Source organism: Apodemus sylvaticus, chromosome X (assembly GCF_947179515.1).
Source record: "Apodemus sylvaticus chromosome X, mApoSyl1.1, whole genome shotgun sequence".
Taxonomy (NCBI): domain Eukaryota; kingdom Metazoa; phylum Chordata; class Mammalia; order Rodentia; family Muridae; genus Apodemus; species Apodemus sylvaticus.
Window position 1 is genome coordinate 18,390,432 of NC_067495.1, and position 138,641 is coordinate 18,529,072.

The 138,641-nt window shown below is 37.9% G+C and overlaps 1 protein-coding gene across 2 annotated transcripts; it reads left to right on the forward strand.

The window, feature by feature from the left end:
- Nucleotides 1-14,518: 14,518 nt before the first annotated feature.
- Nucleotides 14,519-112,018, forward strand: Wnk3 (WNK lysine deficient protein kinase 3). 2 transcript variants are annotated; one of them, XM_052171683.1, is made up of 22 exons: nt 14,519-15,052; nt 24,195-24,367; nt 25,845-26,065; nt 27,512-27,669; nt 34,594-34,682; nt 40,598-40,817; nt 43,543-43,837; nt 46,929-47,029; nt 47,270-47,413; nt 69,582-69,646; nt 75,379-75,526; nt 77,137-77,253; nt 80,046-80,201; nt 80,283-80,334; nt 82,197-82,331; nt 82,667-83,601; nt 89,042-89,273; nt 89,659-89,789; nt 90,636-91,240; nt 97,129-97,337; nt 105,015-105,217; nt 108,427-112,018. In XM_052171683.1, the coding sequence occupies exons 1-22, from the start codon at nt 14,519-14,521 to the stop codon at nt 108,754-108,756; spliced, it is 5,253 nt and encodes a 1,750-aa protein (XP_052027643.1). In that variant the 3' UTR covers nt 108,757-112,018. The 2 variants fall into 2 exon arrangements, with proteins under 2 accessions (XP_052027643.1, XP_052027644.1); XM_052171684.1 differs by having other exon boundaries at nt 89,042-89,132.
- The last annotated feature ends 26,623 nt before the right edge of the window (nt 112,019-138,641 follow it).

The window sequence follows — 138,641 nt, forward strand, 5'->3', positions numbered from 1 at the left end:
TTTTCTAAAGAGACTTTGAAGGTGTTCAGTGGTAGGGCAATGTGCCTAGCTTGTGTCCATGATCTGAGGCACTAGAATATATCCCCAGCATTGAAAAACAAATAAATATGGTATCAAGCATTGTGGCAAATGCTTGATACCTTCTGTACCTGCTTGCTTGCTCTAGCCTTATATATAATATACTTATTATATATAAGTACACTGTAGCTATCTTTAGACACCTCAGAAGAGGGCATCAGACCCCATTACAGATGGTTGTGAGGCACCATGTGGTTGCTGGGAATTGAACTCAGGACCTTTGGAAGAGCAGCCAGTGCTCTTAACCACCGAGCCATCTCTCCAGCCCAAGACTTCTTAAGCCTTCTTAAGATGCTGAGATAGGATTGCTGAGTTTAAAGTTGGACTGTATTACATAGTAATTACCAGGGCTACATAGCAATATACTTTCAGAAATGTAAACAAACAAAACCCCCAAACCTAACACATAGTTCACACATGATAAAAGCAAAAGCTTGTAGAATCGAAAATGTGGCAAATAATACTACCAATTATACTATTTACAAGTTTGAGAACAAGGACTGAGTTTTCTTTTATTCTTAGATGTTGACTTAGTGACTGTGCTTTGGTACTTGGTGGCTATTGTTATGAAAATATATGTATGAGAAAGACATAAACTTGTAGGTCAATTAGCAGTTTCATTAATCAGGATATTTTTAAAAGGAAAAAAATGTGTTAGCTGAGTGAAGCAAATAGATATTATCTTTGTCATTCAAGGGCTCCAGCTTCCATGTAAAGGTTTAGACTAGTGGTTCTCAACCAGTGCTTTGCAACCTTTTTGGATCTTCTAAGATCAACAGAAAACACAGACATAATATTGTTAATGGACAGTTTTTACTGTTTAAAATATGCCTTCTTTCAGTTACTATAAAGATTAAAGAAATCCCTTGATCCATTGGTTGATAAAGTACTACTTTTTATCTTGTTTTGAGGTGAGAGTCATATTAAATTTGTTTCTTAACTCCAGGGTTTAAGCAATCTTTTCTGTTTTAGTTTCACGAGTATTTGAGATTACTGGTGTGCAACAATGTACCAGATCCAGGTTGGATTTTTTTTTCCCATGGATAGATCTAAGGTAAACTACCCAGGAAAGTTATTTTGAACTTTTTTTGGGGGGGTGGAGTTTTTGTTTTTTTCAAGACAGGGTTTCTCTGTATAGCCCTGGCTGTCCTGGAACTCACTCTGTAGACCAGGCTGGCCTCGAACTCAGAAATCCAACTGCCCTCTGCCTCCCAGAGTGCTGGGATTACAGGCGTGCGCCACCACCACTGGGCTATTTTGAACTTTTAAAATCAAGCACTTCCAGCTTATATAATAAATGTGTTGAGGGAATAGAAGTGGAATTCAAATTTGTGAGTCTTGTAGTCACCTTTATATATATTCATAGGCTTAGATAACTATGTTACCATTTTATGAAAGAAAAATGGTTACATATAGACTATACTATATAGCTGTGAACTTAATAGATGATTCCAGGCCTGAGAAATCTCCAGATTGAAGTTTGATATTTTTTTTGTAAACTTTTGCTGTGCTATATTTCTATATTGCTGAATATAGAAGAGATAGCTTGTTCACTGCAGCATATCTTTTCAGCAATGCCAACATGGTTTATTACTGGAAAGTCTTTTAAAAATATATTATGTTTCTGCCTTCCTGCACTGAGTCTCCTTGAGAAACCATCTAATGTTTCATCAGTATTGTTGAATAGTGCTTTATTTTTATTAATGATTTTTTTACATTTATTTGCTTATCTATTTGTATATGGAAATAGGTGTGCATTTATCATGAAATCAGAGGACAGTTTACTTCAGTCTGTCAGTTCTTTCCTTCCCTAGGCTCTGGGGATTGAACTCAGGTTATCAGACTTGGCAGCAGCCACCTCAATGGCCTTGAATAATGTTTTAATGTGATGTTGCCCTAGGGTATATTAAGAAGTGGAAAATAAAAGCTTTTATCTACTGATTGTTGTATTGTGCCAGGCACCATGCTAAGTACTTTATATGCATTTTAATATTACTCCTGTGAGATTCACAAATGAAATTAAAAAATGAGGGTGGTTAAGTTATTGGCTGAAACGGACTTGATTCCAGGTTTCTCTGATCCAAACTGCCTCTGTTTTGTTTTATGGTCAAGAATATGTTAGAAACTAGGCCTACTTGTACAGGTGTTATGGTTTGTATATGCTCTGCTTAGGGAGTGGCACTATTATAAGGTGTGATCCTGTTGGGGATAGGTGTTGCCTTGTTGGAGTAGGTGTGTCACTGTTGGCATGGGCTTTAAGACCCTCATCTTAGCTGTCTGGAAGTGAATATTTTAGCACCATTCAGATGAAGATCAGCTCCTAGAACTCTCAGCTCCTCCTGCACGATACCTGTCTGGATGCTGCCATGTTCCTGCTTTGATGATAATGGATATAACAAGCTTAGAAAGGAAAAATAGAAAATATATGGTATTACAGGGGCACCAGGAAGTGAAATGGAGCTGAATACTGTGTTCAAGGAGATAACAAATTAGGGGAGTATGACTTTGGTGCATGGTCCTACCCAGCTAAATTTAGATCCAGACCTGGTAGTATACACCTTTAATCCCAGGAGAAAGACATGCAGATCTCTGAATTCAAGGTCAATCTATGGAGTAAGATCCAGGACAGCCAAGCTTAGGCAGTGAAGGAGTTGGGAAAGAGGAAGCTAATGATAAAGTACTAGAACAAGGGGGCTATGTTCCAGCTCCTGCAAGCAGCAGAACTCAGTACCTTTGGCCATGTCTCAATGGCTTTCGTCTCAATGTCTCAATCGTCAAGAGGAGAAAGAGACTATGCGACGATTGATGCTGGTTAGCTGGAGCTAAGAAATTAGTGGTGATCAAGAGGAGACCAGCATCACTGAGGTCTAGGAAGTGTTTTCTGAGAGCACAAAGGAGCTGTGTTGCAGAGATCGGCAAGGTTGTATCTTGTGCTGCTGCTGGATTTGGTACTGTGTCACCCAGATGGTACTGGTTTTGAAGGCATGAAGGGGTCACGAAGAGCAGCTGAGGCTCTCAGCACTGTGTGAGGCCGTGGAAGGCCATTGGTGTAGGTGTAACCTTAGTTTCAGTTGATTGTCCAGGACTGAAGGGGTCATGCAAAGGAGTTGAGGCTTGACACTATGAAGAGAGCCTATGAGAGGCTATTGGTGAAGCTTAGTTACAGCAGAAGACCCCAGCCTACTGGAGATGCTGGTATCGTGATATGATCACCCAAACCAGCAGTAGCAATGGAGTGGATCACTACCTCTTTAGAGAAGCCTAGAAGATCATGTGTGGATCCCAGACATTGAAACAAGAAGCAGTAACATTGAAGTTGCCTTGGATACCCAAAGATGTTTGAGATACCAGAGCCATAGAATAGCTGCAGAGGAAAGCTGCTAATAGGGAGTGGAACCAGCCCAGAAGAAAGAAGTTTGTTTGAATAAGCCTATGGGGGCCAGGGAGTGGAATGTGATAGTTCGTATATGCTTGGCCCAGGGAGTGGCACTATTAGGAGGTATGGCCATGGAGTAGGTATGGATAACCTAGTCCTAGCTATCTGGAAGCCAGTTTTCTGCTAGCAGCCTTTAGATGAAGATGTAGAAACTTTAGCTCCTCCTGCACCATGCCTGCCTGGATGCTGCCATCTTCCTGCCTTAATGATAATGGATTGAGCCGCTGAACCTGTAAGCCAGCCCCAACTAAATGTTGTCCTTATAAGAGCTGCCTTGGTCATGATGCATGTTCACAGCAGTAAACCCTAACTAAGACAACAGGCCTATAACTTCAGCTCCCTGGGAAGTTGAGGACCATCTTTCCAGCTCAGTCTTTTAAAAGTACTAGACATTTATTTATTTATTTATTTATTTATTTATTTATTTATTTATTTATGTATGTATGTATGTGTGTGTGTGTGTGTGTGCACATGTGTACTTGAATCATAGCACTCATGCAGAGGTCAGAAGCATTGCCGGAGTTGATTCTATTTCCTCTATGTAAGTCCCAAGGATTTAATTCAGGTTTGTCAAGCAAGCCATTTTGTTGGTCTACTATGTCTAGTTTTATATGTACTGTGTATCAAACCCAGGACTTCCCCAAACATTTTACAGACAACTTTTGGTGTCGTGGGGTAACTCTGTTTAACTTTTTGGACAACAATCACACAATGTTTCATGTTTAGCTTTACCACTTTACATTTCTACCAGCAATGAATGAGGAATCTGTTTTCTCCACATCTTTGTTAATGCTAGTTACAGTCTTTTCTATTGTAGCCATCTTCTTGGGTATGAAGTAGTATTTTATTTCAGTTTGATTTGCATTTCCCAAATGAGTAATGTTGTGTTTATTGGGCAGTAATCTCTTATCTGTACAGGACCTATGTTCCTAGTACATGGCTAATACCATAGTATTGAATCGTATAAAAGTGTAAGTTTTCCTATTCCTATGTACTTTATCATAGGATAAAGTTTAAGTGATAAGGTAAACCAATAATAAGAAGAATTATAGCAAAATGCTTTAATTCAACTGTACTATTATCTTTTTTTTTATGAAATCAAACATTGGTAAATTTCTTTTTTTTTTTTATTTTCTATATTCTTTGTTTACATTCCAAATGATTTCCCCTTTCCCGAATCCCCCCTCCCCATATGTCCCATAAACCTTCTTCTCTCCATCCATTCTCTAATCACGTCCCTCCTTTTTTTCTCTGTCCTTATATTCCCCTCCAATGCTAGATCAATCCTTTCCAGGATCAGGACCTTCTCCATACTTCTTCATGGGAGTCATTTGTTATGCGATTTGTGTCTTGGGTATTCAGGATAAGTGTACCATTATCTTTAAAGCTGACTGCTGCTGGCAAGATGGATCAATGGAGAAAGGTGCTTGCTATACAAGCCTGGTGGCCTGAGTTTGATCCCCAGAATCTATGTAAAATTGGAAGTTAAGAACTCCACAAAAGTCACTAAACTTTTATTTGTAAGGGGAAATACCTGAATTATTGAAGACCTAAGTTGTGATTTGAATTCTGTGACAGTTTTATGAGAGTGAAATATTACCACTACTTTTTTTGTTTGTTCATATATTTGTTTGGTCTATGTAGTCTAGAGTACCCATAACTTCACAGTCCTTCTATCTCAGCTTCTCAGGCACTAAGATTTTAGATGAACACCTTCTTATCTGAGTTCTTACTATTACTATAAAAATATGCTTATGGTGGTTCAAATGAGTCATCCCTTATAAGTCTTAGACATTTGAGTACTTGGACCAGTTGGTGACTATTTGAGGACAATTAGGAGGCCTTGCTGTAGGAAGTATGCCATTGGGAGTGGGCTTGGAGGGTTCAGGAGCCTTGCACTATTTAGAGTTTGTTCTCTATGCTTCCTGTTTGAGATGTAAGCCCTCAGCTGCTGCTCCAGTCAGCATGCTTGCTACTTGCTGCCATGCTGCCTGGCCTTGATGGAATCTTAGGCCTCTGGAACAGTAAGCCCAAAATAAATGCTTTCTTTTTTAAAGTTGCCTTGGCTGTGACCTTTTATCATATCAATAGAAAAGAAACAAAGACAAAGACATAAGATGGTGTCAGGGACTGCACTATTGCTGTGATGGACCTGACCATGCAGGTTTTTTTGTTTGTTTTTGAGGAATGTGGAAGACTTTGGACCTTGGACGAGAAAATTGGTTGACTGCTATAAGCAGAGCTTAATGCTCAATCCTAGTAGGACCTTGGAAGCCAGTAGTACTGAGAGCTGTGCTGACCTCAGAGGTCCAGCTCAAAAAGTTTCAAAGGGAAACAATAATATAGGAACTGGGATAGAGATCATTCTTGTTTGTATCTTTTGCAGAGAGCTGGGTTCAGTTCCCAGCACCCACATAGCAGCTTATAGCTTTCTATACCTCCAGTTGAAGGGGATCCACATCCTCATCTGGTCTTCGTAGTCTCTAGGAGCACATGTAGTATGCATACATATATACAGGCAAAACCTTCATATACATAAAATGAAAGTCAACAAATATTCAAAAACATAATGGACTAATTTCTTTGATGGAAGCTATTTCAAGTTAACCTGTTGTGGTTATTAGTAATCACTCTTATGGAGGCCTATAGTGAAAGAGAGCAAGTGGAGTAGAAATAAACACAAAATGTACACTTTGAAGAGAACACCACAGCCAAGGCTTGTGCTGGAAGAACTACGGTGATTAAGGCAAGGCCTGATCTGCATTGGGGAAAAGGCAGTTGGTGCCCTCAGGTAAGACCCCATGCAGCTAAACTTCTACCTTGTAAGAAGAAAAGGCCTAAAGAATTTTCTGTTCCTGAAAAAGAACAAGTCAAAGCAGCTAGGAATGTGATTGAAGGGCACCAGAGTTTACCCCAAGTGACTTCAGGTTCATGAAGGATGCAGGAGTAAAGGGGTTGTGGGATCTTCTGTAGTCTTTTTTCCTGTGTCCTAAGGATGTGTGTGAGGCTAAAATAAAAAAGTAGATGGAGAGATGGCTCAGCAGTTAAGAGTACTTGCTGCTCTTACAGAGAGCATGGTTTGGAAAGCCACAGAGACCAGGAATGTGGCAGGGGTGTTCCTGAACAGAGACAATTACGTGAAGCTGAGAGTGTGAAGTCTGGGATTGCCTTGGGCCCTAGGATGTTGGAGATACCAGATTCCTGAAATATCTGCTAAGAAGAGCTGCATGCTGCATGCAGGGAATCTAAAAAGCCCGAGAGAGGTGGGGGGAGGTGTGCTTAAAGCTAGAAGGTAGGGTCATCTAAGCCCTTTGACAGAGAGCTACGGGATTTGGAATTTGCCCTGCTGGGTCTAGGTTTGCTCCGGTCCGATATTTTTTTTTTATATACTTTCTTGGCTCCCTTTTGGAATGGTAATGTATATTCTGTACCATTGTATGTTGGACGTATGTAATTTGCTTTTTGATTTTACAGGGGTTACAATTAAGAGATTGCCTTGAGTCTCAGAAAAATACTTTGGACTTTTAAACTGTGTTGAGACTGTGACAGACTATGGGGACTTTTGAAAAAGGACTAAATGCATTTGCTACACAAAATTGTGGAGTCTAGGGAGTGGGATATGGTGATTTGAATGAGCTGTCCTCCATAAGTCTCCAGCATTTGAATACTTGATCCCCAGTTGGTGGTTATTTGGAGGAGGATTAAGAGTTGTGACTTTGGAAGAAGTATGCCACTGGAGTGGACTTTGAAGGTTCAAAACACTCCTCCATATCTAGTTTGTTTTCTCTGCTTCCTGTTTGAGATATGATCTCAAAGTCTGCTGCCTCCTGCTGCTGTACTGCCTCAGTATAATAGATTCTTTTTCTTTTTCTTTGGATTTTTTTTTTTTTTTTTTACGAGACAGGGTTTCTCTGTGTTTCCCTGGCTATCCTGGAACTCACTCTGTAGACCAGGCTAGCCTGGAACTCAGAAATCCGCCTGCCTCTGCCTCCCAGAGTACTGGGATTACAGGCGTGCGCCAACACCGCTCGGCTTTAGAAAATTTTTTAAACTCTTTTTTGTTTTTTTGGACTGTTGCTTTTAAAAATCATGTATATGGATATTTTATCTGCATGTCTGTCTGTACCATGTACATGCCTGGTGTTTGAGGAGGCCAAAGAGGGAACTGGATTCCCAGGACCTGGGGTTTCAGACTCCAGTCAGCTGCCATGTGGATGCTGAGGGTCGAGCCTGTGTCCTTTGGAATAGTAGCCAGTGCTTTTAACCAGTGAGCAATCTCTCCAGCCCCCTGGTTTCTTTTTCAAGATACATTTCCACTGTGTAACTCAGACTGGTCTTTATTTAGTTTTGGCAGATTGTCAACTCATGGTTGGCCTGCTAGAGCCTCCTGTCAGTTTTTTCTTCAGTTGACACTATGTTTGGTTGTTACTGCTGGCAAAGTTTGCCTGGCCCAGGATAACCAAGATTTATTCTGGTGTTTTCTTCTAAGAGCTTTATAGTTTTAGTTCTTTTCTTAGGTCTGTGGTCCACTCTGAAGTAATCTCTGTGCATGATATGGGATGGGGATCCAGTTTTACTCTTATACATATTGATTTAAGTTGTCCAGTACCTTTAGCTGAAAATACTATTTACCCATTGAATTATCTTAGTTTCTTTGTTGAAAATCACATGAGAAGAAATATTAAGGCTTACTTTTAGCCTTTCATTAATTTTTCATTGATCTGTTGCTATCTTTATTCTGTTGCTGATTTCTAATTTAATTATTTTCCTTAGCAGATCTGTTTTCCTTCTTTTCTTCTTTCCTCTGCTCATGTAGCCCAGGCTAGTAGTCTTCAACCCTCTATGTAGAGAAATAACCTTGAACACATTGTCTTGTCTCTATGTCTCAAGTCCTTAGATTATAGGCATGTATCAACCTGTCCAGTTAATGTGGTACTGGAACTCAAACTCAGGGCTTCCTTCATGCTAGCTAAGCACTCTTTTTGTCGCAGAAGAGAACATATTTTATTGATACTTGTTTTATTGCATAACATATGATGTGTTCTAGAGATGCCTCATCTGTGCTTGAAACATTCATATTTGCTCTTCTTAAAGGGAATGTTTTACAGATGTCAGCTAGGTTAGGTTGTTTGATACTGTTATCCAAATATTATGTTATTGAAGTGTCTGGTCCTCTCTTCAGTTTGTTAGGTTTGTATTTTTGGGGGATGTGGTTGTTAAATATATGTGTGTATAGGCTTATAATTGTTTCCTTGTAAAATATCCCATTGTCTTTAGTATTTGATATCAGCAAATTGGGCTTTTAAAAATATATTAGAGCCTCAATAAGACTTTAGTGTTTGGGTTAGCCTAAATGGTTAAGAACTGGCTTCTTTTGCAGAGGACCTGGTTCCTTCACATGGCAACTTTTATTTTTTTGGTTTTTTGGATTTGGTTTTTTCGAGACAGGGTTTCTCTGTGTAGCCCTGGCTGTCCTGGAACTCATTCTGTAGACCAGGGTGGCCTCGAACTCAGAAATCCGCCTGCCTCTGCCTCCCAGAGTGCTGGGATTACAGGCATGTGCCACCACTGCCTGGCACATGGCAACTTATAATCATCTGTAACTGCAGTTCCAGAGGATCTGATGCTTCTTCTGGCCTCTGGGCACAAAGCATGCACATTGTATACAGATGTATATGGAGACAAAACAATTATACACATAAAATAAATATTTTTTAAAAAAATTATGATTTTAGAGGTCTGGGGTTAGAGAACTGGCTCAGTGTTAAGAGTGCTTATTGCTCTTGCAGAGGACCTGGATTGATTTCCTAGTGCCCACATTGTACTCACAACCATTCACAACTTTGCTTACAGGGTATCTGATGCTGTCTTCTGACTTCTATCGGCATTAGCCAAAATACTCATATAATTTAAAAAGTCATTTTTTTTAAGAGTATTAAAAATATTTCCGAGGGCAGTGCTGAGGTCTGAGGATTGAATTCAGGGCCTCTCACATGGTAGGCCATTGCTCTATTTCGAAAATACAACCCCGTACTTTTTCAACTTTATTTTAGGACAGGATCTTTCTATATTGTCCTGGCTAGTCTTAAAGTTTTGATCCTTTTGCTTCAGCCTCTGGGAAGCTAGGATTACAAGAAATAGACCAGAAATTTCATTTAGAATGGTTGAAAAAAAACAGGGTCCTGTTGTATCCCAGGCTGACCTTGCATTCAGGGTTATTTAGCAGCATCTTTCTGTACGTGGACGTGACGGTATGTACCACCATGCCCAGCAAAATGTGCGTGTTCTCTCTTTTTATTTGCTTGTTTTTATAGAGTCTCATGTAGCTGAAGGCAGCTTGAACTTTTGATTCCTACTGCCTTCACCTCGGAGTGCTGGCTCTACCACATTATTTTTTCCTTCCAAGACAGGTTTCTATAGCCTTGGCTGTCCTGGAATTAGCTCTGTAGACAAGACTGGTCTCTGTCTCTGAGTGCTGGGATTAATAGTGTGAACCACCACTGTCTGGATAGAATTTCAGTTTTTAAAAGAAATACTACACTCCAAAAAAAAAAAGTGAAGGTTTTTGTTAAGAATCATATAACTTTACCTATTTCTGGCTGTTTAAAAGTCTGTTTTCTAGATTTCTGACCTTGAGGTTTCTGCATAAATGACCTTTGGTTAGGTGAAGTGACTAAGTATCATTATTCTTACTTTAAAAACACCTCACTTAAAATGTTAGCATTTTGGGAATGTGGGTAAAGATAGTACTATATTCTTTGTATATTCTTGCAAGTTACTTCCCCAGGTTAAAATTATTTCAAAATAAGCAGTTAAGGGAAATAGGTCTCAGGCCACTGAGATGGCGTCCTGGGTAAAGCTGCTTGCTACCAAATCTGATAACCAGAGTCTGATCCTAGAACACACATGGTAAACAAAGAAGAGAACTCTTGAAAGTTGTCTCTGAGCTCCATATAAGCCCCATAGTGGGCCTCTGCAAGTGTGAACATGTAATAAGTAAATAAATATAAAAAAGAAAAAACTCTACCTATTTTCACTTGTAGGAAATAGCTAACTTATTAAGTGACATTGGAACTGTATTGATCTGGCAATGCAATCTGATAGACCACTTTATGAACTCTTAGTTTCATTCTTAGCTCTAGTATTAAACATAAATGTCTTTAATGGCACACTCTTGCTGGTCAATTTCTTTTTCTTTTCTTTTCTTTTTGCTGATCAATTTCTGAATGTTCTCATTGGACTCTTAATTATCTATCAGTAAATGTTGGATTTATACTTCCATAATGTTTAGCAATGGCAATAATCTCCTGCCCCATAGTAAATCATGAATGTAGTCCTCCTGTAACTTTGTTTTTGAGATGCCCTAACTTTCTCTTTTGCATATGAATAGTTAATTGTTCTAGCATCAGTTGCTGTAAAGACTATTCTCTCCTTGTTAGGTTTTCTTAAAATTATTTGACCATTAATATATGGGTTTATTTTTAGACTATTTTCATTTCATTTTTGTGTGTGTGTATCTTCCTTTATAGCAGTACCATACTGTTTTGTTTTTGTTTAAGTTTGTTTTATTATACTGGAAATAATCCCTTAATAATGTAGGTTTTAGTTTTTGAGGCAGGATTTCATGTAGCCCAGGCTGGCTTCAAACTCACTGTATAGCCTAAAATGACATTTAACCTTGTTCCTCCTGTCTCCACCTTCAGAGTGCTAAAATTACAAATGTGTGCTTCCAAGCCTGGTTTATGTAATGCCATGGATTTTTACACAGGGCTTTGTCTTGCTAGAACAGCATTGAACCTTCTGAACTACATTCTCAACCCAATAAATTATCAGTGGCATTGACCTCTGGTCTCCACATGTTAACTCAAGGTTCACATGAACACATTTGTATTCACAGGCATAGAACACATACATGCACATGCACATATACATGTATACACATACCCCACATTGTCAGCATCAAAAATATGAAATATTTACAGATGTTAGTGAAGGATTCTGACAACATAATATATAGAACATGCCAAATATACATTCCAACCCACATTATATAAGGGATCCCCTTTACCTACATTCCTGCCAGCATTTTCTTTTACTATATTATTTTTTGTTTGTTTTGTTTTTCAGGACAGGTTTTGTGTGTGTGTGTGTGTGTGTGTGTGTGTGTGTGTGTGTGTGTGTGTAGCCTTGGCTGTCCTCAAACTCTTTCTGTAGACCAGGCTGGCTCAAATTCACAGAGATCTGTTTGCCTCTGCCTCCTGAGTACTGGGATTAAAGGTGCATGCCAACAATGCCCAGTAATTAATTAATTAATTATTAGATATGCTTTATTTACATTTCAAATGGTATCCCCTTTCCTAGTTACTCCTCCGAAAACCCCTATCCCATCCCCCCTTCCCCTGGCAACCCCTCCCCCAATTTCCTGATTTGCATTCCACTATTCTGGGGAATCGAGCCTTCACAGGTCCAATGGTTTCTCTTCTCATTGATGTCTGACAAGGCCATCCTCTGCTACATATGCTGCTGGCTGTATGGGTCCCTCCATGTGTACTCTTTGGTTTGAGGTTTAGTCCCTGGGAGTTCTAGGGGTACTGGTTGGTATATATTAATGTAGCAATTTTTATTTTAATTTAATTTTATTTTTTTGTGACTAGTCTCAGTATGTAATCTTGCCTGGTGCGAAACTTGCTGTGTAGAGCAGGATAGCCTTGAATTCATAGAGATCCATCTGTCTCTGCCTGACAAGTAGTGAGATTAAAGGCATGGGACACCATGCCCAGCCCAGCATTCAGTTTCTTGACATTCTAACTGAAGTGAGATGGTATAATTTTAACTGATATTTCATTGATTGCTGAGGATATCAAATTTTCATGTATTTATCATTTGTATTCTTTTGAAAACTGTCCACACTAGCCCATTTATTAATTGGATGGTTTAGATTTTCGAGTATTTTTGTAGTTCTTTATATATTCTAGGTATTACTCTACTGTATGATGTATTATTGGCAATGATTTTTTTTTCATTTTTGTAGGTTATCTCTTCGACCTGGTGATTGTTTCCATTGCTAGGCAGAACTTTTTAATTTCATGCAATGTCATTTATCAGTTCTTGGATTATTTCTTGTGTTATTGAGGTCCTTTTCAGAAAGTACATGCCTATGCCTGTGCCTGTATCTTAACCTGTCTTTTTCAATTGCTCGCTACCTTTTTTGAGACAGGGTCTTACTATATAGTCCTGGTTGCTTAGAACTAGGTAGACAAGGCAGAGATCTGCCTGCCTCTGCCTTCAATGCTCTGGAATTAAAGCCATGGGTCACTGTACCCAGCCTTCCATCTTATATTTTGAGACATTGAACTTGAAGCTTCCTGACTTGGCTAGGCTAGCCAGCCAGCTCATCCTAAGGATTCTCCCTTCTCTGGCTCCTCAGCACTGCGATCACAAGCATACATATTGTAGCTGGCTTCTCTGGGGGTGCTGAGGATCTAAATGTAGGCATTCATGTTTGCCAAGTAAGTGTTCTACTAGCAGGCCTATTTCCCCAGCCTTCTGAAATACTTTTATTTTGAAAAATCTCAAACATGTAAAAAAAGAGTAGCAAAGTAGTACACTGAAACCTTGTACACTGTTCACCTATATTCCTAATTAATAGTATTGTAGCTGCTTTCTTTATAGCGCACAAGATGGCAATATGGTACGTTGGAAACCAGCCTGGTCTACATAGTTCTAGGCAGCCAAGATTAAATAGTAAGACCCTGTCTCAAAAAATATGGTGAACAATTAAAGAAGACAATGCACACCAACTTTTATTTTCCATATGTACATGAATAAAAATAGGGATATTTCTTTTGTGATTCTTAGGTGAGTCTCTACCCTCAGCTTCCTGAGTATTAGGACTATAGATGCATTCCATTGCACTCAGCTGGATAGGACACTTTTCTATAATGAATATAGACTTTAAGCTTAAGGTGATAAAATCGTTTTGGGAATGGATTGAAGTGATGATAGGGACAGCAAGATGGCTCAGTGTATAAAGTGCTTGCCAGACAGACAGCTCGAGATTAGTCCCAGGAACTCATATGAAGGTAGAAGGAGAACGCTAATTCACATAAATAATAAAACATTATAAGAGGTGAAGATAGCACAACATAGTGAATAACGTTGTGAATAATGCATTAATGCTATGGGGCTCTACATGTAAAATAGTTAAAGTAGTAAACTTGATTCTACATATATTTTACCACAAATTAAGGAAACTAGTATCAGGTAAATTCAGAATCTTAGGCATAATTCTTCTGGAAAACATATGGTATTTTTACTCAACTTATGTATGGCTAAGTAAATTCAGGATTTGGTCACCTGTATTGAATTTGGGGGATTGAGATGAGCTGAGAACTACAGTTTCTGCATATGAGGACATATTGAACTGTATGCATGGCTCCAAGCAGCATCTGTAGCAGAGGATGGCCTTGTTGGGCATCAGTGGGAGGAGAGACCCTTGGTCCTGTGAAGGCTTGGTGTCCCAGTGTAGGGGAATGCGAGGGCGGGGAGGCGGGAATGGGTGGGTGGGTGGGTGAGCAATCTCACAGAAGCAGGGGGAGGAAGAATTGGATAGGGAGTTTGCAGACGGGAAACTAGGAAGGGGGATAACATTTAAAATGTAAATAAATAAAAATATCCAATAAAAAAAGAACTGTATGCAAAGTGCTTTACTAGTCACTGTAGCTATACTAAAAATGATAACATATAGCCCCTGAAGTAGTTGCTAAGTTGTACAGCAACAAGAATAAACTTCTTATTAAGAAAGTTTAAGTCAGGTGACACGTTTTCTCCTTAATGATTTCTGTTATAATAGATAATTTTAAAAGTATCTCTTTTCTGTCCTTTAGATTGCTATGGGAATTTATGACCACATAAAAGGAAGTGCATTCTGATAATTCTGATACCTGAGATGTAAATAGACTGAAGAGTGAAACAGGAAAAAGTTTGGTGCCAACCTTAGCTACAATGGCGACTGATTCTGGAGAGCCAACTAGCACAGACGATTCTGAGAAGCCTGATGGAGTTTCCTTTGAAAACAGGGTTGCCCGAGCTGTTGCACCTCTGACAGTAGAAGCTAGAATAAAGGAAAAATACAGTACCTTTTCTGCTTCTGGGGAAAACATCGAAAGAAAGAGATTTTTCCGAAAGAGTGTTGAGATGACAGAAGATGACAAAGTTGCCGAATCTTCCCGCAGAGATGAAAGAAAAGCTGCAACAAATATTTCAAGAGTAGATAAAGTTCCTACAAATGTGCTAAAAGGGGGGCAAGGAGTTAAATATGAGCAATGTTCAAAGGCAACCTCAGAATCCTCAAAAGAATGCTTCAAGGAGAAATCTGAAAAGGAAATGGAAGAAGAAGCAGAAATGAAGGCTGTTGCAACTTCCCCTAGTGGCAGGTTCCTGAAATTCGACATAGAGCTGGGAAGAGGAGCATTTAAAACGGTATATAAAGGATTGGACACTGAAACGTGGGTTGAAGTTGCTTGGTGTGAACTACAGGTGCGTATATAATTTTCTTGGCTTTATAAATTCCAAATTTAGCTGCTGGGACTGCCACAATGATCCCAGATGAAGAAGTAAAGAGCCCTTCACTATCATTGAGAAATTATTCTCTTATCCTGATAGGAACACATGCCAAGCTTTTTAAAAATTATCTTCCCCTAAGTGTTCTATTTTTATTCTTCCTCCTCTTTTGTGGCAACACTGAGGATGGAATCAGTAGCCTTTTCAAGCTAGGCAGATAGTCTACCATTGAGATATATTTCCATGCCAGTTTTGCCTTTATCATAATTTTGTAATGATTGGAATAAACTCAGAGCCTTATACAGAGCCAATGAGTTATACGCCTTCCTTTCCTATTCATTCATTATTTATTTATATTCTGATGCTAGAGATGAAATTTTGGGTCTTGTATGTGCTAGGCAATTAGTCTACGAGTGACCTATAAAAATACCCAGCCTTTGGAAATACAACTAATTTTTGCTTTCCATTTATCATTTATTTTGATACAGGATATGTAGCCCAATCTGGCCTACAGATTGGGCTACATATCCTGTTTCAAACTGATGTTCTTCTTGCCTCATTCTCTCTAGTGCTAGAGTCATAGGCATATGCCAACCATGCTTGCTTTCCTTTCCTGTTTTAAGAACAAAAAGTCTGTGTTGTGACATTCTTTGGAAAATTTTTTTATTAGCTTAGGAAATTCCCCAAATTCCCACTAACATCTCATTTTAAGAATTGAGTGTATATATCTCATTGTTTGATTGTTACATTACATATTTAAGTGTATGATAGGAATGTATTCAGTATGATATCTACCTCTACTTTTTCTTACAAAATGTGAAACTCATATGATATTTTTACACACAGGAAAGATATTTTTTGACTCTTTAAAACTTCTTTTGATATTCTGTCCTCATACCTTGAAATTATAGCAAACTGAAACCACCAGAATCTATGGATGTTAGTCAGCTCAAGAAGATATTTTTATGTAGTATTATTAACAAATGAGGGATAGAACAGCATATAAAGTATTATAATGACAATAATTTCAGGTCAAATATAAGGAGACCAAGCCTTGATAACCTCAGTCAACTTGTGAAAAAAAAGTATCAGCATTGATATGGGATGCTTAAAATTAAGATTGGGACTATGGCTCAGTTTGGTACAGTACTTGCCCTAGCATGCATGAGAAAAGCTTTGGGTTCAGTTTTAGTACTACATATACTGGGCATGGTAGTATACGTCTGTAATTCTAGTACTTGGGAGGTGACAACAGGAAAATCCAAAGTTCAAGGTCCTCCTTGACTATATGTAGCCTGGGCCACATGGGACACTTCCTCAAAACAACAACAAAAACCCACCTACAACAACAAAAAACAAATCACGAAATTAAGATTGACTAAAGATAGCCAGTACAGATAGGTTGTTGTTTAAATTCTAACGGTGTCTATAAAATACCCAGATTCTACCCATTATAAAGTTATATTGTTTGCTATTTGGGTAGACTAAAATTTAATCTTAAGAGTTTGATGTAGGAAATTTATTATATTTTATTTGAGACAGGGTCTGATTAATATATTTCAAGTTAGTCCCAAATTCACTATGTAGCTGAGAATGATCTTCAACTTCTCAGCTTCCTGTCTTCACTTTCTAAGTTCTGAGATTGCATACACGTACTACCATGTCCAGTTTATTTGACTTTTAGGGCCTGAACTTCTCTGCCAGCAGAGCTATACCTCTAGACCTGGACCTCCTTGAAGTTGTACCTAGACATCTAGCAACTCCAGCTAGAGTCTGAACTAAAGATGCCACTGAAAATCAAAACAAAGCAAAACCACTAGCAAGAGAAAATAGGCACAATATAGCAGGTTAACATGTTGAGTGAACATTTTATGTACATTTTTATTATAGTATTGATTATTATATTATTATATTTAAGATAATGTACAAGTAGAAGAAGTAGCTGAAAATTCATGGTTAAGGGTTAAGCATTAATTAACCTCAGTATTTTGAGGCAGAAAGATATTGTATTAGGTGCCAGATCTTGTTTCTTAAAAAATACAGGTTTTTGAAGCATTCACTGTAGGACACTTAATTTTGATTCTAAAATAGTTCTATTACTTTTTCAGAAATGTTTCTAGATTCTATTTGAGCCACCAATAAAATGAATATAGTTAATTCCATTAAAGCTCCTCACAATGCTATTTAGTTCTATTTCCTTTCGTCTTCGTCAGATCCAGCCAAGATGCTAAGTGTAGACCCAGGGCTAAAGAGATTCTTTTGAATCTAGGAATGATGATGCTTGCTCAAATATATGTGCTCTAGTTTCATTTCTTAACAAATTATATAACTTGATTAAACCTAAACCAAAGACAAATACTTTTGCAAAATGGCAAAGGATGATGGTAGAAGGGGACAAGTCTGGGTCTGGGAAATATCATTAATTCCTAAATAGTTTTGTGAGTTATTTTTAGTTATTTGTGGAATTGACTTCAAAAAGATAGAGAAAGAAATTGATATGTGTAGTAGGCTGAATAATAATACCTCTAAGATGCCATGGCTTTGACCTTACATGATTAAAACTAACTTTGCTGATGAGGCTATGTTAGAGATGGAAATAGTGAAATTAACTTGGTTTATCTAATCACCAGTCTTTGTAAAGAGGAAAGCAGGTAGATAATCATTTCAGAAAGGTCTATGAATAAAAGCAGAGTTGCAAGATTGGGTCACCAAGCCAAATGATGCAGATACCCTCTAGAAAGTTGGAAGAGGCATAGAAATAAAAAGTTGCCTAGGGTCCCCAGAAGAAACAGTGCTGCTGTCTGAATTCCAGTCTAATGTGACTCACTGTAGATTTCTGATTCCTGTATCTGGAACATAATACATCTGTGTTTAAATCCACTAAGTTTATACTAATTTGTTATTGCAGCAATAAGAAATGAATGTGACCTATTACAGTTGTCATTTTTTTTGGCTAGTCAACAAACACTCCTTGCAATGTGCCAGACCTATACTAAATGCTAGGGACAGAACAAGGGAGAAAAAGCAGACACAGACAGATTTCATAAAGCCTAGAGTAGAATGAGTATAGTTAGTATATGAGCAAGCCTTGGAGATTGGAGTTAGGGAAAAGATGAAAGGACTGTTAACTATGGGTTTGTTTAAAGGAAATGAGAGGGTTAGAAGCAGAAGGAAGCAGAGGTACTACTCCTTACTACCTACCCCATTTTCTCTTTGAACTTGTTTCCAGGTGATTTTCTACTTACAAAAAGGTTACAAAGATACCCTGTAAACTAAAATATTGAAGTTAATCAGAATGTATTAGTTTGCCTTCAAATATTCCTCTTTTCAGTTCTTTGATCACATCCATGTTTCTATACTGTGTGTACTCCCCCTTCAGCAGTTTTTTTCCAGTGTTTCCTTGACCTTTCAAAGGGATTAGCTGTTTCTCCCTTTCCTCTCTCTCTTTCTGAGATGAGGTCTTACTATTCAGCTTACAAACACCAAGAACTCATTTTAAAATCCTTCTACTATGATTCTCAAAGACTGTTATTACAGCATGCACTGCCATGGTTGGCTAGCTAAGCTCTGCATTTTTTTGTCAAAGATATCACAGAAGTGATGCCCCTCTACTTGATCTTCCATAGCAAGGATACGATGTTGATATATGTTAATGATAAGGTAATCTTGACCACTTGACTACTGTCAGATTATTCCTATTATCTGCTTGTTAGATTAGTAAATATCTTAGGAGAATATACTTTGACACTGTGAAATAGGTCTCAGGTAGGGTTTGGTACTCTTTGGTGTCTTTACACAGGTGATTTATACTGTGATTATGATGTTCTGTTTGTTTGTAAGACTTATGTAGAACTTGATACCCAAGCTGGTCTTGAACTTGTGATCCTCCTACCTGAATGGCAACTTTTTATTTTCTACTTTCTGCATTTATCAGTTGTCACCACCTCTTAGCTTTCTGTAGTCTTTCCCATATATACATACATATATACATTAAGCTTCTAAAAATTAATTAATTTATGTATAAGTGCTCTGTCTGCATGCATACCTGCATGCCAGAGGAGGACAAAGATAGCTTTAGAGATGGTTGTGCCACCATGTGGTTGCTGGGAATTGAACTCCATACCTCTGGCAGCGCAGCCAGTGTTTTTAAATGCTGAGCTAGCTCACCAGCCCAGTGATTTATTTTATTTTATTTTATTTTATTTTGGGTTTTTGGGTTTTTGGTTTTTTGGATTTGGTTTTATGAGACAGGGTTTCTCTGTATAGCCCTGGCTGTCCTGGAACTCACTCTGTAGACCAGGCTGGCCTCAAACTCAGAAATCTGCCTGCCTCTGCCTCCCAGAGTGCTGGGATTTACAGGTATGCGCCATCACCGCCTGGCAGCCAAACGATTTATTTGTTTACTTTTATTTTATGTGCTTCTGTGTTTTGTGTGAGGGCATTGGGTCCCCTGGAACTAGAGTTACATACAGTTGTGAGCTGCAATGTGCATGCCTGGTGTACACAGAGTCCAGAAGAGGGCACCAATTTCTCTGCAACTGGAGTTACTTGTGGTTGTAAACTGCCATGTGGGTGCTTGAAATTGAACTCCAGTCCTCTGGAAACAATGTGTATAATTTCTGAACCATCTTTCTAGCCCTCATATATGTGTATGTTTGTTTTGCTTGTTTTTTGAGACAGGGTTTCTCTGTGTAGCCCTGGCTGTCCTGAAACTAGCTCTGTAGAGCAGGCTGGCCTTGAATTCACAGAAGTTGGCCTGCCTCTGCCTCCCAAGTGCTAGGATTAAAGGTGTGCACTACTACCATCCAGCTTATATTTGTGTATTTTCAAAGAGATGGCCACATGGTATTGGATAACTGTAGTAACAAATCTGTAATTTTGGTTTCTTTAAAAACACAGAAATTTAGAAATATGTTTTTGTTTTAGTCTCAGAAGCTGTTGTCCAAGGGCCAAGTAGTTTGCACAAAGCCCTGGTTTCCATCCCCAGCACTACAAAAAGTACTTGGTGAAGACTATGTAGCTAAAAAGGAATACAGTCCAAGGGAAAGATAACAATTTATTACTTTTAGTTCTAGAGCAGTTTAATAAAACTGATGTGTTGGAGGAGTGGCAGTAATGTGAGAGTGGATAGTGTGGGCTTGGTGTGTCTGTCTCATTGATATTTTTAATTATTTACCTTAGTGACTAGTGCATTTAGATACAGTAGGGGAAACAAATGGCTACCTTTTCTTTCTGTTTGTTTTAAAAAGATGTATTTATTTTCATTTTGTTCATATGGGTGTTTTGCCTGTATGAATGTCTGTGTATCCATGTGTGCTTGGTGCCAGTGGAGGCCAGAGATGGGTGTTAGATCCTCTGGGGATGAAGTTACAGATGTTTGAGTGCTTCCTTGTGGGTTCTGGGAATTGAACTCGGGTCCCCTGGAAAAGCATCCAGTGCTCTTAATATTAGACATGAAATCATAGTGAAATTTAAGTGACATGAAATTTCAGTGTTAAACTGTTAAATCCTAGTTCATGAAAGCTGGATGTGGAGGTAGGTAGTACATACCTGTAATCCCAACACTTGGGAGGCAGAGGTGGGGGGATTTTGAGTTCCAGGCCAACTTGGACTGCATAAAGAGACTCTGTCTAAAAAAATCCAACAATAATCACAATAATTTAAAAACCCTATAAATAATCTTAATATTAAATCCTTATATTGCATAAGAAACAGAAAAATATGTTATATATGAATACAGCAGTTATAGTAGTTAAAATCTTTAGCAAAATTTTAACAAATACAATTTACCAGTACACCAAACATAGTTTTTTGCTGTTTTAGGAAGTATAAAAAAGATGGGGAGTATAGCTTAGTGATAATATAGTAGCTAAGCACGTATGAGGCCATGGGTTTCTTATCTCCAACAACATAAGAGTAGGAGAAAAAAGGAGGCTAATAATCCATACCAGGAAACTTATTAATAAGCCATGATTATATTAGTAGGTGCTGAGAAGATATTAGATAGAATTCTGTAGATACTCTTAATTAAAAAGGAAAACTAGTGTATGTATATGGAAATCACTTAATTTAAAACATTTTGTTTAAAACAGAATAATCTTTTAAGTTCTAGGATGATAAAGCTGCTTTTATGAAAATCTTGTATGAGATAATTATGAGTGTTACCACCTTTTTCAATATTGTTTCTATTTTAGCAAAATCAATTAGAGTAGAAAATAGAACAGTCCAAATATTAGAAAGAGATCTGTTTATCATTTCCTGTTGATAATAACTATCTTCCTGGAGAATTTGAGTCTTTGATTCTTCTGTGATATAGGATGACTAGAGGCATAAACCTATATTGAGTTTTCCAGAGCATTGATTGTCTCAAGGCAGCAAAGCAAAAAGCAAATCAGAGTCCAACTTGTGATGTCAAAAGCAGATGAAGACTTTATAAGAAAACTATTAATACTTGAGAGATGGCTCATAGGGTAAAAGTGTTTGTTGCTAAGTCTGATGATCTGCATTTTGATGCCCAGGATCCAAGTGATGGAAGGAAAGACCAGAATACAAAGGGTTGTCCTTTGATCTCCACATGAATGCTGTGACATCTCTCCCCAGCAATTCAAACACAAATAGATACATGTAAAAAATTAAAAGCTATAGACCAACATTTCCAACAAATATACATGAAAAATGTCAGTTTAACATTACAATATTAAACTCTGTGACTTCTGCATGCACTATGATATATACAAGTATGAAGACACAAATAAATGTAATTAAAATGAAGATTCTGTTATTGTGATTAAATAAAAACAACACTTTTACGCAAATTCAAAGTAGGATGCCTTAACTTACTAAAGTACATATCTGCCATCCATGGTGGTGCATACATTCAATCCCAGTACTCCGGAAGCAGAGGACAGGTAGATCTCTGAATTTGAGGCCAGCCCAGTCTACAGAGTAAGTTCCAGGGCAACAAGAGCTACACAAAGAAATCCTTTCAAGAGAAACTAAGGGAAAAAAGGCAAAAGCAAAAGCAAACACACACACACACACACACACACACACACACAAACCTAAACACAAATAGGTATCTATTTAAAAATAAACCTGTGAAATATTGGTGTACAAGCTCTAATCTTAGCTACTTGGAAGACTAAGGTAATAGGACCATGAATTTGAGGCCGGTCTGGTCAAGAGAGAGAACCCTATCCAAAAGGGGAAGAGACAAAGCACAGTATGGTGGTGTTTGCTTGTGATCTTAGCATGTTAGGGCATGGAGGCAGGAGACTCAGTTGTTCAATGCCATCCTGCTTACACCAGACCTCATCTCAAGGGAAAACAAAATGAACAGCACACCTCTTTCTTAGACTGATAAAATTTAAGGGTGATGGCATATGATGTTGCTAGACATAGTAATAAATACCTTTAATTTCAGTACTCTGAAGCTGAAACAAGGAGATCTCTGGGTTCCAGGCCAGCCTGGCTTATGTAATGAGACCATTACATCAAAAAACAAACAAAACTAATCAAGTGTTGATCCATACACACACATTATGTAGGGAAACATGGGCTCATTGTTTTTGTCGATACCAGTGATCAAACTTGTGGCCTCATTTCATCATTTTTTGCTTGGGAAATGCTTAATACCCAAGCTATATCATCTACATTTCCCTTCAAATCTTTATTTTAATTGGGATATTGATTGTTAATTAAAATTAAAACCATAACCTGATATCTTCAATATACCTATTGAGATAGCTTAAAATACCCACTGTACTAATTGCTGATGACAATGGGTCATATGGAGATATTGACACATAATTGACATTTTTATTATTTTCTATTTTTGCAGAGCTACTAGTAGTTCAATTTTAAATTTATTTTTGTTCTTTCATAGATTATTCATGGGAATACAAATGATAGAATCATTTTATTTGTCAATGCACAGCAGCTATTAGTTTCCAGAAGTTCCTCAGCTATGGGTGAAGTTTTGTCTGACTTAAGTTCCACAGGTGTTGTGCATGCTGTCATTACTTATGTGAATACATATGTTCAGCTTCCATGTTGTATTCTAGGAACACTGTTGTAGTCACTTACTACCTCTTATAATCTTTTTGGCCATCTTCTGCAATGATCCCTGAACCTTAAGAGGAACAGGGTATGATGTAGATGTTCCATTTAGGGCTTAACATGTGTAATCTCTTGTTGTCTGCATGTTGATCATTGTGGGCCTCTGTGTTAATCACCATCTGTGGCTAAATGATGTTCCTCCGATGAGGGTTGACAGATGCGCTAATCTATGGGTATAACAGTAAGTCTTTAGGAATTGGTTTCCTACTATGTTCATTTAGTAGGTTATCCTCTAGGGCCAGTGACCTGTCTAGTCATAGATTCTTGGCTGTGATAACAGTTTGGTTCATTTTTTATGGAAAGTCTTTGAGTAATATTTTCAGAAAAGTTGTGTGGGATGGATGTTTTCTCTGTTCTCATTTCTAGAAATAAAGGCAGTTTTCCTTTCTTAACTTAATTGACAGTTTGTCTGACTTCAGAATTTTAGGATCACAGTCCTTTAGAATATTATAAACATTGTGTCTATGACTTTTAGCATTATAATGTAACAGATTAGATGTTCTGTGCCTATTTGAAGGTCTTTCATTAGTTAGTAGCCCAATATTTCTGCCTGGAGGCTTAGATCAGTTTTGACACTTCAGAAATTAAACTGGAAGAAGTTGTAAGCCTTATTACCTTTTGCTTATTCTGATTTTTAGAGATTTCCAAATATGAAAACTTCAGGATTTCTTAGGGAAATATTGCAATTATCTATTTTATTCCTTTTTGTAAATTCATTTTGAGATAATGTAAGCACTCTACCACCAAACTATACCCCAAAGCCCTTTAGACATTGATGGTATATAAGTATGTTCATAGCATAGTTGTGAAATGTAACAATAGTTGCATTACCTCATGGAAGAGTCAAATTAATTAAGAAAGAGTATCAGTAATTCTATAGATATTGAGAAAAATTGATAAATATAAGATATATATGCAAACAGTAACACTCAGTTGAGCTATTAGAAATGTGCATGGAAATTTCTGTGGTCTTAACTTGCAACTTGTTCTTCTATTTTAGGACCGCAAATTAACTAAAGCTGAGCAGCAACGGTTCAAAGAAGAAGCAGAGATGTTGAAAGGCCTTCAGCATCCCAATATAGTTCGATTCTATGATTCATGGGAGTCCACATTGAAAGGAAAGAAATGCATTGTGTTAGTGACTGAACTAATGACATCAGGAACCTTAAAGACGTAAGTTGACTCTGATAGTACCAGTTGAGATGAAAATCATTTTAATGAGTCATGAAAGTTATTTATAAACTTTGACTTAAGGGTATATAGAAGGGTTGGTACTATATAACTCAGTGAAATAAAACTTATTTACTATGTAGAAAGATTTGGCTTCCATTCCTAGTATTAAAACTACTTATGAAGTTTGTCAGAATATGTATGGTTTAAAAGTTAATGTTTGGATACCTGAGGATCAAGCTCAATTGGTTAAATGTTTGCCTAGCATGCATGAAGCTATGGGTTCAATCCCCAGCACCACATCAAAACTAGGAATAGTAGCGCCTACCTTTAATCTTAGCACTGGATGGTGGAGTAGAGATAGGAGGATCTGGACTTCAGGGTCATTCTTGGCTACATCATGAGTTTGGGGTCAGCCCGAGCTATAAGAAATCGTGCCTCAAAACCCCAAAAAAGATGGTTATAGAGATGGCTCAGAAATAAAAGAGCACTTGTTGCTCTTTCAGAGACTACTAGCACCAATGTAATGGTTTACAACCATCAGTAACTCTAGTTCTAGGGAACCCAGTGCCCTCTTCTGACATTGGTGAGTACCTGGCAGTCATTTAGCACATATATACTCATGTACACGAAAACATAACTCTAAAAACACCCCACAAAAGATAATGTTTTAGAGATGTAGAATTTGAGAATTGAAAATTATTATAGAGAGAATATGATTGCATTTTTGAAAGAATGATTTGCTAAGGGTTTTGCCATCTAGTAAGGAATTACTACCATATAATTATACTCTTTTGTTTGTAATCAATTTTTAGTGGTATAAATTGACTGTATAATCAGTTGTAAATAATTAAGTATGAAGTGTACATTTTTCCTGGCATCTTACACTAAAATTTTATGTAGCCAAGTTCTGCAGTGCCTGGGTAAGTCATTAATTAGAAGCAGAGAAGGGATTTCTTTTGAAAATGGTGCTTCCATTACAAAAAAAGTCATTCTAGTGTGATTCATATTTTTAATTAAAAGTGCTGGACTTTGTAGAACATCTTTTAGAGTAGGTCAAACCATTTCTTTGTGGGGTAAATCACTGAAAGATTAGATTGGAATGAGGTTTTTGTTATATTTTAATTTTGCTACAGCAGACAATAGAAAATAAATCTGGGGCTAGAGAGATGGCTTAGTAGTTAGCATCTGCTGCTCTTGCAGAGGATCAGAGTTCAAGTGGTGGTGTCCACACTGGGCACCTTACAACTCTATTGTAACTCTAGCTCCAGGGGTGTAGTGCCCTCTTCTGGCCCCCACAGGCATTTTGCACATATGTGCACATTAACAAATACATAAATGAAAATAAAAAATAAACCTTAAAAATTATTCAGGGGCAGTAATCATAGTAAATAAGTAATAAGAACATCTCACTCATAGTGGTATTTGTAGAATAATCTGGGAATGTTTGTTTACATACGAACTTTCTTTCTCTTTATAGGTACTTAAAACGATTTAAAGTCATGAAACCAAAGGTCTTAAGAAGCTGGTGCAGGCAAATTTTAAAAGGATTGCAGTTCTTACACACAAGGACACCTCCTATTATTCACCGGGATCTGAAATGTGACAACATTTTCATCACAGGACCCACTGGATCTGTGAAGATTGGTGATCTGGGACTTGCAACCTTAATGCGCACATCATTTGCAAAGAGTGTCATTGGTGACTAGTATTTTACAGTTTACTTGCTGTGTATTTGATTTGTCAGTTGTATAGGAGTGGATCAGAAATGATAAGTCATCTACTGTCTTGAACAAAATTTTGGCCACTGCCTGTTTTTTAAGGATTTATTTATGTCTCACACACACACACACACACACACACACACACACACACACACACACACACACACACACACACACACACACACACACACACACACACACACACGCACACATGCACTTACAAGTTTTATTGTGACAATGTCTTATATAACTTGGACTGTCCTCAAACTCACTATGTGGTAAAAGATGACCTTGAGTTCCTAATCCTCCCTTCTCTGGCTCCTCAGTCTTTGGATTTTAAAACCCAGCCAGGACACTCAACTGTTAATTTGCTTTGAAAGATCAATTTTATGAAAACTGACCTATTTCTAATACATCATACTGTGTATATTTTGTAGAATGTGTTAAGAACTGTTAGTTTTTAAATTTATCTTTATTTTGCATGTATGGGTATTTGCCTGCATGTATGTCTGTGTGGTACCTGCATGTTATGCCCACAGAGGTCAGAAGATGGTGTTGGAACCCTTAGAGCTGGAGTTACTGTCAGTTGTGAGCCATTGTGTAGGCGCTAGGAACTGAAATCAGGTCTTCTACAAGAGCAGCAAGTGCTCTTAACCACTGAACTATCTCTTCAGCCCCGTCTATTAAGGATTATTAAAAGATTCTGAGGACTTAAGGAACAAACTTTTCTTAATTAATTTATCCAAATTTGAACTGAGTTATAAATAAAATCAGATTTTATCTGTATCTAGCTATCTTTGTTTTTTGAGACAGGGCCTATTATGTAATTCTGGCTGACCTGGAACTTGCTATGAACACTAGGCTGGCCTTAAACTCAGATACTTCTGCTTCTACCTCATAAGTTCTGGCATCAAAGGCTTACATCATGGTGCCTGGCCTTTTCTTTTCTTAGGACAGGATTTTAATATAGACCAGGCTGACCTTTGAGCATACTATATAGCTGAGAATAACCTTAAAATTCTGGCCTTCTTCCTGGTTACCCCTTAAGTACTAGGATTACAAGTGTGAGCTACCATGCCTGTCTAAAATTGGATTTTTAACATCTTAACCTAACACTGAATGTTTTAAATTGTACTTCATTAGTACAGATTGTTAAATTTGCTGTTTTTTGAGAAAGGGTCACTCTATATGGCTCAGACTGCCCTGTAACTTACTCTGTAAACCAGACTGGCCTCAAACTCAAAAGAGATCTACCTACCTCTGCTTCCCAAGTGCTGGAAGTAAAGGTGTGCAGTACTACACCGGGCCTAACTTACAGATTTACTTTGAGGGGGCAGAAATTGACAGATAGTTTTTATGGGAAAGAAAGACTTGAATGTATTTTTCTCTTTAATAAAAATATGGTTGTGATATTATTTTACAGGCACTCCTGAATTTATGGCTCCAGAGATGTATGAAGAACACTATGATGAATCTGTAGATGTTTATGCTTTTGGGATGTGTATGTTGGAAATGGCTACTTCGGAGTATCCGTATTCTGAGTGCCAGAATGCAGCACAAATATACCGTAAAGTAACCAGTGTAGGTATAATTTTATTCATTTTACTTGTCAGATTCCCACATTTTATACTGAGATTGATACAATTAACTTAGTCAAATTTAATAATGGGACAAGGGGTGTGGCTTAATGGTAGAACGCTTGACCATTATAAACAAGACTCTTGTGAAAAAGAATTAACCACACTCAATATGATTTAGGTGGTTTTTTTTTTTGTTTGTTTGTTTGTTTTTTGTTTTTCGAGACAGGGTTTCTCTGTATAGCCCTGGCTGTCCTGAATCTCACTCTGTAGACCAGGCTGGCCTTGAACTCAGAAATCCACCTTCCTCTGCTTCCCAAGTGCTGGGATTAAAGGCATGTGCCACCACTGCCAGACATGATTTAGTTTTATATAACAATGTTAGTTTAACAATTGCATTTAGAAAACCTTTAGATTGATAAAGGTTTCTATTTATGTACTTGAACCCTATTGGAGTGCACCACTATGTCTGGCTCAATTGGTCTTTGTTTTTAAAGGTGGATAATAAAGACTAAGTAGAAGAACTTGAAAGCTTATAATACTTTTAAGTGCCCAATTATGAAAAAGCTTTCAAAATGTAGTTTTAGAGGTAAAGCATTTGGATCCCCTGCTATGAATAATTTTTTATGTTAGAAATTGTAAGGACTGCAATGACAAGAAGTGTTTGCTACTCTCTGAGAGCTTACATTTCTAGGAGGAGAATAATATAAATTAAGATATAACTAGCAAGATATAGTAGTGCCTACTTATAATCCTAGCACTTGGAAGGCTGAGGAAAGAAGGTTGTAAGTTTGAGGCAAGCCTGGGCTACATTATGAAACCCAATCCTGAAACTAAGATAAAAGAAGTATAAAATAAGTGTAGAAGTTAGTTCTGGCTCTTTCTCCCAGCCCCACGTTCCCAGAAATAAGATTCAGACTCAAAATACATTTACAAAAACCTTGGTCATATTGCTAGGCTCTTCTCTGACTAGAATGATAATTAAAATAACCCAATTATTTTAGCCTACATCTTGTAACGTGTATCCATCTCTTTACATCTTCCCAGGCAGTTCTCCCTCACCTGGTTCTATTCTAGAATCCTTTCACCTTCCAGATGTCCCACCTCCCATTTCCTGTCTAAGCCATAAGCCATAAGCTTTTTAATTGACAAGAGATGTATCTATATAATATACAAGATATTCTCTCTACAATTCCCCTTTTCAGTCTAATAAAAGGCTCTTTTTCTTCCAAATATAAGTTGAATACAATTATAAAACTTATGAAACAATTATGAAAAATATTAGGTAAGATTTACATTCATAATTTCCAGTCTATTTATATTTGGCAACTTAGATAAAATCTACCATCTATCTCAGTGAGTTTAGAGTTCTGTTTCTAAATAATTTTCTATCCCAACTTGTATTACCATCTGAAAAACATCTTCTTAGACATAGAATATTATCTTAAATCCTAAACAACTTAAGCTTATAGTAAGACTATGACTATCTAGTCTTCAATCCGATCAGAGACCTGGGAAGGAATAGTACCTGAGTATGCAGAAAGTACAAGGACACAGTTTCTAAAACTTATAGAAGTGACAGAGACAGCTGACTGCCTGGACAGTCCCAAATATTCTTTATAACAATGGAGTATCTATCTTTAGCCTTCTGGTCCAGACTATCCGACAGACTTTTTTTGAAGCAGGAATTATAAAGGACTTGCTTACTCTGTATTGACAGAGCTTGGTAGTAGTCTTTCCTGTGTCTGTCTGTCCTTTCTGGTAAGATTTGTCTGTAGTTGAAGTGTCGGCATTTTCTTTCCCCAGTGGATAGTTTTCTATAATTGAAGCAATTCCGTATGGAGGCTATTGATGATCATCATCTTCTTTGAAGTGGAATGGGGGTTCTGCTTGGAGCAGATCTCATAGTCAAAAGATCTTTTAATAATCAAAGAATTTTAAATGCCATATTCTATGGATCTCTGAGGTTTTGAACACCAACTATCTATAGTATGTCTAAAGTGCAAACATTGTTTATTCTTAGTTATTTACTATTTGGACAACATTGAAAACATTTTACTGTAATTAACTAAACCAGTATCTAATATGACCATGAGTTTGACTCTTAAATTGTATTTCTTAATGATCCCTAATAGTTCACAAGTTGCACTTTTTATCATCCCTAACACTTTGCAATAGTTTTCATAATTGCCAGAAACCTTATATTGTATCTTTAAGAATATAAGTACAACACCTCAAATAAACATTAAAAACATATATACTCTATGCATACCAAAAATTTGCATCAATATATAATACCTATACCAGTGTATCAAAAATAACCTTATTTCTATATTTATATAGAAAATTCTGTTCCAATGTAAGACTATGGCTATAAAATAGGGTTTTTTTTTATTTGAGCGTAGATTCTATCCCTATTTGTCTAATTTCCTATGATATTTCTGTATCCTCATTTTTTTCCTTGACCCCCCTTCTCTTACCTAAGTAAGATAGAGAAAAGGGAAGAGATAAGAGATCCTGAATCTAACCTCTCTTTTGTTTCCTCTCTATCCAGACCATAATTATTTGTAATCATTCCCTAAAATGATAACATAACTGTAATCCATATGATCTAAACCACTACAATTTTAAGGGATTGGGACAATGGTATTCTTATATTTGCTTCTTGTTGAACTTGGAGGAAGGATTCCTTTTGGGGACCAAGAAAATTAGAAAGATGGTTAGTTTTAAGAAAGCTAGTTGCCATCATTTGTTGTCCAGTCGGTATGTATTGATTAAGTTCAGAAGTCCTGATTGGAACAGTCTGAAAAGGCTGGATGTACTAAGGTCATCTAGGGTCAGCAGCCCTCTTGAAGCAGTTTTTTTTAATTAATATTTTTATTTTCTATATTCTTTGTTTACATTCCAAATGATTTCCCCTTTTCCGGATCCCCCTCCCCATATGTCCCATAAACCTTCTTCTCTCCATCCATTCTCCAATCACCTCCCTCCTTTTTGTCTCTGTCCTTATATTCCCCTCCAATGCTAGATCAATCCTTTCCAGGATCAGGACCTTCTCCATACTTCTTCATGGGAGTCATTTGTTATGCGATTTGTGCCTTGGGTATTCAGAGCTTCTGGGCTAATTAATGTCCACTTATCAGAAATTGCATTCCATGGGTATTCTTTTGTGATTGGGTTACCTCACTTAGGATGATATTTTCCAGATCAAACCGTTTGCCTAAAAATTTTGTGTATTCATTGTTTCTAATTGCTGAGTAGTATTGCATTGTATAAATATACCACATTTTCTGTATCCATTCCTTCTTTGAGGGGCATCTGGGTTCTTTCCAGCTTCTGGCTATTATAAATAAGGCTGCTATGAACATAATGGAGCATGTGTCTTTATTGCATGCCAGGGAATCCTTTGGGTATATGCCCAGGAGAGGTATAGCAGGGTCCTCTGGAAGTGTCATGTCCAGTTTTCTGAGGAACTGCCAGACTGATTTCCAAAGTGGTTGTATCATCTTACAGCCCTACCATCAGTGGAGGAGTGTTCCTATTTCTCCACATCCTCGCCAACACCTGCTGTCTCCTGAGTTTTTAATCTTAGCCATTCTGACTGGTGTGAGGTGAAATCTCAAGTTTTTTTGATTTTCATTTCCCTAATGACTAATGATGTTGAGCACTTCTTAAGGTGCCTCTCGGCCATCTGAATTTCTTCAGGTGAAAATTCTTTGTTTAGATCAGTACCCCATTTTTTAATATGGTTATTTGGTTCCCTGGGGTCTAACTTCTTGAGTTCTTTGTATATATTGGATATTAGCCCTCTATCAGATGTAGGGTTGGTGAATATCCTTTCCCAATTTGATGGTTGCCGTTTTGTCCTTTTAACAGTGTCCTTTGCCTTACAGAAGCTTTGTAATTAATTTTATGAGGTCCCATTTGTCAATTCTTGATCTTAGAGCATAAACTATTGGTGATCTGTTCAGGAACTTTTCCCCTGTTCCCATGTCCTCTAGGGTCTTCCCCAGTTTCTTTTCTATTAGTTTCAGTGTGTCTGGTTTTACATGGAGGTCCTTGATCCACTTGGAGTGAAGTTTAGTACATGGAGATAAGAATGGATCAATTCGCATTCTTCTGCATGCTGACCTCCAATTGAACCAGCACCATTTGTTGAAAAGGCTATCTTTTTTCCACTGGATGTTTTTGGCTCCTTTGTCGAAGATCAAGTGACCATAGATGTGTGGGTTCATTTCTGGATCTTCAATTCTATTCCATTGGTCCACTTGTCTGTCACTGTGCCAATACCATGCAGTTTTTAATACTATTGCTCTGTAGTATTGCTTGAAGTCAGGGATACTGATTCCCCCAGAATTTCTTTTGTTGTTGAGAATAGTTTTAGCTATCCTGGGTTTTTTGTTATTCCAGATGAGTTTGAGAATTGCTTTTTCTAACTCTGTGAAGAACTGAGTTGGGATTTTGATGGGGATTGCATTGAATCTGTAGATTGCTTTTGGCAAGATGGCCATTTTAACTATATTAATCCTGCCGATCCATGAGCATGGCAGATTTTTCCATTTTCTGGGGTCTTCCATTTCCTTCTTCACAGCCTTGAAGTTCTTGTCATACAGATCTTTCACTTGTTTGGTTAGAGTCACACCAAGATACTTTATATTGTTTGTGGCTATTTTGAAGGGTGTCGTTTCCCTAACTTTTTTCTCAGCCTGCTTATCCTTTGAGTATAGGAAGGCAACTGATTTGCTTGAGTTGATTTTATAACCAGCCACTTTGCTGAAGTTGTTTATCAGCTGTAGGAGTTCTCTGGTGGAGGTTTTCGGGTCACTTAAGTAGACTATCATGTCATCTGCAAATAGTGATAATTTGACTTCTTCCTTTCCAATTTATATCCCCTTGACCTCCTTATGTTTTCTAATTGCTCTAGCTAGAACTTCAAGTACTATATTGAAAAGATATGGAGAGAGAGGACAGCCCTGTCTAGTCCCTGATTTTAGTGGGATTGTTGAAGCAGTTTTAAAAGCAAGTCTTTACAGGAAACAGCATCAATTAAGGATTATTTCCTCTTCCTTATTTTTTGAGCTGGTGAAACACAACTGTCTTAATAGTTTAATCATATAATCAAACTGCAATATTAATCTCCATTCATGAGATATGAAAGGATGGCATGCAATAATAAGTCATGAGAATTCTGTAGCCAACAAGATTTATTGACCATGTAAGCTGAAGTTCTGGCTAGAGATATTTAAATGTCATAGCCAATCTCAGGACTGTTCTCATGTAGAGGGATCAGCAAATCATGTTACCTGTCCTCTTTGGTCTTCTTGATTTCTTTTTTTTTGTCTGTAGCCAAGATCATCAGGGGGTCTTGCTCTATCAAATCTGATTTTTATCAGTTTGGACAGAATCTATAATTTTTCTTTCCCTATGGAAATAAGAACATTTTCTTTCTCCCGATGTATTTGTCTCTTGGAGATTTCTTATGCCATTTTGTTTATTAAATGTCTCTTTCTTACATCTGCTCCTGTATCCATTAAACCTTTGTCTCTCTTGAGTTTTTTGTTTTATCTATTAAAGTTGTTCTGGTTTTGCTATCTGTGTTATTAATGTTTATATCCAAAGCAGTGTTGTTTAATTGTTCGGCTGATGAGTTTCTCTGTTGTTGATCTGAGATGGCTGTTTGAATTTCATACTGGGGACTCTTAGGGCATTTTTAAACAAGGGCTTACCTTGTTTGTTCTTTTTTGATCTACATTCAGTAGTCCAGTTCTGACCTTTGCCACACCTTGTGCATATTTCAGAATGTTGGAGCCTTCTTTTTGGATTTTCTCTAGGAAAAAAAAATCATTGTTTCTAGGAGTGCCTTGCCTACAATCTCTTTTTAAATGACTTTGGTTGTTACAATTAAAACATTTGGCAGTTTGGGTTTTCTTAAAGCCCTTAGGGGTTCTTTTATCTATTAAAGTTGAATTCTTATACTTTTTAAATTCAGCCTTTCTATTGGATGTCATCCAAATTCTTCCTGAGGGTAGCCATTGTTGTGATTTGTTGTATAGTAACTGAATAAACTAAGGTTGATTTTCTTTTTTTTTCTAATTTTTTTTAATTCAATGTATTCTTTATTTACATTTCAAATGATTTCCCATTTTCTGCATCCCCATTCCCAGCAAGTCCCATAAGCCCCTTCCCCTCCCCCTGTTCCTCCATCAACTCCTTCCCACTTCCCTGTTCTGGTATTCCCCTATACTGTTGCATTGAGTCTTTCCAGAACCAGGGGCCACTCCTCTGTTCTTTTTGGACATCATTTAATATGTGGATTATTTCTTGGGTATTCCAAGTTTCTAGGTTATTATGCACTTGTTTATTGCAAGTTATTCTCTGATTTCCACATGTGTGCTAGGATCCTTTCTCCCCCATCAGTAATGAAATGTAATTTTAAAAAGTTGAAATTGGGTGGGTGTGGTGGCCCCAGCCTGCATTCTCAGCACTTGGGAGACAGAGGCAAGCAGATTTCTATGAGTTTTCTGCCAGCTTGGTCTACATAGAGCAGTGGTTCTCACCCTTCCTAATGCTGTGACCCTTTAATACAGTTCTTCATGTTGTGGTGACCCCAGGCATAAAATGATTTTAGTTACTACTTCCTAACTGTCATTTTGCTACTGTTATGAGTCGAAATGTAAATATCTGATATGCAGGATATCTGATATGAAACCCCCAAAGGAGTTGAGACCCATAGATTGAGAACTGAGGGCATAAAGACTTCAAAGCCAGCCAAGGCTATGTAGTGAGACCCTGCTTAAAAACTTGTAAGTTAAATTTCTATGTATAATGATCTCATGGAATAATTTGATATTTTATGGTAAAAATGTTTTAACAAATGTCATGTTGATTTTTGCTTTTAGTTGTTTAATTTGTGACCATTTTCTCCCAGGGAATAAAACCAGCCAGCTTTAATAAAGTCACAGACCCTGAAGTGAAAGAAATAATTGAAGGATGTATTCGACAAAACAAATCTGAAAGGTTGGTGGAATTATAACATTATATAAATGATGGATGCATTTTAATCCTGGATACTGTAATGTATATTCCTGCATGCTGTTTACAATTTTAAACCTTGCTATCATGTGCTGAATTTGAACTGACATTTGCGTTTGTTAGGACAAACTTTTATCACCACAACTTAATAGTAAGGTAAAATAGAAATTTAAAAGTAAAATGTAAGTCAGGTAACAAATTGCTTGTTTAAGTAGTTTAGACTAAGCAGGTAGGTTACATTTGGTTTTATCTTTGTGCCAACAATTATGGTATAAGTAATATAGATACTTTTATTCAAGGAGTATTTTTATATAAAACTCCTTTAGTATTGGCTTTTACTTTTTATTTTTATCTATGTATAATTAATTACTGATTTAACTTGGCAAGCTCATCTTTGAATGCTTTTTAAATATTTTTGTGTGTGTGTGTGTTTGTGTGTCTGGGTGTATGTATATGTACCATGTATATGTATATGTGTACAAAAACCAGAAATGGTATCACATCCCCTGAATCTGGAATCATATGCAGTTGGGAGCTGCCCACTGTGAGGGTGAGGAACCAAGCCTGGGTCCTTTAGAAGAGCAGCAAATATTCTTAATGGCTGAGCCATCTCCCAAATCCCATTATAGCCATTTTTATCTGTGTCTTTCAGAAACATTTTATATATGTTCATATTGTTATACATTCATCACCACTGTCCACCCCCAAAATATTTCTCCATTTGAAACTATAGCTCTGTAACCACTAATAATTCAGAATTCTTCCTTCAGACCCTGATAATCTCTATTCTATTTTCTTTTTTTAAATAATTTTTTGAGATCATAATGTATCATTTCCCCCTTTCCATTGTTCATTCCCCCAAATCCTCTCATTCATAGTTTCCTTTTAAAAAAATGTTGTTACATGTTAATACAGACATACAAACACACAATCATCTAAATGTATCAGTACATGTATATATTTTTAGAGCCAACCATTTGATATTGAGTGACAATTTGGGGGGCTTTTCTTCCACTCTCAGTGCTTCTTAGTAGCCTATATTTCTGTGTCTAGAGTTGAGTCCATGTGAATTTTCCCCTTCCATATTAGCATGTCTATTGGTGCCATCCTTGTTCACGCCATGTTTAGCTAGCTAACTTGAGTCCTCGTCATTATTTCTCTTTACTGAATTTTATTTTCAAATCCTTAATTTTTTTGTCATTTTTATCAGCCTTATGTTTTTGTTTTCTTGGACATCATTCCATTATTTTTTCTCTTTAATTTAATTGAACGCGTGCATGCACATCTGTGTGTGTGTGTGTGTGTGTGTCTGTCTGTCTGTATGTCTTCTTGTGTGTATCTTTTTTAAATCCTTGAATCCTTTGAAATTTATGGTTGTTATTTTAAATTCTGTATCCTGGGGTTTATTTAGGTAATTTTATTGGCAGACATTTTATAGACCTGGTGGGGTTTGGGGGTGTGGATATTGCCTTAATCTTTCATATTGTCTATATTTTCTTTTGTTAGTTCTTTGTCTTGCTAGACTGAGGGCAAGGATATGGAGGACCTGGCTAGGTGGAGAGGTTGGATGTGGCAAGGGTTGGGCCTGTGGATTTGGGCTTGCAGGATGGTAGCTAGCTAGCTAGACACCTGGAGAAGGATGTCTTTCTATTTTTCTTTCTATTCTACTTGCTATGTCTGTGAATATGCTTTTTCTAGGTGCCTTATGTAAGTGGAATGTTTATTGTTTTATGTTTGATTTATTACATTTAGTTTGGATTTTCTTTCTCTTTTTTTTCTGAGACAGGGTTTCTCTGTATAACAACCCTGGCTGTCTTGGAACTTACTCTGTAGACCAGGCTGGTCTCAAACTCACAAAGCTTCACCTGTCTCTGCCTCCCCAGTGTTTGGATTAAAGGAATGTGCCATCCACCCTCTGACCCCACTCCACCCCACCTAACCCCACCCTGTCCTGGTTTAGTATGGCTTTTCAAATTTGATTTTTTTATTTTCAAACTCCAGCTCCCTTTTTACTCCCTCTTTTCTTTTTTTTTTTTTTCATTCAATATATTTTTTTTATTCGATATATTTTTTATTTACATTTCAAATGATTTCCCCTTTTCTAGCCCCCCACTCCCCTAAAGTCCCATAAGCCCCCTTCTCTCCCCCTGTCCTCCCACCCACCCCTTCCCACTTCCCCGTTCTGGTTTTGCCCTATACTTCTTCACTGAGTCTTTCCAGAACAAGGGGCCACTCCTCCTTTCTTCTTGTACCTCATTTGATGTATGGATTATGTTTGGTGTATTCCAGTTTTATTGTAGCATGTATCAGCATTTCATTTCTCTTAAAATGAGTAATCCATTGTACATTTACACCACATTTTCATTATATATTCATGTGTTAATAAATATTTAATTTCACCTGTTGGGTATTCTTCTTCTCTGTACTAGAAATAAAACCCAAAGCCTTATACATTTTAGGCAGGCACTCTGCCATTGAGGTATAACCTTAGTACCTTTTGGATACTATGAGTTATATGAACATTGGAGTATGACATATGTTTAAGTCTGTGATCCTAAACTTTTTGACTATATACCTAGAATTAGGATAGTTGGATCATATGATAAATACTGCTTTTAAGGCCTCATACTTGCTAGACAAGTACTGTACCACTGATTATCACCAAACATGCCCTAGGCATGTTTTTGTTTGTTTGTTCTGTGGTAGGTTCTTACTATTAGCTCTAGCTGTCCTGGAACTCACTGTAGACCAGGCTGGTCTTAAACTCACAGAGATCCACCTGCCTCTACTTCCAAGTGCTGGGATTAACGGTATGTTCCACTACACTCAGTCCTAAACATGTTCTTTAAAATAAAGTTTAAAATATTGTATGGTACCAGCGAGGTGGCTCAGTGGATAAAGCTACTTGAAATCAGGGCCCTGTATACAATCACTTTAAGATTATCCCCAATTAGTTTACAAATAAATTAGACTCAGATTATGGTTATTTTATTTGGCTTTGACAATTACTGGGGGGTAACCACTAGTCTACCATTCTAATTGCTGACCTGGCTGTCTCCCCAGATACTTGCTGTAAGTTGTTTAGTATTTAAATGCATGCGCTAGGACTAAGAAGATAATTTTAGGAGTGTAATACAAGTTAGGATAAAAATTGGCTTAGATACAGAACTCTGAACTCATCAGGATAGCATAGATAATAGAATACTTTCTCCTGAGTTGCTAAATATGAACATACTGGATTTTTTAATGTAACCTTAACTTAATAATTTTCATAATAATTTAATAATTGTTCCTAGGGTATGTTGTTTATTATTCGAAGAGAAACAGCCTTTTTATTTAGACTAAAAAGGAGAATTATTGAGGTTTAGTCTGTTGCTATGTATCGTAATGCTAAATTTTATACTAGACGGTCTATGCCTATAAGTCTTTTATGTTTACAAGCTTTTGTTGTACAAACCTTGTTCCTTGATTTAAAACTATTGGTTAAATAAAATTGGCTACAGTCAATTACTGGAGGAATTAGAGGTAGGTGGGTTTGGAGGGACCAGGTTCAAGACAAAGGTGAGGAGGAAGAGAAGGAAGAGGAAGAGGAGGAGGATGAAAAGGAGGAAGAGGAGAGAGACTCCATGGGTTAGGAGTCAAGAAAACATGGCTCTGAGGGCTGGTCAATTGGAGTTAAGAGTAGCTCAAATGAAACATAGTAAATAATTGACGTTATCAATAGGAAAGTGGATTCTAACAACATAGAGAGTAATATCTGCCCAGCTCTAGTGCTCATTAAGGCTTATTGTAAATAATAAAAGTTGTGTGTCTTTTTTCTGGGAATTAAATGGTTAAAGCAGGGTAGAAACCCGAAATTGGGGATTAAAAATTTCTACAACAGGGTCCACATGGTGGAAGGAGAGAAACAACTCGTATAAGTTGTCCTCTGACCTCTACATAAAGTGTAATAAATACACTAAATATTTTGGGTTGAGTTCATAGTTTTATTTTAGATTCTGATCGTTGCTTGTAATTACAATATAACTAAAGAACAGTAAAATACTCAAGTAATCTTTACTGCACTAGAAAAAGCCCAGACCACAAAATCATACTGAGATTAAAACATAGACCCACATTTAATGTCATCTTAAATGTATTTACTAATTCTTCAAGATATGTAATATTTATGATTCAAATATTATACTTAACATAAAATACTTAACAGCAATATGTTATCAATAGTAGGTAATCAGTATTTTCTTTTGCTGCTTTTGTTTAGTAAAAATACTTAAAATTTTTATCAAGAGACAAAGGGTTCAGTTTGTCATACTTTTTTTTTTTTTTGGTTTTTTGGATTTGGGTTTTTCAAGGCAGGGTTTCTCTGTATAGCCCTGGCTGTCCTGGAACTCAGTCTGTAGACCAGACTGGCCTCGAACTCAGAAATCTGCCTGTCTCTGCCTCCCAGAGTGCTGGGATTACAGGCGTGTACCACCACCACCCAGCTTGTTCATACATTCTTTTTTTAGTGTTAAACATATCTTCCTTTAGTGTTAAAACTAATAAGTGAGTCATTTTTATCATACTGCCTTAGTTAAGCATATGTGTCTTTTTTAAGCTAAAAATAAAGAGCTTTAGAAAATTAAAAAATATGCTTCACTGTGCTATCCATTTGTATTTTACAGCAGGGGCTCTCTATGTAGACATGATAGATACAGACAGATGAATTATAATGTTCATTTCTTAAAATTTTGTGAAAGAAAAATTACTTGCCCCAGCTTGCAAAAGAATTCTTTGAAACCATATCCTCTTGTGTCTCTTGAGAGATGGTTAGTCTTTGTTATTAAGCTAGGGTTGTAACAATTATGTGTGTAGTATAGCCTAAAATTAGAGTTTAGTACTTCTAGTAAACCACTGGAGGTAAGTATGCTTGGGCATGCTTGTAATCCTAGCACATAGGAGGCTGTGGCAGAAGAATTGACATTTGGAGGCTTGTTGACATATATAGTGAGACTCTGTTTTGATATTTAAAAAAAAAAGAAGAAGAAAAGAAAGAGAAGAAGAAGGTGAGAGTAAGAACATGGTAGGACACCCTTTGAATTCCCACACTTGAGATGCAGAGGCAAGCTAGTCTACTTGTGTTCAAGGCCAGCCTGGTCTATATAACAAGTTCAAAGTCAGCCAAGGCTACACAGGGAGACAGAAAACTACTGTCCTTCATTGAACCACATTATTAGCTTCACCTGTGACATTCTTCTAAAGAGTGAAGTATACACTGATTAAATAGCCTTTAAAAAAAGCCTTTTGAACCAGAGTCTCCTTCTATAGCCCAGACTGTCCTGGAACCCACTATGTTACTCAAGCTGGAAACTGCTGTGATATAGTAATGGGCTATTACACACACCTTCTAGCTAATCGATAATTGATAATTGTTGAGTAATGTCTATTTAAAACATTTGTAAGAGTCTGCATTTTCAATTCACCTTACAGTTTATATATCTTGGAAATATTTTTAGTTTCCTTTGTTGAAAATCTATTAAGTAAAGAATATATCAGATAAAAAAATGAAAATCTATTACTTTAGTCTTAATAATGTAAGCCAGTGGCTTAAGGGAAGCTAATAAATTGAACTTAACAGTTCTCTCTAGGTATACTTTCATGTGTGTAGACTGTGTTATCAAGATTGTTACTGGTTAATAACCTAATTAAGATCATTCTGTATTCATGTGAGTTGACATTTTTGTGTCCCTAATAATAAATTGATTATAAGGTGTAGTTTTTAATAACAAAACTATTAATGAATTAATAGAAAATGTAAAGTAAGATTCTCACTTTGATACAATTAATTTTTACTATTTAAAGGATTATATCTTACTTATGACTGGGAGAATTGGTAATGAGAAATATATTTTGTTTACTAGGTTATCTATCAAAGACCTACTAAACCATGCATTCTTTGCTGAGGATACTGGACTGAGGGTGGAATTAGCAGAGGAAGATGATTGCTCAAATTTATCCCTGGCTCTAAGACTCTGGGTTGAAGATCCTAAGAAATTAAAAGGCAAACATAAAGACAATGAAGCTATTGAATTCAGTTTCAACTTAGAAGCAGATACACCTGAGGAAGTGGCGTATGAAATGGTAAACAAACCTAAGTAATGCTTTCCCTACACATTCCAGTATCCAGTAGATTCTTTTCTATTGCTCATTGCTTTCTTCCCTTTCATGTTCTTCTGTGTGCTCTCCTCTCTCTCCCTCCCCCCATGTTTGTACAGGTATGTTTGCACTTGCATATACTTTTATCTCCCCAGTGCAGGGATTATAGGTATGTGCTCTTTGCTTTGCTTTTACAGGTGCTGGGGTTCTAAACCCAAGTGCCCATGCTTGCATGGCAAGCATTTTACACAGCTATCTCAAAGATTCCTCTTCTACTTTCCTTATTTATATTGTTATGCCATTGGAAAGTATTTTTATTAGCAAGATATGTTAAATTTGCACACATATTATAAACAAAATTACAACATTGCTTTTATTAAAATAAAATTGGGGGCTGAGGAATTGGTTCCATTGATAAATTACCTGTTGTGCAATTAAGAGGACCTATGTTTGCATCCCTGGCCCCTGTGTCAAGTGGTGTAGTGTAGCTCTGTAACCCTAGCCCTGCATGGCTGAAGACAGTACAAGGTGTCCACTGAGAGGCTCTGCCACAAAAAATAAGGTGAAGAGCAATAGAGGAAGACTTCTGATGTTGGCCTTTGGCCTTCATGTGCATTTGCACACATACACGTATGCACAAGAAATCTTAGCTCTCAGAAGGTACAGGAAGGACGATCAGATGATTTACTGTTTCTCATTTCTGGAACTTCTATTATTTGGATGTTGGGCCTCGTGGACTGGTTCTCAAGTTTTTTGTTTGATTTTTTTTTTTTTTTGAGATTGAGTTTTATATAACCCAAACTGGCCTAGAATTTATTGTGTAGCTGCAGGTGGCCATGAAGTTCTGCTGCTCCTTTCTTTGCCTCCCACTGCTGGAATGGTGTGTGCCACTGTGTCTAACCTTGTTTTTATTGATCTGTAACTTTAAATTTTATTTACTATGAGATGAGTTTATTGAGAACTTTAAGGTAGGCAAAGTTAGATGTGTGTGCTTCATATGTTTTCTGTCATTTTGTTTTGGTTTTACACAGGATTGCGCTGTATAGCTTTGATTGAACTGGTAATAAAAATGTAGCCCAGGCTGACCCTCAAACCCATGGCAAGCCTCCTGGCTCCACCTTCCAAGTGATGGGATTATCACCCTCATTAATATTTTAATAATCTTCTAACTACCATGAAATTTCTGATCTATAGATCCTTAACTTTTAAGAAGCAGACTATAGGCTGGACATGGTGGTACCTGCCAGTAATCCTAGCACTTAGAGGGTAGGGGTAAAAGATTAAGGAGTTCAGAAGTCACTCTGAACTACATATATAAGTGAACTTAAGGTTAAGTTGTATTACATAAGATACTGTCTCAAAAATAAACAAGCAAGCCAGCAGACTATAGGGATAACATGGTATACTGTAGTACTTCAAATTATGTTCTCTGCTGCTCACCTCTGTTCCTTTCCTGTTTTCTCACTATTCTAATGCAAGTACCCTGCTGTTGATCTCTGCTTAGAATATTGCTTAGAATTTTCATCTCTGCTCCAAACTTTATCTGTATTGTTTTTAATAGACAATATTTTTATTTGGGGGATGTCAATCCATTTCCAAATTTCCTTTCCTCTATGCCACTTTTCAGTTTTGTCCACATAAATTTTTTAAAGTTTTTTTTCCAGCAGCTCATTTCTCACTAACCTTGTTCCACCTTACAGCATCAGATAATGTGCTCATCATACAAGATAAAAATATCACTTTACTTAGCTATATTTCCCAGTTGTCAATAGTGGGCATGCTGTTACTGGTTTTTAAGACAGACTTTGTAACTGGCATTAGAAAATCCTCTTGCTCATACCCTGAAGTATTGTTTTCTATTTAAATTGTATTTTTTTTTATTATTCAATATAATTTTTCATTTACATTTCAAATGATTTCCCCTTTTCTAGCCCCCCACTCCCCGAAAGTCCTGTAAGCCCCCTTCTCTCCCCCTGTCCTCCCTCCCACCCCTTCCCACTTCCCCATTCTGATTATGCCGAATACTGCTTCACTTCTTTTTTTATTAGATATTTTCTTTATTTATGTTTCAAATGCTATTCCCTTTCCTCATTCCCCTCTGAAAACACTATCCCTTCCCCCTCCCACTCCTCACCAACCCACCCACTCCTGCTTCCCAGTCCTGATATTCCCCTGCCCTGGGGCAATGAGCCTTCACAGGTCCAAGAACATCTCCTCTCATTGATGTCCAACAAGGCCATCCTCTGCTACATATGTGGCTAGAGCCATGGGTCCCTCCATGTGTACTCTTTGGTTGGTCCCTGGGAGCTCTGGGGCTACTGGGTGGTTTATATTGTTGTTCCTCCTATGGCACTGCACACCCCTTCAGTTCCTTGGGTCCTTTCTCTAGCCTCCTACATTGGGGACCCTGTACTCAGTTCAATGGTTGGCTGAGAGCATCCACCTCTGTATTTGTCAGACACTGGCAGAGCCTCTCAGGTGACAGCTATATCAGGCTCCTGCCATCAAGTGCTTGTTGGCATTCACAATAGTGTCTGGATACCAGATAAAGACTCTCATATGTGTACTTGTCCAATTTAAAAAGCACATAGAGACTAACTATTAATTATCAGTTATTTACTAGAATTTTGGATTTGGGGTATAAAATATGATTTAAATAAAGAAAGCTAAAAATTTAAAGAAGAATTTATTTATTATGTTTTCTTTGTAGGTCAAGTCTGGATTCTTCCATGAAAGTGATTCCAAAGCTGTTGCTAAATCCATTAGGGATCGAGTGACACTGATTAAAAAGATAAGGGAAAAGAAGCCTGTTGGATGCTTAGAGGAACGCAGGGATTCCCAGTGCAAGTATGTGAAGAATGTATTTCCTCAGCAGCAGACTGCAACTTTACAACCTGCTCCTGGTCCACACACTGCGGCTGAGTGTGAGGAAACAGAAGTTGATCAATATGTTCGACAGCAGCTTCTGCAAGGCAAACCGCAGCAGCAGACCTTCTCTGTTAGGGGTAAGACAGTGGAAAGATAAAGAAATGTAGTTCCTTAAATAGCAATTTTGACCTTTTCAGAGTATTCTACTGTCTATTATTCTATTAAGCCTTTAAAAACATTTGAAATAGACCAGATAGTTTCCTTATATTAAAATCAAGAAAGTTGGGCTAGGAATTTGTTCCAGTTAAGAGTACACCCTCGTATGCAGGAAGACCTGGGCTTGATCTTCCACACCATATAAACTGGGCATGGTAGTACTTAACACATAATTCCAGCATTTGGAAAATGGAGGCAGGAGGATTGGAAGTGCATGGTAATACTCAGCTAGTTTAAGACCAGTCTGGAGTACATGATAGTCATCCCAATTCATTAAGTAACTTGCCAACTGCCCATTGTTCTAGTTGCAGAAATATTATATTATTGTAATTACTCCAGTTCAGAGCAATGATAATAATATTTATAATAGTCTAGCATAAGCCTATGAAGAAAATTTAGAATTAAAGATTTAGAATTAAAGAATTAAAGTTTGTTTCTTTTTTCACACAAAACTAATGCCAAAGTTTGTTTATTTACTGTTCTTTCCCTTTTAAAACTCATAATTTTAACACATCAATAAAAATTTCTCCTTTTTATTTAAATGAAAGTATTCATAATGTGCTTATAATTTTTTATATATTATACCAATCAATTGAAAATCTTTGGGTCAGGCACCTTAGCTAATATCAAAAGCATTCCAGAGTTCTGAAGCTAACATATCCACTTAAAAGCATACAGGATGAAGGCCTAAAAAACTTGGAGAATTTACAGTCACACTATGACCCAACTCTGTAGACTTCATGGTATCATTTCTTTTTAAATCTATAATGCTGCTCTCTTCAAAAGGCAAAAGCATAAATCAAGTATTGTTACTCCTGAATGCTACTATCTGAATAATGCCTATACTAAAAGGCAGGGCAGTTAGGAAGATGAGCTGAAGTAAAGAAGGTTACCCATGGGCTGGAGATATCGCTCAGTAGTTAAGAGCCCTCACTTCAGGACCTTCCAAAGGTCCTGAGTTCAAATCCCAGCCACATGGTGGCTCACAACCATCTGAAATGGGATCTGATGCCTCTTCTGGGGTGTCTGAAGACAGCAACAGTGTACTTACATATAATAACTGTTTCTTAAGAAGGGGTTTTCTAGATATTAAGAGCCTTAGTATTTTATACTGGAGTGAAAACATAAATCCTCTAAGGTTTTGTCTCATTTTGCTTTTTGTTTTATTGGCTTTTTTTTGTGTAATTCATTTGTCTTTTTAAAGAACACTGAGTAGCGGGGTATAGTACCATAGGCCTTTAATCTCAGCACTCTGAATTCAGAGGCAGGCAGATCTCTGTGAGTTAAAGGTCAGTTTGGTATACATAGTGAATCCCAAGTCAGCCAGGATTATATAGGGAGACTGTGTCAAAACAACAGCAACAGCAAATAATTAATTAAATAAAATATAAATCAGTAAAAAGTAAAACCACAGTATTTGCATCATTATAGGCAGATGTTCTACAAAGGGAGTACATTTTCCTAAACACTTTGTAGGAGTTATGGACCATGACATGAGACTTTTATTTAAATCTTAACAAGTGTATGTTAGTTAGGATATACATGAAATGATTGACAAATGGATTTAGTTGATTTTTCTTTATCATTCTTTTTGATTTTCTTCTTTGTTTGTTTGTTCTGGAGATGATCTTGCTATATAGTCCAGGCTGTGCCCTCAAACTCTTGATCCTCTGGCCCATGCTTTCTAAGTGCTGGGCTTATGGTTACATGTCACTGTGTCTAGCTGCAGCTCCCCCCTTCCCCCTTCCCCTTTCCTTGCCTTCTCTTTCCCCTCCTGTTCTCCTTTCCTACTGTCTTACTTCTTGTTCTATACCCCACCCCCACTTGTACTGACTGGAGTAGAGCCCAAGGCCTTGTGCATTATAGGTAAGTAATCTAGCACAAATATATATCTTCAGTTCCATATCTTAAGTTCCTAGAATTATGTGATTTTGTTGTTGTTTTTCAAGATAGGGTTTCAACTATGTGGCTTTGGGTGTCCTGGAACTTGCTCTGTAGACCAGGTTGGCCTTGATTTTACAGAGATCTTCCTGCCTCTGCCTCACAAGTGCTGGAATTAACAACATGTGCCATTATGCCTGGGTTTTATGATTATTTTAAGTTTGCTTTATAAAGAAAAATTTAAGACTTTGGAAGGTGGACAGGGTAACATCTGCCTATAATCTCAGCATGCTGAAAGCAGAAGTAGGAGGATCAAGAGTATGATGTCAGGCTAGGGAGATGACTCAGTAATTGCCTTGCACAGGACATAAATTAGATATCCAGAATGCACCTTAAAAAACAAAGCAAAACAGGCTTGATGGTGTACACTTGTAATCCCAGTGCTGGAGAAGTGGAGACAGGCAGGTCCCCAATGTTTGATGTCCAAGCCTATTTGGTGAGCTTCAGGCCAGTGGAGATCCTGCCTCAACAACAACAACAACAACAACAACAACAACAACAACAACAAAAAGCACCAATAACCAGAGATATATACCTGTGCACACACATGTGAGCATATTCTCTCTCTCTTTTTCTCCAACCCACTCTTCTACCTCTTCTTCTCCCCTGTTTTTTGAGTGTACTCTCACAATCAGAAGAAACATGCAAAGAAAATTTTAGGGATGAAAACATACTCAATAGCAGAATGCGAATTCATCATGTCCGAGGCTGTGTTTGATTCTTAGCATTCAAGAAAAAGAAACTGTTGCTTACATCCCAGTGTCAACATTTCATTTTATGTGTTGGGTACTTGTTTGCTTTTGAGACAGTCCTTGCTTTATAGCCTACACTGTCCTTGAACTCACATATAACCCAGGATGGCCTCTAACTTCAGATCTTTAAGCTTTTATCTCCCCAATGCTGATATTAATCCTTTGAAAAATATTAATTATTAAGTGTGTATATTTAATCTGAAACTATGATTGTTATAGTAGAAAAAATTAAAGGAACATTTTATTGTTATTTATACCATTTGAATGTCATGCTTCATAGTTTCCCTTCTACCTTTTTTGCTCGTTTCTATTGTTAAAGGTGACACTTCATCTGAGCCAGCAGCTAGAGCAGTTCTACATTCAGATACTGCAAGTCATCCCACTGGAGCCTATTCTTCAAACCAGACAACTAACTCTCAGGTACTTTCTAGTATCCTACAAGATGACATAAGGGTTCTAGACCAAATACATTCTTTTCACCGACTAGTAAGACAATGCTAGCAAATTTCAGGGGTGAGAGAATTGCTATTATATTTTAATATATAATTATATATGTAGTATATACTCTATATGTACTGATATTTTATATATAAATGTATGTGTATGTATTATATTGTAAATTGGAGGATTTATCTGTTTTCTTCTATTTACCAGTTGCAGGAGCAGCAAAAACTGACTCAGTCCCCAGTTTTGCCTGTGGTTCAAGGTCAATCCTCTGTTAAGCCCGTACATGCTGCTGGACTTGGAATTGTTTCACAGTCCCAAATGTCTCCCTTAACTATTCAGAAGGTCTCACAGATAAAGGTAAGACACATCTCTTACTTGTTTGTTCTTTTTGAAGACAGTATGTCTCTGTGTCTCTGCCTGACCTGAAATTTGCTCTGTAATCCAGGCTGACCTCAAACTTAGAGACTGGCCTGCCTTTGCTGCCTGAGTGCTGGGATAAAAGGCATGTACCACCACTGCCCAGCAAGTTAGACATATTTTTAAAAGTATTTTCAATTTTAGGTTTAAATTTTATTTAATTTTATTTGAGTGTTTTGCTTGCATGTATGTCTATTTACCACATGCATTCCTGGTACCTGTAGACCAGAAGAAGGTGTCAGATCTCCTGGACCTGGACTTAAAGTTGGTTGTGAGCTGCCATGTGGGTGCTAGGAATTGACCCAGGTCTTCTAAAAGAGTAGCTAGTTCTCTAAACTATGTCCATCCTCTATAAGACCCATATTTTAGAGGCTGTTTATTAATTTAAACATATTTCCCATTGTCTATGTTTTCTGACAAGTAACAATTCCCATTTATCAGTTAATCATAGATTAGACAAAGGCCACTGAAGGTTCAAAGTTATTCATGTGTCCTCATACCCAGTACATTTCTCTTGAGGATCTATTTAATATCGTACAAGTAGACTTTAAAAGTACTACATCTATAATTGGAGAATAGAGAAATTAGTGCAACCAAAGGGTTATTTGGGACTCTTATCTCTTTTTCTTGATAAACTAGTCTTTTCTTTGTATTGAATTTTTCCAGGTTAGATGATGGAGGAATATCTGTTGCAGTTAATTAAAAATATCATTTCATAGACTTTGCTAATTTTTACCACATTCACCTAAATTCTTGGATTGTTTTTAGATTTTTTTCTATTGGAGAAATTTTGACTTTGCAATGCACAAAACAAGTATTATTTGTTTATGACAATAAGTAAACCATCTTTGTGTGAATTCATGTATCCACTCTGTGTTCAGGTTACTTGTGTCATGGACTTCCGAGATAGTTGCATTTTTGTCTTGCATTATCCATTTTTTTGTTCCACTCTCCTCCTCATGCATGTACTTTCCCTCTCTGGGAGTAAGGTGCTCTAAGTTTTCAAATATTCTTCAGTTAGCATGTGGTACATTTGTTTCTTTTAAGAAATTGACCTATAGTTAGCTTTAGTTTATCAATAGACTTTTAATTCCTATTACCTTCTGAGAAAATAAAGTAGGATAAGATCTTATTCTTACCCTTAAAGAGCTAATAATCTTGTAAAAGAAAGCAGATATACACTTGAAAAATGACAGAAGCATTTAAGATATGCTGTGGGTAAACTTGGTCTATAGATGCAGTTCAGTGTTTGGGCAGTATTTTTAAATGATATGCAAAAATATACATTTGCGATTGAGCTCACCTTCATTTCTTTCTAAGCCTATCCTGTATGTTGAATATATGCTTAACTTTAACCTAGGTTCCAATGCTTAAGTATAGTATGTGTTTAGAATGTATTTGCATTTTTTTGTTTTTTTTGTTTTTTTTTATTTTATTCGATATAATTTATTTACATTTCAAATGATTTCCCTTTTCTAGCCCCCCCACTCCCCGAAAGTCCCGTAAGCCCCCTTCTCTTCCCCTGTCCTCCCACCCACCCCTTCCCACTTCCCCGTTCTGGTTTTGCCGAATACTGCTTCACTGAGTCTTTCCAGAACCAGGGGCCACTCCTCCTATCTTCTTGTACCTCATTAGATGTGTGGATTATGTTTTGGGTATTCCAGTTTTCTAGGTTAATATCCACTTATTAGTGAGTGCATACCATGATTGATCTTTTGAGTCTGGGTTACCTCACTTAGTATGATGTTCTCTAGCTCCATCCATTTGCCTAAGAATTTCATGAATTCATTGTTTCTAATGGCTGAATAGTACTCCATTGTGTATATATACCACATTTTTTGCATCCACTCTTCTGTTGAGGGATACCTGGGTTCTTTCCAGCATCTGGCAATTATAAATAGGGCTGCTATGAACATAGTAGAACATGTATCCTTATTACATGGTGGGGAGTCTTCTGGGTATATGCCCAGGAGTGGTATAGCAGGATCTTCTGGAAGTGAGGTGCCCAGTTTTCGGAGGAACCACCAGACTGCTTTCCAGAGTGGTTGTACCAATTTGCAACCCCACCAGCAGTGGAGGAGTGTATTTGCATTTTTGAAAGTTTTATTTGCATATTTAAAATGAATACTCAAACTGACTATGGTCGCACATGCAGGTCTAAAGTCATGGGCTGGGCTCAAGTTTGTCCGTCTATCTGTTCTAAGGACCAGCTGTAGTTCCTGGTGCTAGTGTAAGGAAAATTAAAATTGTAAATGCATATTCCAGGCCAATTTTATTGGGACTGCCCTGAACAGACTGAAGAAATGCTATATGGTAACATTTTCACCAAGTAATCTAGCAGGTACTAGGTACAAGCATTAGGTATTCATTTTATGAAACTTCTCACACAATGAGTAAAGCTAGTTGAATGAATGAAAGAACTAGAGCAGTCCTGGCAATATATTATTCACAGCTTATCATTTGTTGCAATTACACATAAATAATTTAATTTCACTGAAGGCTTCTGAGCAGCTGCCCCATGTGATATAACCTCAGGAACAAACTGCTTTTTTAGCACAACTGACCTAAACAATCCAGGCTTCAACACAGCCTTTTTATTCACTGCCAACTTTGAGCACCTACTTTACATTGTACAACCATTGGGGTCACCGCATGTAAACTTCTTATCCAATCATATGTGAGCCTATGGGGAACATTCTCATTTAAACCACCACAGTATGTATGTATATATTCCTAAACGTAGAAATAGAACCTACTCAGTCCATATGATGTTACATGTATGTATATGTTTTCAAGGCTGACCACTGGTATTGGGAATGCTTGTCTTGAGTGAGGACAATTTCTCCCATTCTCTGCATTCTATGGTTGCCTGTGGTTTTTTGTTTGGATTGAAGTCTCATAAACTTTTTCCTGTCCACTTTGGTATTTATGTCTATTATTGTCCTTGTTCAGCTCATGTTTAGGAAGTCATATTGGTGAGACTTTATGACATTACTCGGAGATACAATCTCATAGCAAACTCTCTAATCCTCTTGCTGATACAGTCTTTTTGTACCTCTTCCACTATGACCTGCGAAACTAGGTATTCATTGTGACTGGGTTCCACAACTCCACATTTTGATTGGTAGTTGGCTAGGCTTCAGTACCAGTCGTGATTTTCCTCTGGTTGAGTAAGCCTTAAGTCCAATTAGAGAGCTTTTGCTTATCACCATATATGCATGTCACTATTGTACCCTTAAAAATATCATGGCTTGCTGGTTCTTATAGTTCAAAGGTGTTATCATAGCCAGGCTGAACTTCTGGTTGCTTCCCTCCTTTGGAAATCTGCATGGTACTTTATAGTACCATAACAGCTACTCCTCAGGAAGGAGGATTTTATAACATTTCCAACTCAGGGACTTCTGGGCTCTGTGTCTGAGTTGCCAGGTGTCTTCACCAATAGAGACTTACCTTCTACCTCTGGGAGCATCGAAGGGCAACAGCAGTAGCCTATAATACAACCCTTATCAACAACTCAAAGAGGGTTTTTCATGTGGTCTTGTTTTTATTATTATTATTATTAGTTTATGTCTCTTGCAGAGGAGCATTGTCAGTCTGGATGAGAAATTTTCTTTTTCTTTTTCTTTTCTGTTTTTTTTTTTTTTTGGTGGGGGGGTGTTTTGAGACAGGGTTTCTCTATGTAGCCCTGGCTGTCCTGGAACTCACTCTTTAGACCAGACTGGCCTCAAACTCAGAGATCCACCTGCCTCTGCCTCCTAAGTGCTGGGATTACAGGCGTGAGCCACCACCTCCCGGCTTGGATGAGAAATGTTTGTTTGAACAATATATGTGCATGTATACATGGACTTAAGGTTGTTATAGGTATTTTTAGATAGATAATTGATAGTATAATTCCTAATGACATTTTCCAGATATCCTTACTCTTGTTTAAGTCCCATATTTATCTTCATCCTGTTCACTAATGAAAGGCTCCTACACTTTTCCCATTTCCCCCTTCAGATCATTTGTATCCTATATTAGTCCCTTCTCATATTGCTCCTAATCCTGCCTCTTATACTCAGTGCTCTCTTGTTACTTTCCTAGTTTCTGCAGTTGCCCCAGATTATATTCCATCTAAGGATTTGGAGATGGGAACCTCAGATGAGAAGAGTGCATGTGATATTTGTCTTTCTGGGTCTGAGTTACCTTACTCTTTTCTAGTTCTGTCCATTTACATGCAAACTCATGATTTCGTGTTTCTATACAGCTGAATAGTGTTCCATAGTGTACATGCAACATTTTCATTTTCTCTTCATCGGGTAATGAACATCTAGTCTGTTTCTATTTTCAAGTTATCCTGATTAGAGCATCAATGAACATGACTTAGAAAGTGCCTATGGAGTAGCAATATTGACTCCTTTGAGCATATGCCAAGGAGTGATAGAGCTGGATCATATTTATTTTTATCTTTTTAAGGATTCTCCACATTGACTTCCAGAGTGGTTGAACAAGTGTGCAATCCCACCAACAGTGAATAAGTGTACCCTTGTCCCCACATCCTCTCCAACATTTGTTGTTGGTTGTTTTATTGACATTTGTCATTCTAACTGGAATTAAGATGAAACCTCAAAGTTGTTTTCTTTTTGCACCTTTCTAAATGCATTTTTTAAAGATATTTCATATCCATTTTTATTTCTTTTGAAGATTCTCTGTCCTTTGAATGGGTCAATTTTGCTTCTTTCTTAGTGTGGTGTTGGGGACTAAACACAGGGCCTCACACATGGTAGATGAGTGCTCTACCATTGAGCTACATCCACAACTCCCCAACACTATTCTAAAAGCCTTACATGTATTTCCCTTATATCAGTCCTATGAGTCCTATTATTTTTATTTTAAAAGTAGTGAAGATAATAATCAGAGAAGCTAAGTAATGCCCCTTGTACTATAAAAGGTAGCCTGTACTTAAAACCAGATTACCTGGCTTCAGAGACTGCAAACACAATTATAATTCTGCACAGCTCGTTTGTTAGATAATCATCATCACTGGCCAGAATTAGAGTAATGTTAACAAGTTAACTTATGAAATTGATTTAATTAGTTGGAGGAAAGAAGAAAGAATTTATTTTTTTCTTTTTGTTTGTTTGGGGTTTTTTGTTGTTGTTTTGCTTGTCTGCTCTGCTTTAGATGTCTCTGAAAATCTAAATTAATTATTGAGTTAATAGAATTCTGTGCAGTCCATTGGTAAAAGATGTGTTGCGCTATGAGTTATTTTCTAGTGATGATATATTATTTCAAAGACCTATTACCTCAGGTATTGTATGTTTTTATAAAATTCCCTTTTTGCTAAGGATATAAGTAATAATGAATTCCAACATCTACACACTGATTCCAAACAAGAATAGGCAAAGCTCTATCTTTGCAGTAGTAGTTTCTTTACACAGGACATAGTGTTCTAGGGTTGAGTTATTTGAAATAAATGGGTCCATAAAGCATTTTGAATCAGAATATCTCTCTGTGGGCAGATTTCATATGTTTTATATTTCCCATCCATAATTAAGATATTCCCTGGCAACTTATTTGAAAATCTTCAGAGATCAGAATCAGTGAAAATTTTTGTATTACTAACCTTATATCTACCACTTAAATTGTATCATTAATTTTTTATATAATTCTCTATTACAAGCCTACTTTGATAATCAGATTGAGCTTGAACATTGTAACTTTTCTACTTGATACAGAATATATTACTTCATTGTTTTATCATTTAATTCCTGATGTATTTCAAAGGTGAAGTAATTTAACTGTAGCATAGGTATCCTTAAGCAGGAATCAGTATTTTTTGTTTAAATGTACATTCAGTAAAAGGCACACATCATAATTCAGTAAATTTTGACAAATTCTAAGCAGCTAAAGCCTATATGCAACCAAAACTATTGTCAGGATGGATATATGTCACACATTGATAAATTTCCTGTAAAAATCGAGACAGTGGTTTAAAATTTGTATGCTACACATTATCTGCTGCAACTTATTTAGTTGTGCTATTTTATTCATGAAAGGAATCATAGATAAATTGTAAGCGCACTAGCATTCCAATAATGCTTAGTTTGCAAAAAATAGATGGTTCACTAGATTTGTCCCATAGTTAACAGCTTGCCTATGAATATAGAATCTATATTCTGCATTGATTGATTCAGAAAGTTCTCTCATACCTCTTTTTAGTAAGTCTTCTACACTCTACATCAATGTCAACCACCAGTTATTTTTTCTTAACCATAGGTGAGTGTAGTCTGTTTTAGTCTGTATTGAATAATACAATACATACTTGGTAAGGCTTACCTCACTGAACATATTTTTGAGATTGAGCCATTTTGTGTATAGAAGTAGCTCAGTGTTTTACTGCAGAATAGTTCTTGTTATGAATATAATAAATGGGTTGATCTATTGACTTGTTTAGCACTTGAATGGTTTTTGAAGTTTTTGGCTAGTATGAATAAAACTACTCTGAACATTCTTATATAAGTAAGCCCTTTTGTAAGCATATTTTTATTTGTCATGGATAATAGCTAGGAATATATTTTATTGGAGCATAGAGGAAGTGGTTATGTTATTTTGTTACTATACTTTTAAAGAAATCTTCCAAGCATGGTAGTACATGCCTTCAAACAGCACTCTGGAGACAGGAGCAGGTAGATAGATCACTGTGAGTTTGAGGTCAGCATGGTCTACATAGCAAGTTCCAGGCTAGCCAGGACTGCATAGTAAGACCCTGTTCAGATGGAGGAGGAGAAATAAAGGAGGAAGGAAGGAGAGGAAGAGGGAGGGCAAGGAAGGGAAATAGGAAGGGAAAGAAATTAACAGTATTCCAAGTTGTCTGTACTATTTTAAACTCTCATACCAATGTATTGAGAATTCCTCACTCTGACCAACATGTGGTATATTAAAAAACAATTTTTGAGACAGCATCTTGAATTTGTTAGATAGCTTTGACTAGCTTTGGATTTGTGATTCTCCTGCCTCCACTTCCCAAGTTTTGGGATTCCAAGCATGTGCCACAATGTCTTGCTTGGTGTTTTTAGTTTTAGTAACTCTGGACATTAGACATTAGTAGAATCTCATTATGGTTCTTATTAATATTTATTTTAAATTATGTGTATATATGTGATTGTGTGCAAGTGTATACAGATAACCTTGGAGAGCCTAGGGATCAAATTGCCTGGAGCTGGAGTCACAAGTGGTTATAAGCTGCCTTATGTACATGCCGGTAACTGCAGCTCAGTGAGAGCAGTGCATGTGCTTAACAGCTGAGCAGTCTAGTCTCTCCAACCCCTCAGTGTGGTTTTGTGTTCCTGATGTCTGAATATCTTTTCATGTGTTTGCCATTCTATACATTTTGTTAAGTGTTTGCTTCATTTGCCCATTTTATTTTGCTTTTATATTTTGTTATTGACTTGTAGGAGTTCTTTACATATTCATCATGACACTATCCCCTTATCATATATATTATCATATACATATATATGTATTTGTATATGCATATTTACAAATATATTTTACACATATATTCTCTAATATGTGGTTTGCCTGTTCATTTTTACAGTGTTCTCAGTTATGACACAAAGTGTTTAATTTGAGGAATCTAATTCTGGAAAACTAATTCTTGTGTTTATTGCTTTGGGTGATCCGAGAAACCTTTGTACCTTAGTTCCAAAGATGCTTTGCAATGATTTTTAGTTTCTTTTCCCCAGGGCAGGGGAAGTCTTATGTTGATGTCTGTATAATTTCAATTAGTTTCTATAAATGATGTGTAGAGGGTGAATGCTCTTTTTCATATCTTATAATTTCAGCACAATTTGTTGAAAACATATTACCATCTCCACATGATTTATCTAACCTTTCTGATTATGGCCTTCTTTGTATGTCTGAAAAGATGTCTCCATGTGGATTTGATTTGTATATTTTTGAACACTGCTGGTGGTGAACATCTTTTCATAAAATTTTAGGGCCTTTTTATATCTTATCTCCTTCAGGCAAATAATGACTCAAATATCTTGCCTATCTTTAATTTTTTTATTTTTTGGTTTAATTTGAAGAATTTCTACATTTTCTTTTTTGGAGGTATTTTTTCAAGACAGGGTTTCTCTTTGTAGCCCTGGCTGTCCTGGGTTGTAGACCAGGGTGGTCTTGAACTCACAGAGATCGGCCTGTCTCTGCTCCCCTCACCCTAAGTGCTGGTATTAAAGGTGTGTGTCATTACCACCCAGCTTATATATTCTTAATACTAGACTTTCATCATATATTTTTTATAGATAGTTTTCCTAGTCTCTGTCTTTTCTTTCTTGATGATGTCTTTTGTGGCATAATTTAATTTATTTTCTTTTACTTTTTGCATTTTATGTCATACCTAAGAAGCTATTGCCTAATTCAAAATTATGAATATTTCCCTCTAAATTTTCTTACAGGAGTATTGGGTTTTGATTCTGAATTACAGGTCTTTGATTTACTCTGGATTAATTTTGTGTATATGTGGAGGTAGGGATTCCATTTCGTTCTCTTTATGTGCATATCCAGTTTTCCAAGGACCAATTATTCAGACTACTTTTGGCAGTAGCTTACAGGGTCCAGCCTTGCAGCTTCATAAGCTGGTTTTTTGCTTTCTGAATTATTCAGAAAAGTGTAACTTCTCCGTTTCCTGTCTCTCATTTCTAAGCGTGTTTTTCCTAACACTTTGGGCTTCCTTGCTCTTTCTTTAAAGCTTCCCTTCTTGCCTTGCAGCTGCTTGTCTGCCATGTGTCTGGCCTCCATGCCAACTTAAATTACATACCTTTTCTTCCCTCCCCCCTTCTCCCCAGGGCAGCTGTTGAGATTTACAGCTTACACAACCTGGATGTTTTTCTTTTACACTCTAATAAAATTGTTCTTGAATTTAAATAAAAAAAAAAAAGACTATTCTTTTTTTTTTTTATGTTTTCTATAGTCTTTTTTTAGATTTATTTATTTATTATATATAAGCACACTGTAGCTGTCTTCAGACACCAGAAGAGGGTGTAAGATCTCTTTATGGATGGTTGTAAGCCACCATGTGGGTGCTGGGATTCGAACTCATAACCTTTGGAAGAACAGTCAGTGCTCTTACCCGCTGAGCCATCTCTCCAGCCCCCTTTTTTATGTTTTTATTTTTATTTTCTATATTCTTTGTTTACATTCCAAATGTTTTTCCCTTTCCCGGTTTCCTCCTCCCCATAAGTCCCATAAGCCCTCTTCCCTCCACCCATTCCCCAATCACCCCTCTCCCACTTCTCTGTCCTGGTACTCCCCTACAGTGCTGGATCAAGCCTTTCCAGGACCAGGGCCCTCTCCTTCCTTCTTCTTGGGAATCATTTGATATGTGAATTCTTTATCCATTAAGTGAACTTGGCACCTATGTTAAAAATCAATTGACTATAACCTTCAATTATTTTCATTTTTTTCAAAATTATTTTGATTTGTCTGAGACTGTTACTTTGTGTGTAAATTTTAGAATCAACTTGTCATATTTTACAAAATATACATTTGGCATTTTGATAGAAGTTACAACTATAAATGTTGCATATTGCTTTACTTTCTTAATAATATCAAGCCTTGTAGTTTTCATATACAGATTTCATGTTCATAAAATGGAAGCAAAAGCCATGTTGTCACATGCCTTTATTTCCAACATTTAGGAAGCTGAAACAGGACGGTTATTGAATTTGAGACCAGCCTATACCACATCAAACACAAAGTGATCAATCCCATATCAAATAAAAAGTGAGCAATACTTCAATAAATATTTCTTCAAAGACAATATAAAAATGATCAGATGGTACATGAAAACCGTAGTGAATGCCAGAAATTACTAGGAAAATCCAAATAAAAATGAACTATAGCTTCATACTTTCTGGATAGTTATTAAGTTATAAGCAATAACAAGTATTGGTAATGGTATGGAGAAAAGAAAACTCGTACACTTGATAGGAATATAATATAGCCATTTTGAAAAATAGCATGGTGATTTCACACACAAAAATAATTGAACTACCATGCAATCTAATTATCTCAATTCTGGGCATATATCTAAAGGCATATGCATAATACATTCACATTCATTGTAACATTATTTAAAATAGCTAAAACAGAATATATTTGAGTAACTGTCATTAAATGAATGGATAAGGAGAATGTATGTATGATGTATGTGTTTGTTCAGTGAAATTCAGCCATTAAAGCAGAAATCCTTCCATTTGTGGCAACATGACTGATTGTAGAAGATTTATTAGTAAAATAAACTGAGGTAGAGAGATGACTCAGAGCTTAAGAACATTTGCTGCTCTTACAGAGGACCTGTCTTTGGTTCCCACCACCCATAAGGAAGCTTAAAATCATTTATTACTTCAGTTCCAGGGGTTCTGATACCTTCTTCTGGCCTCCATGGGCACCAGGCACACATGAAGCACAGAGACATACATGCAGGCATAGCACTTATATACCTAAAATAAAAATAAATAAGTCTTTTTCTTTATTTATATTTTTTATACATGTAGGTATTTTTCTTTAATGTATGTCTGAGCACTGTATGCATGCCTAGTGTTCATCAAGGCCAGAGAGAGCATTATATCCCTCAGGCCTAGATCTATGGACATTTGTGTGGAAGAGTTACCAGTACTTTTAACCACTGAACAGTTGCTCCAGCCCCCATAAATAAAATAATAATAAAACAGATGCAGACAAATACTGTATTGTCTCATTTACACATAGAGTCTAAAAATGTCAGAGGAATCTCAAATGGCTGAGAAACACTTAAAGAAATATTTAACATCCTTAGCCATCAGGGAAATACAAATTAAAACTACTTTGAGATTCCATCTTACACCTGTCAGAATGGCTAAGATTAACAACACAAGTGACAGCTCATGCTGGAGAGGATGTGGTACAAGGAGAGCAGTCCTCCATTGCATCGAAATATGCAGCATGTTTTACATATGTATAATTTTATGAGTCAACTGTATTTCAGTAAATCTAGGAAAAATTTGGTATTTATGAATTTCAACAGTATTTTATAATTTTTATAGCTTCTAACATTCAGATTGTAAATTTCCTTAACGTTTTAAATAAATTATTGTTTCATTTTTGATTTGTGTGTGTTTGAGAGAGAGAGAGAATGAATATGAGTGTATACATGTGTGACAGTGGGGCATGGGGGTGTATGAGTATGTAGGTGTTGTCAGAGTGTGTTACAGTGTATGTGTGTGTGTGTAGGTGAGAGCACAGCTTTATAGACTTGGTTCTGTTTCAACCTGGGTTCCAGGTTGAAAAAGAAGTCAGATTGTTAGGCTTCTGCAAAAGCACTCTTACTTGCTGAGTCATCTTCCGATTCCCTTTTACACTCCTTTTTTATATCACTTTATCACTATCCTGTCTCTCCTCACTTCCCCCTTCCTCTCTGGGTATTTAACTCAGGGCTTCCACATACTAGACAAGTACTCTACTACAAAGCCATAAATCTCAGTCCTTTTAAAACTATTTATTTATTATTTATTAATTTATTGTAATAGGGATTGAATCTAGGTAGGGCTATATGCATAATAGGCTAGCACTTTATCATTGAACTACATCCTCAGCCTTGACATAAAAATATTTTGTGTATTTACTGTGGGCAGGCATGTGACATGATGTACATATGAAATTCAAAGGACAAACTTAGGTTTTGATCCTCACTTTCAACTTTGAAATGGGATCTCTTTTCTGTCATTGGCTGCTATCTAAGTCACACTCGCTGGCCAGGAGTTTCTGGAGAGTCTTCTGTTTATATCTACCATCTTGCCATAGGAACACTAGTATTTACAGTCACAGTCATGTTGTTATACCCACTTTTATGTGGGTTCTATGGATTTGAACTTAGTTCCTCACACTCATGTGGCAGGTACTTTACCCACGGAGCCATCTTCTCAACCCCTTGTTTTTTTATTTCTTGAGACTGGAGTTCACTAATTTGTCCAGAATGGCTTTGAACTCACTCTTTAACTGAATCCAGCCTTGAACTCTTGCCTAAGCCTCCTGAATAGCTAATATTACAAGCCTTTTCCATCATGCCTGGTTTTTATTTTATTTTAATACAGGATCTCACTTGGTTTCTCAGACTAGCCTTTTTTTTTTAAAGACAGGTTTTCTCTATTTTGTAGTCCTTGCTTCACTTTGTTGATCATGCTGGCCCCAAATTTACAGATTCACTGCCTGCCTCTGCCTCCCAAGTGCTGGGATTAAAGACATGTGCCACTACATAATCCAGCATAGCCTTAATTTTTTGATCGTCTGCCTCCATCTTTCAAGAAGCTAGTATTACACAGAACATGCCAGTTGGAATAATTTTCTTAATTTCTGTTTGAGATTGTATATTGCTTACATATACAAAGACAACTGATTTTTAATACATGGGTATTACAGGCAGTTGTGGGCAGCCTGGTGTGGGTTCTGGAAATTGAACTTAGTTCTTCTGGAAGAGGAGTACATACTCTTATACACTGAACCACCTCTGGAGCCCACTGACAGTTATTTTAAATGGGGATTCATACTCTAATTCTGGCTGGTCTGGAGTTCACTGAGATGCCCAAACTATACTCAAAGTCGTACCAATCAAACTTGTACCTACTATTCAACCTCCTGAGTACTAGGTTTATAGACATAAGCTATCATATTTTGCCATTCATTACAAGTATTGAAAATAGCCTTGTATCCTTGGCATAAACTTATTTTAATATGTCATTTAAAATACTTTATTGGATTTGATTTACTAACATTTTGTTGAGAAGTTTTAAATCTTAAGTTCATAAGGGATAATAGTCTATAATTCTGTTTTTCTAAATTCTTACTAATTTTCTAACTAGAGGATCTATCAATTTGTAAGAATAAAGTATTGAAATTCCCATGTAAAGTAGATTCATATATTTCTTCATCTAGTCCAGTTATTATTTGTTTTTAAAGGAAGAAAACAGATTTATTGAAAATGTTGCAAGGGCATCACAATGGGCAGTAACAAGAATACCACTGCAACTGTTCCATCTCTTTTGAAGCTTTCTTGCTTGGTATATCCACAAAATAGTAGATTGATCTTTTTATCATTATGTCCCCTTTCATGCATAGTAATTTTCTTTCTTGTAGAGTGTAGATATTCACTTTCTTTTGATAACATCAGCATGATTCATTTTTCCTCATCCTTTCAACTTGTCCGTGTTTGAAGTAAAAGTTTTGTAGAAAACATGAAATTGGTTTTTAAATCAACATTCAATTCTGTTCTGCCATAGTTTATATGTTTAGACTATTTGTATTTAATTATTGATGTTAGTATTTAAGTATTGCATTTTAAGCTTTTAATTTTGTTTTATTCTGTTTCTTTCCTGTTTATTTTAATATGTGGATTACTTGTACAAGTTTTTTTTAAAAAACTTGTTTATACTATTTTGAGCAGAATTATGCCATATAATTGCTTATTTTGGGGACTGTATTTTAATTACATTTTTCCTTTCCTTTTCCTTCCTCCAAACGCTCGCATCTATTCCTCTCTTCACTCCTTTAAATTCATGGACTTTTTAATTAATTGTTATCACATGCATATATGCATTATTATATATATTCTAATTATATTCTACTGATATTGATATTTTAGCATGTCCAGTAGAACATTGAAAATTTGTGTCTAAGTCGATTATTTTATTTTTAAAAACTTGGTATGAGTGTGTGTTGTGAACTATGTCATGCATGTAGAGGTTAGAGAAGAACCTCAAGTGTCCATCCTTGCTTCCCATCTTGTTTGAGACACTCTGTTTTTTTGTTGCTGCCTGTCTAAGTTTGGGTTTTACTGCTATGAACAGACACAATGACCAATTGTCCTGGCTGACTTTGTGTGTCAACTTGACAGGCTGGAGTTATCACAGAGAAAGGAGCTTCAGTTGGGGAAGTGCCTCCATGAGATCCAGCTGTGGGGCATTTTCTCAATTAGTGATCAAGGAGGGAGGGCCCCTTGTGGGTGGTGCCATTCCTGGGCTGGTAGTCTTGAGTTCTATAAGAGAGCAGGCTTAGCAAGCCAGGGGAAGCAAGCCAGTAAGAAACATCCTTCCATGGCCTCTGCATCAGTTCCTGCTCCCTGACCTGCTTGAGTTCCAGTCCTGACTTCCTTTGGTGATGGACAGCAATGTGGAAGTGTAAGCTCAATAAACCCTTTCCTCCCCAACTTGCTTCTTGGTCATGATGTTTGTGCAGGAATAAAAACCCTAAGATACTAAGGCAACTCTTATAAAAGACAACATTTAATTGGGGCTGGCTTAGGTTCACTCCATTATCATCTTGGCAGGAAGCATTGCATTCAGGCAGGCAGGGCACTGGAAGAGCTGAGAGTTCTACATTTTGATCCTACTACAATCAGGAGAGACTGACTCTTTCGCCCTGGGTGGAGCATCAAAGTCCATCCCCAAAGTGATACATTTCCTCCAACAAGGCCATACCTGCTCCAACAAGGCCATACCTAAATAGTGCAACATCCTATGGGCCAAGCATATTCAAACCCCCACAGGAGCCCCACAGATATCTGTACTGAGTCCAGCTTTACATGGGTCCTGGGAAATTCTAACTGAAATCTGCATGTTTTGCACCACAAGCTTTTCACCCATTGAGCCGTTCTCCCTGGCCCTCACTTGTACTTTTTAAATATAGTTCTCTCAAACACTGCTCTTTATATTGTGCATCATAATAGACACCACTATAAATTAGGCCTCAACTATTAAATATGACTTAAAGATAATTATGGGAAGGATAGTGTATTTGTGCTTAGTTTTTTTTTTTTTTTTACCCATTATGTCCTTTCTCTTCTGAAGTTCCAAGCATTTAAATTTTTGTTTTTATCTTTGGAAAGCTTCATTTAGTTATTCTTTAATATATCTGATAGAAACAATTCATAGCTTTCTTTCAATCCTCCTTCTGGATTCAGATTTCACAGTTTTGTTTCTGGTTGATAGAAAAATTTGAGGGTGTTTTGTTTTGTAGGAATGTGATTTTGATGCCTGTTAGGATGGCTCCTGTGTGTGTGTGTGGGGGGTACTGTGTTGAGAATTCCCTCCGACTTATGGGTCTGTTGTATGTCTTTAGCCAAATTGGGTGAGTTTTCAGCTGTTAATTTTTTAGATTTTTTTTTTACATTCTTTCCTATCTCTTTCCAGTGATTTTAGTGGATGATTTACATATTTACTTATTCATTCATTCATTCATTCATTTTTAAAGTGCTTGGAATCTAATTGGCCTTATGCATGTGAGACAAGTTCTCTCTCACTGAGCTACATTCTCAGGCAGTACATATAATATATTCTCACCTGATTGATTATAAGCTATCCTTTAATGGCTGAGTCACCTCTCCTGTTTGTAATTTGCATTTTTAAAAGAGTGTCATGTAATACAGGCTGGCCTTGAACTGCCTATATGCTAGAGGTTGATCTTGAACTTCTGATCTGCTTCTCTCTCTTAAGTGCTAAGATTATATAGGCATGCACCACCATGTCCCTTTTATGTGTCGCTGGGGTCAAAACCAGGACATTGTGCATGGTAGGCAAGCCCTCTACCAGCTGAGATGCATTCTTACCTCCTATGCCTGCTTTGATATCTTTTGAAACTGTCACCTTCCCCCATTTGGATGTCTCATTTACTTTTTTTAGTTTTTTTTAATTGTTTAAATTAAGTAAATTTTGGGGCTGGAGAGATGGTTCAGTGATTAAGAGAACTGGCTGCTCTTCCAGAGGTCCTGAGTTCAAATCCCAGCACCCACATGGTGGCTCACAACCATCTGTAAAGGGATCTTCTGCCCTCTTCTGAAATGCAGGTGTATATGCAGCAAAGCACTCATAACTAAAATAAGTAAATATAATAAAAAGTTTTTGTTGTTTTTTTTTTTTTGAGACAGGGTTTCTCTGTATAGCCATGGCTCTCCTGAGGGCCTCTGCCTGCCAAGTGCTGGGATCAAAGGCGTGCGCCACCACTGCCCGGCTCAAAAATAAATTCTTAAAGCACCATCTCACTGTTGTATACTCACTGTATCGTACCAGATTGTGCTTAGTTCTCCCATATCAACCTCCCAAGTACTGGGATTATAAATTTGGGCGGCATATCTACCTAATATGTTTTAGTTATACCTATTACTGATTCCGGTCTCTATTAGTGCTACCTAAAATGTCAAAGCTAATTAATTCTATATGCTGCCAAGTGTTGCTAGGTGGGAGCAAGAGGATGCTGATGTCTTTGATTCTTTATCTCTGCTATAGCCATACAATTAAGGAAAAACTTACTGCCCAGTGCCTATTGAGTTTTGTTATGATCTTCCAGTGGATGTAGACATTGTTGTTTTAGTAGATAGTTTAGCTCTCTGAATCCAAAATGTTTTCCCCGTTGGCATGCCTATGGAGGATTGTGTTAATTAGATTAAATGATGTGAAAAGACTCAGCCCACTGTGGGAAGTAGCAATCTTTAGGCAACAAGTTCTAAACTATATAAGAGCGGAGAGTTTGAGTTGAGCACAAACAAGTAAGCAAGTACACATTCACTTCTCTCTGCTCTAGATTGTGATGTGACTAGCTGCTTTAAATTCCTGCCACCTTGATGGACTGCAACTTGGGATTTCACGTTGAAATGGACTCATTTCTCTAATATATTACTTTTTGTATTTTATATTAACAACAGAAATGAAGCTAGGGCAACTACTAAATTTAAATTATCTTCTAAAATGAGAGCAAAGTACTAATAAGCAATAAATATTAAAGAGTGAAATCCATAGTCCATAAATGGTAAAGAATGGAAACAGATAGGTCGCATCCAGACAGAAATAAAATCTATAGAAATTAAAGCTTTGAGTATATATACATATGAAAAACTACTGGAAAGTTTAAATTGAAAATTTTTGTGGAACCCATTAGCAAGATTAAATAGGATGTGAATTAAGAGCCCTAAGACTTTACAATATTATTATTTGCTATACTTTTTTTTGATAATTTCCTTAAACAATTTACTTTACTTTGGTTAGTTTAGATGCACTACATTTAATTCATATCTGGGACTTTTAAATTTTTTGTGTGTGTTTTTTTGAGACAGGGGAGATAGGGTTTCTCTGTGTAGCCCTGGTTGTCCTGGAACTCACTCTGTAGACCAGGCTGGCCTCAAACTCAGAAATCCACCTGCCTCTGACTCCCAAGTGCTGGAATTAAAGGCATATGCCACCACAGCCCGGCAGGACTTCTTAATTTTATTGTTGCTATGAAAATATCTGAAATAAAATCAACTTAAGAAAAGAAGGGTTTATTTTGACATATAGTTTGAGAGTACAGGCCATTGTGGCAGATGATCTAGTTTAATTTCTATTACTGTTGGAAATCACTCTGACAGAAAGCAATTTATGAGACAATGAATTTAGTTTACAATTCCAGGTTATAGTTCATCTTTGTAAATAAGACAAGTTAAGAGTTTGCACATCCATAGTCAAACCCAGAGAGAGAGAGAGAGAGAGAGAGAGAGAGAGAGAGAGAGAGAGAGAGAGAGAGAATAAATTCATGCATAACTGCTTGCTTATCCTCAGCTTACCTCAGTAGTTCTTAACCCATGTAGGATACACACGCCAGATATCCTGCATATCAGATATTTACTTTATGATTCACAGTAGTAGCAAAATTACAGTTATGAAGTAGCAGTGAAAATAATTTTGTGGTTATGGGCCACCAGAATATGAAGAACTGTATTAAATAGTTGTTGCATTAGGAAAGCTGAGAACCACTTGCTTAATTTCTCAGCTTACTGGATTTGTGCTAGACAGAATATGCACAGAACACAGAAGCAGATCAAACTGTATAAGCAGTTCACAAAGTAGTTAACAGATTTAGAAATGAGGGCTGGAAGAATAGCTTATTGGCAGATCATTTGTATGCAGTTCACCAGGACCAGAGTTCAATCCCATGAAAGGAATTTTTATTGTTCATTTTTTTCATTTTCCATATCTTCCATTGATTGCTCTTCTTCCCACATACCCCTCCTTGTTCTTTTTCAAATTCATGATATTTCTTCATTAATTGTTACTACATATGTATCTGTAAATGTGAGTATACATGGGCCTGAAGCCTATACAAAGAACTATAGGCAGCCAGGTGTGGTGGCACACACCTTTAATCCCAGCACTCAGGAGGCAGAGGCAGGCAGATATCTGTGAGTTTGAGGTCAGTCTGGTCTACAGAGCAAGTTTCAGGACAGCCAGGGCTACACAGAAAATCCCTGACTTGAAAATCCAAACACACACACACACACACACACACACACACACACATTCACTCACTCACTCACTCACACTCTCACACTCGAACTATAGGCAACTAAGGAATGCTGAGAGTAGGAGAAAAGGACTTCTTCACGGAAGTATATAACATCTGGTTATCCAATACAAAATGATTACCTCTGAAAACAAACATACAAGTAAATTCAGTCTGAGCGGGTTATATTTGTTTAAAATTAGCCATTTCCCCCTTTCAGCTGCTATTTGCTTGTGTCATACTGAGGCCCTTACTTTAATGGACTTTGTTGGCAAAGTATTAAGCTTAATAGAACAGTTGCAAATGGGCCCAGTGAATCTTTTCTTGAGGCTGATATTTTTGCTGTTGTAATATACATACACAAGTCTTAAGGCCTGATCCTTTATAGAAATGTAATGGGATTAGGAAAATATGATAGAATTACTTTGAATGCAGATTCAATGAAATGTCTTTGGACCTTAATCTGATCCCACTCGGTTTGGAGAGATGGCTCAGTGGATAAGAGCACTGACTGCTTTTCCAGAGGTCCTGAGTTCAAATCCCAGCAAGATGTGGGATTGCTGGATCATAGCATAAGTGTATATTTAGCTATACTGATTATGTTGGAAAGTATTCTAAAACTTTTATATGAAAAAGAAGCCATTCTTATCAGCAGTATATGAGACTTCTGTTGCTCTGTATCCTTATAAACATTATTTACTGCCATTCTCTTAAATTCCAACTATTGTCATAGGTGTGTTGTGGTAATATTTATTTGGTTGAGGGAATGAATACCACAGTAGAAATATGTGGAAATCAGATGTGTTCTTTTTCTCTACTATGCGAGTTCTGGGGATCAAATTTAGTTCATCAGGCATATATATATATACTAGGTTTACATTTCTCATTAAAAAGTAATCTGTAAGGACACATTTTGAATACATATACATCACATATGTCATTAGGACATTTTCATTTTAATACATGTGTATAATGCATTTTACTATAGTGTATCATTCCTTTACCCACAACCCTTTCTTATCCCACTTTCATTCTTGAAAGTAAAAGAGTGCAATAGCTAGAGCTGTCTGGAAGAAAACATTCTGCAATACTTCAGTTCTTACTTCTTGCATTCTTTCTGTCCTTCTTCCACAATGTTCCGTGAGCCTTGGGGGAATTAATATAGATGTCCTATTTAGTGCTTAGCTCTCAGCAGTTTGTTATTATCAGCATTTTGACCAGTTATGATTCTTTGCAGCAACTACTATCTACTGCAAAAACAAGTCTGTCTGACGAGAGCTAACTGCAGCCAATGTCTGTGGATATAAACAAATACCTAGAGGACAATATGACAGGCACATCATGTCTAGGGAGCAAAACAACAGCAGTAGCTTTGCTGCTATATGACTGCCCCAACCATGGACTTTTGACCAGGTTTCCAATGCCAAATGTAATTTTCTTTATGTGTCACAGTCCTCAAGGCCAATCAGACAGCTGTTGGTTATACCCCATAATAGACCTCCCGCTCTTGCACTAAGTGCCATGTCTTACATGGCTATTCAATAGTGTGGCACGCAGGTTCAAACCGAAGGATATTCTATAAAATATGAGTATTAATGACAATTCTCCCACAGCAGCTGTTTAGTTCCTGAAGCTTTATAAAAGATAACCAGCACAGAGGGAACTTACAGTTCAGTTACAGCTTTGATTTCCCTACCAGAGAATGTGGATTCTTCAGCAGCTCACCTCAGATTCCAGCGCTTGATATTGAAGACAGAATCCATGGTCCAAGCTGTGTAGCCTGGCTAGCCAAATCTGCATGTTCTGGGTTCAGTTGAGAACCTGGCTCAATATATAATAAGATGGAGAGCAATGACGGAAGATAGATGATAGTGACCTTTGGCTTCCATACCTAACACCCACATGTGTGCCCACACAAGTGAACATGCATACACATGCACACCACATCCATATAAGTAAAATTTCAACTATTATTGAGATGATGTATTTAATGGCAAGTTCTCCCACCTTAATTCATGATCTAGTTTAAAAACATACTTTGCCTTTAATTGCCTCATCTGTTTTATTTCCTTTAATCTAGACTGGTTCTTTAAGCCTCATCTTTTATTACTTTGATCTCTCTGAAGAAAGAAGGCTTATTATTTTCTAAAATATCCTTCAGTTTGATTCTGTCTGAATCATCCTCCTCTTTAGTACAAGTTATATTTTTTTTAAAGTCAGGAATACAATGTAAGTGTGGTTGGGTTGTTCTTTCTGTATCATACATGTTTGTTTCAACATTAGAGGATTAAATTTGATTATGTGGTTAAGATGGGGATTTCTATGATCTTGCAACTGTAAAGTTACCCTGCTTGCCTTTATAATTTAAAAGTAATATATAGGGACACCTTTTGAAACTATGAAATTATACTGTTCTTCATCTAACTTTTACTAGTTTTAGCATCCATTTATGATTTTCCACATCCCTTCTTGTATTAGTTGCCTTTTTCTAATTATACCTGTCTTTTCCTTATGTGTTTGTCCTATCAGTGTGAACTCAGTATTTTGTTGAACAGACTATTTTCTTATTACTTATTTTGTGTCTAGTGTTTTGGCATTAGTAGTCCTTTAATCTATTTTCTTGATATGTCCCTATCATTCTTTGAAGAATTCTATTCTTTTGCCACAGTAAAGTTCATCTTGTAGGCCCACTGTTGCAAACAACAATTTCTCTGAAGTATTTTAATCCTTCTTAATTTATAATAGAAGCTAAGATATGAGCAATTTTACTAGTTTGTTTCTGGAGCCCACTGTATATATCTATATCTATATCTATATCTATACCTATACCTATACCTATACCTATACCTGTACTTATACACACACACACACACACATACACACACATATAATATATATATATATATTTATATATATATATTATATATATAATAGTTTGGTAGTTTGAATATGTTTTCTTTTTTTGTTTGTTTGTTTTTGTTTGTTTTTTGGATTTGGTTTTTTCGAGACAGGGTTTCTCTGTGTAGTCCTGGCTGTCCTGGAACTCACTCTGTAGACCAGGCTGGCCTCAAACTCAGAAATCTGCCTGCCTCTGCCTCCCAGAGTGCTGGGATTGCAGGCGTGCGCCACCACCGCCCAGCTGAATATGTTTTCTATAGAAAACTTGTCCAAATATTTTATAAATGGAAAAGACTAAGGAGGGAATGAAAATAGGGTGGGAAAGTAGAGGAACATAAGCAGAATCATAGTGTATGGAAAGACCCAACTCACAGAAAGGAGCTCCAGTCTAGTGTGATTTAAAGAAGAGATACAAAACTAGAGAACCAGAAATGGACCACTTTTACTGAGGAACTTACCCTTTAAAGGAACTCAATCTTTTAGAACATGAGGAGTCATCATAGAAAGTTTAATTGGGTAAACAATAATTATTTTGTTAGATTTTAAGACAGGATTTCATTGTGTAGCTCTGGCTGGCCTAGAATTCACTTTGTATATCAGTGGTCCCCAACTCACAGAGATACACCTCTGTGTGCCAAGATTAAAGGAGTGCACCACTACACCTGCCAAAACACTGTTAACATTTAATGAAAAAGTCTTGAGTAATATATACTTATTGTAATAATGTCAGTAATAGGGTTAATATAGGCCTTGGATAATAGAGATGTTCTACCTGGTTTACAAAGTAGGAAAATGTTTAATAATGATGTTGTTTAAAATAGCAAATTGTATCTTGGCATGAATTTTGTTGTTATAATAATAGGTATTATTACTGGACTCTTTACAGCCTGTATCCCAACCAACTGGAGCTGAACAACAAGCAACTCTTCAAAATCCAGATTTTGTTCGAAGGTAAGTATCATCACCTTAGTACCAGGAAATCAGTGGTGTCATGCTGCTGCATGTCCTTGTATACTTAGAGTATCTTGAATAAAGCGAGTTTTTAAAATTCTTGTATTTATGCAAGATTAATAAAATTGGGATGAATTCACTTTATTTTACTATTTATAGTAATCATATAGATTGTGAAGTTATTGACATTTTATTATTTTGTTTAGTATTTGTTGCACAAAGTAAGTGAAAATTATGTGAAGTAAAATTTCAGCTAATCTTACAAAATAAATTGTAGCAAGATATATAATTGTTGGTGGTTTTAAAATAGTCTGCTATTCAAGTTGGTTAATTTCTATTTATTTTCCAATTTATTTCTTCCTTCCTCTCTCTCTCTCTTCTTTCTTTCTTTCTTTCTTTCTTTCTTTCTTTCTTTCTTTCTTGCTTTCTTGCTTTCTTGCTTTCTTGCTTTCTTGCTTTCTTGCTTTCTTGCTTTCTTGCTTTCTTGCTTTCTTGTGTCCTCTTTATTCCATCATTTTCCCCCTTCAATGAAGTTTTATTTCTGTAATTCTATATTTACTTCAATAATTTCCATTTGGTTCTTTTTTAATCTTCTATTTCTCATTGCCTTTTTTCTCATTTGCTTCAAATGCAGTTGAAATTGCCTGTTTTTGTTTTGTTTTGTCCTTTTCATTACTGAAAATGGAGCCCATGTTCTTGCATATGCTAGGTGAGCACTTTAGCACTTTTTACTTAGGGTTTTATTGCTGTGACCAGACACGATGACCAAGGCAACTCTTATACAGGACAACATTTAATTGGGGCCTGGCTTACATGTTCAGAGATTTAGTCCATTATCATCAAGGCAGGAGCATGGCAGTGTGCAGGCAGTCATAATGCTGGAGAACCAGAGAGTTATACATCTTGATCTGAAGGTAACCAGGAGAAGACTGACTTCCACAAGTAGCCAGGAGGAGAGTCTTAATTCCTCCCTGGGCAGAGTTTGAGCATCTGAAACCTCAATGCCTGCCCCCACATTGGTACATTTCTGCCAACAAAGCCACATCTACTCTATTAAGGACATACCTCCTAATAGTGCCACTCTCCATAGGCCAAACATTCAAACCCACGAGTCTATGGGAGCCAACCCTGTTTAAACCATTACACAGTTCTTTGCTGAAGATTGTTTCCCATTCCTTTTTTTAAAAATTTCTTTCTCCTTTGTGCTGAGGACCAAGCCCAGGGCTATGTCCATACTAGATATGTGCTCTATCATTGAGCTACACCCCAGCCTACTAAACCATTTTGATTATGACTTGTGTTCTAATTCCAATATCTAATTCCAATAGGATGTTTATACCTGTTGATTGTGTTTCTGCATTCAAGTTGTGATTTTACTGTTATTTGTTTGTTTGTTTTGCTTTTGTCTGTTGGTTGCTTTTTGTTTTTGTTTAGGTATGACAAGTATTTTCATTTATATATTTTATGTATTATATGAGGATATTTTAGATTGTGATTAAATCGTCTGCTTTAGTAGACATTCCTTGTGTTCAGGTGCACATGTTCTAGCTCATTCTTATGGGCTAGAATTTTCTAATGAAAATTTAGTTTTAGAGTCCTTACACTATTCTGGTCTGCTTTGTTCACCTTGCACTATTGGATACTACCATGATTCCAAAGGGTAGAGCTTTCTTCTAGGCCAGCTTTCTAATCTGCTCTCTATTGATGATGCTTCTCCCTGGTTCCACAGGAGAAGACTTTTCTTTGGCTAATGGGCTAGAGTCAGGAGATATTAGGTTTAAGTTACTTATGAGTTACCAGGATATACAAGAGTGAGCCTGATAGCCTTCTTTTTGTTTTTTTTTCGACACAGGGTTTCTCTGTGTGGCCCTGGCTGTCCTGGAACTCTCTCTGTAGATCATGCTGGCCTTGAACTCAGAAATCCACCTGCCTCTGCCTCCCTAGTGCTGGGATTAAAGGCGTGCGCCACCACTGCCTGGCTGCCTGATAGCCTTCTGCTAATGGGTAGCTAATTGGGAGATGTCAAGCTGCTGATTTTTTTTCTGAATTATGAATCTTTATTTAAAAGTCATTTCAAAACTTTGAAAAGAAGGGGCTAGGGACAAATGAAAAGCAATCTGCAACATTTAATAAGTGTAAGTGCTAATGGAAGGAATAAGACCCTTGATAGGTTATCTCTGGCGCTGGTGAAATGAACCCGTTTAAACCAGATTAGATTCTATTAAAGGCAGGTTTATTGGGAAGCTGCTCTTCAGCAGGTAGGTGAGTTCACTGGCCCCAAGGACTGAGGCCATGGAAGTCACCTTGGGGAAAGTGAGGGGCAAGAGAGGGAAAGGAGAGAGAAGAAAAGGAGAGGGAGAGGGATAAGGCAGACGAAGAAGAGGAGGGATGATGAAAAGGGAGAGGGAGAGGACATGTTTAAAAGTCTTGATAATGTATGGTCTACCCAGGTTAATCCATACTTCCCCCAAAGGCCCTGACTTGGAATGACAGAATAATGTTATTTTTTGAAGATTATCATGGAAAATTTTATATAGATATAATAATGGTAGGCATAAAAGTATTCCCAAATTCAATGAAAGGGAATATTTATGTGGAAAATATTTCTGATAAAATTGAAGAAATAAATAGAAAAACATATTAAAATTGAAGATTATCATGGAAAATTATACAGATAAAATGGTAGATATAAAAAGCCTTTCTAAATTAATTGAAGGTGGAATTAAAAACATTTTGTAATAAAATCAGAGATTTACATGGAAAACATTTCTGATAAAATAGAAGAAATATATACAAAAGCTTGTTAAAATCGAAGATTATCATGAAAAATAATGCAGATAAAATGGTAGACATAGGCCGGGTGGCAGTGGCACATGCCTTTAATCCTAGCACTTGGGAGGCAAAGGCAGGCGGATTTCTGAGTTTGAGACCAGCCTGGTCTAGAGATTGAAGTCTAGGACAGCCAGGGCTACACAGAGAAACCCTGTCTTGGAAAAAAAAAACCAACAACAAAAATGGTAGACATAAAAAACATTACTAAATTAATTAAAAGAGGAATTACATTTTCTGATAAAATTGAAGATTTAGATGAAAAAATATTTCAAGAAGTTGAGTGTCTGTCATCTTGTTCCAAAAACTAGTGTAATTCTTATATTTATGTATTTTATTTTATTATGTATATAAATGGTCTGTATGTATCTATTTGTAGCACATGTGTGCCTGGTAGCCATAGGGATCAGAAGAAAGATTTGGATCCACTGAAAATAGAATTAAAGATAGTTGTGAACTGTGGCTTCACACGTGAGTTCTTGTAATTGAAATCAGGTCCTCTGTAAGAGTAGTAAGTGCTTTTAACCACTGAACCATCTCTCAAGCCTTAAGCTAGTATTTTAAGGAACCTTTTGAATGTGTATAGTATTATGTCATGAGCTAAAACTGTATCTCCTTTCATCCTCTAGTGGTTATTATTTATTACTGTCATTTCTCTATATTGTTATTGGGTGTGCTAGGAACAGAACCCAACCCTTGTACATGCTACACAAGACTGGACCACTGAGCTATATCTATCCTTAGCCCCTTGCAAGCATTAATGTCTAAACATTTCATCACTTTTACTTATGTATATTCTTTTATATATAAACAGGAATAATTTAGTTTTGGTTTTTATCTCTTTTTGTATATATCTATAGAGATGATTCATTGAGTGTTTTTAGAAGAAAAGACTCAGCAAAAAATAATTTAAAAGCTATTTTTTATTTTATTTTCTATATTCTTGTTTACATTCCAAATGATTTTTCCTTTCCCAGGTCCCCCTTCCCCATAAGTCCCATAAGCCCTCTTCCCTCCACCTGTTCTCCAATCACCCCCCCCCCCCACACACACACACACACACTTCTCTGTCCTGGCACTCCCCTACAATGCTGGATCAAGCCTTTCCAGGACCAGGACCTTCTTCCTTCTTCTTGGGAATCATTTGATATGTTAATTGTGTCTTGAGTATTCAGAACTTCTGGGCTAATCTCCACTTATCAGTGGCTGCATTCCATGTGTGTTCTTTAGCTATTCTTTAAAAAGGTCTATTGGTACTTAATATTTGAAATTAGGTATTAAATAAAATGTGCTTTTCCGTGAAGACCATTTCTTCCACTCTCAGCCTTTGTTAGTTACCTATAGTTCTTTGACTGCAGTTAAGGTGTCTTGATTGGCACCCAACCCTACCTGCTCTCAGTCCACCTTGGCATGTCTATTGTTTTGTTCTTCTTGTTCAGCTCATGTTTAGACAGTCATATTAGTGGACTTTATGGCTGTTGCTTCAGACATTACTAAGAAACACCATCTCACTACAAACGCCCTGATCCTGTGGCTCATAGAATCTTTTCTTACCCTGTTCCACAATGTTTCCTGAGCCTTAGGTGTGAGCATGTTTTAAAGATGTAGCCATTGGGACTGGGCTCCACAACTCTGTATTTTGATTGCTTGTGGTTTTCTATAATGGTCTCTGTTGCAGAGAGAAATTTTCCTTGATGAGGAGTGAAGATTACTCTTCTCTGTGGGCATAAAGACAATGTTTATAATTGCTGTTAGTGATTATGCTGGTTTGGAAATTAGTGGTTGTACTTTCTCTTCTTAAGACCTATGACTTTTAATAAAGTCTTTTTTATATCATTTTATTTGAATTTATAAAATAGCTATAACTAGCCACAGTTAATCATGTTAACTAATTTTTATATCATTCATTTTCATCGCTTGCTTTACCTTCTGCATTATTCCTGTCTCCTATACTTAGTCTGTTTATTCTTTGCTGAGGTAAATCTTTTGGAAGTAAGAATATATGCACATTCATGTGGATGCTTGCAGCCAACCTTTGGACTGAGCACAGGAACCCCAATGGAGGAGTTAGTGGAAGGAAGGACTGAAGTAGCTGAAGGGACCTTATCTGGCATCAGGGGAGGGGAGGCCATTGATCCTGTGAAGGTTTGATTGTCCAGTGTAGAGGAATGCTAGGGCAGTGAGGCAGGAGTGGGGGTGGGGGAGCACTCTTATAGAAACAGGGTAAGGGGGGATGGGATAGGCCGTTTGCAGAGGGGAAACCGGGAAAAGGGATAACATTTGAAATGTAAATAAAGAAAATATCCAATTAAAAAACAAGGGTTCAATTCTAAGCACCTACATGGTAGCTACAGCCATGGGTAACTCCAGTTCCAGAGGATCAGACACTCCTTTCTGGACCCTACAGGCACTTCATACACGTGGTACACAGATATGTGGGCAAGATTAACATCCACACATATAAAATAAGAATAAAGGTTTACGAAAATACATTGCATTCATCATAAAATTCACCTATTTAACTTGTACAACACAATAGTACTAAGTGTATTCACACTTATATAACCACCATAACATTTATAACCATATTACATGGGTTGATTTTGGGGGGGAGGGGTTGATTGTTGATTGTTGGTTTTTTGGATTTTTGGATTTTGGTTTTTTTCAAGACAGGGTTTCTCTGTATAGCCCTGGCTGTCCTGGAGCTCACTCTGTAGACCAGGCTGGCCTCAAACTCAGAAATCCGCCTGCCTCTGTCTCCCAGAGTGCTGGGATTACAGGCGTGCGCCACCACTACCCAGCCTACATGGGCTGATTTTTAAGTTTACAATTTTATAATCTTAAGTTTTCTTTAGATTTTATGATTAAGATTGGAATGAGTTCCTCGTTTTTTTAATTAATAGCTTGAATCAAGATGTTACATCTGTGAAAGAAAACACCAATAACCCTGATACCCCAAGTGGAAATGGCAAACAGGATCGCATCAAACAACGAAGAGCCTCCTGTCCCCGGCCAGAGAAGGGGACTAAATTTCAGCTTACTGTCCTTCAGGTCAGTGTGTATGTATGACTGGATTAGAGTTTATGTAGAAGTCTTAGAGACTAGGAGAGGAACAATGCTGTGGAAGTAAATGCAGAATATTGCAAAGTGCTCTATAAACTAGTCTCTCCTTATTCAGAATTTCTGATGAGAAAATATAGTTATTAAACTTGGAAATTGTAAGAGAAATACAAGGAAGAACAAAATTCCTATAATTACTAGTCAGAGCTTATTCGTTTTTCTATGTATACGTACAATATACACAATATTATAACAATGTTATATTCACGTTTTAACATTGTAATAGTGCAAGTAATGTTAGCAAAAATATATTTGATTTATTTTATGATAGGTGTCCCAATTTTTTTGTATTTATTTTTTCATTTATTTATTTACTTTATATCCCAATCATGCCCCCACCATTTTTCCTCTCCTCCCAGTCCCACCCTTACAAATCCCTTCCACCATTACCTCCTCACCTTCTCGGAGAAGGGGAAGCCTCTCTTTATGTACCCCGAACCCTGGGATATCCAGTTGTCATAAGCCTAAGCACCTCTTCTCCCCCTGGGGCCCAACTAGGTAGTCCATTTAGGGAAAGGGTATCCAATGGCAGGTGACTGAGTCAGGGACATCCTCTGCTCCAATTGTTAGGGGACCTTCATGAAGACTATGCTGCATGTCTGCTACATGTGTGCAGGGAGGCCTAGTCTAGCTCCCGCATGCTCTTTGCTTGGTGGTTTAGTCTTTGAGAGCCCCCATCTGTCCAGGTTAGCTGACTCTGCAAGTCTTCTTGTGGTGTCCCTGACACCTCCAGATCACAAAATTCTATCCCACCACCACATACATGCTAACACCACCAAAATCAAAATAACAGGAATTAAAAATCATTGGTCATTATTATCTTATTTTCATCAAGGCCCTCCAAAAATCCTATATAATAGTATACCCATCTTTACAAATAAAGATTCTCAAGACCAGAGAAATAATTTGCATTAAATAGTTCAACTATCAAATGCTAGAGTCAGATCTAAAGCCAGATCAGACTTTAAAGCCTATGTGTCTAACCAATATACTTGTTTTAGATTCATTTAAAAACATATATACAAAAAAATAAAAATAAAAAAATAAAAAAAACCTATATACAATTTTATATTCTTTCTTTTTGAAAGTTCAATATATCATGTATATGTTTCTAATACCACTAAATAATTTGAATATATTTTATATGTTTGTAATACATAGTCCCTTGTACAGAGATATATTGTGATCATCCTTTTTCCTGTTCTTTAGATTTTTTTCTGTGACTGTTGCTGAATATGTTGTTTGTGAGCTCATCTAGTTACTCTCTGTAAAATGTTGTGATTTTTTTTTATTTTTAGATAGGATCTGATAATATCCAAGGCTTGCCTCAAACTTCTTATATAGCCAAGGATAACTTTAAATTTCTAATCCTCCTGTCTTCACTTCCCAAGTACAGAGGTTACAGATGTGAACCTCATAATTGTTTTGTTGTGCTGAGGATGGTCCTAGGACTTTGTGCATGCTATGCAAGCACTCTACCAGATGTGTTTCATCCTCAGTCAAGATGGCTTCTGTTAGACTGATTGAATGTGTGTACTTAGGTCTCAGTCTCTGGAGACAACATGGTAGAGTGTCAGCTGGAAACCCATAACAACAAGATGGTGACGTTCAAGTTCGATGTTGATGGTGATGCACCTGAGGATATCGCTGACTATATGGTGAGTATAGTAACATAGTACTATCTTTCCCTTAGTGTATTCAATCTCTATCCTTCTATTCTCTCCCCCTCCCTCTTCTTTCCCTCTATTTTCATTTATTCATTTACACTCATTTCTAGATAGAATGTGTGGAGGGTTTTTTAATTTGCATAGGGAAAATTGTTCATAATCAGGAATGTTACTACATTTTCTCTGGTTTTACTGTATTTATCTGAACAAATATGACGGATTTTTTTTAGATTGATGTATTTTAGTCTCTATGTTAAAATAGTATAACTTTAAAGGATAATCTCATTGTATAGGTGCCTGATTAAATCAGAATCAAGCCACCTAGGTAATTTTAATGTGTCTAACATTCTGCATAAAAGTATTCCAGTTATGCTTCTCAGTACATTAGTTTTTTTAATGTGTGAAAATGCTGTTGTATGGGTACATGTTTGTATGGGTATGTACATAAACTACAGAGGACATTGGGTGCTGTCCTCAATTGCTCTCCATTTTATTTGTATGTATGCATGTGGTGTTTGTGTATGTCGTGTATATGCACGTGTTCAGGTACATGCACCCATACCCACACCTGCAGAGGCTAGAGGAGGACTTTGGGTGTCCTCCTCTGTCATTCTCTGACTTGCTCTTTTGAAATAAAATCTCTTTGTAATCCTGATGCTTGGGTATTTCAGGTAGACTGGCAGGCAGAAAGCCCCAGAAATCTTCCTGTGTTCTCACAGTGCTGGGTTACAGGCTTATTTGAGTCCATGGCAAGCTCATTATATGGATGCTGGGATCTGAACTCAGGCTCTGATGGTTACTTAGCAAGCATTCTTCTTTTTATTGAATATAATCTTCAATTACATTTCAAATGCTAAAACCTTTCCCAGTTTTCCCCCCTCCTGAAAACCCCCAATCCCTCCTTCCACCCCCTGCCTCCACATATATGCCCCTCCACCCAACCCACTCCTACACACTCCCTCAATTTCCCTTTGTTGGGGCATCTATTGAGACTTCACAGGACCAAGGACCTTTCCTCCCACTGATGCCCAACAAGGCATTCCTCTGCCACATTTTTGGCTGGAACCATGTATACCCCTTGGTTGATGGTTTAGTCCCTGGGAGTCCTGGGGCATCTGGGTGGCTGACCTTGTTGTTCTTCCATGGGGTTGCAAACCCCTCCAGCTCCTCCAGTCTGCCCTCCAGGTCCTCCATTGGGGACCCCACGCTCAGTCCAATGGTTGGCTTTAGCAAGCATTCTTAACCACTGAGCAATCTACCTTTTTTTTTTCCTCGCATAGTCTCTCACTGAATCTGTAGCTCATTGATTTAGCTAGACTGACTAATCATTGAGTTTTAGAAATCATCCTATTTCCACCACCTATAACCGCATCCTCAGCACTGGGATTACAGATATACATCACCATGCCTGGCTTTTTACATGGGTGCTGGAAAGTCTAACTCAGGTTCTTATTCTTATACATCAGGCATTTTACCAACTGAGTTGTTTACTCAGACCCACATTTAGTTTTTTTTAAGTAGTTTTGAATACTTTGACTTAGGTTAGTATTTCTCTCTCCTTCTTCTCCTCCTCTTCCTCATTGTCTCACCTCCTCTTCTTTTTGTACAGATGGAGATAGAGGGCATAAATAATCCATAATGCCTTCTTTTGTATTACTGCCTTAATAAGTTCAGTTTTGTCCATTGCATATTTATCTTAACATAGAATTTTCTAGTATGCCTTTTGTTTCCTAGTTCTTATTCATATTTAGTATAATGGACAGTCAGGAGTTACTATTTTTCATGTTCTGATTTAGAAGGCCCTTAGGTTTGAACATCCTGATTTTAAACATTGTATCAGTTACATTCTTGTTGTGTTGTCAAATTACATAAGCTCTGACTGATATAAAGTATTGACTGATCTTGAGCTGTCATCCTGCCTTAGCCTTCCTAAGTACTAAAATATAGGAGTATACCACGATCCCCTGCTGTCTTACATATAAATACATCCTTTACATAACTACTAATTTTTATACTTTTTTACTAAAAATAATTTTTCTATGCAATAAATACTTATGATCATGATTTGATGCCCCTCATCTCCTCCCAGATCCTCCCCACCTTCTCATGCATCTAACTCCAAGTTGTCTTTCTCTCTTTTTAGAAAACTGAGTAGGGCCTACTCTTAATTGTGGTTTATATGTCCAATGAGATTTTGTTGGAGAAAACAAATCTTTCCTTTGTAAGGGATGCTAATTGAAGATAGCTTCCTGGTTAGGATGTGGGGTTGTATCCATTTTTTCTCTCTCATTGCTGGGACTCTGTCTGGCTTGGGCCTGTTCAGGTCCTATGCTTGCTTTTATTCTCTTTGTTAGTTCATGTGTGTCAGTCCTATTGTGTATGGAAGATACTTTTTCCTTGGTGTCATCCATCCCTTCTAGGATTTACAGCCTTTCAACTTCCTCTTTTGCATAGCCTCTTGAGCTCTGAGTGGAGGGATTTGATGGAGACATCCCATTTAAGACTGAGTGACCCAAGGTCTCCCAGTCTCTCCACATTGTTCAGTTGAAATTACAGCCAATTTCTAAAATTCAAGATATTTCAAAGCATAATGGACTTTTCTGACAAATATCAGTGGTCTCAGAATAACTGAATGCATTATGAAATATTTTATAACTGGTCTTAATTATTTTTGGTACATATTTATTTTTGTTGTTGTCCTATGGAAATCACCATTAAAATATTATAATTTTTAAGAAAATGAATTTATACTTATGAAGACATCAACTTTTACTTGATGACAGGTTGAAGATAACTTTGTGCTGGAAAATGAGAAAGAAAAATTTGTAGAGGAATTGAGGGCTATTGTAGGTCAAGCCCAGGAGATCCTTCATGTCCACTCAGCTGTAGAAAAATCTATTGGTGTTGACTCTGTTGCCTTGGAATCTAACAGTAACCAAGTAAGAGTAATTTTGTAGTAAAAAGGTCATTTGGGGACGTTGTCAGGAACACCATCATTTATCCATTCATTTTTATTTCAGATGGGATCATCTGAACAAGTACTGATAAATTCTGCATCCACTCAAACTAGCAGTAAGTATACTTAATAAAATGTACCATTTGGCTTTTGAAACAAGGCATATTGGAGTCTTGATATATCAACCAATAAATTAATTTGATGATAAATGGATGGTTTTCCACACTCGAAAGAAGTTTATAGCCCAGAAGCTTAGGATACCTAAGATACAATTCACAGACCAAGCAAAGCTCAAGAAGAAGGAAGACCAAAGTGTCCATATTTCTTACAAGGGGGATCAAAATACTCATGCGAGGAAATACAGAGACAGTGTGGAGCAGAGACTAAAGGAAAGACCATCCAGAGACTGCCTCACCTGGTGATCCATCCCATATACAGTCACCAAACCCAGACACTATTGTGAACGCCAACAAGTGCTTGTTAACAGGAGCCGTATATAGCTGTCTCCTGAGAGGATCTGCCAGTATCTGACAAATACATATGTGGGTGCTCTCAGTCAACCATTGCACTGAGCACAGGGTCTCCAATGGAGGAGCTAGAGAAAGGACCCAAGGAACTGAAGGGGTTTACAGCCCCATAGGAAGAACAACAATATCAACCAACCAGAACCCCCCACCCAGTTCCCAGGGACTAAACTACCAACCAAAGTGTACACATGGAAGGACCCATGGCTCTAACTGCCTATGCAGCAAAGGGTGGCCTTGTTGGACATCAAAAGGAGGAGAGGCCCTTGGTTCTGAGAAGGCTAGATACCCCAGTATAGTGACAGGGAAGTGGGAGTGGATGGATTAGTGAGCAGGGGGAGGGGGAGATAGGATAGGATGTTTTTGGAGGGGAAACCAGGAAAAGGGATAACATTTAAAATGTAAATAAAAAAATCTAGTAAAAAAAAAAGAAAGAAATTTATATCCCAGAGATTTAAAAAAAAACCCAATTGTTGATTTTTTTTTTAATCTGAGTAACTTACTTTCAAGTCATTACATGACATATCACCAGAAAAGGCAGTCCCAGTGCTGATGACCCTTGAAGGCCTATTGAATCTTAACTATGTTCTAAGTTTGCCTCTTATTTTAATATTCATTCAGAACTTGACAGTTTCACTGATGGTAATACTTTTACCAGCTCTGCTCACTAATAACTTTGTAAATCACACACCAGAAACTAAAATTGGGGTTCTTCTGTTTTCTTTTCTGAAAACTTTATCTCTTCATTCTTCTTAGCCCTAGTCATGGGTATATTTAAAAAGTCTGGGAGGGGGAGAAGAATCATAGCATCATGAAGACCTCTGAAGGAATTAACACAACATGAAGAAGCAAAAGGTGGTGTGGGAATAATGGAAGCAGATACCATTATCCTGAAATGTGTTCGACTCTATTAGGATGCCAGAACACATCTGTATCTTACTTTGTTGGTTAGCAGAAATCTGAGAGTTTCTGACTGACAATGTAAGATAACATTACAAAGAAAATTACTTGGGAACGTTTACAGATGTAGGGATTTGCTTACTTACTTTTATATTGCCATACGCTAGATTTACTTCTCTTTCTACTGGTTCTATAGTTCTGGTTCTTCTTAGTTCTGTACATTTCAATGCTCCATAGATGTGTACCACCATGATACCACTTAGGCACAACTAGAATCAGACTTCAAAACAACAGCTATAGATTCGAATAGAGAAACTATGCCCCACTTATTTAAATAGAGTGCCTCCCTTTTGGTTCCTATTAATATATACCTTATATTTGGTTCTGTAGACTATATGTCAAGGTTAGGATGTTACTCTTATGGTTTATAATTATCCTTGTACTATTGGGAATGGAGATAACACAAGCTAATTTTTAACTTGATTTCTTTATTTAATAACATGAAGAAATTGACAGTTGCTTAGTGTATAATTTGTTAATAATTCTTTCTACAGATGAATCTGCTCCTCAGTCATCCCCAGTTGGTCGCTGGCGGTTTTGTATCAACCAAACAATAAAAAGTCGTGAGGCACAGTCTCCTTCCCTTCAGCCTTCCATGGCCATGGTGCCTGGGTTACATCCATTTCCTAGTAAGCTTTTTTATCTTCCAGCTTTATATGGACTTGGATGCTATGGTTACAAATTACAGATTATACCATTAATTTGTTTTCATGAATATTTTATGCTTATGACAGTTTTCATGAGCATTTGAAAGACATTAATATTGTTATATAACAGGTCATTTTATTCAATATTTTTTTTAAAAAGCAAGAAGTCAGTTTTTTCTTGACTATTGAATTCTGTGATGTTTTAGGTCTTATTTACAAGTATACTCTTAAACAGGTTCTCATTTTCTTTTCTTGTCTCTTTTGACTTTTGTATTTGTACTCATTATAACTTAGCTATTCTTTTGTTATTGTTCCAGGTTCAAGAAACACAAGTAATCAGGAAATATCACAGAACACACTGTTCACTATAGAGAATAATCCAGGCCATCATGAACTTTTCACTTCCAAATTAGAACACAAGGATATAGTTGATGGTAAGATTGGTGAATGTGCTAGTGTAGAAACAGAGCAGCCGAGTATTCGCTATCAAGTGGAAGATGACAGACAGATCATGGCACCAGCTACTGATAATTCCAATTTGGTGTGTCCAGTTCCAGGTGAATGTGAGGCACTCACCAGCCAAGCAGCCATGTTCATACCTACATATCCAAGTCAGCAAGCTGCTGTTCTGTCTGATGTGTTTATGGCCCATCCTGGTGAATCAGTTCAGATTGGTGGTAATGCTGTTCGAACATCAGTGCTTGTATCTTCTGATCAAAAGCCTCAATCCTTATCAGTACAGCAGCCAGCTATAGATGCAGAGTTTATTTCCCAAGAAAGAGAAACCACAGTAAACACTGAAACAAGTTCTCCTAAGGCAGTCATTGCCACTCAGACTCCTGGTTTTGAATCAGCTGTGCATCTACCTGCAACTATCCCGGAATCAGATGGGGAACGACCTCCAAAAATGGAATTTGCAGACAATCGGATTAAAACACTGGATGAAAAATTAAGAAACCTACTCTATCAGGAGCACAGCATTTCTAACGTCTGTTCTGAGAGTCAGAAAGATACTCAAAGCATAGACTCTCCATTTTCTTCCTCTGCTGAAGATATACTATCCTATTCAATGCCAGAAGTCATAGCTATCAGTCACTGTGGGATTCAAGATAGCCCTGCACAATCCCCAAATTTCCAACAGACAGGCTCTAAGATTCTGTCTAATGTGGCTGCAAGTCAGCCTGCTCATATATCAGTGTTCAAAAGAGACCTGAATGTGATAACTTCTGTACCCAGCGAGTTATGTTTACATGTAAGTATCTTTCTAATTCTTAATTCTTTGCTTATGAATTCAAAGAAATGCCTTCTCTCCTAGAAAGTTCAGAAGTAACTGTCATTTAAGACTATGACTTAGTCATCTTCAACTACATACTGAGTTTGAGGCAAGCCTGGACTACATGAGACCTTGTTGCAAAACAATAAATAAAATATAAGAGGGGCTCATAAGTTCCAGCCACTCCCTGCTGAACTGTTGACTACTAATAAATTCTAGGAAAGAGACAATCATTGTCTTCAGTTGTGTAAGCAATGGTTAGCCCACCAGGCTCCAGTGAAAAGTCCCAAACATAGATTCATACACATGGTCCTGATTAAACTCAGTAGTTCAAAAACAATAAATATGAAGACATGGATGTGGGAAAATAACTTGTTGGGAGGAAAGGAGTTGATGAAGATAGGACAGAGATTAGAGTTGGGGGTAAGAGTAATAAGAATTCATTACAAATACATATTAAAATGATCAAAGAATAAATTTAGTTAGCAAAGAAAATAGATTTTTTTTTAAAAAAAGAGGAGCAGGAACAGAAGGAAAAAGAGTTTTCTCTAGAAGGATTAGGATTAAAAGATTGTAAATTATCCAGATTTTAGAGCCCCTAAATTGTAGAATACTTGTGTGCAAAATGTGATGTCTTGAGGCTAATCTCAAATCTAAATACAAAACACATTCATGTACCTTCATTTTAATTCAACACATTAAATGAGGTTGGTTAGATGTAGAATTTTCCATTTTCTACCTGTTCAGTCACAGAAGTCACTACTAAGAATTTGCTGCTTGTCTTTGAATTTTCTTAACACTACATAGATCTATTTACATACATATCACATATTTTCTCTAAAATAATATTGTGTTATAAACATATTGGTCAACATACTGAAAATTTTAATTTTACCATATGTCATTAATTTTTTCTAAATGTTTACCACTGTAATTTCTGTCATGGTTACTATACAAAAAATATATACTTTCTATAAAATAAAATCTAACACCTTCCCAAACCTACAAACATAACTGGTATCTTTTCTGGATACAGTTTTAGTTAATGTATGAATAGTTATACCCACATAATTCTGCATATGTATTATGTTTTTATACATAAATGTTGTATTTATCTACACATACTTTTTATGTATATGTACTAATTTGCTTTTAAAATTTTTATAAACTATTTTAAGTTATAGAATTAATATATAAGCACAAAAGCATTTCACAAGAATAATAAATCTAAACAACACTTCCTAAACAAGTTTCTTATTGTAGTTTTTGGTCATTATCATTAATAACTTGTAAATAATACATGTCCATCTCTTGATTTAGTAATTTTGTATGTTTCTTTTAAAGACTGGGTTTCACTATGTAGCTTGAAGTGGGCATGGAACTCATTACCTTGTCATCAATAGAATGTGCTCCTCTTAAACTGTCCTCTTAAAGTTACCTCTTAAAGTGTCAACTTCCCAAAGACTACAGTGGGTATTAAATTTTAACATGATTTAACATGAAGACATTCAAACCATAATAAATTTCTTTTTGGATTCTTCATTGTTTAATGTGTAGAAATACAATTAAGTTTTCTCCCCTCTCCCCTCTCTCTCTTACCGCCCCCCCCACCCCAAGGCATCCACTATGTACTTCAGATTAGCTTCAAACTCACAGCAGTCCTCCTATCTCAGCCTTCATAGTGCTGGAATTATAGATGTGGGCCACTCCTCCTAGCTACATCTGACTTTCATGTGTTATGATTCTGTCCTTGAACTTTGATGAGTTTTTTTATTGGTTCTAATAGCTTTGGTATTCTTCTGGATTTCTTTGTCTTGTGTGTATGTGTGTGCGCGTGGGGGGGGGGCGGAATTCTTGCCCCAAGGTCCCTCTCTCTGAATCTCTTAACTCCTAGAACATAGGATTCAGCTTCATTTTACATTCTGGTGCCCCTTTAATACTTGAGCCATATATTTTGTATTTTTCCTTTCTCAGCTTTCTCCTTTTCATTAAAACACTCTTCATAAAAGTGAACTTTAGTAACCACACAACTGAATTTATACCAGACTGCTTTGAGACTTCCTTTTTCAAAGCAGTTAATCTAAATCTCTTATTAATCTAAATCTCAATTAATCTAAATCTTCACCTTAGCCTCAGGAAGACTCCTTGGACAATGACAAAAAGCAGCCATATTCTTCACCAAAATACCACAATAGTCTCTAGGCCACATACTGAAATTCTTCTCCACTGAAACCTCTTGGGCCAGGTCTGCACAGTTCATGTCACTCTCAGCAACAAAGTGTTCCATATTCCTACTAGGGTGGCCTATTAAACCACACTTAAAGGATTTCACTGTTTTCCAAATCCAAATTCCCCAAATTGACATTCTTCTAACCCATATCATGGTCAGGCCTATCACAGCAGTACCCCATTTCTTGTACCAGCTTCTGTCTTACAGTTTTACTGCTGTGAACAGACACCATGACCAAGGCAAGTCTTAAAAGGACAACATTTAATTGGGGGCTGGCTTACAGGTTCTAAAGTTCAGTCCATTATCATCAAGGCAGGAACATGGCAGGATCCAGACTTGCATGGTACAGGAGGAGCTAAGAGTTCTACATCTTCATCCAAAGGCAAATAAGTAGGACAAGACTAGTTTCCAGGCAGCTAGCATGAGGGTTTTAAAGCCAACACTCACAGTGACACACTTACTCCAAGGTGTACCTCCACAGAGTGCCACTTCCTGGGCCAAACATAACGCAAACCCCTACAATATCCTTGATCACTCTTCACTGTATTCTGTTGTTGCTGGATCACTGATTTGAGTAGTATAGCTAAACATTTCTCTCAGAGGATCCGAACTCAGGTCCTTGTGCTTTCATAATAAGTGCTTTACTCACTAACCCATCACCTAACCCTCAATTTTCTTTTTTTCCCCCTTTGAGACAGGGTCTTACTATGTAGATCATGCTGGCCTTGAACTCACAGATCCACCTGCCTACATTACAGTGCTGGGATTAAAAGCATATACCACAATGTCCAGCTTTGGGTTTTCTATGTATAAAATTTCATCATCTATAAATGAAGATAATCTATTTGTTTATTTCCTATTTTTCTCCTATATTATTAACTTTTCATAATCATGCTTTCCTCTCTTTGTCGCTCTATATTTTGTAATGATATACTTTCTTTATTTTTAAAAGATTATATTATCTTATTAGTCATTTTTGCAATGAGGATTACATTTTTGAATGTAACTGTAATCCATTCTTTGTTGCTTTAAACATCTGTTTCTAATGTTATATACATATATGTATATATGCCTGATGTTTATGTATATGCACCGTGTGTGAAGGAGCCCACAGACACCAGAAGAGGTGTACAATTCCTAGAGTTACAAGTGGCTATAAGTCACCATGTAGGTTCTGAGACCCATACCTGGTTGCTTTTAACCACAGAACCCTTGCTCCAGCACTGATTTTAATGCTACCTTCAGGGTAGCTGTAGTAGCTACTCTACAAAGCCAGCTGGGTTTACTCTTCTGTTGGATGTTGTCTTTGCCCCTCACTGACTTCTCTCTTGGCCCAAATCTATTTCTTCTTTGTGCTCTATTTTGGGCAGATGCTCTGATGTTGTTTTGCTTGGTGTGGAGAGAAAGGATGTGGAATAGCTGTTTTTTCTTTGGTACCTCAACCAGTATATTCTTCCATTCAGTAACTCTTTTTAGCAGTAAGTCAAATCCTCTTTTTTATGAAGTTTGCATTCTAGTATTTACAATCTCTCGATAACATAACAAAGGCCTATGAAAAATTAGAATATTATCGATATCGAGTGATCAGACAAATACTTATACATAGTAGTGACATTTGCAGGTAGAAATTTGTTCAAGTAATTAAAGAAGGCCAGTTAAGTAGAAGGATCTTTAAAAATATAATATATTGAAAGGACATATAGGACAAAGATGGGCTAGAATTTTGTAAGCATCATTTTTGTGGCCCATGTTTCTCTGTTGCTACTCATACTACCACCCTGGGTGTATAGACTCTTGATATAGTTCCAACATATATTATGGTCTGCCTTTTCTTGCTGCAGTAATAAATTCTTGTGTCTATATCAGGATTTTTGTTGTTGTGTCTTAAGTATTTCACTTGCTCATGAAAACTAAAATGTATATTAAATATCCCACCTTGTTTTATTCACTACATATAAATATATCTTACCTATAATTTCAATGGGATCAGTGTAGTACTTTCTAAAATGTTGTATTTTTACAAGGTTTTTTTCTCTCCCAAGTGAAATAGTAGTGTTGCTAACCCAAAATGGGACTTCAGAAACTTGCTTACTGATTAATCAAAGTTTTGCTTTTTTGAGACAACCTTTCATGCATCCTATGCTGGCCTCAAACTTTCTACATAACCAAAGATGACCTGCCTCCACCTGATAATCCTGTTTCTACCTTCTGAATGCTATGATTATGATTATATCCACATGGACACTTCATGTGGTTCTGGAAATCAAACCTAGGACATTGTGCTTGCTAGACAAGCCCTCTGCCAACTGAACAACATCCATCTCTAGTCCAAAATTTCCCTTTAATAACTCCTGATTTGTTCTAAGTGTTAATAATGCTTATTATCATGTAGGATTGCTGTCTCCCTTTAGATGAATGCTATATTCCATCCTATGTGATTTTATATTCACTTTAATCTACTATTAGTAATCATTCTTATACCCCAAAAGTATATGTGATTCTATGCATTAAGTTTTATATAATTGCCATGGATAATTTATTTTTAAAGTACTCAGACACAGGAAGGTAATTATTGGTATTTGGGAAGAGTAGGAGGACAAGAAGATACTGGTTTTATAGCTATCATGGTTTAATATACACAAATTAGAACATGAATTCACAATAATTTTCTCATATTTCTTTGTCACTCAAACACTGACATTAAATATCTTGTTTTTCTATTGTATGATATATCTAGCATCTTGAACTCTTAAATAATAGGAGAGCAAACTAACATTTCATTTAATAGCATTTATATCCAGGCATTGGTGCTGCATACCCTTGGGAGTTTAAGACAGTGGGAGCGGGATCAAGGACAGCCTGGCTTACATGATACCTTGTCTCTACTGAACCAAAATATAGTATTTTCAGTTATTTGGCACATATAAAAACCTTATTTTAAATTTTAGTTTTTAAAGTTAATGTAATGATAAATACTTTGGCCTGGAAAATTAATATTGTTTGATTTTACTTGAAGACAAAATAATATTTCCAAAGAAATATCAAGGCTGGTAGTATTACTGCAAAAGTTCATAGTATACGATTTTTGGTTAGTTATTAATCCATATAAGAAATTCCAGTATACCAAAAACTTATTTGTCTTACCTAAATTATTACCACCTTGTTTTTCTTTGGTTTTGTCTCCATTAGGAGATGTCCCCAGATGCTTCACTTCCAGGGGATCCAGAGGCCTATCCTGCTGCTGTGTCAAGCGATGGAACCATTCATCTGCAGACAGGAGGTGGATATTTTGGCCTAAGCTTTACTTGTCCTAGTCTCAAAAATCCTATTAGCAGGAAATCCTGGACTCGAAAATTAAAAAGCTGGGCATACAGGCTACGGCAGTCAACCAGCTTTTTCAAGAGATCAAAAGTCCGTCAAGGTAGTGTGCTTACAGTCAGGGACATAGACTAGGTAACATCATTTTTCATCGACTTTTTTTTTTGTCGTTCATACTCAAATCTTGCCATGTTTTCCATGTAGCTCATGTATGTTAAATATCCCATTAATATTGTTGCCATTTTATTTTTTCCTTTTGTAACTAATTTGGTTTTTCAGTTATTCATTTCATATAGATACTAAGTATTGGGATAAATCTTACAATGTCTGATTTAGAGTTAGGGATTTAAACAATGTTGCTTATACATTAACACCTTTTAATTATTAGCAAGGGTTAAACTTTCTGCTTTTCTTCATTTTGGGTAATGTAAACAAATTTGTATTAAAATAATTTTCTCTTTCTGCTTATAATTTGACAAACCTTACAGTGGAAGCAGAAGATAAAAGATCAGCAATTGCTTCTGATCCCATTCCGCTGACACGGGAGTTCTCATCTGACACTAGGGCTTTGAGTAGAAGTAAATCGATGAGTGGATCATTTCAGCGGGGTCGGTTCCAGGTTTGTGTCTTTGGTTACTTTATCATTGGGTGCCTAATGAAAGGAAACTGAACTGGTGATAGTTTCATGGTAGTAGGGTTTGCCCACCATCTGTCATCCTGGGTTCTATCCCCAACACTATAAAAAAGTGACAGCGTTTGAAATTGATCTGTGGATGATCTTTATCTTTAAATAATTATATAGCTAATTTTTTATATATTTATATAAGATGTAATATATTTATATTATACAGAAAGATAAAAATTTCTTTACCTTTTCACCTTATATCATTAAAGGTAAATCTAAAGAATATAAGGATTTTTTTAGTAGTTGTAAAAGAACACAGAAATAATCATTTTAGGGGTCATCATTTTTATTAATTTAATCTCCTTTTTTAGATTTATTATTTTTATTCATGTGTGTGTGTGTGTGTGTGTGTGTGTGTGTGAATCAACATTAAGGGTTCCCACAGAGGTCAGAAGAGGGCATCAGATTCCTGTGAGCTGGAATTAAGGATAGATATGAGCTACCATATGGATGATAGAAACCAAACTCTGGTCCTCTGCAAAAGCAGAGAATACTCTTAACTGCTGTTCTATCTCTCCTGCCTTTTTAATTTAATTTTATGTCATTTAGAATCCAGCAAATTTTATAGTGGGATTTTATTTGAGTAACATGAAGCTACTCTGTCCAAGAGCCCCAATGGAAAGACTGACTGTAGACAGTATAAGTTTTGTTATTACCAAGTATTATATATGTCAAATCAGCTCTTCCACTTGTCTGTACTGGCCTTTGATGGTGAATTTCCTCATGAGGTTTACCCTACAGTTAGGTAGAACCAGACAAGTTTACCTTTTTATGTTTCAGGTGATTACAGTTCCTCAGCAGCAGCCAGTGCAAATGATGTCTTTTGGAAAAGAACACAGACCGCCATTCAAAAAAACAACAGTCCAGTCTAGTGAGCAAGCAGTCACCTTTGCTGAAGCTGCAGTGTCAAAGTTGATTGAAGTGGAACCTACAATGCCCACTCAGAAAGCTTCAGTTTCTTCATGCAAGTTACGAACTCTTTATGAAACCTTTAAAGAAGATAAAGGAGATCCTGAACAAGGTGACATCTTATCTTTCAGCACAGCTTGTGAGACCAGTATGTCTTCAGTCACTACAGAAAAGAATGTAGAAGAAACTTCAACCACAGAAATTAGTGTGCAGTCTGGGTCTGAACTGTTAGATAAAGAAAAAGATGGATCAACTCGTGAAAAACAGACAAATGAATTTTCAGCCACGGGTAATGAAAAGTCAGTGGCAAAAACTGGTCCAGAGGGTGATCAGTATTTACCAGTCCATGAAGAGCAAGCCTATACTCAAACACAGAATTCACTCTTCTATTCTCCATCTTCCCCAATGAGCAGTGACAATGAATCAGAAATTGAGGATGAGGACTTGAAAGTGGAGCTTCAAAAATTACGAGAAAAGTAAGGTTGCTCTCTCTTCTGTAACAAATATAATTGTTTAGGGGGGTTTATAGAACTCAGTTTTTCTTTGTAGCTAATTGAAGATTTCTATGGTAAAACTATACTGAATTCTATTGTAAAATGTTTATGTATACTAAAACCATCGTATTTAAAATAATTTTTAGTTTTTAAAATTATTTTGTGTGTTTGGGTGTTTTACCTGCATGCATGTGTGTGCAGTGCCCATGAAGGTCAGAAGAGGTTGTTAAATACCTCCCTAAAACTGGAGTTACAGTTGTTAGCTGCCATGTGGGTGCTGGGAATTGAGCCTAGGTTCTGTGGAAGAGTATCTGGTACTCAACTGTGAGCCATCTCTCCAGTTCTTTTTTGGGGGGTGTTAATAATTTAATTTTATGTTTTTGTTGACTTCAAATTTGTGGAGATTTACCCTGCTTCTGCCTCCTTTTTGCTGGTGTTACAGGCATGTACCAAGATATGTTGACCTCTTGCTTTTTCAGTCCTTGTCCTTTAGGACTCTTGGAGTAAGAATTTACAACTACTCTTACCTTTTATTAGTAGACAGCTAATTTATATAGTCAAAGAGACTAGTTTATCTTTAGGAAAATATAAGATCATTCTAAGATCAAGCTTGTTATTTAGCAAATGAGATCATAACATTTTAGTAATGATACTATGGCATTATGTTTTGTCATGTAGAGTGCTGTTTAATATGTTGTGTTTAGTCTGGTGTTTGGTTTCATATACCAGACTAACCTTAGACTTGCTAATTAAGCTAGGAGTGATCTTGAACTCCTGACTCTGTTGCCTCTGCTTCCCAAGGGCTGAAATTATAGGCATGTGCTATCATAGCAATGACAATATTACCACCACCACCAACAACAAAAAATTAGCACTATTACAAATTTTGCCAAGCCAGGTGGTGGTGGCGCATGCCTTTAATCCCAGCACTTGGGAGGCAGAGGCAGGAGGATTTCTGAGTTTGAGGCTAGCCTGGTCTACAGAGTGAGTTCCAAGACAGCCAGGGCTACACAGAGAAACCCTGTCTCAGGGAAAAAATAACCAAAAAAAAGAAAAATTCACCATTTAATTTGAAAAGTGCCATGCAGCCAGGCAGTGGTGGCGCACACCTGTAATCCCAGCAGTCTGGGAGGCAGAGGTAGGTGGATTTCTGAGTTCGAGGCCAGCCTGGTCTACAGAGTGAGTTCCAGGACAGACAGGGCTACACAGAGAAACCCTGTCTGGATAAAACCAAAATAAAAAAATAAAGAAAGAAAAAGGAAAAGTGCCATGCAACCCCTGGCAGCCAGAGGTTTTTTTTTATTTTTTTTAAGATTTATTTATTTATTATATATAAGTACACTGTAGTTGTCTTCAGATACCCCACCAGAAGGTATCAGATCTCATTACAGATAGTTGTGAGCCACCATGTGGTTGCTGGGAATTGAACTCAGGACCTTTGGAAGAGCAGTCAGTGCTCTTAACCACTGAGCCACCTCTCCAGCCCCGCAGCCAGAGTTTAATTCCCAGAATCCACAGTTGAAGAAGAGACCCAACTACTGAAAATTTTCTTCTGACCTTCACAAACACACATATCACACACATATAAATAATAATAATTAATACAACAAAAAGTTACCTAAAATACAGATATATACATGTTTGATATTACATTGCATATAATTTTAATTTTTCTATGCATTCAGTACTATGAAGTTTAGGTATACTGATATTTTTATGGTACAATACTCATTTTTAAAAAGTGTTTTTATTTCTGATGTTAGTATTCTATTTATGTTTCCTGGGGTATTGTTATGGTTTGAAGTATGGTCTTGCCATGTAGCCCAGGCCGGCCTCAAATTTGCCAAGTTCCTACCACCTCCTGATTACAGGAATTTAATAAATCTTTTAAATCATTCTGAAAAGACTGTTGTCTTTTATAGTTGCCTATAAGTTTCGAGTACTTGATTTTGGTTGGGAAATACAGATTCTCATAAAGGGCCTCTTATTCTGGGATGGAAAGATGACTCACTTCCTGATCTTCAGTTCCCAGCACTTATATCTGGTGGCCTACAACTTCAGGAGTTCTGAAGGCCTCCTCAGATACCCACAGACTTGTGCCATATAGTCTCTCTCTCTCTCTCTCTCTCACACACACACACACACACACACACACATACGTTTTATGGGGTATTGTTATGGTTTGAAATATGGTCTTGCCATGTAGCCCAGACTAACTTCAAATTTGCTAAGTTCCTACTGCCACAGCCTCCTGATTATAGGAAACAAAAATCTTTTTTAAAAATCAATCCAAAATAGAACCAGGTGTGGTGGCATATGACTTTAATCCCTATACTTGGGAGGCAGGTGTATCCCTTTGAATTTGAGACCAACCTGTTCTACAGAGCAAATATATTGAAACACCGTCTCAAAACAAATATCCAAGCAATGAATAAAACAAAAATATCTATTCTGTCATAATTTTAAGATATGGTCTTACTATGCATCTTTTCCACCTAGTGCAAAGGATTGGACCCAGACTTGAGCAGTGCTAGACAAGGGCCCTGATGTCATCAATCAACTGCCTGTGGTCCTTTTGTTCTACTCTGTAGAAACTGTGGATAAGAAAAAAATGAAGTCTTCTGGTTCTTGACATCTTTTATATTCCTTGGTGTTTGGTAGTAGTGAGCTGAAAGAGGAGGCAGGGGTGCTCTCTAGTGTTACATGTATGGTGCAGGCATAGTAGCAGGACACTTAGCTCTGAAAATGCTAGAGTTATTACATAGGGCCAGGAAGTTGGGATTCCTTAGCCCTTGGCAGCAGGTGGCATTGCAACTGATAGGCAGCCTTAGGTATCAGGATTCCTCAGCCCTTGCCAATGGCCAGTATTAGAGCTCCCAGGATAGGGTTTCTGAGACCCTCCATGCTTAAGTCTTGACTGCTCTCTGGAATTCTTCCAATGACCAGGACCAGCAGTTTCTTTTCTCTGACTTTTTATAGCATTCAATCCTTTTCAGCCTCAGCTCCCTTTCCTTTCAAGTTCCACCATCCCCCTAGTTCCTGACTGGCCTCTCAGTTTAAGTATTGAGCTACCTCTTCTTCAACTGCCAACCACTTGAACCTTACTGATTGTGAAGCTCAGTCCGCTGACAACTAAACTCTGTCTCTTCTTCAGCTGTCAGGCAGCCAACTGCCTTGCCGCTTTCAATAGCTCAGGCCTGCACACTGATCAGTTCTCATTGCCTCTGCTCGCTCTGCTGTTTCTTTCTTTGTGTTTTCAGCTGAGCCTATACTACTGAAAATAAGCAAGACAAGACCACCCAGGAGAAGAAGCTTTATCCTGGGCCTAATGTTACACCAAAGAAGCTAGCACAGGATTCAACAAGAGAGTCTTAACAGTCTGCTTATATAGACAGAAGAATATTTGGTCAAAACACCGCATACTTTCCACAGCATTGTCCAATTAGCAACAGCCACAGCAATCTCTCTGGTAGGCCACTAGAAGTTATTCCTCTCTAGCCTTGTAGGGAGAAAGTAAAATGTTTGCAGAGTCTTCTGAGTTCTGCAATGCTTTTGATAGCAAAAAAACTGAAAACACACTGTTAGAACAGTCCTAGTTAAGGCTGTGCCTCTAACTCCAGGAGCTACAGCAATCAGGTGAATTTGCTGTGTAATTTTCTCAAGGCATCAGTGGAGTGTTTAAAACTGCTGGTGCTAGCATTAAGAATGGTCCAGCTGGCTGGCTGACAGTTTTTGTACTCAAAGCAACCATGGAAGCAAGGAAGAGTCCAAAGAGCTACTATTTACAGAGTCAAATTGCATAGTCCCCTAGTAACTGGGCCTTTTGTTTTTAAAATAGGAAAGCAAACATCAGGAGTGCTTAGAATAGGAACGCAAAAGAATTTATTATTAACACGTTAACAGATTTTAATAGTGTTTAAAACCTGCCCAGTGGCTAAGGGAATGAATGTCCATTCCCCTCTTCTCACTACACCTAAACTACAGCCTTTAGCATTCCTTTGTCAGTATGATTTGTCCATAGCAATTTATTAGACAATACTAGACACTATAGACCAACCATTGTAAGCTGAGATTTCCCCACCATTGGTTTCAACAATCTATAGTTGTAAAGTTTTGTATTTAAAACATTAAATTTCAAAAACTGAGGCCAGTCCTGTGGCATATACCTTTAATCCCAGTACTCAAGAAGCAGAAACGGGCAAATCTCTATGAGCTCAAGGCTAGTCTGGTCTACATAGTGAGTCCCAGGCCAGCAAGGTCAGTAGTAAGACTCAAAAAAGTGATATATAACATAATACTCAGGTAACATAATGAAAAAGCAAGCAAAAAAAAACCCCTTGTACTTCTTATACTATGCTACTCAGAGGCTCTCACTGTGAACTGTTTGGAATGTACATTGCTGCTTCTTTTTCTGTGCATATCCTTTTTGTCCTTTATAGTAATAAAATAAATAACAAATATCCTACTCTATATTTTTGCTTTAAAATGTTGTCTATAAATGTTCATATTTGCATAAATCTACCTTTAAAAAATCACTGCATGCAACTCCATTTAATGGGTATATCCAAGTTTTTTTAATCCTTTCTCGAGAGATTTTTCAGTCTTCCCCATGTTCTGCTTATATAAACGATACTTATCTTTTTATACACAGATATTTCTGTGGGATACAGTTAAAAGGTCTGTACTCTTAAAGCTTATAGCTAATTGTTGAAATTATATTTGATGTCAGGTTGGTTACTCATGCCTGTAATCCCAGTACTTGGGAGATAGAGACAAAAATAATGCTACGAGGCTAACTGGTGAGTTCCAGACTAGCCAGTGTTACATAGTAAGATCTTGTGTCAAAAAAAAAAAAAAACTGAAAAAAAATGTATGTTCTAGGAAAGCCAGACTATTTTATATCCCAAAATACACAATACACTTGTTTCCTTATATCTTAACAACAGAGAATGGATATAAAACTTTAATATTAAGATAAACAGATGAATTAAAACAGTTTTTTAGCTGGGCGTGGTAACATATGCCTGTTCCTAGCTACTTTAAAGACTGAGTCATGAGCCTGAGTCCAAAGCAAGACCCAGTCCTAATTTTTTACATTGCTATTTATAGCTCTTGTTTCAATCAAATAACTCTTTTCCTTTTTAAAGAATTATTTATTAATTAAATTTTATTTTTAATTAAATGTACATGTTTTCATGTGCATGTGGTGTGGTCTCTGGTACCCACAGAAACCAGAGGAATTAGATCTTCTGGAACTGGACTTACAGGTGGTTGTGAGCTACCTGATGTGGGTGCTGGGAATTGAAATCTAGTCCTGGAAAAACAATATGTGTCCTTAACAACTGAGCCCCCCCTTTTGTATTCTTTACCCTTTAAAAATCGGGGTTTTTTTCATTATTGATTTTAGGAACTATTTATATATTCTGAATGATAATCTATAATAAGGAGAGAGTTGATATAATTTAACTATATGACTTTAAAATTCATTTTATTATCTGTCTCCTTCTCTATTGAAACAAATGATTTGCCCTCATCAGTTTGTCCATCCTTTTCTTTGTAATAGATTAGTATTATTATTTAGGAATGTATTTTCCATCCTAAAATTGTAAACATACTCTGCATTACACCATTTTTAATACTAATGTTTTGTAGGCAGAGGCAGGTGGATCTCTGTGAGTTCAAGGCTAGCCTGGTCTGTAGAGCTTAGTTCCAGGATAGCCAGGGCTGTTACACAAAAGAACTCCTGTGTCAACAAACAAACGAAAATTACTAATGCTTTTTAAAGCTTTATTTGTACTATCATAAAGTTTTTGAATTTGTCTTTATGGCAACAAAGTTATTAAAATATTTTTTGTATAATTTCTATTCAGACACATTCAAGAGGTGGTCAGTCTTCAAACACAACAGAATAAAGAGCTACAGGAGCTCTATGAACGCCTTCGAGCAACTAAAGACAGCAAAGCACAATCTTCAGAGGTTCCTTTGTCACCTGCATCGCCACGCAGGCCAAGATCTTTCAAAAGCAAACTTCGAAGCCGCCCCCAGTCCTTGACACATTCAGACAATCTCGTTGTAAAAGGTAAACTGATCTTACATGTAATTGTTTAAAAACCGAATCAGATCTGGGCATGGTATGGCATGCCTATTGTTGAAGCACTTGGGAAACTAAAGCAAGAAAATTGTAACTTCACATCTAGTCTGGGCTAAATAATGAGAACCTGTCTCATGAAAAATAAAATCTGAGCCGGGCGGTGGTGGCACATGCCTATAATCCCAGCACTCTGCGAGGCAGAGGCAGGCGATCTCTGAGTTCGAGGCCAGCCTGGTCTACAGAGTGAGTTCCAGGACAGCCAGGGCTACACAGAGAAACCCTGTCTTGAAAAAAAGGAAGGAAAATAAAATTTTCAAAATGGTCAAAGAACAGCAAAATTAGTACGACAGTGATAGTACAAGTTGCTTTTTAATTAGGCTAAAATAATTTTAAATAAATATAAAATGATGTACATACTGTTCTAAAAGTACTCCTATCTTTTGATACTGAATATTATTTAATGAAATAATGATGAATATCATTAATGATAGATATTAAAAAATAACTGTTTGTTTGTTTTGTGTTGTCATTTGGAAAACAGAATTCTGTCATCGTCCCCCAGTATAGTTTCTGAAATGTCCCAATTGGTGAAAATTACTAGTTTCACATTTAGAGTTGGTTTAGAAGTTTGTTCATTGAAATACTCTGTTGTTCTGAATCAAGAGGTTTCTCTTACTTGTTAAGATTTATTTTATTTTCATTTATGTGTATGTCTGTGTCTATGTGGGCACATGTATATGGGCCTGTGGATGCCAGGAAAGGACATTGGATCTCCTGGAGTTGGAGTAACAGGCAGGTGTGAGCCACCTAAGAACCAAACTCTGGTCTTCTATAACCACAGTTAGTGCTCTTAACCACTGAGCCATGTCTCCAGTACCTTTATATATTATTTTTAAGACCATTTTTTAAATGGGGCCCAGAGAGATGGCTCAATGGTTAAGAGCACTGGCTGCATTTCTAGAGGACCCTGGTTCAATTCTTAGCATCTACATGGCAGCTCACAACTTAGCTGGAATCCAGCTCCAAGTGACTTTATACCTTCACATAGACATACATGCAGGCAAAATACTAATGCACATAAAAAATTAAATACAAAAGAAAGAGAGAAAGAAAAGAAAAACATATTTCTTTTTTAAAAATATTTATGTTTTATGTGTATGTTTGCCTGAATGTGTGGGTATGCACAACGTGGTGTGCTTGGTGCCCATGGAGGTCAGAAGGCAATGTAAGAACTTCTGGAACTGTACTTAAGAAGGATTGTGAGAAGCAAACCCAGGTCCTGTGAAAGAGCAACAAATGCTCTTTACTGCTGGGTCATCTCTCCAGCTTCTACACTGTATTTCTTTAACTTTTGGAAAAGGTCCATAACTACTTAACTAATAAAGAAGTTACTCATCAAGTCAGGCTTCTTTGATTCCATGTACATAGTGAAGGTCAATATACCATATACTTGATATATATATATATATATATATATATATATATATATATATATATATATATATAGTGGTGCTACTCAGAAAAGTGAAGTAGAGTAGCCTAGGCATCCATTTGCTGGTGAATGGATTAAAACAACTGGCACACAATTCAGTGGAAGTTTATTCAGCGTAAAGAAAAGTCATTGATGGAAAATCAGTCATGTATGGTGTATATACCTATAGCCCCAGCACAGGGGAGGTCAAGGCAACAAGATAGTTGAGTTTGGGGTCCAGTCTGTGCTGAACTATACTTTGAATGATTCTGCTAAAAACTAGGATTGAAGGCAGCTTTGGAGATTCAGTATCAGAAGTCATAGGATCTTAAGTCTGATGTGGTCATAGCTAGGCTTCATTTTGTTCCCAAATGCCTTGCGTGTTTACATATTTGTTTTCTTCATTTAGAGGTGAAGTCTTCCTATGTTCCCCAACCTTGGCTGGGCTCAAATTATCCCTCTACCCCAGTCTCTGAAGTTTCTAGGACTGTAGAAGAGGCACTCTGTGATATTGGGGTTTTTTTCTTATTTATTTTGTGGTTTGCTGAAGATTGAACCACAAAAGTCCTGCACATTCTAGGCAAGTGCTCATCAGTGAACCACACCCCTAGCTTACCCAAATGACTTATTTTTATTTATATTTTTGGTTGTACCCAAACTATGGCTTTCATATGGTTTGGGCTTGTTAGTTCAATTATTTAATGTGGGTTATAGTAGTTTCTACCTGATGTTGAACTTTTGTTTTCAATGCTGTAAGTTTTGCTTTGTGTATTTGGGAACTTGCCTGCATATGTTTGTGATTATTATATCTTTTGACATTAGTATATATGCCTGATATGATTAGAGACAATCAGTTTGTTTAGTTTACTACTTACATGTTGTACTTGTTCCATCACTTTAATGTATTTTTTAAATTAATTTGTGTGTCTCTCTGTCTGTGCATGTGTGTGCCTATATATGTGCCACACATGCATATGTATGTCAGAGAATAAATTGTAGGAGTTGGTTCTAGAGGCCAGATTCAAGTTGTCAGGTTTGGCAGCAAATGCCTTCACCCACTAAGCCATCTTTCCAGCCCTTTTATATTTTTAATATGAATATATTTATTATGGACATCATTATGTAACTTGATCATGAATTTTATCTAGTCTGCCAGTCTTTCTCTTTTTATTGGATTATTTAAGCCATTTCTATATAATTTAATTTATCTTTCTATTTATCATTTTGCTATTTGTTTTTTGTGCCTAATAACCTTTTTGTTATTTTGTTATTGTTAGATTCCTGCCCGACTTTCTTTGTATTAAACATGTATTTGTGTGTGTGTGTGTGTGTGTGTATGTGTGTGTGTGTTTTCCTTATGACTTTCTACATATTCCTCTAAGATCTAATTCTTCCCTGAGCCTCAGGCTCATGGTTTCTTTTTTTAATTAATTAATTTACTTACATAACATGCTGCTACCTCACTGGTCCCCCACCTCACAGAGACCTTCTTCCCACTCTACTCCCCTTGAGGGAGGAGGCTCTTGGATTCTTAAATAGGCTGGAAGCCAGCAAGCCTCACTGATACTGCTTTCTTGCCTTCTGTAACAGCTGGAATTACAGATGTTTGGATGCCTGGCATATTATGTGGGTGCTGGGATGTGAACTCCAATCTTCATGGCTGTACAATAAGTGCTGAGCCATCTTCCCAAGCCCTGAGTAGATATTTTTTGTAATGTTTAAATCCTCTTGTTGTTTCCTTTATTATATTTTTTAGTTATTTTCCTGTGGTGGCCATGAGAATTACAATTACCTTTTTAATTCTAGGCAATATAGTTCATAATAACACTATCTTAATTTCAATGGTATATGCATTTTCCTATTGTGTATATGCCTTCCTTTCTTTGTACAATTATTATTATACACATTATATTTTATGGGTTATATAAGCCAATCATTTGTGTAATTATTGAATTTTTAATCATCTTTGTAATTATATTAGAGAATAAGAATTATAAGCACAAAGTATAATGTTATATTTACAAATATAATTCTTTTTGTCTCTTCAAATATGCTTTTACCACATTGTTTATTTCATAAATGTCATCTGTTCTTTTTTATAAGGCAGCAATTCATTTTAAGACTTTTTAAAGAAATTCTATTTCATATTTCCAGTTTATAGGATTTGTTTTGCAAAGCAGGTTATAGAAAAATGTCTTGGAGTCAAAGGCTATTAAAAGGACCAATTATAATTCAACTTATAATTGCGTTTCTCTTTGCAACAAAATATATATAAGCCATGCTTGGGTTTTGTTTGGGCAATCAAAAGGAAAGTTTTGGATTTCCAATTTAAGTGTATCACTGCATTGACAGCCTCCAGCTCCTAGAAACAGCTCTAACTCTTTATATTTTATCTTTTGATCCAGAGTTAAATACCCTTAATTATTTACAACATGTAGAACACTATTATAACCAGAATTCTAAATTAATTAGCTATTTAAAGTTCATCTGTACTGAAAATAGATAAATCCTTTTCTACCATAACATTGATAGAAAAACTAAAGAAACATACTGAAATTTAAATAAAAATATTTTATCCTATGAATGCCTACTAATAAATTAATAAATATTATGATATAAGTATCCCCATAATACAAAAAGATCATTTTTGTAAAAGAGATTCTATCATTTGGACTCAAATTTTCAAAGACTTTGGAAATAATGTCAAACAGTAAACTCCATTCTTAGTAAGAGCACAAATCAAAATCATAATGTACACTTATACTACACCCTCTACATCTCAGGGAATGTTGTGGAAGAGGGTCTGGATGTATGTAAGAGCCAAAAGGTGGGGTAAGTGGCTACACAACACTATTCCCTAGACTTGATATAACCGTTGTATCAACCATTTGCTCATATAAACTGTATTATTAATTTTTCTACAGATGATACCTTGAATATGTGGGTTATTCGGATTAATAGCTACTTACCTTCCTTTTTAGGGACATGACGCCCACCTTTGCTGAAAGGGCTGACACTTGGGTCTGCAAAGTTCATTAGCATTAACAGTTTTATCTGTCATTTTTACTATTTTCATGTTACCTTTGGGTCAGATTTCTGTTGGTCATTTAAGGAAAGCCTGTGCCAGACTGAGGTAGTACAAGGGTAATTTGCCCCCAAACGTACTCGGTAGCTCTCCTGCCCTTTCAAGGCTGAAGGCTCAAAGATAAGAGTAACTAAAAGCTAAAGGGGGCATCTGGACTGGACCTTGTGATTATATGCATAACAGCCACCAAGTTTCACATCCCATTCCAGAACACTGGCATTCACTCTTTTTCTAAACCAATCCCACCTCCTTTTCCGTCTTGCTTAAGGACAAAAAGAGCTTAAAACTTTTAGTGACTGTAGTTCAGGCTGGCTCTGAACTTGGAATGTTCCTGCCTCAGCTTCCTCAGTGCTAAGAGTAGAAGTATCTACTGCAATGCCTGATTCTTCTTAAAAATGTAATCATAAACATAAATATTAGTAAAAATGTAAATAAAATGTGGTCCTATGTTTTTGAACTTTGTTGAAAATCGTTGGCATTGTGGTCCTATGTTTTTGAACTTTGGCATTTCAGACCTGCCTCTGGAAGAACATAAACATAATCAAGGTACTTTTTCTGAGTCTGGTTTCTCCATTTTAAAAAAGTACTTTTACATATAAAATTGTTTACATTTTTATCATTCTATGATGCTGCTTCTCTTGCATGGCTTGAACCTGTGGCCATACATGCTTTTATAAGCAGTGTATAAGGCACATCCTTAGCCCTGTGGGTATTTTTAAATTTTTGTTGTTGTTTTTTTTAATTTAATATTTTCATTTATTCACTATAAATTCACTGCACCTCTAGCCACCCTCCCCTTCTTTGAGCCAGTGGGGCTCCCCTATGTATCCCCTACCCTGGAACTTCAAGTCTCTGTGAAGCTAGGTGCTTCCTCTCTCACTGAGGCCAGACAAGGCATCCCAGCTAGTAGAACATATCCCACATTCAGGCAACAGGTTTGGGGATAGCCCAGCAACAGTTGTTCGAGACCTACAAGAAGACCAAACTGCACATCTGCTACAAGAGTATGTGAAGGCCTAGGGCCAGCACAATGATTTGCCTGCACTCTGCATGTATGCATAGTCACACACACACACTGGCCCAATCTGTTCCAGCATGCCCCCTGCCACCATCTGCTCTAGTTGTTCAGGACCCACAAGAAGACCAAGCTGCACATCTGCTACATATGTGCAGGAAGGCATAGGTCTAGCCTATGTTCTTTGGTTGGTAGTTCAGACTGTGAGAGCCCCAAGAGTCCTGATTAGTTGACTCTGTTGGTCTTCCTGTGGAGTTTATCTCCTTCAGGCCCTGCAATCCTTCCTCCTATTCTTCTGTAAGAGTCCCCCAGCTCCATCCACTGTTTGGCTGTTGGTGTCTGTATCTGTCTGAGTCAGCTGCTGGGTGAGCCTCTCAGAGGGCAACATGCTCTTGATGGATAACAGAGTATCATTAACAGTATTTGGGATTGGTGCTTGCCCATTAGAAGGGTCTCAAGTTGGGACAGTTATTGGCCATTCCCTCAGTCTCTGCTTCCTCCCCCATGCCTGAATTTCTTGTAGGCAGAATAAATTTTGGGCTGAAAGGTTTGTGGGTGGGTTGATGTCTCTATCATTCCACTGGGGTTGCTGCCTGGCTATAGGAGGTGGTCTCCCCATGCCTCTAATCTATTTGCCAGGATAGTCATTATTATACCTTACAGGGGTCACTCCTAATGACTTTTATCCCTTAGCAATCTGCTGTCTTAGTTAAGGTTTCCATTGTTCTGAACAGACACCATGACCAAGGCAACTCTTATAAAGGCCAACATTTAATTGGGGCTGGCTTACAGTTCAGAGATTTAGTTCATTATCATCATGGTGGGACATATGGTGGCATGCAGGCAGATACAGTGCTAGAGAAGGAACTGAGTGTTGAGCTTCTTGAATCAACTGCAACCAGGAGAGCCTATCTTCCAGGCAGCTAGGAGGAGGGTCTCAAAGCCCACCCCTACAGTGACAGACTTCCTCCAACAAGGCTACACCTACTCTAACAAGACCACACATCCCAATAGTGCCACTCCACGGGCCAAGCATATTCATTCAAATCACAGCTGTTGTACTATGAAAACTAGCTAGCAGGAATAAACTTCCAGGTCAGTACCAACGTGATTTCTCCAAGTCTTGTGACCAAAGTGTGTGGTAACTTCTGAAATAAGGTATATTACTATCACATTCTATTGGGCAATCAAGAGCAATGGTAATAGGTTGTATTGATTTGGGAGTCTCTGGGATCTCTATCACCAAAAACTTGAGGGGAAGTATCCAACACCTGGCACTGAGCTTTTTTATTTGATGGCCTATGACTTCTAAGGGGAACTTTATCACTGAGGTAGGATAACTCCTTTTAAACGCTTACATGTGTAGGTGCATATGGAAGCTTATAACAGTAGTTTACATATAGCTTTGTCAAACATCCTTAGGGTAGTTACTCCCTCCCCCAACCCTCTTACTTTTCCTTTTCTTTCAACCCCTCTTCATTTTCCCTGACCACCCTCTTCTTTCTCTCTTCAGTTAGGTCTTTCTTCCCCTCTGTGACCTACTTTCAATTTCCTGGTTTCTGTAGCTACATGCAACTCTTCTTTTTAACTCCCCCAAATATGTACTCAAGGAAGCTAATAAAAAAATTAAAGTTATACTCACAGTTTGGAGAGCCTGTTTGTCACACATGGTTTATATCAATGGTAACCATTTAATTTGAGATCCAAGCTATAAGAAACTTGAATGTTAATGGGTTATTTGGTGATTACACCAACATAGCAGCTTTAAATTAGCAGTGTCATGTCAACTATAATTTATGGTTATCCCCATTTCATATATGTTATTCAACGAAGTGTTACCTTAGGCTAGGGGCATGGCTCAGCAGACACAGGAGCTTGCCTCCAACCTGTTAACCTGAGATTGACTCCTGGGAGTCCACATGGTAGGAGATAACTCACTTTTGCAGGTTGTCCTTTCTCACACACACACACATAGACACACACATACATGCGTGCGCATGTGCTAAAACTTCTTAAGAAAACAAGAAACACGGGAGAGTTCTCTGACTATCAGTTGCAATTCCTTCACATGGTTTTGTTTTGTTTTCCTTGTAGATGCACTGTCTGTGGAGAGTAATACCGTGTCATGCCAACAATCTCCAGCCAGTAAGAAGGGGATGTTCACAGATGATTTACACAAGCTGGTGGATGACTGGACAAGAGAAACAGTAGGACATTTTCCTAGTAAGCCAAGTTTAAACCAACTCAAACAGAGCCAACAAAAATCAGAGGCAGAAAACTGGAACAAGATAGGTGAAGTAAGTTGCTTATCATCCGTACTCTTTATAAAATATTAAAAACTATAAAAATTGATTTGGGTCTATGATTATAGTTAGCGTGCAAAAATGGTATGACAATGACATTGAGACTTTTGATTTATCTAGATTTATCAAGTCTTTGAGAAAATTATTTCTCAGACCAAGAGTTGTCAAATTTTATGAAGGGGACCCATTAGTAAACATTTTAGGCTTTCTAAGCCACAAGGTTACAAGAATCAATTTGATTGTAATGCAAAAATCAGTCTAAGAAAATGTGTAAGCAAATGGTTGTAGCTCTGTTCTCACATGATTTATGGACTGTTCCTCCAGTGAAGTCCTTCCTATTCATAACATTCTAATTTAGTTTTCCTTAACAAATAAGTTTGCTGTGCTTAAAAGAACAAACATGCTTTATGAAAAGAGGTGGTAGGCCAAAATTTGATGGCTCTAGTTTTATGTTATTCTCTGTCTAAAGATATGAAATATTCAAAAAGAATTCATCTAGAGAGAGGGTTAATCTGATGGTACAAAAAGAATTAAGGGAGCCGGGCAGTGGTGGTGCACGCCTGTAATCCCAGAACTCTGGGAGGCAGAGGCAGGCGGATTTCTGAGTTCGAGGCCAGCCTGGTCTACAGAGTAAGTTCCAAGAGAGCCAGGGCTACACAGAGAAACCCTGTCTCAAAAAAAAAAAAATTCAAAAAAACCCAAAAACAAAACAAAAAAAAATTAAGGGTTGAGGAAAAGATATCCTGTGTTGCACATCAATGTCCTTAAACCCAAAAAGATATCTGAACTATCTCCATTTAGCATAAAAACAAGCTTAAGGCTGTGGAAGGTAAAATATTATTAGGTTTATCAAGTTTATAGAAAAAAAGATGATAGTTATTTCACATGGCTATACAAGATAAGAAGAACATATAAGTAGTATATGGGAAGATGTTTACAGTGTATTTTGAAGTGGGAAGAAGATAGATTCATCTAACAGAATGTATAAAATAATATTATTTAGGCAAAATTATATGTTAGGCATATGCTTGTAAATATGTAAATATAAAAAGCCCTGAACACTATGTTAGAAGGTATAATTTGGACCTTATTTTATGTTCTACTTTTTGTGTTCAAATTTTTAAAGTAAGCTATATTTTTTCAAAGTAAGAAAACCTGTTAAAATGTGAAATGTAAGAATTTAAGCAGGGCAATGGTGGTGCACGCCTTTAATCCTAGCACTTGGGAGGCAGAGGCAGGTGGATTTCTGAGTTCCAGGCCAGCCTGGTCTAGAGTGAGTTCCAGGGCAGCCAGGGCTACAAAGAGAAACCCTGTCTCAAAAAACCAAAAAAAAAAAAAAAAGAAGAATTTAAGCCTTCATAATTGGAAGATATCTCTGATTATATTATTCTGTGTATAGTTGGTGATAGATATAGTCATTGAACATAATTTAATAAAGATATATGAAAATACTTTCATTGGGCTGAGGTGTAGATTAGTGGTAGAGCACAATTAAGAAGACTCGGATTTGATACCATTCATTGTGAGAAAAAAGGAAGGAAAATGAGTAGTTTTCTTTAAACAGGACATGATGATGCACATCTGTTGGCCCAGAACTTGGGAGGCTAAGAGTATCTTCAGTTGGTGCCTGAGCCACACAGGATGACGTTAACTAAAAAAGAAAAAAACAAACTTTAAAAAACTTTTTCTTAACTTACATTGAAAATTTCTAACAAAAGTGTAATTGAAAGTAAACAAAAGTGTAAGTTTAGTTTTAACTTGAACTAAGAATTTGAGGCTCCTAAGGTAATTATTTATATTCATTGGAATCATTATTCCTATGTACATTATGAATATATTATAACCTCTATACATATGTTTAATCACAATATTAAACAGGAATATATCTTTTTAGTACTGCCCAAAACACAATTGTCTTATGGTTCGGAGTTTAACTTAGAAGAACGGAGGGCTGGGAAGGCAGCTTAATCAGTAAAGTACTTACCATGCAAGTGTGAGGATTTGAATTTAGGCCTGAGAACCCATATGAAAAAGCTGGGTGTGTGGTGCATACATAATTATCAGCACCTGGCAGAAAGAGACAGAAGAATTCTTGGAGATTGTTAACTAGCCAGCACTGCCTATTTAGTGAGCTTCAGGCCAGTTACAGACTCTGCCTCAAAAAAACAACTTGGATAGCACCTGAGGAATGACACCCAAAGTGGACTTCTTGCCTGCATGTGCCCATAAGCTCACATGCATGTACACACCACACACACAAGAATACAAGTAAATGTGTAAGAATATGACAGAAGGGCTAGAGAGATGGATGATGATTTAGGCATTAAAAGCATTGGCTGCACTTTCAGAAGACTTTGATTTGCTTCCCAACACCCACATGGTGGCTTACTTCTCTCTGTAACTCCAGTCCCAGATGATCTCGTGCCCTCTTCTGGCCTCCATGAGTAATACATACACGTTACACACATACATGCATATACATACACACACATGCAGGAAAAAAGACCCATACAAGTAAAATAAAAATATTATAACAGAAGTGTCAGGCTTTAAGATAGTTTACTGAGCATTTACTATATGTTAGGTCCCCTTGTTACACTAATTATTTTCCTCTAGGCATATAGTCTAAAAGAACATTCGTGGCTGGCAGAATGAAGTAAAAGCAAAATAATAGTGTTGGCATGAGTAAAGTAGGGGCTAAAATGTGAGCAGGGAGTTAATATAGGCCTTGGAGATACCTGGGAAAAGTTGAAATCCCTGTCTCACTTGTTTGGTGACCTTGGGTTACTTACCAATTTTAATTTGTTTCCTTATTTGAATAATGTCTATACTGAAAGGCAGGGCAGATAGGAAGATGAGATGAAGTAAAGAATGTTACTCATGGCTCAGCTGTTAAGAGCACTGACTGCTCTTCCAGAGGTCCTGAGTTCAAATCCCAGCAACCACATGGTGGCTCACAACCATCGTAATGAGATCTGATGCCCTCTTCTGGAGTGTCTGAAGACAACTACAGTGGACTTACATATAATAATAAATAAATCTTTAGAAAAAATGTTATTAATGCATTTTAATGCATAACTCACAGAAAGGTGCTCCACTCAATGTAATAGAAGAAGGAACGAGGCAAAAAGAATAGGCGTAGAGACTGAGAAAAGAATGTGCCATATGAATTGATGTTTTGTTTTTATGTTTGTTTTTGTTAGAGTACTCCATCTACTATGGGATACACATCAAACTGGATTTCTTCTCTCTCCCCAATTCGTGGAGCTGTTCCAACTTCCTTGCCACAAGGACTCCCACTCCCTTCATTTCCTGGGCCTTTAGCATCATATGGAATGCCTCACGTTTGCCAGTACAATGCTGTGGGCCCTGCAGGCTATCCAGTACAGTGGGTAGGAATTGCGGGAACAGCACCACAGTCTGTAGTGCTCCCTACCCAACCTGGAGGACTCTTCCAGCCCGGGATGAATTTGCAGTCCTTTCCAGCTCCACCAGTGCAGAATCCAGCTTCAATGCCTCCTGGTCCTAAATGAATCCAAGTCGATGCTGAAGAAAGGAGAGAGAACTTTCAGAACACCTGTGATGCTATACTTTCTTCTTGAGTTCTGCCATATTTTCTCTCATCCGTGTCTACTTTAAACTGTGTTTTGTGTTGTTGTTCCAATGTGATATTTGATAACAGCTCATCATTCTGTAGTTAATGTGCAATTTGCACAAAGAATACTACACACAGAAATGTATTTTCACTTCAACTCCTATCCTCTTTGATACTTGATTTTTAAAAAATACTGTTCCGAATGCTTTACTAGCTCAGCTTAAGTGTTACCATTTCCAAGACACCTTCCATGTGTTGTGGAAACGCGCTCACCCTGCCCAACCTCTTTTTTATGCTGCTACCAGCAGTTGTATGAGACTTCTCTTTAACATGTGTAAAAAAAATATGTGGATTGGTTCTCCCCAAATGTATATGACGTAAGACCCTCCATTAGCCAGTCTTGTGGGATTCGTCAAGTCTGTCTTAGTTTTACTTTTCACAGAAGGCAGTAACTGGCTGCAGGATATGTTTTGATGTATAAATGTAGTAGACTTTTGTCAAGCAGTACAAAACCTGAGTGTTTTTAATGTGATTTTCTCCCCGTCATCACAGCAGGAGGAGTGAGGGCTTGTTCGGAGTGAGGCGGAGGGAAAAGGCAAAAGCAGAACTGTAACAGTTCCTTGAACCGACAGCTACTAGAGCTGCCTCTGGGTTTCAGTAATAACCCAAGCAGCCACCTTTTCTCATGTGCACACCACTTTGGTTTTGAGCATCCGAGAGGCACTGGTTTGGCTTGCATTCTTTTGCTAGGTACTGCAGCTGATGTGAACTTCATTTGGGGGGTAATCCTTGCAATCCTAACCAAGGAGATTCAGGTTAACACTTCTGTTAATCCATTCTTCTAAAGTGAAATGTACTTGACACACTAGGGTTTGTAGCTTTTGAGACTTTTGCATAAAACACTGGCTTTACAGGGTTCTAAGAGACGCAGGATATACACTGTCCTGCAGTGAAATAGTACACCCTAGGATGATATTATTTAAATTGCCTTTAACCTTTTTTGATGACAATGTTTGGGTTGTTATCATTTCTTACTAGTGTCTATAGAGTTAGAACATTTTAGATCTTAGATGTGTTTGTCAGCCTCTTGAGAATTTGAGAGACTTCACTGTCAAGTTGCACTTTACTGGGTTTTATCCAGTTTTTGGAGGAAGGGAGGCAGTGTCAAAATGTACACCTTTGGCTTTTAGGAAGGTTAACTTTAGTAATCTTAAGCACTAGTCACAGGGTTACCTAATTTTCAGTCTATGAAACCCAAATAGAATTTTTACTTGGTTTATGTCAACTCCTCTGTATACATGTTCAAATGACTTACTATTCATTGAAACTTTGAAAGTCCTTTCAAACACATGTTTTCCTATTTAGGAATTCTCTTGGTAACCATTCCAGATTGTGGTCTTTGTTTCTGTTAACCAATTTTCCTCCATATTCCTCTAAAACCTACCCCCGATGGGCTTGCTGGGAAGTGAGAAAACTTAATGGGTGTGCTTTTTTTCCCATACAATTCCATAGTTTGTGACATTCAGTGCCCTTTTTAAAAGTTGTCTTACTTTGCTTACCTGAAGACCACACCCGTCATCACATTTTTGTCACTGTTTCTGGGGGCATTCCATGGATTGCTATTGATAAGAGCCACAGTTTCTTTTCCTAAGACACCATGTTTTAGATGAGTCCAGATCATATGCACGGATTCCTCAAATTCCTTCCATGGTATTGCTTTGGATTTGAAGTGATTTTTAGGCTCTTCATAGTAGTGCAATTACTTGCATTGTAGTGTTTTCCACAGTGCTCCTAAACCCCATAGTTCTTTAAAACTGTTTGTTTCATAATCAGTTGGTTTTGTGTAATTATATTGGGCTAAATAACCCATAAGGTGAAATACTACAGGTTTTGAGACTGGATCTCCTCTAGTTGCAATCCTTTTAAACAGTGTGCCCCACGGTGAAAACAGATTCCACAGGTGACATGTACAATTCCATTTACTAATGGCTGCTCTACATAGTATGTCTTGTGTTTTGTTACACATCTCAGTTTTACATATAATTAATTGTTCTTGTTTGCCTGCAGATGTTTGCAGTGCCTTGTAATATTTAGAATCTTTTCAGGTTTTGCTGGAAAGAAAAGTCATCTTCTAAATTTTGAAGATGGGACTAGTGTACTGCTGTCTCCATGCTGACTGCAGTATCTGGGTTAACATATATGTTACATATACATTATGCATATGTAATGTGTAGAAAAGTTAAAGCTTACAAAAAAGGGAGTGTGCAGAAATGAAAATAATGCTATTCACTTTGCTGTGGGGTTTTCTTTACTTTCCCTCATTGCTTTTTGATTTGATTCAGATTATAGTCACTTTGATTGTAAATATTGATTAGTTTTCTAGGTGGGAATTTTATATTATTTCATAATTTTGATAAGTCTTATAATTGTGCTGTTTCCATCCTTGCCTGAGGTACTTTTCCTCCCCCATAAATAATGAATTCCAGATAACACTCAGAAGTACCCTTTGTCTTTAACAAAAAGCCTAGTACATATAATAAGCCTTCTGTTTATTTCTAGAAAGCGCGCAAACCTGTCCCTTTTGCTTTCTTTCTTGTAATCAATACAAAGGTTGCACTTAGCCACCATCTTGTCAGGTTTCCTTGCGAGATAGTCTATATGTCCACCCATTCTGTTTCCCTCTCCAAGCGCACATCTGATGAGCAGTGGTGTGTCCTCATGTGTGGCAGGCGACATGAACTTGTCACCAAGAAGGACTGCTCTTGGGTCTGTGGAGTTGGGTATAACAGAAGACTGGAACCAGTACTGCTGTATTCAGTGCAGAACCCTCCATACACCCAGAGCAGTCTTAAATCTAAGCAATTTGCTGTAGTTTCACAAATAACCCTGCAGTTTTTCATCTCTTCCTTGCTTATATCAAGCAGAAGTTCTAATAGTTTGACAGGAAACCTAACTGTGACCATTTAAAAGGCACTCACGCTGTGATTTTTGGGTTGCGTGTAGAGTGTTTTATAGGTCTGATGCGATGTTATCTTCTGAGAACCCCGGATTTACTTGCAGTCCAGTTACTTTTGTTTATCTACCTCGTTTTTCAGTACTGTTTTAGGTGCACAAGGAAATGTTGCCTGTGAAACTTGCTTTTATGCCTTGATTCTTTGTGTTAGTGTAGATTCTCAATCTGGCTTGCCTTTTTTTTTTTTGTCCTAGCACTCACCATGCATGTGGGATGAGAGGAGCCATCATTCTGCCACCAGTCTGTGTTTAATCGATGACAGCCATGCGCCTGCGTATAATAAAGTTAGGGGATTGGGGGATGGAAATCAAAGAGAGAAATTAAATTGGTGGCAATACAGGACTTAGTGGTGGGAGTTGGTTTTCAAATGTACTGAGGTGAGACAGCCCCAGTGCCCCCAACTTCATATGTACTGGTGATGCTTTCTCACTCAGTGCCTAAAGGGCTATGGGTTGTAATTGCTTTAACTACCACAGTGAAATACTTGACCTCTTAGGGCAGTGACCATCTTCAAAATGTTAACAGACTGCCTGGTATTTACAGTGACAGTTTGTTATCATAAAATGGCAGAATGCATTTCATTTGAATCATAGTTGGTAGTAAGCCTTTAGATAATTGCTTATCTAATCTCTGTAGTTTATGGAGTTGACTCTCTTTGCTGTATTTTCTAAGCATTGAAAATTCTCTTCCCCCCCCCCTTAAAAAACTCAGCAAATGTTTGTAACTGGATATTCCTTGCTTCACATGTTTACTGTGTAACACTACATTTTTAATATTAGTATATACTGTATTTCAGTCATCATTTATAAGTACATTCCTGAGGTATATTTGCCATCAATTTGTGAGTCAGTTACCTCATGTTTTGTTTGATTAAGAAAACCTGAGCCTTCTGAGGTGGTATGCAAGCCATTTTCTAGACTAGATTGTTTTTTTTTTTTTTTATCTGTAGTTAATCAGGGACTTCCCTCCCTTTATTTAGAAAATATGTATTTAGAAAGGTATGTATATATAGAAAAGACTTTTGATTTGGTAAATAAAATTCTAGGGTTAAAATTTAAAAAATCTAACCCAAATTATGAAATAAAAACACTCGAACATAGTATCAGTTCCTTTTATGGAAAATGAGTGTGCAATTGGTATGGAGCCGCGCTTTCAGAGCGCCCTGGAAAGAGTCTCTTTTTTTGTGTGTATGAAGGATGAATTCTAACATTAATCAGGGACCTTGACAACTGTCATGTAAATGGGCCCACAGTAGTAACCAGGTTAAAACTATTTTCCACTGAGATGGTTGAAAGAATGTGCAACAGCTCCGATTATGGGAGGTTCTCTGTGAAGTAAAACAACCCAGCCTGTTGAAAAGCTAAAGGTCAGGTGAGCAAGCAGGGGGAGACTACGCTCTGAAGGGAACCGCACACGTGGCACCCTTCTAGCTTTTTTACATTGTGTTTCTTTCCACTATAATTTAAGATTTAAGGTTGAGATTTGTAGTCTAGACCCCTCAGCAGTCAGAGTGGATACAGTGACTGGTCAGAAAGTGCAGTTGAAGGTCTGTCATGCTCAATCACTTAAAGCTATAATGTGTTTACTGCAAATATTAAGCATGTAGACCTAGTGCAGCATGGGAGCCACTCAGGAAGTTTATGTAATTAAACTTTCATGCATAATTTACCATGAAATATGTAGATTTCAGCCAATTCTCAATACTTAACATTTAGTTATATATGTGAACTGTCCTTTCTTAATTCGGGAATGTAGCATCATATAGAATGCTGTTAAACTTAATTTTAACCTTTTTTAACATTAACTTTTTTTGGTAAGCCAAGTGATCTACCTTTTAGCAGTTGTCTGGTTTTGATTCGTCGAAACTGTGATTTTTATTTTAATTACTACCCAACTGTTGTTAAATATTTTATTTCCTGGAATTTTGTTTTGAAATAAAAATAAAGGCTGTGTTAAATGAGTATGTCACCTTATTAAAATTCTGTCATACTTACTGCAGTCATCTGTCTTAAATGTTTTTTTTTAAGATTTATTTATTATATGTAAGTACACTGTAGCTGTTTTCAGACACACCAGAAGAGGGCATCAGATCTCATTATGGATGGTTGTGAGCCACCATGTGGTCGCTGGGATTTGAACTCAGGACCTTCAGAAGAGCAGTCAGTGCTCTTAACCGCTGAGCCATCTCTCCAGCCCCCTTAAATGTTTTTTTAATCACATATATATAATTAAACAGATTTAAGAAACTTAATCTTACAGGTTGTGCTGGCTTTGGGGCAGGGGAACCTGCCTCAGCTATGTCTTCCCTGTTGTGTTAACTAAGGTTTTAACTGTGAATTGATTCACACAACAGTCCTAATATATAGGTCTCCACTTCATATGGCAAATTTAGGGGTGGGAAGAAAAGAGTTTTGTAAGGGTCATATAGCTTGTAAGTGGTAAAGTCTAGAGTCAAACACAGGTCTATCTGACTCCATAGCATACATATGTAATAACCCAAGTATATTGCATAACATACATAATAATCCAAGTAGACTAAGAACACCTTTTAATTATTTGGATTCATATGCACGTTCTTTACATCTGTCATGAAACTGTCCCATTCTTGTTCCTTACGAAAGACTTTATTTTCTTCCCTTCCAATGTTCAGCCATCTTTAGAAAAATAGATTTGGGGACCTGAGAGATAGTTCGATGGTTAAGAATACTGGATCCAGAGGATTCAAGTTCAATTCCCAGCGACCACATGTCAGCTCACAGCTGTCTGTAACTCCAGTTCCAGAGGATCTGGCACCCTTCCACAAACATGCAGGCAGAATGTCAAAGCACATAAAAACAAATAAAGCTTTAAAAAGACAGAAAGAAACCGCCTCCCTCCTATTGTTTCTTGATCATCAGTGTACAGTGGCTTTAGGAATTGTAAAGCCTTATCAGATCAATCACTTGCTCACCTGGCTGTTGATATAGAACAAATATTTGTATGCAAAGAGCCCTATAGGAAGAGTAATAAGACCTATTGAAAGCAGTAATTGTGTGAGGCATGGGTGCATGTACCTAGAGTCCTGGGTGATTTGTAGGCTGATGCAAGAAAATTGATGGATTTGTGGAGTTATAGGCTACCTTGGGGGAATAACAAAATCCTTTTCCAAAAGAAAGAAAAGAGAAGATGCGCAGAGAGGAGAAAATGGAGTTAATCAGGATTAGATGAATCCTTTAAAGCTTTTTAAAGATACATATTTTAGCCAGTTGTGCACACCTATAATCTCAGCACTCAGTAACTTGAGATGGGGATGGGGATTTCAACACCAGTCCTAGACTATATAGTAAGACCTTTTATCAAATAAAAGTCTCATTTTGGTTCAGTAACTCAGAGGGACAGTAGAACAAGTATGGGTGATTTGGTTTTCTAAAATGAGCTGGTTCCATTGACAGGTAAAGGGAGTTACCCTTATTATTTCCTGAATGTGCTTATTAGATATTGCTAGTGTCTTGTACACTCAATTTGAACTTGAGAAATCAAACTGGTTGGAATAGACCTGATTCTTATTACAGTTAATACAGATACCTTTTTGGAGTCCCTTAGACCAGGTTTTGTGTTTGGTTTATAAAGTTGAGGAAGTGCCTAACTTTCACAGCTTCAGTTAAAGTCCTTAGCATTGTTCCTACTACATAGATTTCTTAAATAATAGTAACTATTAAATAACTATTAATTAATTACTTTAATAACTATTTTAACTCCACAAGTCTCTCTTTTAAAAGAAAAACATGACTAAACATTACCAAATTGTATTTTTCCATTCCATTTTGTATTAATATCATGAAATATTAGCACTGGATAGTTTGTAGACAAGACAGAAATATTTAGCTAACACTTTGGAGAATCAAAGTCTAAGATTAGGCCACTACATCCATTCAGACAGACAGACAGACAAACACACACACATACACAGAGAGAGGGGGGGCTCTGCATCACATCATGGTAGTAGGCAAGGAAGTAGAAAGGGAAATGGCTGGGTGAAGAAGGGGCCAATTGTGTGTAGCGGCCTAATTCTGCGAGAGCAAGTATGTAGAGCCAATAGAAAAGTTTTAATCCTTTCATGAGGGCAGTGTCCCATCTAATTCCAATGAGGCCCCACTACCTCCCAACACTGCCACATTGGGAACAAGCTTCCAGTAAAGATGCATGCCAGTAATCCCAGAATTCAGCGTGTAGAAATGAAAAGGTCACTGCTGGTTCAAGGCCAACTTGGGCTACATAGTGAGACCTTGATTCAAAGCAAAACAAATCTCTGAGGACTAGGCATGGTGATCCCAGCACTTGGGAGGCAGAGTCAAGCAGACCTCTGAATTCCAGACCAGCCATAACTGCATAGTAAACCCTGTCTCAAAAAAAAAGAAAGAAAGGAAAGAAAAGGAAAGGAAAGGAAAGGAAAGGAAAGGAAAGGAAAGGAAAGGAAAGGAAAAAGGAAAGGAAAGAAATCCTTTGAGGAATACAAACCGTGTATAAACCATCAAATTCTACTCTTGAATCCTAAGATTTATGTCCTTGACAGTGCAAAATGTATTCTGTGTAAATGCTTCCTGTGTTTTAACTCATTTTAGTACAAATCAAAATTTCTAAGTCTCATCTAAGACTCAAGGCAACCCCTCACTGTGAATGTATAAAATCAACAGCACGTTATCAGACTTGGTATTTCCGTTAAGTACCTGCTATGCTCAGAGTATTGGTACAGAACTGAGGGAAAAACAAATTTCATATGACATCTGCTTTCAAGATACACGGGAAAAGGAGAAATAGAATAGACACTTCCTTTCTAAAAGAAATAGACATATAGGAATGAGAAATGGGTTGGAAACAAGACTGAAACCCAGAAGTGTAGACTTACACCTTGAAGTTCTATATCTAATAGCCTATACCTACTATAGCAAGAAGAGGTCCGGAGCCTTTGCTAATTGAGACCCATGTAGGTACTATACAGCTGATGCCTATGGCTTTGCATGCTGCCACTGATACTACCTTTCTAGGGCTTAAGTGGCAGTCTCACGGATCCATATATTCTTGTGCAGGACATCTACAGTGGCACCCTAGGCTTTCCTTGGCGCTCTTGGTAGAATAGCTCACCCACCTTATGTGGGTGAGCACAGTCTTTGGAGTGATGGCACAAGCTGTGCTCCAGGCCATTTGAAGCACAGCTGGAGGAGCCAGAGAGAACTTCACTGTAAGGAGGAGCAGCAATGGCAAGTAAGCCCTGAGCAGTCAGGCCAGAGAAGCCTTCCCCTCCCTAAAAGCACTTTGTCTTTCTAGGCCTCTGGGTCTAAGTTGGAAGAGGCAGATTGAAGGATTTCTGAAATGTTCTGCAGGCCTTTCCCCATTGTCTTTACTACTAGCACCTTCCCCTTGAGATCAGCACTCATCTTCACCGTTTGCTTTGGGCTTCTTTGCTATACGGTCTCCGATATCCCAGGCTGGCCTCAACCTCGTGATGAGCCTCCTGTCTCAGTCTCAAAGGTACTGGGATTACAGGGAGTCTGCTCTTTGTTTGTCTTTTGTTTTGCTTTACTTACATAGGGTCACATATAGTCTAGGCCAGGGTCAAGTGGGACCTTCAATTCCTGATCTTTGTGCTTCCACCTTCCAAGTTCTGGAATGAGAGGCATGTGTCATGTTTGGCTTGTTTTCATTTTTCATGTGTGTGTGTGTGTGTGTGTGTGTGTGTGTGTGTGTGTGTGAGAGAGAGAGAGAGAGAGAGAGAGAGAGAGAGAGAGAGATCTGTGTGTAGTCACAGTTTTGTGTGGGTGCACGTGGATATGGACGTGCATGGAGACCCATGGTTGATGGAGGAGAATTATCCTCAGTCATCTTATTTATTGAGGTGCATTCTCTCGGTCAAACACAGAGCTCACTGATATGGCTAGTGGCGCTAGCCAGCCAGCTCTGGGGATCCTCTGTCTCTGTCTTCCAAGGCCTGCTTGGCATTTATTTGAGGTCTGGGATTTTTAACTCTAGACATTTTTTGTGGTGTTGTTTTAGAGGTAGGTGACTTCGTTACTTTTCTGCTATTGTAACGAAGCCCCATAGCCAAATCAATTTACATAGATTTTTCAAAATTGACTGGGGATTGTCTTCGTTTCAGAGAGTTACTCCGTAACCGGTCATGGCTCCAAGCATGGCAGCAGTCAGGCCTGGTGATGGAGCAGCCCCTAAGATCTTCTAAGAGAGAGCTGTCTGGGAATGGTGTGGAAACCAGAAAGCCTACCCCCAGTGACACACCTCCTCCAACAATCATCCCTAGCAGACACACCCACTGGGAACCAAACATTCCAACATGAGCCATTTCCATTCAAACCACAGTACGGTGGTGTAGCCAAGACATATCTCAAAACTCTAATACTTCTGCCTTCACCTCCAAAATGCTAGAATTTCAAGTCTGAGCAGCCCACACCTGCATCCAGTTTCTGATCTTCCTGCCTCGTCCTTTTCAGCAGCTTGCCCGCTGCTCGGACCCCAGGGCAGGCTCTACTAATCCTTAGCAAGCATTTGCTCAGCTGCACTTTTATTTTGTTTTCCCAAGCATAGGTTTTCACAAAACTATGAATTTTCTACAGAGTCTCACTATAAATCTGGCTCATGAATGCCCAAGAATAACCGTGCAGTGGCACAAAGACACCGACATAATACAGCTTAACAAGAATTGCTCTTTTAAGTTAAGGTTTCTGTTGCTGAGAAGAGACACCATGACCGTGGCAACTCTTATAAAGGAAAACACTTGATTAGGGGCTGGCTTATGTTTCAGAGGTTCAGGCCATTATCATCATGGCAGGACATGGCAGTGTGCAGGCAGACATGGTCCTGGAGAAGGAGCTGAGAGTTCTACGTCTTGATCTGAAAACTACACCCACAGTGACACACTTCCTCCAACAAGGCCACATCTCTCAATAGTGCCACTCCCCATGGGCCAAGCGTTCAAATACATTAATCTATGGGGGCCGTTCCTATTCACACCACCACAATTGCCAAGGATGGCTCCCAAGTTTCCAATAGAATAGACCTCATTTCTGTCGGCATCCTAGTCACAACCACTTACCCAATCTCTAAATTATGTCAGCATCTTTCCTGCTCTCATCACTTGAGCCCTTTCCAGAATCACCCATAATACTCATTTACAGCCTTCTCTAGTAAGACACTCTAAATTCTTGCAGCCCATGGCTATAACCCAGCTTCAAGTCTGCTTCTACATTTCTAGGTTATAGCCACCCCATTACTCTTTGGATTCAGAATTTGTTTCCTTAGTGTTGCTATGACAAGGGATCTGATGTTTTGTATTGTGAAAAGGTTTTCAGTGAGGTATATAAAAGAGAGAATATGAGGTTATAAAGTTGGGAAGGGAATGTGGTGGTAGGGTATTGGGGGAATTGGACAGGAGGAGTGGGGGTGGAAGTAATCAAAATACATTGCATCCATCTATGAAATTTTCAAACAATAAGTACTATTATTCTTTTGAAAGAGAGTATGTTGCCAGGCAGTGGTGGTGGCACACACCTTTAATGCCAGCACTCAGGAGGCAGAGCCAGCTGGATCTCTGAGTTTGAGGCCAGCCTGGTCTACAGAGCAAGTTCCAGAACAGCTGGGACTACACAGAGAAACCCTGTATGGAAAACCTAAATAATAATAATAATAATAATAATAATAACAGTAATAATAATAATAATAATAATGTATGTTTCAAACTGTGTAAGGAAATGAGGTAATGGCACACTGTGATCCTCCTTTTTTCTTTTTTATTAGATATTTGCTTCATTTATGTTTCAAATGGTATCCCCTTTCCTCATTACCCCTCTGAAAACCCCCTATCCCCTCCCCCTCCTGCTTACCAACCCTACCCTCCCACTTTCCTGACCTGGCATTCCACTACACTGGGGCATCAAGCCTTCACAGGATGCATCTCCTCTCCTCTCATTGATGTCTAAAAAGTCCATCCTCTGCTACATATGCGACTGGAGCCATGGGTCTCTCCATGTGTACTCTGGTTGGTGGTTTAGTCCCTGGGAGCTCTGGGTGTACTGGGTGGTTCATATTGTTGTTCCTCCTATGGCGCTGCTGCAAACGCCTTCAGCATCTTGAGTCCTTTCTCTAGCTCCCCCATTGGGGACCCTGTGCTCAGTTCAATCTGGTCCTTCTTAGAAGGGGGAACAAAATACCCACAGAAGGAGATACAGAGACAAAGTGTGGAGCAGAGTCTGAGGGAAGGACCATCCTGAGACTGCCCCACCCAGGGATCCATCCCATATACAGTTACCAAATCCAGACACTATTATCAATACCCACAAGAGCTTGCTGTGTGTAGCCGGATATAGCTGTCACCTGGGAAGCCATGCTAGTGCATGACAAATACAGAGGGAGACACTCTCAGCTAGCCGAAGAAACATTTGTTAACTCTGGGAGATAAAATATTTAACAAAAACAGTAACCCATTAAACGTATGCTCATTCATGAATGAATTCTTGATGGGTTCAGATGTTTAGGAAGCTCCCATGCCATCAGTTTCTTCAGTACAGGTACAGCAGTTCTTGCAGAAAGAATTTAAAGTCATCAGAAATACGGAAACTGGTTGGAGTCTACTCAGTGACTCAATCTCCTTGCAGAAACAATTCTGGCTAGGAGCTGGTTGTCAGTGTCTTCGGAAAAGAAGGAAAATAATAATGGAGTGTGCCCTGCAAGTAGTGATTAGAAAGGAAGTTGGGCTATTTCTGAAGTAAGCAACATTTTAGCAAAATAAGCATAGTTATGAAGGAGAGCCTGTTGGGATTCCGGGCATGTTCTGTCTGTCCCAGGAACTCAACAGCAGCTTCCACATAAATGAGGCTCAATCTCAATTATTGTTTAACGATGTTTTGTGTATGACTTAACACAGAGTAAGCCAAATCTGTTTAATATCTTTCTTTTACAAGGTAATAGACACACACTTGTACTGGAAATGTAATTCAGTTGCTAGAATTCTTGCCCAGCATGTATAAAGCACTGGGTTTATTCCCAACCCCTCATATGCCTGGCATGGTAGCACATACCTAGAATCTTATTGCTCAGGTGGACATAGAAGAATCAAACATATTTTAGGTCATCCTTGGCTACATACCATATTCAAGGCCAGCATACCCCACTGAAAGACAAAAGAGAGGAAGAGATGAGCAGACTTTGGACTTTGTAGGGGCCCAATTAGAAAATCCCAAATTTAACCTGAGGTTTAAGAGTCTGAAAGTGATATTGAACCAGGCCTGGTAGCTCACAAATTTGAGGTCAGCCTAGGCTACATAATAGTCCAGGCCAACCTGAGCTACAGAGAGACAATATTTTAGTTAAGGTTTTTATTGCTGAAAAGAGATAGCATGATCGAGGCAGGGAGCATGGGAGCATGCAGGTAGACATGGCGCTGGAGCAGTCGAGGTTCTACAACTAGATCCGCAGGCAGAATGGAGAAAGCAAGACTCTGGGTCCAGTTTGGGCTTTTGAAACCTCAAAGCCCACCCCCAGTGTCATACAAAGCCATACCTCCAACAAGGCCACACCTCCTAATCCTTCAAGTAATGCCATTTCCTGACAACCAAATGTTCAAACACATGAGACTATGGATCATTCTTATTCAAACCAACACAGACTCTCTGTCTCAAAAAAAAAAAAAAAAAAAAAAAAAACAGAAGAAAGGACTGGATTCACTAGTTTACATCTGTAGTTCTAGCACTTGAGAAGGAGAAGCAGCAGGATCAGGAACTCAAGGTTATCCTCAGCTAGGTAGGATTCTAGGCCAGTCTATCTCTACATAAATAAATAAATTAAAAATAAAGAAAGCAAAACCTGAGTTTGAACAGTTTGACAGAAATGTCAATTGGTAGAGCAGGGTATGGTGGCTCATACCCATAATTCCAGGATTTGGGATTGAAGGTTGAAGCAGAAGGATCATGAGTTTGAAGCCAGCCTGGACTGCATGCGGAGACTTTGTCTCAAACAATGAAAGATAGGGGTTGGAAAGATAGCTCAACACTTAAACCATGCTCTTGTCGAGAACCCAGGTTCAATTCTTAGCATCCACATGGCAACTCCCAAGGAACTGCTAACTTCGGTGTAGGAGAATCTGATAGCTTCTTTTGTCCTCCATGGTCACTAGATATCCTAGCTTTGCATACATCCAGGCAAACCACTCATACACACACAAAAAATATATTGTTTTAAAGGTTGAAAACATTTAATTAGACTTGTCTATTAAATCAAAATAGCCATAAACTAGTTTAGATCTGGGCAGATAGCTCACTTGGTAGAGTGCTTGTGTAGGGTTCATGAAGCTGTCAGTCCTCAGCACTGCATAAACTGGTTGTGGAGGTGCACAGCTGTAATCCTAGCACTTGGGAGGCAGGGGCAGGAGGAACAGTCCTTAGCTGTATAGTGAGTTTGAAGTCAGCTTGGGATACATGAGACCCTTTCTCAGGAAGAAATTTTTAGCTTATTTTCTAATCTCTTTAAAAATTTCAACAATAAGCCGGGCGGTGATGGCGCATGCCTTTAATCCCAGCACTTGGGAGGCAGAGGCAGGCAGATTTCTGAGTTCGAGGTCAGCCTGGTCTACAGAGTGAGTTCCAGGACAGCCAGGGCTACACAGAGAAACCCTGTCTCGAAAAAACCAAATTCAAAAAACCAAAAGAAAAAGAAAAAAGAAAAAGAAAAGAAAAAATTCAACAATAAATAGAATACAACCCCCTCCTCAAACGGAATAGGTAATACTTTCTTCTGAGGCAAATATGAGTGACCTAGGAACATGGATGGATTCATGCTGCCTCTGATAGAATGCTCTGCTCCAAAATCAAAAACAATGAAATTTCCAAATATAGGGGTGTGGTGGGGTTGGCGAGAGGGTTCCCAGAAAACCCTGAAGACACTGCTATGGAATTTTAGATGCTCTCCGATGTCTCTAAAAAATGATTTTGAGGCAGGCTCTCATCCCACTTCAGTCTGCTTTGTGCTGGGACCACAGGCATACGATGAATGCCTCTCTGTTAACATTTTTCGTTTTGGGACTAGTGGCAGTTAGTAGTCTCCTAAAAAATGCATTCTGACAGGTTTTATTTTGGCTTTATATTTTTTTGAGAAAGAGGTTTTGTTGTTGTTGTTTTGATTTTTGTTGTTGTTGGTTTTGGTTTTGTCAGAGTGGTAAACAATGAATGACTATTATGGGGACAAAAGATAGCCCAGGATAATTTGCCTCTGGATCTGCAACATTCCAATTCTCCACCATCGTGAAGCTCTAACTAGTAAGCCCCAACCAGTAAGCCCCAAGAATTGTTAGTGCTGGTGTCACCCTTTGGGTAGATCTTTAGTTTACACTTCCAAATAAACTTTATTATTATGAGAAGTAACTAAATCGGGCCTGGGGAAAGGCATTCTTGCTCTGCATGCCTGAGGACCTGAGTTCAGATCTCCACAGCCCACAGACAAGCACTGGAAGATGGGAAGCTCCTGTCAGGTTATATGGAGTGTGCAAAAGTAAAGAGACCTTGTCTGGGGGAGGAACAGAGGACAGAGGTTGTCCTCTAACGTGTGTGTGTGTGTGTGTGTGTGTGTGTGCATCCACACCCCCACACAAGAACTTGCACATACATATATACTCACATAGTACATGATACAGACTATTAATACTAAAATTTTATAATGTTGATTTTAATAAAACATTATAAAACTACATCTAACTATCAATACTAAAATGAATCCTTTTTATAATGTTGACTTTAATAAAACATATAAAACTACATCAAGGGCTGGTGAGATAGATCAATGGTTAAGAGCACTGACTGCTCTTCCAAAGGTCCTGAGTTTAATTCCCAGCAACCACATGGTGGCTCACAACCATCCATAATGGGATCTGATGTCCTCTTCTAGTGTGTCTGAAGACAGCTACAGTGTACTCACATATAATAAATAAATACATCTTTTTAAAAAAATTCCTTAAAACTACATCTAATCTTAGCCATCTTGGGCCATACAACATACTTCCACAATATTTTTTAAAGTACCCTCAGTTTTTCTTTTTTCTTGTTAATGAAATGCTTCTTTATAACTTTTTATTTTTATTTTTCAAGATAGGGTTTCTCTCTGTAGCCCTGGCTGTCCTGGGCTCACTCTGAACTCCAGGCTAGCCTCAGACTCACAGAGATCTGCCTGCCCTACTCCAGAGTACTGGAATTAAATGTGTGTGCTAACACAGCCTGGCTATATACCTTTCTTTATAAAACAGCCTATTTGTCTTGCACAGAGTTCTATTTTTTACAATTTTCAGTAGTTTAATTACATGTTAATTATAATTTTTGGCACTATATAACTTTAAATCCTAATGAAAACTAGAAAACAATAGGGAATGTCTTTTATCTGTATTCTCCATTTCATAACTTCTAGAAATAATTTTTCATATTTATGAACATGCTTACATGTTTAGTTTTACTGTACAGTATAAACATGCCAAGGCCTGGAGAGATTATTCAATGGTTAAGAGCACTATCTACTCTTCCAGAAGACCCAGATTCAATTCCCAGCACCCACATGGTGGCTCACAACCAGCCCTATCTCCAGTTCCAGGGAATTAGAAACCTTCACACAGACATGCATGCAGGCAAAACACCAATGCATATAACAATTTAAAATATACAGAAAAGAAAGGGAAGAGCTTCAAGGGGGCGATTGGATTGGATGAGAAGTGAATCAATAAATACATTTTAAAATAAATAAATAGGACACACACACACACACAAAGCCTTTAATACCGGGTACTTGGGAGTCAGAGATAGGCAGATCTTTGGATTTGAGGCCAGCCTGGTCTACAAAGTAAGTTTCAGGATAGCCAAGGCTATACAGAGGAACCCTGTCTTGACCCCCTCAACCCCCAAAATTATAATTTCAATAATAAAATAAAAAGAACAACATCCCAAAGTGTCTGAACTAAAATTCAAGCTTGCTAAATACTTTAGCATTCTAGTTCATTTAAAGGTTTGGCCACGTAATTTTTCTTTTAACTTTTCCAACTCAAATTAGCAAAAGATTTTTGAAACTGTGTTCAAGTAGATATGGACTATAAAACACAAATATGTAAATATTCATTCATAAATATCCCATTTCTGTCTCATTCAGTTTTATGATACATTTTAGACAAGGTCTCCAGACTGGCCCTCAGTCATACTATATAGCTTAAGATGACCTTGAATGTTTGATCTTCTGGCCTCTACCACCTAAGCACAGAGATTACAGGCGCACACCACACCACCCACTGTTTATAAGATATGAGGGTTGGAACTCAGACCTTCAAGCATGCTAAGCAAGCACTTTATCAAGTGGGCTACAACCCCAGCTCCTCAGTTTTCTTGGTTATACTTGAATTGTTTGTAAATTTTGTGAGACATCGAACAAAACCATCGATACGTTTTATACCATCGATACGTTTTATTTGTTTGGTTTGTTTGGTTTGGTTGTTGCTGGCAAGTCAGAAAAGCAAGGAAAAAACATTACAGAAAGAAAGAAAATAATTTCTTTTCAATAATATTTTATTTACAAAAGCAAACAACTTAACAATGGGCCCTAGTGTATGGAAACTACAATGTTAAACTTGTTTCTTCTCTTCTGTCTTCGTTTTTATCTGAGAATTTTCTCCCTGAAGTTTGTGTTTTCAAAAGATGAGTATCATGATCTGGGGAAGTCTTGGTAGAAAATATGTCTCAAAGGTTCCAAAAAAACCTGCAAGATTTTTCCAAGAAAGAACTTAAGATGCATCCCATCTGAGGAGGATTTAGAATGGCTAAGAGGACAACATGACGTCATCAGTATTCTCTCCAGTGTGTTACATAACTGGCCATAGGATAAGGTTTGACTTTGACAGTAGAAGCTGAACTCCTTTGGATGTTTGATCTCTGCTTTTCCATCCCTTGAGTACAAAGCAAAGGGGGTAGGACTTGAAGTAGAACATAATCAGAGATTGAGGGAAGTTGGTAGAAAAGGTAAGATTGCGGAAGAACAGAAGAGGAGCACACGAGGAGCAGCAGTGCATGGAAAGAACTGGTTGGAGTGGAGCAGATATGGGGAAAAACTTAAGCTTACCAAAAGGCTAGTGAAGTTCCACATTGTCCAAAAGGGAAGGAATCAGACACAGAGAATATGTTAGTCAGTTTATGCATTATGAATGAAATTCAAACTACTACATGTGGCCTCACATGGTATTCTCAAAGCGGGAAAGGAAGATCCAGCCCTGCTTGAGCCCTGTAGTTCTCTCAGACATAGCCTACAGCCAGGCATGGTGTCTCACACCAATAAATAAGCTAAGCAGTTGAGAGAACAAGGTTAGGACTGGGGATTGTGAACCTGCCCTAGGCTACATAGTGAGTTCCTCACCATTCTGCACTAGAGATAAGACCTTATCTTAAAAAGCCCACCAAACAAACGTCAAAACCCTTCTTGCCTTGTCTCTGCTGGCTTTTGGTTGCTTGTCTAGAATCTCATCAGCAGGCGTTGGAGTACATCCCAGGTATCGGATGCCAGAGACTGTAAAGGTAGAAAAGAGTGATATGTTAAATCACTCAGCAGGGTCACAATGGACACTCCTGGAACTAGAGATGGGTAGCGTCTATGGCCATGTCACCTGAAAGTGTCCCAAATCATGTCATCTTGGAAGAGGCAGGTAGGGCTGTGGGTGGAGCTCCACGGCAGAGCTCTCCTGCTCCAGCCTCCAAGCTCCACCTTGAGCACTGCAAAAAAAAAAAAAAAAAAAAAAAAAAAAAAAAAAAAAAAGAATAAAAGAAAGTGAGGGAGGGGGGAGAGAAAGATTACAAAGGTGGAATAAGTCAATTTCACTAATGTTGTATTTGTTTGTATATTTATGCTTGAGACAAGGGTTCACTCTGTAGCCCGGCATGGCCTGAAACTCATTCTAGCCTCAAATTCATCCTGCCTCTGCTTTCCAAGTGGTAGGATTAAAGGCATACACTGCCACACAGCTCATTGAACTTTTATGTAACATAAGAGCCTTCAAAGCTGAAGGTCCAAATTAAAAAAAAAATTTAGTGTGTCTATGTTGGATCTCCTGTAACAGGAGTTACAGACAGTTGTGAGTTGTCATGTAGATTCTGGGAATTAAACCCGGGTCTTCTGGAAGAGCAGCCAGTGCTCTTAACCACTGAGCCACCTCTTACTCCTTACTCCAGAATACAGAGCAGAACCCGTGGAGTTTTAACACGCGAGAGGACCCTTGAGAATGAAGGTCCTTAAAGAAAGAGGGGAGAAAAGAAGGAGTGACCTTTCTGGGTTTAATGGCTTGCTTTGGGACAGGATGGCTTCAGTTTCTATAACTGGTTTCTACACTCCTTTCTGGAGGCATAAAGAGGACTGGGGTGAAGAAGGGAAGGTCAAAATCACGGGCATATTTCACCCCTGAGGCTGCCTCTTATGCCTTTCACTTACTTCAAAGTATTCAAAACACCAAAGTGTCATAATCTGGTGTACAATTTTCTGAGCCCCAAAGGGTGTCAGGTAATGTAATAAAAATGTCAGTCAGATGGAAAAGCAATTAAGTTGGGAGGTTAAGACCAACACATAATCCATTTTAAACACATCAGCATTAATGAACACCACCATGTAAAATAACGAGCTGACAGAATCGGATCTATGGCTATAGAGTTTGATGCTGAAGTAGTTGAAGGGAGGATAGATGGGTCTGGGATAGGATCTCAAGAGGGGAATAAAGGAAAATAACAGAGACGATGATAGGAGCCTGACTTGGGGTAGAGGGAGGTAAGGCTTACAGCAAAGTTAGCATTGGATGGGATTGGTACCCATTATGTGTTTCAGAGGAGAAACTGTGCTCTGGAATTTAATATCAACATACACCTCCATTCAGTGTAGCTTACTGCCTCTCAGCCCTGAGTGCCTGACAACTACCTGGGGAGTGCTTTGTATATTTTAAAAACTTGCTCTCTTATAGAACCCAAGAGCATCAGCCTAAAGGTGGTACCACCCATAAGGGGCCCTCCCCACTTGATCACTAATTGAGAAAATGCCCCACAGCTGGATCTCATGGAGACACTTCCCCAACTGAAACTCCTTTCTCTGTGATAACTCCAGCCTGTGTCAAGTTGATACACAAAACCAGTCAGTACAAATATTAAAGGCAGTAAGAGAAAAAGGCCAAGTAACATATAAAGGAAGACCTATCAGAATCACAGCAGACTTCTCACCTGAGACTATGAAAGCTAGAAGATCCTGGGCAGATCTCATGCAGACCCTAAGAGAACACAAATGTCAGCCTAGACTACTATACCCAGCAAAACTCTCAATCACCATAGATGGAGAAACCAAGATATTTCATGACAAAACCAAGTTTACCCAATATCTTTCCACAAACCCAGCCCTACAAAGGATAATAGGAGGAAAACACCAATACAAGGAGGGAAACTTCACCCTGGAAAAAGCAAGATAGTAACCTTTCATCAAACCCAAAAGAAGATAACCAATCAAATTTAAAAAATAACATAAAAAATGACAGGAGGTAATAATCACTATTCATTAATATCTCTTAACATCAATGGGCTCAATGCCCCAACAAAAAGACATAGACTAACCGACTGTATACGTAAACAGGACCCTACATTTTGCTGCATACAGGAAACACACCTCAGTGTCAAAAACTACCTTAGAGTAAAAGGCTGGAAGACAATTCTACAAGCAAATGGTCCCAGGAAACAAGCCAGAGTTGCCATTCTAATTTCAGATAAAAATTGACTTTCAACCTAATGTCATCAAAAGAGACATGGAAGGTCACTTCTTGCTGGTCAAAGGAAAAATCCAACAAGAAGAACTCTCAATCCTGAACATCTATGCCCCAAATACAAGGGCGCCCTCATTCATAAAAGAAACTTTACTAAAGCTCAAAGTACACATTGCACCTAACACAATAATTGTGGGTGATTTCAACACTCCACTCTCACCAATGGATGGATCAGGAAAACAGAAACTAAACAGGGAGACAATGAAACAAATTGCAGCTTTGAACCAATTGGAGTTAACAGATATATATAGAACTTTTCATCCCAAAGCAAAAGAATATACCTTTTTCTCAGCACCTCATGGTACCTTCTCCAAAATAGATCATATAGTTGGTCACAAGACAGACCTCAACAAATATAAGAAGATTGAAATAATCCCATGCCTCTTATCAGATCACTATGGAGTAAAAGTGGTCTTTAGTAACAGTAAAAACAACAGAAAGCCCACATACACATGGAAACTGAACAAACTCTACTCAATGATACCTTGGTCAAGGAAGAAATAAAGAAAGAAATCAAAGATTTCTTAGAATTTAATGAAAATGAAGGCACAACATACACAAATCTATGGGACACAATGAAAGCAGTGCTAAGAGGAAAACTCATAGCTTTGAGTGCCTCCAAAAAGAAATTCGAGAGAGCATACACTAGAAGATTAACGGAACAACTGAAAGCCCTGGAACAAGAAGAAGCTAATTCACCCAGGAGGAGAAGAAGACAGGAAATCATCAAACTCAGGGCTGAAATCAATCAGGTAGAAACCAAGAGAACCATACAAAGAATCAACAAGACCAAAAGCTGGTTCTTTGAAAAAATCAACAAGATAGATAAACCCTTAGCCAGACTAACCAAAGGGCACAGAGAAAGTATCCAAATTAACAAAATTAGAAGTGAAAACGGAGATATTACAACAAAAACCGAGGAAATTCAAAAAATCATCAGATCCTACTACAAAAACCTGTACTCAACACAACTGGAGAATCTGGAGGAAATGGGCATTTTCTTAGACAGATAACAATTACCAAAATTAAACCAGGATCAAATACACCATCTAAACAGACCCATAACCCCTAAAGAAATAGAAGGGGGCATAGATAGGCTTCCAACCAAAAAAAGCACAGGACCAGATGGTTTCAGTGCAGAATTCTATCAGACCTTCGAAGAAGAGTTAACACCAATACTCTTCAAACTTTTCCAGCAAATAGAAACAGAAGGAACACTACCCAACTACTTCTTCGAAGCCACTATTACGCTGATACCAAAACCACACAAAGATCCAACTAAGAAAGAGAATTTCAGGCCAATTTCCCTTATGAATATCGATGCAAAAATACTAAATAAAATTCTTGCCCACCGAATCTAAGAACACATAAAAACGATCATCCACCATGATCAAGTAGGCTTTATCCCAGGGATGCAGGGATGGTTCAATATAAGGAAATCCATCAATGCTATGCACTACATAAACAAACTCAAAGAAAAAAAAACCACATGATCATTTCATTAGATGCTGAAAAAGCATTTGACAAAATTCAGCATCCTTTCATGCTAAAAGTCTTGGAAAGGACAGGAATTCAAGGCCCATATCTAAACATAGTAAAAGCAATATACAGCAAACCGGTAGCCAACATCAAACTAAATGGAGAGGAACTTGAAGCAATCCCACTAAAATCAGGGACTAGACAGGGCTGCCCCCTCTCTCCATATCTTTTCAATATAGTTCTTGAAGTCCTAGCTAGAGCAATTAGACAACATAAGGAAGTCAAAGGGATACAGATTGGAAAAGAATATGTCAAACTATCACTATTTGCAGATGATATGATCGTATACTTAAGTGACCCTAAAAACTCTACTAGAGAACTCCTACAGCTGATAAACAACTTCAGCAAAGTGGCTGGCTACAAAATCAATGCAAGCAAATCAGTAGCCTTTATATATTCAAAGGATAAGCAGACTGAGAAAGAAATTAGGGAAATGACTCCCTTCACAATAGCTACAAACAGCATAAAGTATCTTGGGGTGACTCTAACCAAACAAGTGAAAGATCTATATGACAAGAACTTCAGATCTCTGAAGGAAATTGAAGAAGATCTCAGAAAATGGAAAAATCTTCCATGCTCGTGGATTGGCAGGACTAATATAGTTAAAATGGCCATCTTGCCAAGGCAATCTACAGATTCAATGCAATCCCCATAAAAATCCCAACCCAGTTCTTCATAGAGCTAGAAAGAGCAATTCTCAAATTCATCTGGAATAACAAAAAACCCAGGATAGCTAAAACTATTCTCAACAGTAAAAGAACTTCAGTGGGATTCAGTATCTCAGACTTTAAACTCTACTACAGAGCAATAGTGATAAAAATTGCATGGTATTGGTACAATGTCAGACAAGTGGATCAATGGAACAGGATTGAAGATCCAGAAATGAACCCACACACCTATGGCCACTTGATCTTCGACAAAGGAGCTGAAAGCATCCAGTGGAAAAAAGATATCCTTTTCAACAAATTGTGCTGGTTCAATTGGAGGTCAGCGTGCAGAAGAATGCATGGACACACATACACATACATCTATGCACACATGCCCATATACTCACTCACTCACACACACACACACACACACACACACACACACACACACACACACACAGAGAGAGAGAGAGAGAGAGAGAGAGAGAGAGAGAGAGAGAGAGAGAGAGAGAGATTAGTCTTTTAAAACAATGGTCTTTGCTCATCTGTCTAATTAATATTTAAGAAAATATCGTTAAATTAAATTTCCCAGACTGGTCTCCATTTCCTGGGTGCCTGCCCACTTCTGTGCCCTGAACTGCTGCTCACACACTTTGCCCCCTTTCAGCTTCTTATGTCTGACCTTATCCTCCCTGTCCAGCCTGCCCAACTATGTTTTCATAGTAGCTATCGACACCCGAATTTCCTTCTACCTGCATCGGCAAGGGCAGCTCATGAGCAAGCATGCCAGCTGCCACCCCTCTAAGAAGAGACCCTCTTACCCTAGGCAAGATAGTTGCCATTATCCATTATCCTAGGAACAGATGTGGTATGGTATGCCAGGCTAAGTTGATGCTGCTCCTGATAATCATGATTGTAAGTCCTACAGAGTGCTGTCTGCGAGGAAATAAGTTCCTGCACCTGGCCAATGCCAGCTCACGGGTCAATGCTATGGTATAGTCCTTGCAGATATGTTGAAGTGTGTGGTATCTTCCACAACTTCTTTGCTGAGTGTGCCTGCACGAGTAAGTGTGCTCAAAATCCTGCTCAGAAGATATCCACTGCCAGGATGGGTGCCAACACGTGGATCATACTTTCCGAGAGCATCCACTTACTGATTCTACCTTGGACTGTAGCAGGAGGCAGCAGGTACCATATTTATTACCAGTCATCAGCCACTTGCAGCACCCCTGGCTCCACCCAACTGGTGGGGCGCACATTGGCAGTGGGGCACACACTGGTCTGTTGTGACCCTGCCCTGATTCCCAGACCCATAATTCTGTATGCTTTGGGACACAGATTTGGGAGTTAATTCTAAGCCCCCAGGAGAACATTGGATGGATCATGAGAATCTGGCTTTTCAGTCATCACAGACTGGTTTTAGAGGTTTTTAAATTGACATTTAAAATTTTACTGCACATCTCTGTATATCCTATGGACTGCTTTCTCTTACTCGATGCTGTAGGTACTCAGGGTGGAAGAGATAAGAGCTGTCCTATGCTATGTCCCCCAATGAGACAGGACAGGAAGAATGGAACCTGCTTTCCTAAGGCTGATTCCGCCCCCCCCCCCTCACCCCCTGCCGCCTCAAGACATAGTGTCATATAGCCCAGGCTGGTCTTGAACCACACTATATAGCTGAAGATGACTTTGAACTTGAGAAGCCTCTGCCTCTCAAGTGCTGGGACGGGGGTCTTAGGCATTCTGTGCTCTGCCTTTGAAGGCTGGCCTGTCTCCATTAGCAAGCAGGGTCTTCACAAGGACAGGACATTACAGAGAAAAGCCTCTTCTCTGTGAGGTCACCAAGCACCTTTGTCACGGACTCAGACTATTTGTCCCTGTGTTTTGGAGTAATCCCTCATGATTGAGCCTAGCAGGAAATCTTCTTAATTTCCTTATTTCCTAGCAGGAAATATTCCTTACCCCCACCCCATCCCATCCCCACCCCACTTCTCTACAATGTTCTCATTCCTCTTCAGTTTCTGTTTCTCAGTTTTGGTTTTTTAAAGACAGGACCAGTGAGGCTCAGATTGGCCTTGGGCTTCCTATGTAGCCTGGCTTCGAATTCCAAATTCTTCTTTCTCTGCCTCCTACCTGGTAGAACTACAGGCGTGTGCCACCACAGTGTGCTTCTACCTTTTCTGTTCAAGTCCTGTATCTGTCTCCTTTTGCCTTTGTCTTCCTCTCCAGCTGTGTCTTCACTTGTCTTCCTCCTCAGGTTTCTGGTCTCTGTCAGCTGCTTCTTCCCATAGGTCTTTTGGGATTTAAGTTTAAAGATTTACTATTCATTTATTTATAAGATTTATTTATTATGTATACAGCATTCTGCCTGCATGTAAGCTTTCAGGCCAGAAGGGGGTGCCAACTCTCATTACAGATGGTTGTGAGCCACCATGTGATTGCTGGGAATTGAACTCAGGACCTCTGGAAAAGCAGTCAGTGCTCTCAACCGCTGAGCCATCTCTCGAGCCTTACTTTATTTTTATTTATATGTAGTAGGTATGTACATGTGTATCTTTGTGTAAGTGTGTGTGTGTGTGTGTGTGTGTGTATACACTTGAGCATGTGGGCATGTATGTATATACCAGTGCCCATGGGGGCTAGAAGAAGGTATCGGAAGTTGGAGTTACATGCAGTTGTGAGTTGCTGTTATATTAAGAAGTGAACACTGGTTCTCTACAGAAACAGTGATAACAGTGGTTGAGCCATTTCTCCAGCCCCATCTTGTTTTGGTTTTTGAGACTGTTCAATTCTCACACTGTACAGAGCCCGGGGTGTCCTGGAACCCACTGTGCAGCCTGACCTGGCCTCAAACTCTCAGCTATCTTCCTGTCTCAGCTTCCCTGAGTGTTAGTATGGCAGGCCTGAGTCATCACCTGGAGAAGTGGCCCATGGTGAGGACGACGCAAATATGCATGAAGAACTAGAAAGACATTTTGGAAAGGGGGTCTCAGTGTCCCACAAAGTCTGGAAATAAATCACAAGCTCAAGTGGGCTTTCTCTTTTGTGATGGTTTGAATGAAAATGGCCCCCATAGGCTCATAGGGACTGGCACTATTAGGAGGTATACCCTTGTTGAAGTAGGTGTGGCCTTGATGGAAAAAGTATGTCACTGGGGGCAGGCTCTGAGGTTTCAAAAGCCCAGTGTCACTGTTTCCTCCTGCTGCCCACTGATCCAAATGTAGAACTGTCAGCTCCTTCTCCAGCGCCATGCCTGACTGCATGCCACCGTGCTTCCTGCCCTGATGATAATGGACTGAACTGTAAGCCAGGCCCAATTAAGTGTTTTCCTGATAAAAGTTGCCTTGGTCCTAGTGTTTCTTCACAGAAATACAAACCCTGACTAAGACATCCATCCTTCTGAGTTCCCCACGTCCTTAGATGCTCCAGGCTCACGCTAAGGTCACTTTCTGCAGAGAGAGACCCCTTGGCAGTCATTGCTTCATGAATTACATTCTCTGCTACATCACCAGAGAGGAGTAAGGGTTATATCTCCACTTCAAATTCACATGCTGAGTGACAGCAGCAATTTGAATCTCTGTTTTATTAAAAGCCAAGTTTTAAAAACACTTATTTGTAATGTGCCTCTGCACCTTCAAATGTGTGCTGCAGTGCATGTGCAGAGTTCAAAGGACAACTCACACCAGGTCAGTTTTCTCCTAACATGAGTTCCTGGGACTAGAACATGGGGCTGCAGCTTAGTGGCAAATGCTATTACCAGATGAAGCATCTTACCAGCCCCGAGGCCAAATTCTTAAGTCATTAATTAATTCACCCATTTTTATGGGACTAAAAATGCCTGGATCTTTCCTCCTTTTATATTGGTGGTGACTGAACCCCAGGCCTTGTGTATATTGCACAAGTGACTTACCATTAAGCTATATCCGAAGCCCACCTTTTATGTTAAATGGATCTACCCTTACAAGGAGACAACTTTTGCCCCCTTTTGCTTTGGGGAAGCAAGACTGAACTGAGATGCTGTGCAGTTTCAAAGGGTCAAATAAGGCGTCAGAGTTCCTAGTTACCAAGTTGCCAGAGGACCCAGAAACTCTTCCAAGCCCATGGAAAACATACCCATCATCATGGGACTCCAGACTTCTTTTTTGTTATTCGATATATTTTTTATTTACATTTCAAATGATTTCCCCTTTTCTAGCCCCCCACTCCCCGAAAGTCCTGAAAGCCCCCTTCTCTCCCCCTGTCCTCCCACCCACCCCTTCCCACTTCCCCGTTCTGGTTTTGCCGAATACTGCTTCACTGAGTCTTTCCAGAACAAGGGGCCACTCCTCCTTTCTTCTTGCACCTCATTTGATGTGTGGATTATGTTTGGGGTATTCCAGTTTTCTAGGTTAATATCCACTTATTAGTGAGTGCATACCATGATTCACCTTTTGAGTCTGGGTTACCTCACTTAGGATGATGTTCTCTAGCTCCATCCATTTGCCTAAGAATTTCATGAATTCATTGTTTCTAATGGCTGAATAGTACTCCACTGTGTAAATATACCACATTTTTTGCATCCACTCTTCTGCTGAGGGATACCTGGGTTCTTTCCAGCATCTGGCAACTATAAATAGGGCTGCTATGAACATAGTAGAGCATGTATCCTTATTACATGCTGGGGAATCTTTTGGGTATATGCCCAGGAGTGGTATAGCAGGATCTTCTGGAATCTTAGCCATTCTGACTGGTGTAAGGTGAAATCTCAGGGTTGTTTTGATTTGCATTTCCCTAATGACTAATGAAGTTGAGCATTTTTTAAGATGCTTCTCCGCCATCCGAAGTTCTTCAGGTGAGAATTCTTTGTTTAACTCTGTACCCCATTTTTTAATAGGGTTTGGTTTTCTGGGACTCCAGACTTCTTGAACACAAGTCATTTCAGGCACTAAGGGAGTCAACCAAACAGACAATGGGATTCCCTATAACAGCCTCTAGAAGCCAGCTCTGTCACATCCATTTTAAGTGGCAGCTCTTACATCACACCTCTAGCCTCTGCTTTGGGATTTGTCTCATCATCTTGTCTGTTTTAGTCCGGTTTTGTTTTAGTTTTTGGTCTGTCTTCTGCCAGGAAACATCAGCTTTTTTTTTCCTCTCTGCTGGCCTGGGAAGTTTTAAGCAAGTCCCCATGCCAAGCTCTGAGGGCCGCTGCTTAGGCCGTCTGTGTAGTGCTGCACACGTGGCTGACCTTTTTGTACGGGACACCATTCTTGGTAGCCTCCGTGTGTCCTATTCCTGTCATTGGCACCAAGCCCAGGGTTTCCTTCAGCAGAGGGCTTTCCCTGTTCTAGTGCACAAGGCTAATGCCACTCATTTCTATTTATTGCTGTCCTCTAGGAAGTCTTCTCATCTCTGCAATCCAGCTACACCATGGGGAGTTTAAGATTCCTCTTCAGCAACAGAAGATCACTGTCTAGGCAGGCTGTGGACCCTCACTGAGCCTCTGGAGAGCAAACTGTCTGGGAGCAAACATATGGCGGGAGGTTTCATGATGCGGGAGAAGGGGATGGTGTGCACTCTGTTCCTTTTCTTTCACCTGAGCATCTTTTTGTAATGTTATGAGTCCTAAACATTAGAGACTAAAAGCCTGGGATGATTCTCTCTGATTTTGAGAATACCCCCAGGTAGGCACACAGTGAACACAAAATAGTAGCCATGTGCCAGCATTGTCTAGGCCTGGGATTATATAAAGGAAGAGAATTAAACAAATGGATGATGCCACTTTTAAGCTGGATCTTGAAAAAGGAATAGAAGCGATTTCTATAGTGGAGAAAAGCATGCAGCTCTAACCTCCCTGCCATCACTACAAGCCTGTGCCTGTCAGCCAGATGGCAGGGGTATAGAATGCTCCAAGGGAAGGGAGCTCCTGGTGAGCCACACGAAGGGGCTGTCTTCGAAGGATGCGGTAGGAAACCCCACAGTGATCAGGAGCTCAGAGATGGAAATGACTTAATTGGTTACACTGGGACCGTTTCCTCCAGGCTGGACATGATGGTTGCCATCATCAATTAGAGTATCTCATAGTGAGTGGGGAGGCATATGAGGCTTCACCCCTTCTCAAGGATACAGGAGCTTGTTAACAATGGCTGCAAAGAGGAAGATACTTCAGTGCCACAGCCGCATGAGAGTCACCCCTGCTCCTGTAGGTAAACATGGATAAATTAATTGGTCCAACAACCACCACAAAAAACACCTGCTTTCTTCCAGTGCCCTGCTGTATTCTTGTAGTGGCATTAAACTCACTGAATACATTATTGAATGTCTATTTCAGAGATGCAGTGAGAGTACAAGAGGCTATGCAACTTGCTAAAGTTGTCTCCCTAATAAGGAGCTAAACTGGTATTGAAACTCAGGTCTAGCTTCCAGCACACACCTCCTCCTGGTTCCAGAGTTTTGGCTTCTGTCATCTCTACCTTCTCTGTGGCCTATAACCACCGTAGTTTCTCCTGAATTGCATATGCATGTTAACACTTTTATGTATAAGTAAAGAAAACAAATTTGAATAAGTTTTAGCAGTAAGGGAATTCATGAAGATGGAGGCTTCACAAAATCCAAGGATAACACAAATGGGTCTTAGGAACAAATGAAGGAGGTATTTCAATATATCTGGGGGGGGGGTCACTTCTCCGTCTCTAAATCTATTTTAAATTCTCTGGGAAAGAACATGAAAGGTGTTCTCTATAGCCAAAACAATGAAGTAGAGACGGTGGTAGGAATGACTGCACAGAGGCAATCCAATAGGTAATTGTCCTATAAACATGTATGCTATTCCATTGTATATGCAATTAGAAGCATACCTACCCCAACAAAACCCATGGATAACTGTAAATCATAAGCATCTACTAATCCAGATATAATGGCATCACATGGACACATCCTTTCTTCCTCTAGTCCAGTTTCAATAAGATGTGGCTCCTTGTAATCTAGAAATCTGATAAATGTGCCTTCCACCAACAGATTAATATGTAACAGTTTGCAAATAACCACCACCAAAATTCCCTTTTAGGGAAGGAGAAGTCACACATTGATCCATCACTAGATCTGAAGATGTATCTACCCTTTTCACCTGGATGGGTATAATGGAAATAAACTCATGGGAGTCCTTTTCTTATTATTTCCTTGCTTAACTAGTCTGTACTTAAGGTCAGGGTTATGCTCAAAGTGAGGTTTTTAGATTTGAAAAGGTGTTTAAATTTCTCAGATGGCTAGAAGGGTCTGCAAAATGCACCATTACACTCCTTTCATACCCCTGCATTAGATTTGACCTACTTAAGAAGGCTGCAAGAAATCTAAGGTCAAATCACCAGGAGAATTCAGTGTGCCATTCAGGATAAATGGGGTTATCAAAATAATTCAGTTCATTGTACCCCATAAGTGATCCATTGTAGAGAATTTACTAAAAGGGACTTGTCAATCCTTCTGTTCCTTAGAGACGTGTGTACCTTTCCTCCAACTCAGATGTCTTTCCCAAAGATCTGTGAGACGTTCCTTGGAAACCTAATTGCCAGGAACAATAGGCCTCTGTCCCTCTGTTGATAGGATAGAAATCTAATTTTCAGCCAAAGTGCACATTTGGCCTAATAATATTTATATTGATCAGTCCTCTGTAATTTTTTTTTACTACCTTGATGGTATTCTGCCCCACCCTGCTTCCTCTCATATTTCCCCATTCTCCAACTCATGTCTGTGCAAGAGAGAACAAAGTTCATCTCTTTCCCTTACCATCATTAGTCAGTGAATACACT

Bases quoted from the DNA above. Each gene is read 5' to 3' on its own strand.
- Wnk3 (XM_052171683.1), top strand. From the start codon at position 14,519: ATGGCGACTGATTCTGGAGAGCCAACTAGCACAGACGATTCTGAGAAG. The intron at 40,818-43,542 runs GTAAACAAACCT...TTTTCTTTGTAG, and splicing joins AGGAAGTGGCGTATGAAATG to GTCAAGTCTGGATTCTTCCA. The intron at 89,790-90,635 runs GTTTGTGTCTTT...TTTATGTTTCAG, and splicing joins TTCAGCGGGGTCGGTTCCAG to GTGATTACAGTTCCTCAGCA.